Source organism: Cibotium barometz, chromosome 15 (assembly GCF_041138505.1).
Source record: "Cibotium barometz isolate CiBa-2024 chromosome 15, ASM4113850v1, whole genome shotgun sequence".
Taxonomy (NCBI): Eukaryota; Viridiplantae; Streptophyta; class Polypodiopsida; order Cyatheales; family Cibotiaceae; genus Cibotium; species Cibotium barometz.
The window spans coordinates 34,662,292-34,806,470 of NC_141060.1; the positions used below are offsets into that span (position 1 = coordinate 34,662,292).

The 144,179-nt window shown below is 38.8% G+C and overlaps 1 protein-coding gene across 1 annotated transcript; it reads right to left on the reverse strand.

Moving 5' to 3' along the window:
• Positions 1-118,942: 118,942 nt before the first annotated feature.
• On the reverse strand, positions 118,943-120,026 carry LOC147631225 (geranylgeranyl pyrophosphate synthase, chloroplastic-like). Its single transcript, XM_086809064.1, has one exon. The coding sequence runs from the start codon at positions 120,018-120,020 to the stop codon at positions 119,013-119,015; it is 1,008 nt and encodes a 335-aa protein (XP_086665190.1). The 5' UTR covers positions 120,021-120,026; the 3' UTR covers positions 118,943-119,012.
• Positions 120,027-144,179: the final 24,153 nt, after the last annotated feature.

The following is a 144,179-nucleotide window of genomic DNA, read 5'->3' on the forward strand; positions in this document are numbered from 1 at the left end:
CCCGAGTTTCCTTTTGATCCGGGTGGGAAACTAAAGTTTGCTCATGACAAAATGGATGATGGGATGCCTCTATGCGTGTGGAATGAAAACAATAGTGCACATACTACCTTGTGTACAATCTCTCATGATGCTTATGCGGGAAGTAAGGGTGCCAACACATTGAGATTGAAGATCAAGGTGAATGGGAGAACAGCATATGCACTCATTGATACTGGAAGCACGCATAGTTTTGTCAATAAAAGGTCTTTGAACACTCTCAAAATGCAACCAACTTCTTTACCAAACAAGCACATGGTGCAAGTGGCCAATGGTGATTCAATGGGTTGCAATATGAAGTGTCAAAGTACAGAATTGGAGTTTTCCAAGAACTACTCTTGCAAAGTTGATCTTTTGGTGATTGAGTTGGGACCAATTGACATAGTACTTGGATGTGATTGGCTGTCCACTTTGAACTCTTTTACCATGAACTTACAGAAAAGTTTCATGAGTTTTGTGCATCATGGAGGGGTTATTACATTGAATGGAATGCAAGGGTCCAAGCTCTTCATGATCAATGCTACTCAAATGAAGAAAGAGTTCAAGAAAGAGGGCTATGTTTATGTACTACAGCTTTGCAAAGAGGAAGATAATAGCAAAAAGGATTGCATCGAAAATGTGGACATGGTTAAGCTACTCAAGGATTATGAAGATGTGTTTACCATGCCAAAATCAATGCCGCCAAAGAGGAGTGTTGATCATGCTATTGATTTGGAACCAAATGCCAAACCAATCAACAAGCCTCCCTATCGTTTGTCAAAGGTTGAAAAGGAAGAGGTGGCAAAGCAAGTCAAAGAACTCATTGACATGGGATGGGTTGAACCAAGTCAATCTCCTTTTGCTTCTCCGGTGCTACTTGTGAAGAAAAAGGATGGTACTTTCCGCATGTGCATTGATTACCGTGATTTGAATAAGATCACCATCAAAAATCGATTTCCAATACCAAGGGTGGATGATCTTTTGGATGAGTTGAAGGGTGCCACATGCTTTTCAAAGATTGATTTGCGTTCCGGATACCATCAAATAAGGATGAAAAGTGGTGATGAGTTCAAAACAGCATTTCGTACAGAAAGGGGTCTTTACCAATTCATGGTTATGCCGTTTGGATTATGCAATGCACCGGCAACTTTTCAAGCATTGATGAACAAAGTGCTTCAACCTTTCCTCTACAAGTTTGTATTGGTCTTTTTCGACGACATACTTATCTATAGCAAAGATGAGGAAGTGCATTTGAAGCACGTGAAAGAGGTTTTGGAGGTCTTGAGGCAAAACAAGTTGTATGTTAAGGAGACAAAATGTACCTTCATGGCACATGAGGTGGAATATTTGGGTCACATTGTGAGCAAGGATGGCATTTGTGTGGATCCAAAGAAAGTGGAATGTATTAGGAATTGGCCGGTTCCTTCAAACACTACTCAATTGAGGGGATTTTTGGGGTTATCTTCATTCTATAGGCGCTTTATTGCCCACTATGCAGAAATTGCAGCCCCAATGACGGATAAATTGAAGAAGGAAACCTTCTTTTGGGATGCCATTGCCAACAAAAGCTTTGAAGATATGAAGAAGATGCTCACATCAGCACCTATTTTGGTATGTCCAGACTTCACCAAACCTTTCACAATAAGGGCGGATGCAAGTGGAAGAGGGATTGGTGCGGTACTTTACCAAGACCATGGAGTCATTGCTTATGAAAGTAGAAAGCTGAATGACAAAGAAAGAGAACTCCATGTGTATGAGCAAGAGATGATTGCTATACTCCATGCTATCAAGAAATGGCACCATTACTTATATGGGAGTCATTTTTATGTGAGAAGTGATCATAGGGTGCTGAAGTATTTCCTCACACAACCCAATTTATCTCCTAAGCAAAGAAGGTGGGTAGCAACACTACAAAACTATGATTTTGAAATCACATACACAAAGGGCAAAGAAAATGTGGTTGCCGATTCCTTGTCTCGTATGTGGGCCTGCTCATTGTATGCTATTTCTGAGGTGCATAAAGATTGGATCATGGAGATACAAGAAGAGTACTTGTTTGATGAAGAAACCTCACAAATAGTGCAGAAATTACAGCAAGGTGTATGTGAAGAGTTACCCCATTATGAGCTGAAAAATGGTCTCCTCTACTACAAAGGAAAAGTCTACTTGGTTCCTACTTCATCATTTATCAAGAAGATCATGGAAGAGATGCATTGTACTCCTATGGCTGGTCATTTGGGTGTCTACAAAACCTTTGATGCAATAAGGAAAAGTTTCTTTTGGAAGGGGATGTGGAAGAGCATTCATGCTTATGTAAGTGGGTGCCGGTCATGTCAATTGAACAAGGATCCTACACATAAACCGGGAGGTTTGCTTCAGCCATTGCCCATTCCCGAAGGCAAATGGAGTCATATATCAATGGATTTCATTACTAACCTTCCGCGCACAAAGAAAGGGTGGGACAGCTTGTATGTTGTGGTGGATAGATTGACCAAAGTGGCCCATTTCATTCCTTCCAAGGTCACATATTCAGCCCAAAATGTTGCCAAGCAATTTGTTGATGGGGTTTTCAAGTTGCATGGTATGCCGTCACAAATTGTGAGTGATCGCGATGTCAAATTCATGAGCACTTTTTGGAGAACATTGTTTGAATATATGGGAACCAAGCTTACTCCAAGCACCGCCTATCATCCCGAAACCGATGGTCAAACAGAAAGAGTAAACAAATGGGTGGAAACATATCTACGCCACTATTGTCATGATACTCAAAGCACATGGGATGATTGGTTACCTTTGGCTGAGTTTGCTTACAACTCAACATATCATGTGAGCATTGGCATGTCACCCTTTGAGGCTTTATATGGTTACAAGGTCAATTTGCCTATGTTGGTGGGTACATATGTGACTTCTAACCATAATGCCAAGGAGGAAGCTGAAAGGATGCAAGCTTTGTTGCAACAATGCAAAAGTAATTTGAAGGTCGCACAAGAGAAAATGAGACAATATGCCAATGTTCATCGAAGACCATTGGAATTCAAAGTGGGAGATTGGGTTCTTTTGAGAATACCAAAGTCAAGATATGCGTCTTTGAAGGGAAGCACCACCAACACCAAGCTAGCTCATCGCTATTATGGTCCTTATCAAGTGATACGAAGAGTTGGGGAGGTTGCATATCAACTCTTACTTCCATCTACAACAAAGATTCATGATGTGTTTCATGTCTCTCACTTGAAAGGATATGTGGGTATGATCGATCAAATGGTTGATGAGTTACCTCCAATGAATGAAGAGGGAATGATTGAATACATTCCAGAAGCTATCTTGGGTACAAGGAAAAAGGTACTTCGCACTCGTACCTTGGTGGAGTATCTTGTTCAATGGAAAGGTTTACCTAAGGAAGAAGCTTCATGGCAACCTATTTCAGCATTGGAGGGATATGAAGCATTGATAGAGCAATATGGGTTGGTGTAAATTCAGCCACATGGAACATTCTTCTCCGAATTTGGGGTATTCATTTGAGGTTTCGAGGACGAAACCATTGGGGAAGGGATGGTTTGTAAGAAAGCATTATGGGCCCAAGGCCATGGACAACTAGTAAGTAGGTGTGAACTCTTGGGTGGAGTATAAATACCAATGTAAATGGGATTATGGCTCATTCATGATAATGTTATTTGTTCCAAGAATCAATGGTGAGCTTCTCCCGTGAGATGCTAAGTGGTGACTCCTTCATGAGCCACTCCCTTGGTGAGGGACTAACCCACCCCTGTTACTTTCTTTCAATATGGTAGGAAGTTCTCTTTTAGCATTATGCATAAAAATAAGATATGTATTATTTTCTAAAAATTTTACCATAGCTTCGTTGCTATTATTGATATTTTTTAATTTTTTCTTAAAAGAATAAAACATTGTAATGCAAATATGATAGAAAATCTATTCTTAAGCTTAAATCTAAACTATGAATTTAAATCGTAGTTTCAACCATAATCATAAACATAATTATTATTATTATACTAAATTAAGCTATTTCCATTATTCCTCTTTTGCCAATTTGATAGGATTATCACTTTCCCATTTAGAATCAATAAAACTAGTTTTTAGCTGCTTATAAATATTCTAAAAGAATTTACCATTATTTTGTTAACATAAAAGCATAAAATACCATTTTCTTATCCTCTAGCTTACAAGCTTAGAGTTTGGTTTTGAAATAAGGATTTATCAATGAGAAGCATTCTTTTACTAAAGAATTAGCCATAGGAATGACTATTCTTTTTGGAGAGAGAGATATACATAAGAAAGCATTCTAAATAAGCATAAAGATTAATTTTTTCTTGATTACACATTAAAATTCTTAGGGAAAGCTTGATTTGAATTTAAAACAAACAATTAGAAACTTCTCAAGCTTGAGAGGGGTTGAGAAGAGAAGTCATTTGAGAATATTAACAAAAAAACCATAAAATTCATTCTTACCTCAAGGATTAGCTTGCTTCTTTTTCTAGAAGTGAAGCCCCCAACCAATCAATTGGTTTAGCAAGTGGAGAAGAGAGCTCCAAGAGTTGTTGAAGAGAGAGAGAAGCTCCAAGCTCCCCAAAAGTAGAGGATTTTTAAGGGATAAGAGAAAATATGATTATTTTAATGTAATACTGGCATGGTATAGTTCACAGATGAGAATACAAAAGAATGAGGGTCTATTTATAGGTGAGGGAGGCCACTAACTAAGTTTAACTGGGTTCTAGAATTTTCCAGCTTCAGTTTGACTGAATTTGGACAAGATTTGTACCAATTTGGGTCCCCTTTTGATCCAGTTTGATCCAGGAGAGGAGAGATAAAAATATCACAATTTTTTTGAATTATAAAACCTTCCCACACATGCGAAGGAGGCGCCTACCTCAAAGGTCTCCCCTTCCTTACCAAGGTGTCAAAAATTCATCAATTATCCAAAATATCTTATTTTCTTAGTAATATCTCTTAATTTTTAACTAATAAACCTTGTACTCAATCCACGCTTCATCTTATGTGAGCATTTACTCATTTTTGGATATTTTCTTTTATTCTTTGGATTTATCTCATCCCAACCCTTGGATTAATCCTATTGGCACATAGGAACCTTAATTCGACCAAAAATTTCTGAAAATCTAGACCCTTAGGCTAAGGTCCCTTATATCATTTTTAATTGATTCCTAATGCACCTTGGAGAATTTATTTTGAACTTCTGTTTCAGGAAAATATATTTTAGATATTAGGAGAATTTTTATATCTAAAAATATCTCAATATTGAATTACCTCTCTCTAGGCAAAAATAAGAAAAAATAATATTTTCTTGCATTTTGAAATAGGGAATGATTACAGGGGATTGAGGTAAAAGCTTATTCATTATTCAGGATGAGGAGGAATCTTACAGTTAACAATTGCACCAATTAATATTTGATTCTAAACTCAAGTAGCTATGACAGAATTTATTACACAATTAATCTCAAATAAACTAGCAAGCTAGTTGGCGGAGTACAAAACCTTTTTGGCTTGGAAATGTCGCTCTTTTATTGGTGAATCAACTATCACTACAAGTATGCTATTGCAAGTATGCTTGTTTATTAGAACTAGCTGACTAATAGTATGCTATTGCAAGTATGCTTGTTTATTAGAACTAGCTGACTAATAGTATGCTATTGCAAGTATGCTTGTTTATCACTACAAGTATGCTATTGCAAGTATTCCTGTTTATTAGAACTAGCTGACTAATAGTCCAATCAACTTGTGTGTTAGATAGATGGGCACACTATCTCAAGTAGCAAGCTAGCTAGTACTGAACTTTGTGACATACGTGAAAATTTTCACTTTATTTTACAAGTTCTAAAATATATTAAGAATGTGTTGCAGGAAATGTGAACAAATCCTTAATTAATTATTATTTTTTTAATGATGAAAAAATAAAAAAGATCATAAATAAGAGTATTGAACCCAACAATATATTCTCTACCCTCATCATCATAATTAATTATAATTATTTTAATGATGAAAAATATTATAAAAGATGATAAATAACAAGTATTGAGCCCACCAATATATGATCTACCCTCATTGTCATAACTATGTGGGTAACTCTATTGCTTTAGTCTATTTTGTACAAACTCCTTCTTTGTATATGACATTAGTGACACCTTTAGTCTGTTTTGTAAAGACCCCTTCTTTGTATATGAGTAGTAGGGACACCCAAAATTTTTTGGTTTCTACATTGGGGATGTACCATATATAGTCTGATGGTTCAGAGATGGCTAAGAAATATTTAACATCGTGCCAATTAGGCTAAATGGAAGTGGGGGTTGCTATACCCATATGGGAATGCATAAAGGATAGATAAAGCTCTTTCCAAGACACATGATTCTCTAATTCAAGTCCTAATGATCACCTAGATGATCCGGAATCGGTCTATACCAGTCAGGTAATGTGGCCAAGTGAAATGGGTCTACACTAGTCAGGTAATGTAGCCAAGTGAAATGGGTCTACACTAGTCAGGTAATGTGGCCAAGGGAATATAGTTGGACTTAATCGTAGGATGGTTGATCTGGACAAACCTATCATACGACCCTCCTTGGTGGGTAGTATATATGGACATGTTTGCAGCTTCTATCATATTTAAATCATATGTGAACTATCTTCACTACTCATATGTTTCTTTTTCTTACTATATATGTCCTTTAATGTTGTTATCTAAGCTCCTTTATGGTGTTGTCTAGGTGTTCCTTTTTCATACTGCATATATCCTTTGTCTTATTAATCATTTTTCATATAATTGCATATTTCCTTTGCCTTGGTGTTTTTTTCAATGGTGTTATCTAAGCTCCTTTATGTAGGGACATGAGTGGACATCAATTGTAATCTCGGTTTGTAGAAGTAATTTAGTTTATTATGCATCTTTCTTTATTGATGAATATTATAATCTTGTTTGTAGTACTAATTGAATTTATTATCTATTTATTTATAGTAGTAACTCAATTCATTATCCATTTATTTATTTTAACACACAAAATTTAATTCATTAACTCCGTCCTTGTTGCTAATGTAATTGCTATCTTTAACAATTTGCTATGTGTTAATGCATTAGAGAAATGTCTTAATCTATAAGAAACATAGCCCCCAGGGCGGCTTATGACCACACCAGCTTTTGGAAATGAAGGAAAGCTATATTGAACTAACTACAACCTCTTAAAGTTAAAAAATGAACACAATGTTGTCTTTGAATAAGTTATGGGAGACAACAATTGGGGTTAATAGGATGTTGGTAGCAATATTAGATCCACACGAGCGAATATAAACAACTTCCCCTCACCCAATCTTGTTTTAGCATGGAGGAGAAAGGATAAAGACACTCTGTGTTCCATTATCACTAGTGTCAATGTGTAAGATTCCTCCCCAGCCTCTTAAGATGTCTAGCATCTTCCCTTGTAATCAAATCCCTCTTCAGAAATATAAAAGATCTTGTTTCTACCTGTTTTGGCCTAGAGAGAGAAAATATTTTAGAGAGAGGTTATTCACATTTTGAATATTTTTGGATGGAAAAATATCTCTTCTTATTAAAATAAGTTCCCTCGAAACAGAAGTTCAAAAAGATTTTCAGAAGGTGCATTAGAAATCAAGTATAATCTGTTCAAGAGGCCTTACCCTAGGGGTCTAGATTTTTGAAAAATTTTAAATTACGGTTTTGAGGGGCCAATGAGATTCATCCAAATGTGTGGAGAAGATAAATAGAGGAAATAAAGAAAATCCCCCCAAAAATGAGTAAATACTCACATAAGATGAAGAGTTAAGATGAAGAGTGGACTAAGGACCAAAGGAATTACTAAAAAATGGATTTTTGACACCTCACAATAGGGATTCCCCCCTCATGAATGAGGCGCCTACACATGTGTGGTGGAGTTTTAAATCATCAAAAATTGAGATATTTCATCTCTCCTCTCTCCTAATTCAAGTCTAGTTCCAAAAAGTAAGCTAAAGTGACCTAAAAATGGTCAAAAATTGACCAAACTGATTTGGAAAATTCTAGAATCAGTTTGCTTGGTTAGGAGCTCACTTTTTCCTACAAATACAAGCCTTCCCCTTTGTTGAAGCTTAATAGTGTTTTATGCACTCTTACTCTACTCCTCCCAAGAGCCAAGAACTGTAAATTTCTTAATAATTCACTAATTTTTGACCATTCCCTCTTCTAAAGAATTGGTGGCTACTCTTGTTGAAAACAAGAGTAGAACCCTCAAACCATCAAGCCAAAGGAAAGCTCCCAAAATTCATGTAATTTAAAAATATTATATTTTTCTTTATTCTTTTAATGGTTTTCTAAATTATTTGTTATCTTAAAATGATAAACTGATGCTATGCCTTCTTGGAAAGGCTTTCCCCCTCTCTCATTCTTAAAATCAGCCCTTCTTTATCCTAGTTAAGTGATCTAATTGTTGGAATTTAACTTTTCATATTGTTTCTCTCTTAAAAGTGAAAATTAATTAGTTTAGAATGATTTAAACCAATTCGGGATAATTTCTAAGTAGATTAAGGTTAGAAAAATTAAAAAATGGTCAGCCATACAAAGGAGGTTATGGCAAAATTTTCAAAAAATTTATGAAATAAATTTCATCTTTTATTAATCAAAAAGAGTAATCCCCATCGTTTGTGTATTCTAAAAGTGTCATTTTTATTTATGTATAGAAAGATGCATATTGATTATTTTTATCATAAAAATTTGATTTTTGATAGAATTAAATTCTATGCATAGAAAGATGCATATTGATTTTTTTTAATTATAAAAGAGTGATTTTTAATAGAATTAAATTCTATGCATAGAAAGATACATATGGATTATTTTTATTATTATAGAAGAGTGATTTTTAATAGAATTAAATTCTATGCATAAGAAGATGCATATTGATTATTTTTTTATTATAAAATAGTGATTTTTAATAGAATTAAATTCTATGCATAGAAAGATGCATATGGATTATTTTTTTAATTAAAAAAGTATTAATTTTATCAAAATGGATTTTATGCATAAATAGATGCATAAAAGAATATTTTTCTAATTATAAAAGTGTTATTTTCATCAAAATGGATTTTATGCATAAATAGATGCATAAAAGAATATTTGTTTAATTATAAAAGTGTTATTTTCATCAAAATGGATTTTATGCATAGATAGATGCATAAAAGAATATTTTTTTAATTATAAAAGTGTTATTTTCATCAAAATGGATTTTATGCATAAATACATGCAGAAAAGAATATTTTTTTTAATATTATAAAAGTGTTATTTTTATCAAAATAGATTTTATGTATAAATAGATGCATAAAAGAATATTTGTTTTATTATAAAAGTGTTATTTTCATCAAAATGGATTTTATGTACAAATAGATGCATAAAAGAATATTTTTTTAATTATAAAAGTGCTATTTTCATCAAAATGGATTTTATGCATAAATAGATGCATAAAAGAATATTTTTTTAATTGTAAAAGTGTTATTTTTATCAAAATGGATTTTATGCATAAATAGATGCATAAAAGAATACTTTTATTATTATAAAAGTGTTATTTTCATCAAAATGGATTTTATGCATAAATAGATGCATGAAAGAATATTTTTTTATTATAAAAGTGTTACTTTCATCAAAATGGATTTTTATGCATAGATAGATGCATAAAAGAATATTTTTATTTTAAAAGTGTTACTTTCATAAAAATGGATTTTTATGCATAAATAGATATATAAAAGAATTTTTTTTAATTGTAAAAGTGTTACTTTCACCAATATTGATTTTTATGCATAAAATGATGCATAAAAGATTTTTTTTAATCCAAATAAGAGTTCACTTTAATCCTATGTTTAAATCCCATGAATATTGAAAAAATGAATAAGTAAATACTCAATGAAGGAAAATTATACCGTTTTATATTCTCTAGGATGGTAATGAGAAAATTCAGAAAAACTATTGAAGTCAGAATTTAGATAAATAACTAATTTATTCCTTGTAGGAATTTGTGTTTAGTTTTGAATTCAGTAAAGTAGCAATTGAAATATTACCTTCGAGAAAGATAGTTCAGGGAGAACCATTCCAGACTCAAACCCTGAATCAGATTATGGCCAAGACGTAACTCCTTCGTCAGTTTCAAGATATGATGATGTGACCAGTTCAGTAATCTACACTCAAATCACCCACCGAATTTGAAACTAAGTTGAGACCTTTGATTTTGATCTGAGGATCAAGAATTCAGAATTCAAGGAATTTTTCTTGGGAATCCAGACCTGTGATCTAGAAGTCTTGGGATACGGAATTAAGATATACTCATTGTATACAAAAGAAAATCAAAACTAAAAACTTGCATAGAAACCCTATTTTCTTAAAGGACTGTCTTATGCCAGAATGCTGGAGGGAGCATTTGGTATATGTGTTTTTCTAAGGGAAGTTCGGTTGCAACAGCTAGCGGGGGAGTGTTCAAAGGACAGCTCACATGGCAAAGCCTGCCCAGGTCTTGACCAGCCTCGGTATGGTTAAAATGGTGCACTTCCGGTACGATGGACGAGGGCCGACGAAGCGGTCCCTGAGTGAAGTGCCAGGACACCTAAGGAGGATCTTGGAGGGTTCTGACTAGGCGATGCACGAGCTCGCGGTGCCGAGGACACCCATGCGTATGTCGAAGAAGATATATATGTATGATGACGAGAAACTTATTGTAATCTGTTACTGGATCTCGTTGTTGACCTACTGGTCTCAATGGAGAGTCCAGAGTGATACTATTTTGTGAGAAACAAGGACTCAATGGAAATTTTGAGTTGCAACATCTGTACCGAATAATTGTTTGTCAATGGATTGTTTTATAAATTGAAGTTTAAAGAGGAGTGTGTGAGTATCTGTATTCTAAAGCAAAAGTTAAGAAAGGCTTTCAATTATGGGTGGGTGAGTACTTGTCTGGTACTACTATTCCAGTGGTTGGGTGGTGGTAGCTAACCCATGGGCCGGATGGCTGGAATCAGTAGAGTTTTAATAATAAAATTGATTAATAGGATTACGCTTAGAACTCGAGTAGTTAAATAAAAAAATTGAAGACTTCTCAAATGAATAGATAAAACGGCTGTGCCTGATTCAATTTTGCCTGATTCAATTAGGAAAAAAGCGTTGATCCCTTCAAGTTAAGTCTGTAAAAGTTTCCCTTCTATCTAGTTTATTCAAATGAAGGTTAGTTCAATATCTTGACCTCGTTAGAAAAATTTATTAAGAAAATATAAATGGTGGAATCGTTCCCGTTTTTTGAGCATGGAAAATTTTCTCGGTTTCGGATTTCGGAATGGCCACCAACTTAGTCTCGTGCCCGGACATTCGAGGGCGAGGCCCCGAGTGGGAAACCCTGCTCCGCGCAAGAGGGATTTGCTTTCGCTGCCAGCAATTGGGAATCTGGTGCGTGGAGGGGGCAGTGGGATCTCACAGTTGGTATCAGAGCGCTGTTGTAAATTTACATAACAGTAGCAAAAATTGCTTAAAAATTTTAAAGTAAATCTGAAAAAATAATGTTTTCGCTTGTTAATATTATGTTGAAGGAACTTTAAAAATTAAAAACTCATAAATTAAATTAGAATTTATAGATGGATACCCCAAATCTTTCTGGCATTCCTAAACTCACCCAGATTCAGGACATGACAGCCTTTGCATTCGAGCACCTCACTACGACCCGAGTAAGCAGAGTGAGACTCGCACGTCATTTTGAGAATCTTTACTTTCATGATTCTCTTGAGCGACGTCGGTATATGTGGTTCTATGGAGGACGATGTATTAATGTCAGTACCAGTCAACGTCAGAGGCTCAGGCAGAATATTTCCTTAGCCATGATTCTGATAAGACTAGGGCTTGTTCAGCATGTGCAACTCTTTGATCATTCACCCACCAGGAACTTCAAAACTTCATGCCGAGTTTTTAGGCTTCTTACCCGCTTTATCCCTAGAGATAGAATTACAGCACCTCTTTGTGTGTACCATGGCATGTCTCCTTCACAGTAGTTTTGCTTCTTTATGCAAATACGATTGAGGCAGTGATTTTTGGGAGCCGTGATGCTCTATGTATCTATCGAAAACTTTTGATAATAAATGATGTTTTGTAAAAAAATTTCAAATTATTTTAATGATTGTGAATGTGATTAATCTTGTTTCATGAAGTATGATGAAATAATTATTTGTTTAAAGAATAAATCACAAAAATTAAATAATCATAAATCTATTGTCAAAGTTAAGTTGACAAAAATCTCATTTTGTCAGAATCATGAGGCGCGCAGCCCATGCAAGGCAACCGGATCCTCTAACAACCGATGACAAAGAGTTAGATCCGGATGTTCGAAAAGCCCTACACAGATCCCAACCTGGTCCCTTCAAGGGTGAAGGGGAATAGTTAGGTAAAGTAGTGGAAAAGTGGATTGAAGCAATGGAGGAATAGTTAGGTAAAGTAGTGGAAAAGTGGATTGAAGCAATGGAGGAATACTTTGATGTAATTGGCTACAATGAGAGAAGCAAGATGGCTCTCACCAGGGTGGCTTGGAGGAATCACTGCGAGACTAACCGTCTCGACCGGAATACCCAAACCTGGACCAATCTTAAAGCTTACCTAAAAAAGAGGTTTTGTCCTCTGGGCTTCCTTAAAACTAAAATGAATGAATTCTTAGAATTAAAGCAGGATAGCCGGACAATTAAAGAGTACCATCAAGCTTTTGTCCTTCTCCTCAAATATTCCCCGCAGTTGGATGAAGAGCAGCTGTGATGGTGGCCAGGTTCATTCGAGGAATGAAGGATCCATTGGACACCTTAGTAAAGAATGCCAAACGTGTCTCAATGGCCGAAGCAGTAAGAATGGCAAAGGACTTTGCCAAAGCCTTTGTTGTTAAGGTCCCGCCAAAGCCTGCACCCTCTAGCTTTAAAGATTCCAAACCCTGAGAAGTACTTCAAACTTTCCTCCCCCAAAGAGGCAGCAAGGCCCAATTCAGAATCAGGATACGGGAAGATTCAGAAGTGAAGGAAGACCCTTCCCCCAGAACACTTTCTCAGGAGTCCCACCTATTTCAAGGATTTAGAGGGATGAGCTCAGAAGTGAGAACTGGTATTTTGGATGCCAGGGTTTTGGTCCACCAGCTGAAAGACTGCCTGACTCTTGCCATGTCAAGAGGACAGGGACCATCCACTCATGCATTTCTTGGCTTGAGGCAGGCACTTATCCATGGTTGTCTCCAATTCCCTGCCTCTGGGGGAGGTCCACACAAATACCTCTACAACCTGACTCAACGCAAGTAAGAACACCTCTGCATCCCGAAGAGGCCCATCCTCCACCTGCCTTTTCTTCTTCTTCTGCAGCTCTCCTGCAACAAATTGGAGGGTCTCTTCCATATCTGGGTCCAACTCCTCTTCAGTATGTAAACCTTTGTCGACGCGGCTTGGCTCTCCAGTTGGAGCACTAACATGACTTAATGTCTTAATGACATCAGTACCTGGGATAGCAATAGGAAATCAAGTTAGGAGCACAGGTAGTTAATATGATCACAATGATCATGGATAATCATGTCTGAGGATAACATGTTACAACAACCAAAATTACCTTGTGTGATCTCAGAACCAGGTGTCTCCCTTTGGATGCCTCCATCACCAAGCACATCAATTTTTTCAGCAGACAGACTACAACCCTCAAAGTTTTTGTATTTCATCATCAAGGCATCTAGGTCGAAGGGGGCGTCCACATCATGCATGGACGAGGTGGAAGCGGCTGGGTCCACCCCCTCGCTACCTGAGACATAACAGACAATTATTGTACATATCAAAAGTAGCATGAATCCTGTCCTATGAAAGAGGCATGCCTTACCTATGGACTCCTCATATGCATTCCCAAGTGCCCAACATCTTGCTACAAGTGGTATCTCCCACGAACAGTCCGAAATAATGCACTTGGGATTTTTTTGCACACTGACAATGGAAAAGCAAAAGGGGTGGTACTTGTGGGCACACGGCAGATAATAAATGCCGGCTGCATGTTTGCTTGACAGCAGCTAGCCACAGGCCACACAAGATCCACCAATGAGGACAGTGTCAGCACCTAGGACAGACTTGGCAGGCGGGTAGGCACTAGAGGGGCTCTCCCCTCTCTCTTCAAGAAAGTGGATGCCTCCTTCACAAAGGAGGCTTGTCTCCTTAGCTCACATAACACATGCTCCATTTCCTCAACCGAAGCCTGCACATAATGAAAAACAACCAGCCATCATAACTTTCAAGCATGTGTAAATGGTTTGAGCACCGGTCAGTGGTCTGTGTAGTGCCCTAAGGTCTAAGCACCAGTGAGTGGTCTAAGCACTTGAAAGTGGTCTAAGCACTTGCAAATGATGCAACCACTTGCAAGTGGCTCTTCCAAGTGTTCTAAGCACCTGTTAAAGGTCTTAGAAGTTGTATGTGCTTTGTGCTTTTGCTAGTGTTTTAAGCACTTGCAAGTGGTATGAGAACTTGAAAGCGGTATGAACACTTGCAAACAAGTGGTCTTGAACTTCCCTAGTGGCCTAGGCACTTGCAAGTGGTATGACCACTTGCAAGTGGTCATAGCACCTTCAAGTTGTCTCAGCACTTGTTAAACTTCTAAGAACTTGCATGATTTCTATGCACTTACTAGTGATGTAAGCACTTATAGTGGTGTAAGCACTTATAGTGGTATAACACTTGCAAGTGGTCACAGCACTTGCAAGTTGCAAAAGGCATGAACACTTACAAGTGGCCTTAGCACTTGCAAGTGGTATGACCACTTGCAAGTGGTCTTAGCACCTTCAAGTGGTCTTGAACTTCACTAGTGGCCTAGGCACTTGCAAGTGGTATGACCACTTGCAAAAGGTATGACCACTTGTTGCAAGTGGTCTAAGCACTTGTTAAACTTCTAAGAACTTGCATGATTTCTATGCACTTGCTAGTGATGTAAGCACTTACAGTGGTATAACACTTGCAAGTGGTCACAACACTTGCAAGTTGCAAAAGTCATGAACACTTACAAGTGGCCTTAGCACTTGCAAGTGGTATGACCACTTACAAAAGGTATGACACCTTGCAAGTGGTGTTAGCACCTTCAAGTGGTCTTAGCACCTTCAAGTGGTCTTGAACTTTGCTAGTGGCCTAGGCACTTGCAAGTGGTATGACCACTTGCAAAAGGTATGACCACTTGCAAGTGGTCATAGCACCTTCAAGTGGTGTAAGCACTTGTTAAACTTCTAAGAACTTGCATGATTGCTATGCACTTACTAGTGATGTAAGCACTTACAGTGGTATAACACTTGCAAGTGGTCACAGCACTTGTTACAAGTTGCAAAAGGCATGAACACACTTACAAGTGGCCTTAGCACTTGCAAGTGGTATGACCACTTGCAAGTGGTCTTAGCACCTATGCAAGGATTGGGCCACCCTCTTTAAAGCATGCATTGATTTGGCTTGTCGCGCGCGTCCCCCTTCTCCCTCTACTCCTCTTCTCCCTCTGCTCCGTTCATGCATTCCCTCTCACCAAGCGAGTTTCCTGCCCATTGATCCCTTTGCTGCCTCGCATCACTCACGGTTTCACCATTTCACAACCGTGTGCGCAAAGATAAGTGATCCCACCCCCAAGAAGAACACCCCGCCTAGGAGGTGCAAGAGACCCTTTGTGGATGCTGACTCAGTCGTGCAGACCCCTTCATCGATGCCAAAGCAAGGTGAAGCTTCCCAGACAACATGCGGCCCCCCAATAGAAAAGTCCACTCGGAAAGGTATTGTGCTCCTCTTCCATGTCTACTGCATGCACATATCCTTCTTACACATCTCTTCCATTGGCTTTTGTTTGCACACTGTTTCCCTGTCAATGCATGCTCCCCTTGAGAACTAACATTTGCTTGTTCTCTTATTGACAGCGTCATCTGAGTACCCCAAGCTCTCCCATTTTTGCTACTCAGCACCTGAGTTGCATGCTGAGTACGACTTGAGCATGGAGGCCAAGCTGCCCAAAGACCTTACTGTCGAGGATTTGCCAACTGAGGAGTGGCTGACTGTCTTCAAAGTTCTTGAAAAGAAGAAGACAAAGGTCTTCCTGCATATGGTGCAGGATCACCTATACGACGCTTGCCATCTTTTGTATCAGAAAGTGTACCAGGCTGCCCCCTCTAATGGGGAACTAATGACAAAGTTTGCTAGGAGGTTTGCCTTTGAGAATTGTGTAGCTGCTAAAGCTCAACCCGAAAGTCACAAGATTGCATGGGCTGTGGTGGGTGGCTCAACGGGGAGACTTGAATCTCAAAGTGAGCAAGTTCATGTCCGATTACGGTGTTTCTATCTTATATGGACAAACAGAGCATGCTGTTGACTCCTACGCCTTGACAGTGTCTAATCACCCTGCAAAACCGACTAAGGTTGCATCCCAACCCCTATACATAGAATGGTTAGGTATAACTGAAGATCTTGATGGGCACGCCCATATTGCTGAAACGAAGGTTGGTTCTGCTAAATTGGTTTTAGCAGAGAAGAGGGATTTGTGGCTATGTAATGAAGGCACCTATTCGGCCTATGCCCTGATTATAGTAGAGATGGAGAGACTTAGAGCATACATGGAGATATTAAAAGCATCTCCCCTAGAAAATGAAGCTCTCATTTTGAAGAAGGAAGCTGAGATAGGAGTGCTAGAGAGGGTGGTCTCAGTGGCTTCTGGTGTTGTGACATTTGCTGTTGCAGAGATGAAGGAGGAGGTGTCCACTATGCAAGTACTTTTGAAAACTCAAGCATTTTTCTATCCTTTAAGTAGTGGTCCAAGCACTTGCAAGTGATATATGCACTTTCAAGTGATTCAAGCACTTGAAAGTGGGGTAGCATTTACACCACTTGCAAGTGCTTATTTCACTTGCATCACTTGCAAGTGCTTAGAGGTCATCGAGTTCATAGACCACTCATAAGTATTCACACCACTTGCAAGTGTTATACCACTGTAAGTGCTTACAGTGGTATAACACTGTAAGTGCTGTGACCACTTGCAAGTGTTGTGACCACTTGCAAGTGTTATACCACTGTAAGTGCTTACATCACTAGCAAGTGCATAGAAATCATGCAAGTTCTTAGAAGTTTAACAAGTGCTTAAACCACCTCTCTCTCTCTCTCTCTCTCTCTGCATTTTCTATGTATGCTTATGTTTAACAAAGTAAGGACATATAGATTTTCATAACTATCTTTATAGTATGAATAATATATGTGTTAAAAACATAATACTCTCTCTCACTTATATACTCATGTTGGACAAAGTAATGACATGGAGATTTTTATAATTATCTATATAACATGAAAAGTGTATATTTTTAAAAAATTACTTTGTATTAGGTAAGCCTTAGTATTAGTTATTTTTTAAAAATTTTGGCATAAAAAATTTACTTTTACATGTTTGTCTAGATATTGATCTCTTCTATGGTAGGGTTTGGATAGAATTGATATGTTCTTTTGTAATTTAATAACTCCATATGTAATTTGTGATTTTTTATGAACGTGAAGGAAGAGAAGGATAAGTAAAATCAAAACACCTAATAGTATAGATATTTAGTAGATGAGTGACAACGCCTACTTGGGCGTGAGCGTGCAAATGCTGATGTGAACATGAGGTGCTTATATGTAGTCAATGAAGCTTTTATATACCTTTGTGTATGGAAGGATCATACCTTGCAAGTGAGGCCACACAAGAACTAGGATAAGAACAAGAACTAGGATAAGAAGGCAAGCTAACAAAATTAGACAACGCATGATAAAAATATATTCTACCTAATATCCAAAGGTAGAAAGGCACATTAATGTATCAAGGAAAGGCACATTAATGTATCAAGGCATGCAAATGCATGTAGGGGATAGTCATTTTCTCCTCATCCCATTTTGCCACAAAACTTATTTTTTGTTAAAGTCTTCTTTCAACTACTTCATCTAATTATTTCACCACATCTCTACCCCTCATCCCCTATTCCTGATCCTCTAACCATTCTCCCTCGTGGGTCTCTACCTCATCCAATTTTTTCTTCTTTTCCCTTTATCTCTTTTCGTGTTCTTGTCCCTTCCTTTATCTCTTTTCGTGTTCTTGTCCCTTCCTTTATCTCTTTTCTTGTTCTTTGTCCCTTCCTCTCTTTTCTTATGTCTATGTTCTTACCCACCTCAAGGATCAAATAGTTACCAAGCAACCAAGTCCTTTGGAAATAAATAATTACTTAACAAGGGAGCTAGGAAAGAGTTAGCACTAAAAAAACACAATCAAGGACACATAGGAAATTGCCAAATAGCAATGAGAATAAAGTGAATTATACCTAGATCATTAAATCAAGCCTATGGAGCAGTCATAAACCCCATAACCTTTGGTGTCATCATAGACTCAATGGTGTGGTGAGATGGGCCATAATACGAAATAGACAAACACAAGGAAAGGAGTCATTAAAAGAATTGCACATTAACACTCAAAATCATCACTACAACTTGCACTAAAGGCACTAAAGTCTTGACAAGAAATTTGAGAGCATGAAAATTCATTGAGTCAAGGAGATCATACATTATAGCTTACAAGTGAGGCCACACAAGAACTAGGATAAGAAGGCAAGATGACAAAATTAGACAAAACATGATCAAAATATATTCTACCTAATATCCAAAGATAGAAAGACATACTAATACATTATAGCTTACAAGTGAGGCCACATAAGGACTAGGATAAGAAGGCAAGATGACAAAATTAGACAATACATGATCAAAATATATTCTACCTAATATCCAAAGATAGAAAGGCATACTAATGTGTAGGGGATAGTCACTTTCTCGTAAAACTTTAGCTCATCCAATTTTGCCATAAAAGTTATTTTTTGTTAAAGGCTTCTTTTAATTACCTCATTTGATACATCTCTACCCCTCATCCCTTATCCTCGACCCTGTGAGACCACACTCCTCATGGATACCCTCATGGTTAGCCTCCACCCCACATCCAATTTTTTATTCCCTTTCCTTTATCTCTTTTCTTATTCTTTGTCCCTTCCTCTCTTTTCTTATGTCTATGTTCATATCCATCTTGAACATACCCTCCAGCCCCCAACAATGACACATACTTCTATTGAAGTAATCCTACATTCTTATGTTTATGTACATACCCATCTTGAACATACCCTATTATGTTGAGATATTGAGCTCAACTAGTGTTGTGAAAATTGATGACCCACGTGGGTGTGATAGTTTCCGTACTTATGCCACTAGCATGGTCAGTGAGATTATGGTGGATATGCTGCCAACAATGGTGAATGCCTTTCTTAACTTTTTCTTTCGAATACGGATACGCACACACTCCTCTTTAAAACTTTAACATATAAAATAATCCATTGACAAACAGTTATTGGTTACAGATGTTATAACTCAAAAATTCCATCTAGTCTCTTGTTTCTCAAAAAATAGTATCACTCTGGACTCTCCGTTGAGACTAGCTGGTCAGCCAACAAGATCCAATAACAGGTTACAATAATCATTTCATCCATCATACATATCTTCCACGACATACGCATGGGTGTCATAGGCACCGCGAACCCATGCATCTCCTGGTCAGAATCCTCCAGGATCTTCCTTAGGTGTCTTGGCACTTCAATCAGGGACCACTTCGTCGGCCCTCGCCCATCGTATCGAAAGCGCACCATTTTTCAACCATACCGAGGCTGGTCAAAAGACTTGGGCAGGCTTTGCCACGTAAGCCGTCCTTTGAACACTCCCCACCAGCTGTTGCAACCGAACTTCCCTTAGAAAAACATATACCAAATGCTCCCTCCATCATTCTGGCGTAAGACAGTCCTTTAAGAAAACAAGGTTTCTATGCAAGTTTTCAGTTTGATTTTCTTTTAAATACAAGGAGTATTTCTTGAATCAGTATCCCCAAAACTTCTTGATCGAAATTCTGAATTTCATACAAGGATTCCTCAAATTCTATAACTTTGATCCACAAATCAATTCGAAGGGTCTCAAACTTAGTTTTAGATTTGGTAAGAGTTTGAGTGTATTTTTCTAAACTGGTCACACCTTCTTTCCTCAAAACTGACATGAAAGAGTTTGGTCTTGGTCATAGTCTGATTCAAGGTTCGAGTCGGATAAGATTTTTCCTGAACTATCTTTCTCGAAAAAGGTTTGATAATTCAGTTACTATTTTATTGAATTTCTTTCTTTGAATATTCACTTAACTGATTTCTAAATTAGTTACGAATTCCAATAAAGAATAAATTAATCATTTATTTGAATATTTTGATCTCGATAGATTTTCTCAATTTTATTTTTACAATCTGTGTGAATATAAAACGATAGAAATTTCTCTCTTAGAGTATTTAATTAGACATTTATCAAATACTCAAGTATTCTCCCCCTCCATCTGACCTTAGGCACTTAACATATTTCCCTGTTTTCTTTTCAACCAAAACTCTGAAATTCTGAAAGTGAGTGAACACCTCACTCTTCTCCTTCATGAAATATACCCACACTTTCCTTGTGTGGTCATCAATGAAAGTGACATAACTGGAGGGCTCAGGGGGGTAAACTTTGTTGATTTGTGGCAGCAATTGAGGACTTTTGCGAGGGCTCCTTTATGCATCTTTCTATGCATAAAAATCAATTTTAATAAGAATAACACTTTTGTAATTTAAAAAATTTCCTTTATGCACCTTTCTATGCATAAAAATCAAACTTAATAAGAATAACACTTTTGTAATAAAAAAAATTCCTTTATGCATCTTTCTATGCATAGAAATCAAATTTAATAAGAATAACACTTTAATAATTTAAAAAAATTCCTTTATGCATCTTTCTATGCATAAAATTTAATTTTAATAGGAACAACACTTTTGTAATAATAAAAAAATTCCTTTATGCATCTTTCTATGCATAAAAATCAAATTTAATAAGAATAATACTTTTGTAATTAAAAAAATTCCTTTATGCATCTTTCTATGCATAGAAATTAAATTTAATAAGAATAACACTTTTATTAAAAAAATTTCTTTATGCATCTTTCTATACATAGAAATCAAATTTAATAAGAATAACACTTTTATAATAAAAATTCCTTTATGCATCTTTCTATGCATAGAAATCAAATTTAATAAGAATAACACTTGTATAATTAAAAAAATCCTTTATGCATCTTTCTATACATAAAAATAAAATTTAATAAGAATAACACTTCTGTAATTAAAAAAATTTCCTTTATGCATCTTTCTATGCATAGAAATCAAATTTAATAAGAATAACACTTTTGTAAAAAAAATCCTTTATGCATCTTTCTATGCATAGAAATAAAATCTAATAAGAATAACACTTTTATAAAAAAAATTTCTTTATGCATCTTTCTATGCATAGAAATCAAATTTAATAAGAATAACACTTTTATAATTTAAAAAAATTCCTTTATGTATCTTTCTATGCATAAAAATTAAATTTAATAATTAATATCAGTGATATCCATGCATATTCATAGGTGAATATGTACATGGAGTAATTAGAATATTTCTTTTAGATGCAAAAATGGTGGGAATTACTCTTTTGGAATAACATAAAAACAAGCTTTCTTTTTCACAAAATTCTAGAAAATTTTGCCATAACCTCCTTTGTATGGCTTACCATTTCTCATTTTTTATCTTTCTTCACTTAACTTAATTAACCCAATTTAGAATTATAGAACTCTAATCTACACAATTTTCTAAATTCAAGAGAGTAAACAATAAGAAGAGTTTAATTAATCACTTAGTTAATCTTTCTAGGATTAAGAAAGATTGGAATGTAAAGAAGAGAAGGGGGTGGCCTTTTTATCAAAGGCATAGCATTTGAATTTAATTCAATCATTTGTAAAACATAAAAATCAAGAAAACCATAGATTTTTCATTAAAATTTGTAAACAAAGTAAGAAAATTAGCTTACATGGAGCTTGTAAGCTCTCCTTTGGCTTGAGGGATTGAGAGTTCTAGTCTTGTTTGAAGCAATAGTGGCCACCAATTCACTTTAGAGAGGATTAGGCCAAAAACAATTGAATTATTAAAAAAATCAATGTAGATGGCTTAGGACAGGAGTCGAGTAACAGTGCATAAACACCATTAAGCTTTTACAAAGGGAGAGGCTTCTATTTATAGGAAAAAGTGAGCCTCTAGCAAAGCAAACTGATTCTAGAATTTCCAGATGAGTTTGGTCAATTTTTGACCATTTTTGGGTCAGTTCAGCTTACTTTTTGGATTTAGATTTGAAAATAACATAAAATAAACTTTATTTTCCACAAAATTCAAGAAAATTTTACCATAACCTCCTTTGTATGGCTGACCATTTCTCAATTTTTACATTCTAATTTCAATTTAAAATTAATCCCAATTTGAAGTAAAGTACTCTAATCTACTCAATTTTTACTTTCTAAAGAGTAAACAATAAGAAAAGTTTAAATCAATTTATTTGTTACTCATTTTAGGATAAAAAAAGGCTGAATTCTTAAGGAAGAGAAGGGGGTGGCCTTTTCATCAAGGCATAACATCAAGATTCACTTTAATCAACTAAAAAAAAGCAAAGAAATCAGAAAACCATAGATTAGAAATTAAAAAAGTATAATTTTTAGCTTACATGGAGTTTTGTGAGCTTTCCTTTCGCTTGAGGGATTGAGGGTTCTACTCTTGTTTGGATCAAGAGTGGCCACCAATTCTTTTGGAGAGGATTTAGTCAAAAACAATTGAATTATCAAGTGAATTCAATGTATTTGGCTCTGGGAAGGAGTAGAGTAATAGTGCATAAACACTATTAAGCTTTTACAAAGGAGGAGGCTTCTATTTATAGGAAAAAGTGAGCCTCAAACCAAGCAAACTGATTCTAGAAATTTCCAAATCAGTTTGGTCAATTTTTGATCATTTTTGGGTCAGTTCAGCTTACTTTTTAGAAGTAGACTTGAAATAGGAGAGAGGAGAGATGAAATATCTCATTTTATTGATTTAAAATGGGAAGCAATGATGAGAAAAAAGGCACCTCCTTCATGAGGGGGAATTCCCACTTTGAGGTGTCAAAAATTAAATTTTTAACTATTTTCTTTGGTCCTTAGTCCACTCTTCATCTTATGTGAATATTTGCTCATTTTTGGGGGGTTTTTCTTTATTTCTTCAATTTATCTCCTCCCTATATTTGGATTAATCTTATTGGTCCCTCAGAACCTTAATCCAAAATTTTCAAAAAATTTGGACCCTTAGGCTAAGGTCTTTTGAGCAGATTATAATTTATTTCTAATGCACCTTAGGAAATTCTTTTTAAACTTCTATTTCAGGGAAATTTAGTTTAATAAGAAAGGATATTTTTCCATCCAAAGATATCTAAAAATTGAGTTACCTCTCTCTAGAATATTTTCTCTCTCTAGGCCAGGTAGAAATAAGATCTTTTATTATTCTAAAAAGGGGATTGATTATAGGGGGAAAAACTTGACATCTTGAGGGGCTGGGGAGGAATCTTACATTCTCTCCCACTTGAAAAGGGCGAGATGTCCTCATCTCGCAAACTGGGGGTAATCTTGCATCAGTTCGGCTTCTTTCTCCCAGGTGGCGTCTTCAAAAAAGGATAGAACTTCCATTTGACTAATAATTCTCTCAGAATTCTGTTCCTGAGAACTCTCTCTATCGAACATCAAGGATTTCTTCAAGTTGGAGTTCCATCAACCCTTGGGTTGAAGAAGTTAAGAGTTCATCATTAAGCACATGGTTCGGGCTCGGTACATACTTCTTAAGTAGACTGACATGAAATACATTATGTACTCTAAGATGAGGAGGCAGAAGAAGTTCATAGACTAAGTCACCTACTTTCTTTGTAATCAGATATGGCCCGTAGTATCTGGGGGATAACTTCTTATACTTCCCAAGAGATAGAGAACTTCTTTTAGGGCGTACTTGAATGAAGACCATATCTGCTTCTTCGAACTTTTTGTCTAACCTCTTCTTATCTGCATACTACTTCTGTCTATCCTAGGGTAGCTTTTATATCCTTGCAGATTGACTGCATCTGCTGCTCCATGTCGTCAAGCATTTGTCTGGACATCTTGACCCTAATCAATGGGTCGGACCAAGTTAATGGTGTTAGGTAGTCTTGTCCATATAGAGCTTTGAAAGGGCTCATCTATCCTGGGGCAGCTTTTATATCCTTGCAGATTGACTGCATTTGCTGCTCCATGTCGTCAAGCATTTGTCTGGACATCTTGACCCTAATCAATGGGTCGGACCAAGTTAATGGTGTTAGGTAGTCTTGTCCATATAGAGCTTTGAAAGGGCTCATCCCGATGCTTCGGTGATAAGAGGCATTGTAGTAGGCAAACTCGACAGGTGAAGATAGCTTAGCCACTTCTTGGGTTCCCTTCCACAACATGATCGAAGTATATCTTTGATTACTTGGTTCACCCTTTCAGTTTTACCATCGGTCTCGAGGTGGTAAGTTGTGGTGAGATCCAATAAAGTTCCTACTGCTTCAAAAAATGCAATCCAGAATCTTGACGTGAACTTGGGATCTCGATCACTTACTATTCTCCTGGGTAGGCCATGCAATCTGCATTTAGCCATGCAATTTGAAGATTTCCTTGAGGAACACTCTGGCCACATCCACTATAGTGTAGGTTTCTTTTACTGGAATGAGATGGGCAACTTTGGTTAGTCTATTAACTACCACAAAGATGGAGTTGTAACCTGATTGCACTGAAGGTAGTCCAGTAATAAAATCCATACTAATACATTCCCACTTCATCTGGGGGATGTCTAATGGATGTAACTTCCCAGGCATTTTTACTCTCTCTGCTTTGACTTTCTGACAATTCAGGCATTGACATACATGATTAAGTACATCCTTTTTTAGTCCAGGCCAAAAGAAGCTTTTCTTTATAGACATGTAGGTCTTGATGAAACCTGGATGTCCTGCAATAAGGCTATCATGGGCTTCATTCAAAATTTGACCCTTAGTTCCCTCATCATTGGGAATGCATAGCCTGCTATTGTAATACATAATTCCATCATCCAGGCCGTACCCTTGAACTCGATTCAACTCCTGAGGAGTTTTGCTTTCCTGCATAATAAGTAGGGTAGCAATAGGGCCAAAGAATCTATCTTGCATGATCTTCTCTCTTGCTTCATTAATCAATGGATTTGACACCACTATGATTGCAAGCAAGGAGACTTTTCTGCTGAGGGCATTCTTGCAGGGTCTACATCCACCTTCTTTGGCACATGTTGAGATCCTTCTAAGTGAATATCCACTTTGAGCTCTGATGATATGTCAAAATCAAAGTGAATCTTTGACCCAGTAGGTAATGTCTCCACAACTTCAGGGCATAGACTACAGAAAGTAGCTCCAGGTCATGGACAGCATAATTTCTCTCATGCGTTTTGAGTTTTTGGGATTCATAGGCCACTGCGCATGACCTTCCTACATGAGTGCACCTCCTAGGGTAAAACCACTGGCATCAGTTTATTACTACCTCAAAGGGTAGAGAGAAATCTGGCAATTTTAGAATGGGATTGATTACCAAGGAAGTCTTTAGCTTATCAAAAGCACTCTGACACCTGGAAGACCATTGGAATGGGATATTCTTCTTGAGAAGATTAGTCAGGGGGAAGCTATGAGAGCATACTTAGGTATAAAAATTCTATACCAACCAGTTAATCCCAAGAATCCTTTGACTTCTTTCACTGTCTTTGGTTCAGGACAATCTATGACTGCTTGGAATTTTGTGGAGTCTGGAGAGATTCCATCTTTGGATACCAGAAAGCCCAAGTATTCAACATGGTCGACAAAAAAAGTGCATTTGCTCTTTTTTTCAAAGAGTTGGTACTTCCTTAAAATCTCAATAACTTTTCGGACTCGAACTTCATGGTTAGCTGCATTCTTTGAGTAAATCAGAATATCATCAAACAAAACAAGAACAAAATCATCTAGGTACTCTTTGAGAATGTCTTGCATTAGGTGATTGAATGTAGTTGGGGCATTTGTCAATCCAAACGGCATGACTGTAAATTCATACTGCTCATATTGAGTATTGATGGCTGTCTTCACGGGATATCTTGCTCATTAATCCTGATCTGGTAATACCCTGATTTGAAATCTATCTTTGTGAAGATCTGGGCTCCACTTAGCCTGTCCAAAAGCTCATCAATTCTAGGGATAGGATACTTATTCTTAATTTTTAGCTGATTGAGACCTCTATAATTCACACACAGAGTCTTAGCATTCCATCATTCTTTTTTTGAAAGAGAACTGGCACTCCCCAAGGTGAAACACTGGATCTTACGAACCCTTGTTCTAACAGCTGCCTAAGCTATTCCTTGCGTTCAATGGCTTCAAGGACTTGCATTATGTACGTGCGCTAGGCTACTAGGCTGAGCTCCAGGGGTTAATTCTATCACATGATCTACTTCCCGAATTGGAGGCATCTCTGTTAGCTCTGCTCGGAATAAATCATCATACTCACTTAACCATTATGGTTCTTTAGCCTTTAACTTTGTGTCTACTGGATTCTTTTTGACAACATAAATGAGCTTCTTCTTTCTAAGTCCTTTCAATAACTTGGAATCTTTTACTAATTGCATAATTGGGGATCCTGAAATTTCAGTTCCTTGAACTTTGTTTCCATGAAGGTCACGGAAGGAAATGGTTCCATTATAACAGTGAATGTCAGCTTGATTTCTATGGAGCCAATCCATCCCAAGGATCCCGTTGAAAACTCCCAAAGTTAGGACTCTGAACTGGCACTCAGTTACATTCCTATCTAGATTAAACTGAATACGATCTGTCTCATGGTGAGTGAAAAGGATCTTCCCACTGGCCAATTCAACTTGCATAGGTTCCCCTGATTTCTATTTTAAGACTAGCTTATGCAAGCATCCATGGGAAATAAATGAATGAGTACTGCCTGAGTCAATCAAAAGTTTGAATGACTTACCCTTATACTCAGCTGGAGTATGGATGACAGAGAATTGACGATTTGGCCCTTGGTTCTCAATTGCGGCATAAATCTGGCCTCTTTCCTCTTCCACTACTTCTGCTATTGTAACTGCTCTGGCTGCCTGTAGATTGGGGCGGAACTCTTTGTCTTTGGTTACCCCAGTTCTGGGAGGGATTTCTGAGATTACTTTGAACAAAGGCAGATGGTTGAGCTGAATTCCTCATGGGATTGCCCTAATTTTGATGAGATGTTGACTGATAAGAAGGGGTTGGTCTCTGCATTCTGGGTCCTTGACTTCCCTATCCTCTTGACATGGCAGAAGTAGGGTAGTCTTTAAGCTGGTGACCGAAACCCTGACATCCAAAATATCTATTCTCACTTCTAAGCTGATCCCTTTGAGTCCTTGAAAAAGGTGGGGCTCCTAAGAAAGTGTTTTGAGGGAAGGGTCTTCCTTCACTTCTGAATCTCCCAGCATCTTGATTCTGAATTGGGCCTTGCTGCCTCTTCAAGGGTGGAAATTTTGAAGCACTTCCTGGGGTTTGGAACCTTTTAAAGTTTGACGGTGTGGCGGGACCTTGACAACAAATGCCTTTGCAAAGTCCTTTGCCATTCTGACAGCTTTCGCCATTGAGACTGGCTTGGCATTTTTCACTAAAGTGTCCAATGGCTCGTTCATTCCTCGAATGAATCTGGCCATCAGCTGCTCTTCATCCAAAAGTGGAGAATATTTGAGGAGAAGGGCAAATGCCTGATGGTATTCTTCAATTGTCTGGCTATCATGCTTCAGTTCCAAGAACTCATTCATTTTGGTTTCCAAGAAGCCCGGAGGATAGAACCTTTTCCCGAGGTATGCTTTAAGATCTGACTAGGTCTGAGAGACGATTTGTCTCGCAATGGTTCCTCCATGCGTCCCTGGCCGTTTCCACAATTTTTAATATGGCTAGAGCCATCTTGCTTCTCTCATTATAACCGGTTACATCAAGGTACTCTTCCATTGCCTCAATCCATTTTTCCACTGTTTCTCCTCACTATTCCCCTTCACCCTTAAATGGACCAAGTTGGGATTGCTGTCTGTAGGCTTTACGAACGTCCGGACCTAACTCTTCATCATCGGTAAGAGGATCCGGTTGTCTAGCATGGGCCGCATGCCTCATGATTCTGATAAAATGAGATTTTTGTCAACTTAACTTTGTCATCAGATTTATGACTATTTAATTTTTGAGATTTATTTCTTAAACAATTAAATATTCCATCATAATTTTTGAAAACAAGATTTCACTCTGATAATTTTGCTAACCAATATTCACAACCACGAAAACAATTTGGAATCTTTTATAAAACATCATTTATTATTATCAAAAGTTTTTTATATATACCTAGAGCGTCTCGGCTCCAAAAGTCACTGCCTCAATCGCATATGCATAAAAAGGTGATACTGCGATGGAGACATGCTATGATATACACAATCCATTACTGATAAAGGTGCTGTAATTCTACTTTTAGGAATAAAGCAACTCAGAAGTCTAAAAATTTGGCAAGAATTTCTAAAATTTTAGGGCGAATGATTAAAGACTTAGACATAATGAACAACTCCTAGGCCTTATCAAGATCATGGCTAGTGAGATATTCTACCTGAGTCTTTGAAGCTGATTGGTATTGACGTTAATACATCGCCCTCTAGAGAACCACATGTGCTGACATTGCTCTACTGGATCAGGGAAGTATAGATCCTAAAAGTGACGAGCGAGCCTCACTCTGCTTTCTCGGGTTGTAGCAGAGTTGACGAGATTTTTGAAGGTAAAGGCGATCATATCCTGACTCTGGGAAAGTCCGAGAATGCTAGACAGATTTGGGGTATCCATCTAAAAATCCAATTCAATTTATGAATTCATTTCAAACATAATCTTAGCAAGTGAAAACATTTTTTTACAGATTTACTTAAAAAATTTAGGCAATTTTTGCTACTTATCATAAGTTTACAACAGCGCTCTTATACCAGCTGTGAGATCTCACTGCCCCCTCCGCGTACCGAATTCTCGATTGATAGCAGCGGAAGTAACTTCCTCTTGTGCGGGGCAGGGTTTCCCACTCGAGGCCTCGCCCTCAAATGTTCGGAAACGAAACTAATTTGGTGGTCTTTCTGAAACCGAAACCGGGAAAATTTTCCTTGCCCGAAAAATGGGGACGATTCCACCTTTTTTTAAATTTCCTTAATGAATTTTCTAATGGGGTCAAGAGACTAAACTAACCTTCACCACCTGATTAAACCAGATAGAAGAAAAACTATTACATACTTAACTTGAAGAAATCAACGCTTTTTTCCTAAAACTGAATTAGGCATAGCTGTTGATTTATTCATTTGAGAAGTCTTCAGGTTTTTATTTAACTACTCGAGCTCTAAGCGTATTCCTATTATTTAATTTCATTATTAAAAATCTACTGATTCCAGCCTACCCCATCCGGCCCATGGGTTAGCCACTGCGCACAACCACTGGAATTGGTAGAACCAAACAATTACTCACCCACCCATAATTGAATGCCTTTCTTAACTTTTGCTTTTGAATACAGATACACACACACTCCTCTTTAAACTTTAACTTATAAAACAATCCATAGACCAACAGTTATTGATTACAGATGTCATAACTCAAAATTTCCTTCCAATCTTTGTTTAAAAAAAAAATAGTATTACTCTGGACTCTCCGTTTTGAGACCCAGCTGGTCAACAACGAGATCCAGTAACAGATTACAATAATCATTGGTCCATCATACAATATCTTCCATGACATATGCATGGGCACCACGAGCCCGTGCATCGCCTGGTCATAACCCTCCAGGATCCTCCTTAGGTGTCCTGGCACTTCACTGAAGGACCCTTCGTCGGCCCTCGTCCATCGTACCGAAAGCGCACCATTTTAACCGTACCGAGGCTGGTCAAGACCTGGGCAGGTTTTGCCGTGTGAGCTATCCTTTGAACACTCCCCGCCAGCTGTTGCAACCGAACTTCCCTTAGAAAAACACATATACCAAATTCTCCCTCTAGCATTCTAGCGTAAGACAGTTCTTTAAGAAAATATGGTTTCTATGCAAGTTTTCAGTTTGATTTTCTTTTAAATACAATGAGTATATCTTACATCAGTATCCCCATAACTTCATAATCGTAATACTAAATTTCAAAACAGAATTCCTCGAATTCTATAACCTTGATCCTCAGATCAATTCGAAGGGTCTTAACTTAGTTTCAGATTTGGTGGGAGATTTGAGTGTATTTTCCTGAACTGGTCAGATCGTCTTTCCTCGAATTTGATGAAAGAGTTTGGTCTTAGTCATAGTCTGATTCTAGGTTCGAGTAGTACGATAAGGTTCTTCTTGAACTATCTTTCTCTAAAAGGGGGGTGAAATTTCAATTATTACTTTACCGAATTTCATTCATTGAATCTTCACTTAATTGATTTTCAATTTAATCACGAATTCCAATGAGGAATAAACATTTATTTGAAATTCTGACTTCGATAGATTTTTTGAATTTTCTCTTTACAATCCGAGTGAATATGAAACGATAGAAATTTCTCTCTTAGAGTATTTACTTATTCATTTATCAAATACTCATAGAAATTAAACATAAAATTAAAGAGAATCCAATTTTGATATAAAAATTCTTTATGCATCTATTTATGCATAAAATCCAACTTCAATGGAAATAACACTTTTATATAAAAGAAAATCCTTTTATGCATCTATTTATGCATAAAATCAATTTAATAGGAATAACACTTTTAAAATAAAAAGAATTTCCAATATGCATCTTTCTATGCATAGAATTTAAATCTAACAAAAATAACACTTTTATAATTAAAAAAATTTCTATTATGTATCTTTCCATGCATAGAATTTAAATCTACTGAAAATAACACTTTTATTAAAAAATTTTCAATATGCATCTTTCTATGCATAGAATTTAAATCTAATGAAAATAACACTTTTATAATTAAAAAATTTCTATTATGCATCTTTCCATGCATAGAAATTGAATCTAATGAAAAAAACACTTTTATAATTTAAAAAAAATTCTACTATTCATCTTTCCATGTATAGAATTTAAATTCAATAAAAATAACACTTTTTTAATATATTTTTTTTACCATGCATCTTTCCATGCATAGAAATTAAATTCAATGAAAATAACACTTTATAATTAAAAAAATTTCAATATGCATCTTTCTATGCATAGAATTTAAATCTAATGAAAATAACGCTTTTATAATAAAAAAATTTCCAATTATGCATCTTTCTATGCATAGAATTTAAATCTAATGAAAATAACACTTTTATAATTAAAAAATTTTCCAATATGCATCTTTCTATGCATAGAATTTAAATCTAATGAAAATAACACTTTTATAATAAAAAAATTTTCAATATGCATCTTTCTATGCATAGAAATTAATTTCAATAATTATATCAATGATATCCATGCATATTCATAGATGAATATGTACATGGAGTAAATAAAAATTTTTCTTTTAGGATACACAAACGGTGGGGATTACTCTTTCAGAATAACATAAAAAAACTTTATTTTCCACAAAATTTAAGAAAATTTTACCATAACCTCTTTTGTATGGCTGACCATTTCTCAATTTTTACATTCTAATATCAATTTAAAATTAATCCCAGTTTGAAGTAAAGTACTCTAATCTACTCAATTTTCACTTTCTAAAGAGTAAACAATAAGAAAAGTTTAAATCAATTTATTTGTTACTCATTTTAGGATAAAGAAAGACTGAATTCTTAAGGAAGAGAAGGGGGTGGCCTTTTTATCAAGGCATAACATCAAGATTCACTTCAATCAACAAAAAAAAAAAAGCAAAGAAATGAGAAAACCATAGATTAGAATTAAAAAAGTATAATTTTTAGCTTACATGGAGTTTTGTGAGCTTTCCTTTGGCTTGAGGGATTGAGGGTTCTACTCTTGTTTGGATCAAGAGTGACCACCAATTCTTTTGGAGAGGATTTAGTCAAAAACAATTGAATTATCAAGTGAATTCAATGTATTTGGCTCTGGGAAGGAGTAGAGTAATAGTGCATAAACACTATTAAGCTTTTACAAAGGGGGAGGCTTCTATTTATAGGAAAAAGTGAGCCTCAAACCAAGCAAACTGATTCTAGAATTTTCCAGATCAGTTTGGTCATTTTTTTTACCATTTTTGGGTCAGTTCAGCTTACTTTTTAGAAGTAGACTTGAAATAGGAGAGAGGAGAGATGAAATATCTCATTTTATTGATTTAAAATGGGAAGCAATGATGAGAAAAAAGGCACCTCCTTCATGAGGGGGAATCCCCACTTTGAGGTGTCAAAAATTAAATTTTTAACTATTTTCTTTGGTCCTTAGTCCACTCTTCATCTTATGTGAATATTTACTCATTTTTGGGGAGTTTTTCTTTATTTATTCAATTTATCTCCTCCCTACATTTGGATTAATCTTATTGGTCCCTCAGAACCTTAATCCAAAATTTTCAGAAAATCTAGTCGCTTAGGCGAAGGTCTTTTGAGCAGATTATAATTTATTTCTAATGCACCTTAGGAAATTCTTTTTAAGCTTCTGTTTCGGGGGGATTTAGTTTAATAAGAAAGGATATTTTTCCATCCAAAGATATCTAAAAACTGAGTTACCTCTCTCTACTAGAATATTTTCTCTCTCTAGGCCAAAACAAGTAGAAACAAGATCTTTTATTATTTGGAAAAGGGGATTGATTACAGGGGAAGAAACTGGACATCTTGAGGGGCTAGGGAGGAATGTTACACCCATCATTTGACTGAATTTCCAACTAGATTCTTGGTGATTTCGGTTAAGGAAAAACTACGCTAATTCAACAATAGTCTATTCTGTGTGTCAAGAATTGGAATTGGTCATGAGGTTTTTTCTTGATTCAGAGATCAAGAGATGCGCAAGTAGTTTATTGACCACCATCCAAAATTATTCGGTTTACTTCTATCTTTGATTCCGAAGGATTCTCTTCAGAGATAAACATCTATTGTACTTCTAACTATAAGGAACATTCTAACTTAATAAATTTCATTGCTTCTAACCATAATAAATTAAGAAATGGTTCTATACGAGAATATCGTGTTTTTATAAAAAAATACTCTTCTTCAATTAATCTAATTTTGGGTAAATATCAATCTGGTGATTTATCCACATAAAATATCTAAGAATATTCTTTCTACCAATTTAATTATCAATCCTAATTTTCTAAGTGAAATTATGGTGAAAATTTCTCTTTTGTCACCAAAATTTAATTTAAACCTTTCTTTACTTAAAATACCATAAAATTTCTTCTTTTAATTAAATATAAATATCTATTTTTTGAATATGCTTAAAATACCTCTTTTTATATTTAAATGATTGAATTTCGAATGTCATGGGAATTTCTCTTTAAATTAAATAAAAATATCCATTATTTTAATATACCAAAAATTTCTCTTTTACCATTTAATTACTTGGATCTCAATTATCATGGGAATTCCTCTTCTCGCATAAAAATAAATTTATCGAAAATTTCTCTTTTCTTTTAATTAAATATTTATGCATAAATACTAAAAATTTATTTCCCATGAACATGATGAAAATCATTCTTTTTGCATAGGATGTCCAATCCTAGTCCTCTTTTAGTATTATGCATAAAAATAAGATATGTATTATTTTCTAAAAAATTTGGCATAGCTTCGCTACTATTACTGATAATTTTTAAATTTTCTTAAAAGAATAAAACACTGTAATGCAAATATGATAGAAGATCTATTCTTAAGCTTAAATCTAAACTATGAATTTAAATCATAATTTTAACCATAATCATAAACTTAATTATGATTATTCTACTAGATTAAGCTATTTCCATTATTCCTGTTTTTCCAAATTGATAGGATTATCTCTTCCCCATTTAGAATCAATTAAAGTAGTTTTTAACTACTTATAAATAATCTAAAAGAATTAACCATTATTTTGTTAACATAAAAGCATAAAAATAACATTTTCTTATTCTCTAGCTTGACAAGCTTAGAACTTGGTTTTGAAATAAGAATTTATTAATGAGAAGCATTCTTTTGCTAAAGAATTAGCCATAAGAATGACTATTCTTTTTGAGAGAGAGATATACATATGAAAGCATTCTAATTAAGCATAAAGATTAAATTTTTCTTGATTACACATTAAAATTCTTAGGTAAATCTTGATTTGAATTTAAAACAACCAATTAGAAAACTTCTCAAGCTTGAGAGGGGTTGAGAAGAGAAGTCATTTGAGAAAATTTAACAAAAAACCATAAAATTTATTCTTACCTCAAGGGTTAGCTTGCTTCTTTTTCTAGAAGTGAAGCCCCCAACCAATCAATTGGTTTAGCAAGTGGTGGAGAATAGAGCTCCAAGAGTTGTTGAAGAGAGAGAGAAGCTCCAAGCTCCCCAAATATAGAGGAATTTTAAGGGATAATAGAAAATAGAAAATATGATTATTCTAATGTAATACTGGCATGGTATAGCTCACAGATGAGAATACAAAAGAATGAGGACTTATTTATAGGTGAGGGAGGCCACTAACTTTAGATATAAAAATTCTCCTAATATCAAAAATATATTTCCTTGAAACAGAAGTTCAAAATAAATTCTCCAAGGTGCATTAGGAATCAATTAAAAATGATATAAGGGACCTTAGCCTAAGGGTCTAGATATTCAGAAATTTCTAGATTATGGTCCAATGAAGGTTCCAATGGGCCAATGGGATTAATCCAAGTGTTGGGATGAGATAAATCTAATGAATAAAAGAAAATACCCAAGAATGAGTAAATGCTCACATAAAGATGAAGAGTTGACTGAGTACAAGGTTTATTAGTTAAAAATTAAGAGATATTACTAAAAAATGAGATATTTTGGAGAAATTATGAATTTTTGACACCTTGGTAAGGAGAGGGGTACCTTTGAGGTAGGAGCCTCCTTCACATGTGTGGAAGGGTTTTTAATTCATAAAAATTGTGATATTTATATCTCTCCTGGATCAAACTAGATCAGAAGGGGAGCCAAATTGGTCCAAATCTTGTCCAAATTCACTCAAACTGAAGCTGGAAAATTCTAGAACCTATTTGGAGGTAAAAGCTTAATCATTATTCAGGCTGAGGAGGAATCTTACAACCCTTATCAATCAGTATCGTTCTCTTTGACAGCATTTGCATTATCATCACCCAAATTCTGTGTTTTTTCTAAAACTCCCCTTGCGGTATCATCACTTGCACTCATTGAATCTTTTGGATAGATAGAAACGTAAAAACGTAAACACCACAAAAACTTGCAGTTTCATGGAACTGCCACAAAACTGTAGTTTTACGAAACAATAAAAACCAGCAACTTCATGCTTCCAAAAAATCTCACGTAACAAACTCTCACAAGATTCTGTCTCACGAAACTCCCTTTCACATCACAACTTCTCACGAGATTCTGTTTCACGGAAAATCCTTTCACATCTTTAACTTTCACATAACAAACTCTCACAGGATTTCATCTCACGGAACTCCCTTTCACATCACAAATTCTCACGGGATTCCGTTTCATGGAAATCCCTTTCACGTCTTTAACTTTCACATACCATGGGATTTTGTCTCACAAAACTCCCTTTCATGTAACAAACTCTCATGGGATTCCGTCTCATGGAACTCCCTTTCACGTCTTTAACTTTCACGTAACAAATTCTCATGGGATTCCGTCTCACAGAACTCCCTTTCACGTCTTTAACTTTCACGTAACAAATTCTCATGGGAAGCCCTCCTCACAACCTACAGGTTCACGGGACTACCAAACTCCTGCACCTTCATGCCACAACATTCACTTGTTGAATTAACACACCTTGTTTATTGCTCCTACACTAACACACTTCTCATGGGAAGCCCTCCTCATAACCTGCAGGTTCACGGGAGGCCAAACTCCTGCACCTTCATGCCACAACATTCACTTGTTGAATTAACACACCTTGTTTATTGCTCCTACACTAACACACTTCTCACCTCAACTAACCATTTTACCTTTTTTTTATATAAAGAAGAAGAAGAAAAGATAAGAAAATGAGTAGTACCTACCCCACCAATCTGGAGACTGGTGGGGTAGTACCTACCCCACCAGTCTGGAGACTGATTTTTTTTTATATAAATAAGAAGGAGAAAAGATAAGAAAATGAGTAGTACCTACCCCACCAGTCTGGAGACTGATTTTCTTTTCATATATATAGATGTCAGCCTTAGACATCAAAGCAGTAGAGACTCCCACAATCACCCAAGCTAGTGCTATAGGCTCCCCGGTAAGTCAGAAGAAGAAACCAGGGCAGGGACCAAAGATGAACTACTTGGGCCCATATTCCCAAGCCTTCCATGGGGCCATCATCAGCAAGGAGATCTATACAGCCCATGGAAAGGTAGCACTACAATATCACAACCCAAAGTGCCTCCAAATCTTGGAAGAGGCAGAGGTAAAAGAAAAGCTGGAGAAAGTGGGCCTAGGGAGAATGGTGCAAATTCTTTTAAAGAACATCACACGGAGCTCTACGCAGAGTATATAAATACTCATGAAAAAGCCACCAAGCGTGGCACCATCACGAAGGCCGACAGCACAACAAAGCAGGTCTTAATCACATAAGAACTCATTTGTGAAGCTCTGCAGCTACCACCAGTAGTCAAGGTCCACGACGCTGATGCCTTTGACAAAATGCCTTTGGACGCTATGTTGAAGAAGAGTTCGTATAACTCCAATGGGGTAGAGTATGAGAATATCCAGGATGACGTTACGGAGAAAGCATGCAGAGCTATGTCGTTGATCATGCAGGTGAAGCCAGTGGACTACCATAATAGGGTCCCATTGAACAAGATTGCTAAAGTGCATGAAGAAAAGGAAGAGGACTGGGCATATTACATACATAGGGAAATGGAAAAGTATCTCAAGGCCCATCAGTCTCAAGATATGCAACCCTTACTTGTGCTGACCCAAGTCCTCAACCATGTGGCAAAAAGGCCTCTTCCAGAGCTCGAACCAACAGAGCAGATGCAGTTAGCATTATGGCCAGAGCAACCAGCACTAATAGCTGAAGAGATGCAAGAGGGCCAAGCTATCCTAGTAGAAACACAAGCTACAATTAAGGAGATAAAGAAAGGGAGGAAGAAGAAGACAAAAAGAAAAATGAGGGGCATCATCCCAGATGTGGCTGCAAAATCACAAAGGTTAGAGGCTGAGCTGGCATAGGAAATAAGATCATACACCAGGAAGCACTGACACTGCAAAAGAAGCCACACTTAGTCAAGCCACTCAAGAGAAAACATAACAAATTACTCCTTCGACGAGCCCAGCACAGCTTATCTTCAAGAACTTGTCCCCACTCAAGGATTCAGCCTTGGCAGGATAGGCTTGCAGAGATAAAACTAGAACCAACAACATCAATTCCAGTGTCGACTGAGGAATCACAAGAAATGGAGACAGGAACGGCCCCAATGCAAGATCTAGCAGACCACATGGATACAAGTAAAAGGCCAAGGAGTGAAGAGCCATCAAGCCCAAGCAAAAGAAGGTGTATGGAGGATGAGGGAAGAATACCTCAGCTGTACTTCCTATAAAACGTTGATTATGAACAGTTCGTGCAGGAAACAATGGAAGGTTTAGATGAACTATTAAACCTACCGCATGCTGGACTAGAAGGGGCCACAAGCACAAGTGCACCACTATGGGAGCAGGATCAAAGAGTATGGCATTGCCACCTCCTCACAACACACATGCTGCATGATCGTAACACTGCACTTTGGAAGAAGGTTAACGAGTCAAACACACAAGTATAGACTTTAAAGGAACACTTGGTAGCAATAGAGGCCATGCATCGGGAGGTCATAGTTTAAAGGTCACTGAGGAGCAAGAGACCAGATAATACAAGGAACTGGAAAGCAATAATTTAGTTCTAAGCCAAACTATTGTTCAGAGAATCAAAGAGAATACGGATCTTAAGGAAAATTTGGAATAGGCTAAGGAGCAACTCTAGAAGGAGGTTTACCCACAACCATGAGCTCACAACCCTTCATGCCTAGCAAGTACAAGAACTCTAGCACAAATCCATGGCCAAAGAAGAGGAGCTACAAAGCCATATCCAATAGTTATCCTCAAGCTTGAAAGAAGAAGGCAGAGCCACTCAGTAACAAGAAAGAGAATAATCAAACAAGGCACATGGAGAGAAAGTTAGAGCACTTAACGATGCCATCAGTGCCAGTCAAGTCGAGATGCAAAGGATGGTGTTAGCACACCAAGAGGCAATGGCACAAGTCACCTAGGAGTTACAAGATAGTCAGAGGATGGCTACAAAAATACTTCAGAGAATCACAAAAGCTCAAGAAAGAGAGGCTACAGCTAGATGTGCCCAAGAGGAAGCAACCTGGCGATTCCAGGAGTTGGATGCTGCAAGGATGGTTTGCGAAACCACAATATCCAACCTCCTCAGCATCAATGACTCCCATCTACAAGAGTTGGAATGCCAATTGGCAATACAGGGCCGAAGTCAACGACACGAGCCTATGGATGACATGCACCTACTCCTTGAGCGAGCCTCGAAGATAGGTTAGTTGTTGCCACCAGTAACCCCTCGGCCCCTCCTCAAACTCTGACTCTATTTTTGTCTACACTAACCCTCTCCTTACTTCAATACGATATAAATCTATTTGAGGACCTAGGCCTAGGTGAACTAACCCTCATTAAGCATAATACTGAACGCGATGCTAATTATAATGGGAATTTTACAGGGAGATATAGTGTTCACTAATCCACAAGATATCTTCTTTTATTCATTTAGCCACCGACAATGGCCACTTCTAGTTGTGAGGCTAAGTACAAGGTAGCATTTCGTACCTATTGTGGAGTGTGTATGACTCCCCTGTCTATTGACAAATCTTGGTATTAGTAGATAACCATCTTTTACCACCATTTTCACTAACAGTCAGAGTGCATTTGCAGTTGTGCAAAATCTACTTTTTCGTGTGTGGACAAAGCACATTGAGGTACATTATAATTATGTCAAGGAGAGGCTCCATGTAAGAGAGATAGCCTTAACTTACGTGCCAACATAAGTAATGTGGCAAATGGGTTTACCAAGTCTCTTTCAAGAGAAAAGTTTGAAGCTTTTCGTAAAGCTTTACCTCTACTAGGGTAGTCTCCTACACCATGTACACGTTCACACCATTCACTTTAGGGGGGTTTGTTAGCCTCTGGCCTTTGAGAAGTCCTGGTGTGAACAATCTTCCTCATGGGCAATTTTTACCCTGTGCTAGCAGGGTTTTTTCCCCATGTGAACACATTCTAGTGTGTTGGTCACGTTAGCCCTATGACTACAAGTATCTTGTACTCCACTTATTTCTTATTATTCTATTGAGTAATTCCAGCTACTATCACATCTCATCTCTCTTGCTCTCCGAGCTTGATACAACTGTGTGTGCGTATATGTCTGTCTGTGTGTGTGTGTGTGTGTGTAGAGCATCTACTCCCCCATCCAACAACAATAAGGCTAGCCTTATGGCTCTATCCTGTGACAATGGTGCCATGTATGCCGTAAGGTTAGTCCCAAATAGTGATGCCATGTATGTTTAGTAGACAATGGTGCCATGCTATAAGGCTAGTCCTTAAGAATTGCTGAATGCCTATAAAAGCATGTACTTGGGTCCTTCATTCTCATACATGAGTACCATTCAAGTTGTGCAATCTCTCTCTCTCTCTCTCTCTCTCTCACACACACACACACACACTCCACTATGATGATGAGTACCATTCAAGTTGTGCAATCTCTCTCTCTCTCTCTCTCTCACACACACACACACACACACACTGCACTATGATGATGATATTTCATCCTTAATAGCTCCATGTATGATCCTATGGATGCCACAACAAGAATGGTTCCATGTATGGTCCCTATAGTCCACGGCACACTAGTATGTTTAGCAATGTATTTTAGTAGAAAATGGTGCCATGCCATAAGGCTAGTACCTGAGAATGGTGCCATGCCATAAGGCTAGCCACAAAGCTAGTCCTTGAGAATGGTGAAAACTTTCACCATAGCTTAGCCCTATAGTCCATGGCACACTAGTATATATATGAAGTCACAAGGCATTCCCAATTCGTCAATTAAGGAAAAAGTAAATGTAGCTTTATAAGATCCATCATTGTCTTTTGAAAAATAGGCTTTATTACAAAAATATGGTGTACCACCTGAGCTAGGATGAGATGCATGATGAGAGGGGGATTCGGGCCCAATGATGATTGGTTACACGAAAGGCTCTGAGGCTAACCCTATCAAGAGAAGGGGCTACTTTGGGTAAGTGGAAATGGTATGCCACTCTAGGCACTCTACCAATGGTTTTAACTTGGGCATGAATGAAGGTTCCTTAGACTTTTCAAAGCATGTCAGATCAAGGGAGCATGAATGATCCGTAATCGTGAGTGACATTTCAGTGAATGGATCCGGAGGTTACAAATTTCTAGGCTCCCTATGTAAGGGTGATGATGTGGATGTGGCTTTGTTTAGTGCGCATGAATTTCCTTGTGTGCAAGGGATTAAATCCTTAGTTTAAGTAAGTGCACAATCAATGTGTGGGAAGTATCGGGTTTGTGTTAAATGGATTTGCTGAGTTTGTTAGGTTTGGAATGGGGCTTGGGCTTGCAAGATGAAAGCTCTTGGAATTTTTGGGTATACTATTGGACTTGTTGAGAAGGTACTTATAAGTAAACCGAGTTATACCAGCCATGGGGAGTGCTCTACCTACTCAATGGAAGCACTCTACTACCTACTCAGTGGTGGACAGCTATAATAAGTAGTAAATTGAGGATTGGGACACTTTTTACTAATGTTAGGAAGGTAGGATGTCTGCGCTGCATTGAGTGGTGCTTGCTACTGGAATGTCGATGGTTTCCACATGGTTTGCATCTTCTTCTCCCGAGTGCTGCTTGCCAAGTGGTGGGTTTTCTTTGTTTGCCACCATCCTTGGGTGGCTTACTAGGTTGAAGCATGTGGGATGTGCTTGTTGGCATGTGAGATGCATTGCTGGCAGTTGCCTCTTATCGGATGTGGGATGGCTTTCTTCTTGCTACTAGCAGAATGAGGATGATGCTCTTGTCAGCATGTGCCTGATCTTTGGACTTTGGGGTTTGGCCAGGGTCCTTGTTTAGATGCCAGATCTTTGGATGTCCTTTATTCTTTTGCTAAGGGCTTGTGTGTTGTGGGGTTAAAGCTTTGGGGGGGTTATTCTCTCTCTCTCTCTCTCTCTCTCTCTCTCTCATTTTTTATAATGCGGTGACAAAATCAGCTTGGCAGCACTGGAGGACTTCTCTCACTCCCTCCCCCCCTCTCTCTCTTCTCAGGTTTCCTACAATGTGGCAACATACTCATCTTAATAGAATTGGAACGGTGGTGGGTTTGATGGGAAGGAAGGGATCTCTCTCTCTCTCTCTCTCTCTCTCTCTCTCTCTCTCTCTCTCTCTCTCTCTCTCTCTCTCTCTCTCTCTCTCTCTCTCCCCCTCTCTCTCTCACCATGGGTTCAGCAACTAGAGCTAGATTGACACGAGGTATACAGCATTGGCTATGCTAGAGAGACAGTGCCACTAGGTGCATTTTCAGGAGCCCCAGACGAAGGGGTAGCTATTTGACACATTTTCAGGAGCCTCGGACGAAGGGGTAGCTATTTGACACATTAGTCACACCGGCACTGATGTATGGAGCAGCGATATGGGCGCCAGGCCTGTTGCTACCCATTGTGGACACAGATAGAGAGACCATAGGCCCTCATGATGGCACGCATGATACACAACAAACCGTCAGTATCCCATGACATTATCCGAGCAGAGTTTGTTGTGCCTCCTATAATAGTAGAGGCCTTATTCCAGACTATATGCCTGCTAGACAGATTCAGAGAGATGCCACATGACAAATTGTCATAGAGAGCTTTTGAGGCATCTAGACAGCTAGCTGAGGTAGGAGACAGAGGATCATGGTATGCATAGGTCACACATTGGTTCTCATAGCATGGCCTAGACATGGATCATTTACCACCATTCCAGTATGAGGACAGGGATGCACCACATTTTCGTCTCTCTCATAGTGAGAGGAACAGAGTATTGAGACAGGACCTATGGCAGCTCTATACACGAGAGACATGGATAGTGATCCTAAGAAAGTTGGAAGTATTGTTACTTGGCCTCAACCTCGTAACATACATGATGTTACTTGGCCTCAACCTCGTAACATACATGATGTTTGATCATTCTTAGGTTTATGTAGTTACTATAGAAAGTTTGTGAAGAATTTTACATATATGGCATATCCTCTTACTAAACTCCTAAATAAGATTGTAATCTTCTGTTGGATTGAGTCTTTTCAAGCTTTGAAAGAAGCTCTCACAAATGCGCCAATGTTGTAACTACGTAACTTTGATAGACCATTCTTTGTAGTTGTAAACTGATGCTAGTGGTCATGGCATTGGGGTAGTTCTTATGCAAGACAAGCACCCTATAGCCTATGAGAGTCATAAGTTGAAAAACCAGCAGAGAGCAATTATAGCAGATGAGGCAAGGAGCAAAAAGCTCAACCTTCAACCTCTAAGCCAGCAGCCCAAGAGCTAAAGGCACATACCCCAAAGGCCAAATTAGCCCTTAAAAAGGCTAATGGACCAAAACCAACAAAGGTGTAGAAGAGGAAAACCTTGAAGAGCATGCAAAAACACAATGCATGATTAATTGTTGTCAAGGGCAACGAGATCGTGACCATTGTTTCGATGGCTACCTCGCTCATAGAGACAAGGAGGAATATTCAGACTAGCTATTCCCAAAGAGAAGAAACCCATTAACTACGAAAACCTTTCCAAGAAAATCAGAGAGCATCCCAACCCCATGTTGAAGAAAGTGCAAATGAAACAAGCCCAAGAGCTTGAAAGGAAAGTGTAGGCTTCCAGTACACTTAAACTAGTGGTTGAGTAAGAACTATTGATCCCATGTGAGTAAATCCCTAACCCCATGCCAAGGCCAATCATAGAACTAATGAGGGGGGTCTTGTGCCTACCAAAGGCCTTGATCAAAACCGTATCAAGGCCACAAAAATAGCTAGTTATGGAGCCTCTACCTCTGGAACCAATCGGACCAAATTTTGTATTGCTAGATGTAATGATCAGTGGGGGCGGTGGAAGTTGGCCTTTCATGGGTCATCATGGTCACCAAAATATTTTCTTCAATGTGATAGGTGGACGACTTCATTTCAACCCCATTAAAGGCACCGCCTTCTAGGGAAGGATCAGCACACGTCCCCTACATACTAGGAGAACCTAGCCCACCTTTGAGTAAGTACAAGCTAAGTGAGTGTGAATATCACACGAGGGACATAAGGGACCTCACAGCCTTCTTACCGGATAAGTTCTATTTATAAGGAAATTCTCAACTTTGGAGAGACTTATCCAGCTGAATGAATAGGAATTTAAGAGCCCACACATAGCATACTCTCCTTCCATACCCAAGATAAAAGGATAGCCAAAAGTGCCTATAAACAAGTTGAGACACTACTTAAAAAGCGATGAAATGAACGCCTTGTTATTTGTCATTTTTGTAAAGGAATGAGGTCTTTGAAATCTTGGATGGTGGTGCTGGTGTCAGCATAATCATCAAGGATTGCTGGGAGGCCTGCAAAAGCCCATGCAGGCACAAGCCTCATGGTCAAGCTTGTCGATGGGAGCATAACTAAACCTTTAGGCATCCTTCAAGATGCAAAGATTAAGACCTTTATCCCACCTATGCACACAAGGGTAAACCAATCCTTGAAAATAAACTTAAAAATTAGGAAGACTCAATCGATGGGTCAAGGAATTCTCACCAATGAGTCAGACATAATGCTTGGACCACTTCAATCATATTTTTGTAGAGCATGCAACGTATAAGATCATAACACATTAATTGACATCTGTAGATCTTGTAAAACAAGTGAAGATGAGGACCAAGAATATGAGTCCATCCTAGAGCTTGCTTACTCCAAGGACTGGATTCATGTTCTTGCAACCATGGACACTCTTCCAAAGAAGCCTGGGGCAAGCTTTGCATGATTGGATAGTGCTAAAGTTACATTCATGTTCATGATCAATGCATTTGAGAGAGAACCAATGCCCATCTATGTACACAAGGGTAAACCAGTCCTTGAAAATAAACTTAAAAATCAAGAAGACTCATTCAATGGGTCAAGAAATTATCACCAATGAGTCAAATGTAATTCTTGGACCACTTTATCATATTTGCAAAGCATGCGACGTATAAGCTCACAACACATTAATTGACATCTGTAGATCTTGTAACAAGTGAAGATGAGGACCAAGAATATGAGTCCGTCCTAGAGCTTGCTTACTCCAGGACTAGTTTCATGTACTTGCAACCATGGACACTCTTCCAAAGAAGCATGGGACAATCTTTGCACAGTTGGACAATGCTAAAGTTACATCCATGTTTGATGCATTTGAGAGAGGACCAATGGTTGTGTTAAAGGATCTTCTACATGGAGATTTGTCTTGTCCAAGTAAACCAATAAAATAGTAGAATCCAAATACTATGAACAAAAAATTAAACCCTTGCACCAAGCATAAACAAAACATAGAGAGAATAATAATCAAGAGATATAATATTGGATGCAATATCCCTCTTGCCACATGTGTGGCTTCTCGTCCCACATGTGGTATTTAGATCATATTAACAAAAATAGCCCTTGGACCTATTAATAGAGCAATGCTTCAAAATTAGGTTTTTTTAATTACAAAAGTAACCTTTATTCAAATTCTAAGGCATCAAAAATAATAAATCCTTCATCCAATATTTATGTACAATGGGCCTACCATATTAATTCCAAAACAGTACACACATGTGCACTAAGCCAAAAATAATGCTAGCATCTAGGCAAGAGTTCACATCCAATGCCCATCACATCGACATCCTCATACTCATAGCCTTATTTATACAATCCACAATGTTAGGTCTAATTAAATTGGAATAATAATATTAACATCTGGTAGCAATTAATTGGACTCACTCATAACCAATTAAATTGGAATAATAATACTAAGATGTGGTAGCAATGTATGAAAGTCTACGGACTTATTGTATATAGTTACTTAAAGACTAGTAATAGAGATCGGACTATTTTTAATTTTGGTCGTCCTAGTGTGAAAACTAGTCACCTATATATAAGTCAATTTTGACAATAAGTAATACACAAACATACCCTTGTAATAGTTTTCTTGTGAGATCTCTTCCTTCGTCTTCTTGCTTGCTTGTATGCTATTGTGTTCTTACTTTATTAATGACAACAAGCAATACACAATCATACCCTTGCAATAGTTTTCCTTTGAACTCTCTTCCTTTCCTCTTATGTTCTTACTTTTACTGATGGATGCTTGTTTGGATAGGTGTGATTGTAGGATTCTCTCTTATATTAGCTTCTTCTTTTCTTCCTGTCTTTTAGGAGAGAGAACCATCATGAAGGACCATCTCTTCTTGCCTCCATCTAGGCATTGATAGATCTTCCTTCACCCATTGTGACAATAGAGTGAGGACGTGACGGACGAGCTAGCGCACCCACATGATGGGAAGTTGCATTTGCGGCTCAAAGGCAAGACCCAACACATGCTTTGGCAAGCCGAAGGTACGCTCTTAACTTGAACATATTCAACGCTATCGGCGGGGACTAACCTAGGGCTTAGCTCCTTTTTTTGTCCATTTCAAGCTATTGGGATTACCCAATATTGCTTAGTGTTGATTAGGAGGTCATACTCCAAAAAACATATGATTTTAGAGCCTTAGATATGTTTGTTTATTACTTTAATTTTGATTTTAAAGTTTATATTGCATTAGAGAATTCTATGTTCATCTCCTATTAGTAGGATAAAACCTTGGTTTTTTGGTGATTTACATGAAACTAGAGCACAAAAGTCTTAGATTTCATTGCTTTGATCCAAGATTTAGCTTAGCAATTGTGATTAAGAGTGGAATTTGCTCCAAAAACATGCCCATTAAGCTCCATTACATTGAATTAGAGTAGAAGCATGCTAGAACATCTAAAACCAATAAAAAACCTAATTAGTTGCATCATAATTCTTAATTAGGATTAAGAATACTAAACACATTCCATCAAGCCCAAAAATTTATGAAAACCACTAAAAACCAGCTCCTGGTAGTTAGTTCCATGCAAAAAGACACATGAGTTGTGTGAGTTGTGAGTCTAGACATGTGAGCTGTGCGAGCTTTGTGATTCTAAACACGTGGAGCTGTGAGCCTTGAGTCTGGGCATGTGAGCTGTGAGATTGGATACGTGAGTCGTGAGCATGGGTGGTAGGCGCACCAGTATGGACTAATTATTACAACCATAAAAACCCATGTACACCTACCCATGTCCTTGGAAGATATTCTTGTCATAGAATCTAGACCAGCTATGATTTCCAAGAAAAAAATATTGCCCTTTGTAATTTTTGAGAAATTAAGTACACTTATTATCTAATAAGAACATAATAACCCTGTCATAGGCCATGTTCTTGGATTTTCATGTCCCAAATAGGCCCATTTTACACCAGGGAAGTACATGAGCCGAGTTTATATACAAAAAAAGGTGTGAGCCTATATACGTGAACCTACATACGTGAGTTGTGAGCCACGAGCTGTGAACTTGGACATGTAAACCTATAGACGTGAGTTATAGACATAATCTATGGGCCATGAGCCTAGACACGTGAGATGTGAGCCCTAAGAATAGAGCTATAGATGTAATCTGTGGGCCATGAGTCTAGACACATGAGCTGTGAGCCTCGATCATAGAGGCGTGAGCATAGCCAAAAGAAAAAATAATAATTTTTTTCTCTGAAACCATTCTGAGACCTAATCTAAAAGCACCAGGGACCTTTGATGTGATCACAATCTAAACTAGTTATTGGAAACAATAATACAATCAATTGTAGTGCATAAAACTAGACCTCCTCTGCCAAGACTTTAGTCCCAATAAACGACCCAACACTCAGCAGAGTGCTCCCTAGACTCCTTCAGATCCACCTCAAGCGAGGAACTTTGGAAGAAAAATGAGCCAATGAAACACTGACGTGAGTGGAGGAGCAGTGGAACACCTAGAAATAGGAGCCACCATGATCCCTTGAACTTCAAATTCACCAATAGGCTCTGTGAATATTGCCTTAAATTTTACGAAGAAGGCGTTCAATTGCCCTATCTAGAGTGGGAGTAGGCACACGAAGTGATCAAATCGTGTTCGATGCCACAATGTTTCAGACATTTTGTGTTGATCTTGAGATGGGTTTATCCCAAGTAGACCATGACCAACAAGTAGCCCAACAATCACAGTTAACGGCAAATGGGTTATGTCTCTTTTGTTGTACCATTAGGGACAAGTATTCCACAATGCACACAACAACAAGCATACGCAATGCAAAAAACAAGAGGCCTAATCTCCACAGGATCCCACTATAGAAGTGCCTTTACCATGAAACTAAGTTCTGGTTCTTCTCTATTTGGACGAGGAACAGGGAACATGGGAAAGGGTAAAGAACCAATGTCTAGCACCTAAGAACTCAGAGTTGCCCAAAACCAAAGCCAATCCACATCTCAAGGATGATGATCAAATTTTATGAAAAACTAGCGACCCCATTCAGTACTTATTAGAGAAGTTTGATCAAATTTGTGAGCCCATGGGATGGATTGATGATCCCACCAAGATCCGTTCATTATAGGACTTTGCCTTGAAGGCAAAGTAGGCCAGTGGTTTAGGTCACTAAACCCACTTGAAAAAGCCAGCATACGAAGCCTTGAGATACACATTCATTGTGGGATTATCACCCAATGGAGCTAGATGGATCCCTATTTGCATAGATTTATAACCTTAAGCAAGCGGAGGGAAACAATGTAAGACTACATTGCTAGAGCCAAGTATATCCACACATGAGATGTTGCATCCGCTTTGCGAAAGACTGGATGACTTCTTATTGCTCATCGATTAATTTATGATTGGTCTCAAGAGAAAGAGTCTTCATGATTGGTCTCAAGAGAAAGAGTCTTCATGACTAGAACCAAGTATATCCACACATGAGATGCTGCATCCGCTTTGCAAAAGACTAGATGACTTCTTATTGCTCATCGATTAATTTATGATTGGTCTCAAGAGAAAGAGTCTTCATGACCATCTCTTTAGGTCTAGGCACTACATCTTTGATGAGTGTTGTTGTTGTGAGGTAGTAGACCTGGTAGACAATAAGCATGTAGAAGGCGTCCACCTGAACCAAGAGATAGGGACGCATCATCCAAAGCCTCATCATTGGGTGCCCAACGAGGACAAGCAAAAGTTGGTAGAGAACTTGCTTAATAATTTAGGCTAGGGGTTGGGCCAGCCTCAAGGCCTAGCTAGTACCTCAAGCAAGACACCCACATCTATTTCCATGAAGAGATATGGTTTGGTGTGCAATTTGTCATCAAAATCATAGAAGTACATAGTTTCCAATGCTAAGGCCTAAACAGCAACAATATTATGCTCATTGCCCAGCACCACGAGAACCATGACACAACTCATTGTTTGTACCAAGGAGACCCAAAACAAGGTGGACTTCCGCACCATGACATATGCTCCTTGCACGCGCAAAGGCAACAATTGGCCTTACTAGCTCCAATCACTTCTCATCGCATGAACAAGATCTAGTGCCTACATATCATACCCCTTTACCAGTGAGGTATGTATAGACTGCCCCAATCACCATATCCACCTCTCCCATACTACCACCCCAACTAGTTCCTCCAAGAAGAACCACGATACAATAGTACTCACTGACCCTACCCCCCGCAGAAACAGAAACCTAAAAATAAGAGAGCTATGAGTCTAACCAACAAGACCCATGTGACCATGGTGCACCCATAGACTACACCTTTCTATTTGAGGCCATGGTGCAACAAAGACTAAGAGACCTGCCAAATCCCCCTAGTGCTCCCGGCACTCCGAATCTTGTGCCGCCCAACCCCAATGTAATTTCTTATGGGGGGTACATGCTATAAGTACGACCTTGTATTCCATGTACACATTAATGCATCGAATTTTTCTATAGGATGCGTATTGGCACAACCTGGGGAATCCAAATTGGATTACCGAGTTTGCTTTACCAGACAACAATTAAATGATGTAGAAATAAACTACACCACAACTGAGCGTGAAGGGTTGGCCATGGTTTATGCTGTTAAGAAATACATACATTACTTGTTGGCCAATAAATTTGTATTCTTTGTTGATCATCTGGCCTTATTATATCTAGTGAATAAGCCATGTACCACGGGGAGAATCACACGATGGTTAATTTTACTCCTGGAATTCGAATTTACAATCAGAGTGAGAAAAGGAACATAACATGTTTTGGTAGACCATATGTCTAGAATTCCAAATAGATAACCTGCAACTAGCATTGACAATGACCTACTAGATACATGTCTATTCAAAATTGATATGTTGCCTGAGTGGAGCGAGGAAATATTTGAGTACCTAGCTCATAGTTTTCCACAAGATCAGCCCTTGAACAATGATAAGATGCATCGGCTTATTAAGCTGGCCACACCATTCAATTGATTACGGGAGAACTATACAAGCTAGGCAAGTTGATATCCTTAGGAGGTGTGTGCAAGAAGATCAGTTCGTCATGGTACTAGAAAAAGCACACTTGTCGAGAATAGCCGGAGGACATTTTGTTGGAGAAGTTACTGCTCGTAAAAAGTACTTCAAGAAGGGCTATGGTAGCCTACATTATTCGGAGGTGCCATAGAATTTGGGAAAAGATACGAGGAATGTCAATGATTTTCTATTCCATAATAGAAGAACAGAATGCCACTTACCCCTGTAATTGTGAGAGAACCCTTTGAGAAATGGGGTATTGATTTTGTTGGACCTATTAGTCCAACAGCGCATCCGTTTACAAGCTCGTTATGTAATCGTGGCCACGAATTATTTCACCAACTGGGCAAGAGCCTCTAAAAAAGTTGATGCTCGAACTACGGCCAAGTTCTTGTATGAATAGATCATTTCCAGATTTGGCTGCCCACTAGAATTAGTCAGTGAGGACTGAGGTTCACATTTCATAAAAAATGAGGTAATTTAGTATATACTTATAAGATTCCTTATAATCCAAAATCATCACCTTATTATCCACATGCGAATGGCCAAGCTGAGAGCACTAATAATATTTATGTGCTATCTTGACCAAGACCTTAAAATCCAGTCAAACGAATTGGGAACACAAGCTAACTACAGCACTATGGGCCTATCATATGTCATATAAGGTAGTGAGATGAGATACACTCCCTTTCGTCTTACTTATGGTATTGATGCGATAATGCCTATCATATGTCATATAAGGTAGTGAGATGAGATACACTCCCTTTCGTCTTACTTATGGTATTGATGTGATAATGCCTATGGAATTCTTAGTTCCAAGATTACGTATTGCGGTACAAGAAAGGCTTACAAAAAATGTGTTAGCTGAGAGGCTAATTGACTTAGAAAAACTTGATAAAACTAGGATTATTACATCACATGGGGGGCATATGGTCAAGAAATTACGAAGAAAACATTAGCTTAACCATAACCTAAAACACGAAGAACTTGAAAAGGGGGACCTTGTCCTCATGTATCGTGTTCGAAGCACCAAGATAAAGAAATTAAAATACAGAGGGTTAGGACCTTTTAAAGTTTTTGAAATCACCCCTCTCAAGGGTTAGTCCGAATCAAAACCATCGATGGGGTGGAAATGGAGGGGTATATCAATGGGAAAAATGGATAGTACAACTCAACGATGGCAATGAAACCATGACGATCCCATGATGGAGTCCCTTGAATAAGGGAAAGCAGGAAATTACCTACGACATGGAGCCACCAATGCCAAACAAAATGAAAGAATCCACAGAACAGGCATCCTTCTCAAACCAGCATCATCACTCAAGAGGACCACAACAAAAGCACTATATGTATCTAGTACAACAACAATGGGTTCCCAAATCCCAGTTCAAGCCCAAGGATACTATGATAATGAAAAAACCTCATGGGCGTCAAGGCAAAGAAATAAAGCTTCATGTAAGAGCCACGAGATTCAAGCCAATTAAAGAAAGCAGCAACCCAAGCGCGCCAGAACATCACTCAGACTTCAAAAGAGGTGGGTAAGGAAAGCCTTACTAGCAGCACCAGGGCTACTATCAAGGAACGACAAAAGTATGGGTACCAAAGAACAACACAAGATCCAATATGGCATTTAACTCCAAAAGAACAAAAGAAATCCATAGGCACAAGCCGAATCAAAGCCCAAATATTTCAAGTGTCAAGACCACCAGAATTGGTCTAGAGGAAAAAAGCTAATCACCCAAGTAAACAAGGGAGTGCAACACCGCCAACGTCACCCCAAGAAAAGATCAAGAAGAAAAACCAAATTCTTGAAAATGAAGTGAACCCACATTCACAAGTAACACAACAAGTTGCCAAAGGTTCGGTTGATGTACTTCTCCACTAGGTGGAAGGGAAACTAAAGAGTTCTCACATAGAACTAAAGCATCTTCAACACATACCCACATACTCCAAAGTACCAACTTGGCTCCCATGGCAATAAGAAACAAGGAGGGCTACAAAAAGTACTTAGATACTAGGTCAATCACTTCAATTGTTAGTGAGTACAAGGTAAATGGTTAAGCATTCATGTTGATGCCTATCCCATTCCACGCTGTGAAACAAGTTCATATGTTTCACGTGCTTAGTTCTACTCCTCTAAATGCATATTCCTTGTTGTGGAATGTTTGAGCATATAGGACTCCCTAGGTTATCAACAATTGCATGAGGGAACGAGGGCTATTTCATGTCATGAAACGCTTTTGGGCTATTTCACGTCATGAAACACTTCAGGACTATTTCACGTCGTGAAATGCTTCAGGCCTGTTTCACGTCGTGAAACACTCCAATCCAATTCACACCATGAAACGGCCAAAAAATCCAACGAATCGTCTCTAGCCATGTGGCATGCCCAATTAAGGTGATTGTTGGGCTGACGGCTAGAGCATAAATACGTTGATTTTCCTCTTTCATGCACTTCTGCTCATCATCATCTTGTTCGCCAATCTTCTTCTCCCATGGTCCTTGCTCATCGTCTGCGCTCCACAATCTTAGCTTTTTGCCCCCACGATACATTCTCAGGTAGGAGCTCTACAGTCTCTTTATGTGTGCTCCCATTCAATTCTCTATTGAAAAACCTCGATAATGTCTGCACAATATGTTTTTTCAAAAATACAATGCTTGTATTAAGACCATATTGGAAAATTTGGAAAAATTCCCAAGACTTTGAAAATTTTCTTTTCAATCCACTTTTTGGTGTGTCTTAAGCATACAAACCCAAAAGTTGTCAGAGAATGTGCATTTAAAACCTACTCTTTAAGCTCTTTCTAATGATATGTCACATGAGGGGGTTTTGACAAAATCTTAAAAAGGTTCACCATGGTCCCCTTTTTACAATCTTGCAAAATGGGAACTGGGAATTTTCCAAATTTTCTAATATGGTATTTATTGGTTTCTTTATTCTCCTTTTTTATCTTTTTTTCATCATCATCTCCCCTTCATAAGACACTAATACTATCTTCAACTTGATCAAAGAATACAAATTGCATAACGTGAGATAATAGTTTACTGTTTCACGACTTCAAATCAAGCCCTACACTTTCACGAATCATCTACTAACTAAAAAGTCACTTACGGGTTAAAAAATCACTAACTTTCCACTTTCAAAACTTTCACACCATCAATCAATAGACTCTTGTTTCACAGAATAACCTCTTTCACGATTTAACATTTCATGGAATAATCTCTTTCATGATTTAACACTTCACAGAATAACCTCTTTCACGATTTAACATTTCACAGCATAACCTCTTTCATGATTTAACATTTCACGGAATAACCTCTCACGATTTAGCAGTTCACGTCGTGAATAGCATTCTACTATTTCACGGCCTAATATGTTCACACATTCTCATGCTTTAACAGCTATTTCACATAATCACTCTTTCATGCAATAGAGTTTCACGAACTAACACCTTTCATGGACTAACCATAATCACTCTTTCATGCAATAGAGTTTCACGAACTAACACCTTCATGGACTAACCATTTCACGCAAAAAATCTTCACGACGTGAACAACATTCTGCTAGTTCAGAAAATAACAACTTCACGACATGAACTTCCTTCTGCTAGTTCACACACTAACTTCTAAGTCACGTATATCTTCTAATTCACCACATCACAATACTGTCCATGTTGGTCACCATATTGACACTCTTTCCATCATGCACCAAGAGCTCCTACCAATCAAGGGGACTGATAATCTCTGCTAATATTATAGATGGCTACCACCGAGGACTCTGACCTGCAGTTTGAAGGGACCTGAGCCGTGACTCAAGCCAGCACCACAGGATCACTGGTCCCACAAAGAAAAAGAGAAGACCACGGGGCAACAAAGTAACTTATTTGGGGCCTTATGCCAAGGATCTCAACGATACCACACTACAGGAAGCCATTCAAACAAAACAAGGCAAGATTCTCTTTCAGTACCACGGCCCAGAGTGCCTTAAGATCTTGGAAGATACAGATGGCCAGTATAAGCTGGAAAAGGTGGGATCTTTATGGTCACAAGAACAAAGAGTGTGGCATTGTCACCTCCTTACCACTCATTAATTGCATCATTAACTGCATACATGTAGAATTATGGAAGCATATCTAAGACAAGACAAATCAGGTGCAAGCCCTCAAAGACCAATCATCAGTTGCAACCAACACCACCACACAAGGACGTCATCTCATTAAAAGTTTAAACATTGCAAGGCTAACAACCATGGAAGGGCATAATTGGCTATTGAGCAAGACCATAGTCAAAACAACCAAGGAGAATGAGGAGCTAAAAGCTCAATTAGATCAAGCCAAGGAACAGCTTTGAAAGGAGGTGGTGCACACTAAAGAGAAAGACGTGCAACACACACAACAATTGAAGGACACTCACACCATATTCCAAGTCAAAGAAGAGGGGTACACCGAACAAATCAATGAGCTCAAGGAAGAAATTTCTACCTTGGAATAAAAGTAACACCTCTAAATAGAACAAGAACATCTAAACAAAGCACATGCAGAAAGACTAAGAGACCTCAATGAGGCTATAAGTGCTAAGACAAAGGAAATGGATCAGATGCTAGTAAGCCACCAACAACAGGTTCTTGAGCATGTAAACCAACAACTCCACAATAGCCAAACTTTGGCACAGGAGAGCCTATAGTAGCTGGTAGAGGAGGCTCAAGCTCAAGCCACCACCCACATGAGTGCTAAAGAAGAAGCCAAACAACCAAAGATACACAGAACTAGCAATTGCTCAAGATGCATGTGAAGCAGCCATCTCCACACTCCTCAATGACAAGGACTCCATAATCTAGCAACTAGAACAAAGGCTCGCCATCCAAGAATGCCCTCAAAAGGAGTGAACAAACTGATGAGCTTCGTCACAACTCATCGAGCGTGCTTTGCAGATAGGTTCTTTGCCGGTGACTCCTCGGGCCCCTCCTCAAACTCTTACTTTGTTTTTATCTACATTAACACTCTCTCTCCTTCAATATGAAATTAATCTCACAAAAGACCTCAATTTAGGAGATCTAAACCTTATACACTCCTTATACATCAGAATACAAAGAGAAATGCTGACCCTACACTAGTAATGAGAATACTAAGGGGAGACATAATTCTTACTAACCCAACTTATATCTTCTTTTTCCAGCTACACCCCATCGTGCCCAACCTTCGTATAGTTGGTGTCGGGTGTTACAACATTCTATCATTTTGGATGACAGTGTCAACAAACTCGACCTGTTCATGCCAAATGACATGCTATCCACACCAGCCAACTACTCTGAGGTTTTTGCTTGAAGCTACCAGAGTGGATCATTAGCCATGGGTGGGTTGAAGTTTATGAGACACACCAATATCTAAATCTATCTGAATCCACCTTATATCATCCCCTGGGTATTATAAAACTATATAAAGAGATACATAAACATCCCCTGGGTATTATAAAACTATATAAAGAGATACATAAACATCTGGAGACAATGCTAACTAATGTTATATAAGATTTTGATCTTGAACATATTGAATATCCAATTATAGCCTAAGAAGAGATCAAATACCTCCATGAGTTTATGAAAACTGTGAAACCCCCACAACCTCCACCCAATTCAAGGGAAGGGCAAGAGGATAATCCAGGATCCTCCACCTCTATAACTTACCCCGTGTTTACTTCCCTTTCAACAAGTAAACTGATAAACCCCTATCCTAGTGTATCTTCTACTAACCAAACTGAGCTAGACTGTATATTTTCTCGTTATTATTTTACCCATGTTGAATTTCCCACTAACCCTCTTGACCCCGAGGAGTTGTCGGCAACTACTCTATCTCCACCATGGCAGCTCAATGAGGTACATAATCTACCTCCTCTGATGATTTACAAGCTTTTACTAATGAAAATGTCATCGAGTCTTTATTAGCTGGCTGTAGAATAGAGGGCCTCATAGGAGTAGGGAATCCCCTCCTAAAGCTCAAATTGATGTTCAAAGTGCTGATGCAAATTACACCCTTTGAGCCAACACGGAGAATCTTGCCAGAGGCCTACTCTACCATGGACTCAGCAACCATATGTGCCATATCCTCTACGAGCCCCAATGCCTATAACTTAGAGGAGCTGCTACCACTGGGAGGTGAAGGAACTTTGTGGGAAAATGTGGCAAGGCACACTAAACTGGCAAACCCACACTTGGCTGACCTGCTGGAAATTTGCATCGTCACATTTACGATTAGTCATTATTTTTGCAAGTGGCGCAAGCAGCATCAGTCCATATACACAAGGTAGATATATAGCAATAGTAGCAAATGATACCAACCCCCGCCTGGTGGACTTTGGAATACAGCTTGATTGGAAAAAGGAGTATCTCACATTGCTAGAGTAGAGCTTTCAGTACCAGTGCTCCCCACCAACACAAAGAGTGGACCCACTATACATGCCAATCAAAAGGTGGATCTCTCCTTTATAGTTCCACGAGGCAAAGCAACAAGATTCCCACGTATGCTACAACTCCCTCATCAGTTCTCACCATCAACATTTCAAAATATAATCAGTCAAAGAAATCAGATACTGACATGGATACGAGCATGGCGCAGAATACCAAATCCCGACATTGTGGCTATCGTAAGATTTTTGAAGTTGATCATGGTTCTTATCGATTAACCAAAGGAAAGGTATAATAGATATGAGGCAGAGCAGTTATGCTTCAACATGAACAGAGGGCCGAATGAACACAGAATGATGTTATATTATCATCAACCCAAGTGTCTACCAGGATACATGTATGTCACATTTGAAGACATGGTAGACACCGGGTTCTAGACATCACACTCAACATTCAGAAGAACCCTCAAAAAGCTTCAATCACGTCGAAACTTCTATAGATATGAGTTCAACTGACCATGTCCTTTGACCTAGGTAAAGGTATCTGAGGATAGAACCTGCATCAAGTAGGGGGGGATGTTAATCCCATTTTGGATTAACAAAGATGCTCCTCCATTTGAGGACAATAATAAGTGTTATGCAAAGGCACTATAAAGGTTGTACATTATGGGACACTGGCCAAGCAAGGATTTAGTTAGTAAGTTTTGGGCACCCAAGTGTAAATAAGGGCCAGTTGTATATAAGGCAATTTCTCATAATGGAAACACACAATCCCCTGCTGTGAGAGCTCGTCTTGTCTTGTGTATGAGAGAGAGAGAGAGAGAGAGAGAGAGAGAGAGAGTACTCTAGTGTATGTGTCTCTTCTATGTTTGTGTATGGGAGAGTGAGAGGATGATTGCGTTGCATTGTGGTGTGAGCGACTCTGCGATGGACAGAGTGGAGGTGGAGATTGGACGATTGGAGCTTCCAAAAATGAGCTTGGAAAGCCTCAAGGAGGGGATGTGATCTCAAAGCATTGGTAAGTACCCCACGATGGTTATTGTCTATTGCTTCTTCATATTGTGAATGGGTGGAGTTCTATTGGGAGGTGAAGTAGGCCATAACACTTGTTTAGTCACCAAAGGGTATCATGCCTAGAGAGAGGGCATTGACTATGATGAGACTTTTGCGCCTATGTCACGTATGACCACCATCCGCGCTATTTGTTGCATTGGCTATGCATAAAGGTTGGAATGTGCATCAACTGGATGTCAAAACTACATTTCTAATATGTGATTTTTCGAAAGAGGTTTATCTATCACAACCTCTAGCTTTGTTCAGAAAGATGTAGAGTATAAGTTATACAAATTGCATAAAGCACTTTATGTCCTCAAATAGGCCCCTCGTGCTTAGTATGAAAAGATTCATGCATACTTGATCTCTCATGGTTTTTGAAATAGCCCTATTGAGTACCCTCTATGTTCGCAAACAGGGGGATGATCTCATAATCCTGAACCTTTATGTGGATGATTTGCTTGTAACTGGTCTTGATGAGGGGCAAAATTCAGCTTTCATTGTTGCTAAATTACAGCATGCATTTGATGTTTCAGACATGGGCATTTGCATTATTATTTGGGTATCCAATTTATACCAGTTGAGGGGGGCATCATGCTAACTCAAAGAAGATACATTGAGCAGCTCTTAGAATGGTTTCAAATGATAGATTGCAAACCTGTTTCTACTCCTGTGGAACCAAGCTTACGACTATCACTAGAACAGTTCCAAATGATAGATTGCAAACATATTTCTACTCCTGTGGAACTAGGCTTAGACTATCACTTGAGGAGCCCTCTGAGCCTTTTGATGTTGCCCCTTATTAGTAGGCTGTTGGATGCCTTATATATTTATGCACTACCTATCTTGATATTCAGTATGCAGTGTCGGATGAGTAGATTTATGTATTGCCCTAGTACTCAATAATGGCAAGCAGTGAAGCATGTCTTTCGTTACCTTCAAGGCACTCAAGAATTTGCATTTCATGGATCAACAAGAAGTAGTCCTATTGTGTTAAACCTTCGTAGTTGGTGTTGGGTACTACAAAACTCTAAAATTCTGGACAACACTGTCAAACAATTAGACTTGTTTGTTCTAGATGATATTCCCGAGACACCGTGTAAGATCCCTAACCCCATCGGGCGCAACGAATTTAGGGGTGCTAGCAGCGGAAGTAGCACTTCTTGCACGAGGCAGGGTCCCAATCTCAGGGCCTCGCCCACGAATATCCGGATAGGAGACTAATCCATCGGTTCTTCCAAAACTAAACTCGCAAAAACTTTCCCTTGCCCGGAAAGCATGGGCGATTCCTCCAGGATAACTTTTCTCTAACATAGTCAAAAGCCTTAACTAATAGAATTGATCTGACCGAACCCGTAAGTCCCATAGTCAGATCAGGGAAAAGATTGTACTTAGATCATAGAGACCACTGCTTTTTTTCCTCATCAAGAGGCACAGCCATTGATTCTTTTCCATAGAACAATTTTTGTCCGGGATTTACTTCATCTATCGTACTATATAGAAATTGAGTCTCGATTTAGGGATCCATCAGTCCAGCCTAACCCCATCCAGCAGTCCCATGGATTAGCCAACCGCCCAACCACTGTAGTGATGGGATCCAATTAGGAATTTTGGTAAGGTTTTGTCCCGAGTACTAGGGAAAAGAGTTCACAGGCCCCCTAGTAGCTGGATATTCATGCAAACATAAAACTAGTCATACCACTTACACACCCAATATGAACTTGCCTTTTTAACAGATTCAATAATCTTTAAGATAATCATTTAATGAAACCATAGTGTTACTGATCATAATCCTCTAATTGTCCAGCTGAATCCTAATTTCCAATTCCTTCCTTCATCGATGTACCTATGGCATCATTGGCAACTAGAACGCTCACCACCTGTTTACTCAATAGTTCCTAGCTCATAGTACCCGGCAATATAATCACATAAAAATATCTAGATGGAATCTCCGTTGAAGATGAGCAAGATCAACCAACAGATCCATATAAAAGAGCCATGGACTCATCCGTTGAGGACCAGCAAGGTCAATCAACCAGATCCATGCCCGGACTCAGAAAACAACTCTTACTCCTTGTACCAATATCTTCCCCGACGTACTTGTGGGTATCTTCGGTAACCCAAAGCCCGAGCACCATATGGTCAGCACCCTCTAGGATCCGTCGTAGGTCACCTAGCGCTTCACTCATAGGTCGCTTCCTTGGTCCCTCATCCACTGTACCGGAAGCTCACCATTTAAATCAAATCGAGGCTAGTCAAGACCTCGGCTGACCTTGCTATGCGAGACGTCTCCGTCAGCAATTGCAACTTTAATAGATAGGTCTCTACGACCTCATTCACAAGACGGTCAAAATGCTTCCCCAACATTCTTGACATAAAACAGTCATTTAAAAATAGGTTTCACATATAAATACAGTTCCAACAATATTTCCATCTTTTCTCATTACTCCGTATCCTTTCACACGTATCCTTTCACATTAGTCCCCATCTTTTCTCATCTTACCACAATTTTATTTTCTTCATCGATTCCTATCACATCACATCATTCCCACATCAAATCACATCCAATCGCATCATCCACACATCAATCCATATCATCCATACATCCATCCACATCAATCCACATTATCCAGAGCTCCCTGGTTTGCTTGCTTTTTTCTGCATCTGTCAGGTACCACCTCCACTAAAAATGTTCTATCTCCTTCAAATCTTATCCAAATTCAAAAATTTTTGAATAAAAAGTTTAGCAACTCATAGAACTTTACTTGTACCAAAGGAATTAGGCCAATTTGATATAGTCAAGGATTAATGCCTTGATTAAAAAAGCTCTGTTTTTGGACAGACTTTCTGCAAACCTGCACACCTCTGCTAATTGAGTTCAATGAGCTCCAAATACATCAAGTGAGATGCCCCAAATGTTATCTTGCTCTCAATACCACTTTTGCTAAGTACTCCAAGCTTTAAAGCACCAAGATTGATGTTCAATTGAGTGAATTAAACCAAAACTTTGCAAACTGTCCAAGCATCTGCACCAGAAATGCGCGGCCTGCTCCTGGGGCCTATAGAGAGAGGGCTTTTCACAATTGAGTTGACAAGCTTCTTAGCAATGACCTAATGCATCATGGGTATGAAGGGTTTGGCTCAATTTTGCTTCTAGCTCCTGCAATCAATCCGAGGGTATGTCCACTGTTTTTGTGAAAAAACCAGAACTTTTACATAAATTCACTTTCACTTGAATTTGCTCAAATCTTTATGCATCAATCTGCTTCAAGATTCTGTATGTTACTTATGCCCACTTTGCTAATACATGTGCAAGCTCAAATACACGTGCCTTTGTGTATACATTTGCCAAGAGTACATTCACTTCAAGCTTTCCATGAAAGCTTTAGAGAAAAAACCAGAAATTTGCACTTGCTTTATGCAGTTCAATCTTCACTGAACCTGCTCTTTGGCACCTGCAATCTGCTCAAGGGAGTTTTGCTACTCTTACCAGTTAGGCCAAGATTCAGATCTGTAACCGAGGTGAGCTCCACAGCTTTCTTTTTCTCCACAGCTTCAATGGCTTCCTTCACAGCTTTTTCTTCTTCTTCCCTCTTCTCTCACTCACTCTCACAACACAGCTAATGAGCTCTTGGCTCTGATACCATGATAAAAAACAGAAGCAGGATGGAGCACACACAAGAGAAGCAAACCCTAATCCATAACTATCAATCATAAAGAAGGAGAGAAGCCATAGTCACAATCTCTCTCACACACACAAAGAGGAACTCAACATAGTGTTATGTCCACACTACAAAGTAAACCTAATGTAATGTCCACACCACACATGACCAGCTGGACGCGGTCATAAACACACCACACAATATCTATCTACCATACTGTCACTCTGTCAGCACCCATGTGCTATCCTCCAGCTGTATACGAGCTTGACATTTCAACAGGCCATGCAATCTGAAGATTTCCTTAAGGAACACTCTAGCTACATCCACTGCAGTGTAGGTTTCTTTTACTGGAATCAGATGGAAAACTTTGGTTAGTCTGTCAACTACCACGAAGATGGAGCTGTAACCTGATTACACTGAAGGTAGTCTAGTAATAATAAAATCCATACTGATACATTCCCACTTCATTTGGGGGATGTCTAATGGATGTAACTTCCCAGGCATTTTTACTCTCTCGACTTTGACTTTCTTACATATCAGGCATTTACGTAACCTGATTGCACTGAAGATAGTCTAGTAATAAAATCCATACTGATACATTCCCACTTCATTTGGGGGATGTCTAATGGATGTAACTTCCCAGGCATTTTTACTCTCTCGGCTTTGACTTTCTTACATATCAGGCATTTACGTACATAATTAAGTACATCCTTTTTTAGTCTAGGCCAAAAGAAGCTTTTCTTTACAGACATGTAGGTCTTGATGAAACCTGGATGTCCTGCTATCTATAAGGCTATCATGGGCGTTATTCAGAATTTAACCCTTAGTTCCCTCATCATTAGGAATGCATAGTCTGCTATTATAATACATAATTCCTTCATCCAGGCTGTATTGATGAAACCTGGATGTCCTGCTACTATAAGGCTATCATGGGCTTTATTCAGAATTTGACCCTTAGTTCTCTCATCATTGGGAATGCATAGTCTGCTATTATAATACATAATTCCTTCATCCAGGTTGTACCCTTGAACTCGGTTCAACTCCTGAGAAGTTTTGCTTTCCTGCATAAGTAGGGTAGCAATAGGGCCAAAGAATCTATCCTGCATGATCTTCTCTCTTGCTTCATTAATCAAATGGATTTGACACCATTGTGATTACAAGCAAGGAGGCTTTTTTGCTGAGGGCATTAGCTACCACATTTTCTTTGCCTAGGCGGTACTTGATTTCAAAATCAAATTCCTGCAGGGTCTGTATCCACCTTCTTTGGCGCATGCTGAGATCCTTCTGAGTGAAGATCCACTTTAAGCTCTAATGATATGTCATCAAAATGAATCTTTGACCTAGTAAGTAATGTCTCCACAACTTCAGGGCATAGACTATTGAAAGTAGCTCCAGGTCATGGACAAAATAATTTCTCTCATGCGTTTTGAGTTTTCGGGATTCATAGGCCACTGCATGACCTTCCTGGATGAGCGCACCTCCCAGGGCAAAACCACTAGAACACCATATTAGTGAATTTGGGAATTTTCCAATTCCCATTTTTGAATACTTAAAAAAGGGGACATGGATAACATGTTTGTAAGTTTCTCAAAACCCTATCATATGACCTATCATTGGAAAGCGCTTGAAAAATAGAATCTAAAGAGCTATAAAGTGCTCATTTTGGATTAGTGGTGTTCAAGTTATGGTTAATCCAAACTTTTGACCACGTGTCCCAAACTTGTGGGAAATTCCCATATTCCTCAATATGGTGTTCTAGCATCAGTTACTACCTCAAAGGGTAGAGAGAAATTTGGCAACTTCAGAACGGGATTGGTTACCAAGGCAGTCTTCAGCTTATCAAAAGCGCTCTGACCCCTGGAAAACCATTGAAACGGGGTATTCTTCTCTTGAGAAGATTAGTTAGGGGGGAAGCTATGAGAGCATACTTAGGTATAAAAATTCTATACCAATCAATTAATCCCAAGAATCCCTTGACTTCTTTCACTGTCTTTGGTTCAAGCTAATCTATGACTGCTTGGACTTTTGCGAAATCTGGAGAAATTTCATCTTTGAATACCAGAAAGCCCAAGTATTCAATATGATTGACAAAGAAAGTGCATTTGCTCTTTTTTGCAAAGAGTTGGTGCTTCCTTAGAATCTCAAGAACTTTACAGACGTGAGCTTCATCGTCAGCTGCATTCTTTGAGTGAATCAAAATATCATCAAAGAAAACAAGAACAAAATCATCCAAGTATTCTCTGAGAATGTGCTACATTAGGCGATTGAATGTAGCTGGGGCATTTGTCAATTCAAACGGCATGATAATAAATTCATAGTGCCCATAACAAGTATTGATGGTTGTCTTCGGGATATCTTGATCATTAATCCTGATCTGGTAATACCCTGATCTGAGATCTATCTTTGTGAAGATCTCGGCTCCATTTAGCCTACCCAGAAGCTCATCAATTCTAGGGATAGGATACTTATTCTTAACTGTCAGTTGATTGAGACCTCTGTAATCCACACAGAGTCTTAACGTTCCATCCTTCTTTTTCTAAAAGAGAACTGGCGCTCCCCAAGGTGAAACACTAGGTCTTACAAACCCTTGTTCTAACAGCTGCCTAAGCAATTCCTTGAGTTCAATTGGTTCAGGGACTGGCATTTTGTATGTGCGCTAGGCTACTGGGGCTGAGCTCCGGGGGTCAATTCTATCTCATGATCTACTTCTCGAATTGGAGGCATCTCAATTAGCTTTGCTGGGAATAAATCATCATACTCACTTAACCATTCTGGTTCTTTAGCCTTTAACTTTATGTCTACCATATTCATTTTGACAACTTAAATGAGCTACTTCTTTCTAAGTCCTTTTAGTAACCTAGAAGCTTTTACTAATTGCAAATCTGGGGATCTGAAAATTCCAGTTCCTTGAACTTTGTTCCCGTGAAGGTCACGAAAGGAAATGGTTCCATTGTGACAGTGAATGTCAACTTGCTTTTTGTGGAGCCAATCCATTCTAAGGATTCCGTCAAAAACTCCCAAAGGTAAGACTCTGAACTGACAGTCAGTTACATTCCCATCTAGATTAAACTGAATACGATCTGTCTCATGGTGAGTGAAAAGAATCTTTCCACTAGCCAATTTAACTTACATAGGTTTCCCTGATTTCTGTTCTAAGACTAGCTTACGCAAGCATCCTGGGGAAATAAATGAATGAGTACTACCCGAATAAATCAAAAGCTTAAATGGCTTACCCTTATACTCAACTGGAGCATGGATGACAGAGAATTGACAATTTGGCCCTTGGTTTTCAATCGCAGCATAAATCTGACCTCTTTCCTCTTCCACTACTTCTCCTATCATCGTAACTGCTCTGGCTGCTCTGCAGATTGGGGAGGAACTCTTTTTCTTTGGTTACCCCAATTCTTGGAGGGAGTTCTGAGATTACTTTGAATAGAGGTAGATGGTTGGAGCTAGAGTCCTCTTGGGATTTCCCTGATTTTGGCAAGATGGTTGACTGATACAAAGGGGCTGGTCTCTGCACTCTAGGTCCTTGACTTCCCTGTCCTCTTGACATGGCAGGAGTTGGGAAATCTTTAAGTTGGTGATCGAAACCCTGACACCCAAAACACGTGTTCTCACTTTTAAGCTCATCCCTCTAAATCCTTGAAAGAGGCGGGGCTCCTGAGAAAGTGTTCTTCCTTCACTTCTGAATTTCCTAGCATCTTGATTTTGATTAGGGCCTTGCTGCCTCTTTGGGGGTGGAAAGTTTGAAGCACTTCCCGGGGTTTGGAATCTTTTAAAGTTTGAGGGTGCAGGCTTCGGTGGGGGGACTTTAACAACAAATGCTTTGGCAAAGTCCTTTGCCATTCTGACAGCTTCTACCACCCATTGAGACTGGTTTGGCATTTTTCACTAAAGTGTCCAATGGCTCGTTCATCCCTCGAATGAATCTGGCCATTAGCTGCTCTTCATCCAAAAGTGGAGAATATTTGAGGATAAGGGAAAATGCCTGATGGTATTCTTCAATCGTCCGGCTATCCTGCTTCAATTCCAAGAACTCATTTATTTTGTTTTCCAGGAAGCTCGGAGGACAGAACCTCTTCCTGCTGAGGTAAGCTTTAAGATTTGACTAGGTCTAGGTATTTCAGTCGAGATGGTTTGTTGTCTTGCAAATGGTTCCTCCATGCGACCCTGGCCATTTTCACAATTTTTAATCTGGCGAGAGTCATCTTGCTCTTCTTGTTATTATAACCAGTTACATCAAAATACTCTTCCATTGCCTCGATCCATTTTTTCACTACTTCTCCTAAATATAGCTGTTCCCCTTCACCCTTGAAGGGACCAGGTTGGGATCGGTGTAGGGCTTTACGAACGTCCGGATCTAACTCTTGGTAGTAAGAGGATCCAGCTGCCTACCATGGGCCGCGCACCTCATGATTCTGACAAAATGATATTTTTGTTAACTTAACTTTGTCATAAGATTTATGACTATTTAATTTTTTAGATTTATTTCTTAAACAATTAAATATTCCATCATAATTCTTGAAAACAAGATTCACTCTGATAATTTTATTAACTAATATTCACAACTACGAAAACAATTTGGAATCTTTTGCAAAACATCATTTATTATCAAAAGTTTTTGATATATACATAGAGCGTCTCGGTTCCAAAAGTCACCGCCTCAATCACGTATGCATAAGAAGGTGATACTATGATGGAGACATGCTATGATATACACGATTCATCACTGATAATGGTGATGTAATTCTTCTCCTAATAGGAATAAAGCGGCTAAGAAGTCTAAAAATATGGCAAGAAATTCTAAAATTTTGGGGTGAGTGATTATAGAGTTGTACATAATGAACAACTCCTAGCCTTATCAAGATCATGGCTAGTGGGATATTCTGTCTGAGTCTCTATCGTTGATTGGTATTGACGCGAATACTTTGCCCTCCAGAGAACCACATATGCTGACATCGCTCTACTGGATCAGGAAAGTATAGATCCTCAAAGTGACGAGCGAGTCTCACTTTGCTTTCTCAGGTTGTAGCGGAGTTGATGAGATTTTCGAAGGCAAAGGTGATCATATCCTGACTCTCGAAGAGTCCAAGAATGCTAGATAGATTTGGGGTATCCATCTAAAAATCTAGTTCAATTTATGAGTTTTCAATTTATGAAGTTCATTTCAAACATAATCTTAACAAGTGAAAACATTATTTTCCAGATTTACTTTAAAATTTTAGGCAATTTTTGCTCTGCTGTTTCGTAAGTTTACAACAGCGGTCTAATACCAACTGCTGTGAGACCCCTCTGCCCCCCCCTCCGTGCACCGGGGATTCTCGGTTGTTTGCTAGCAGCAGAAGTAGCTTCCTTCCACCTTTTTGATTTTCTTAACAAATTTTCTAATGGGGTCAAGAGACTAAACTATCATTCACCTGATTAAACCAGATAGAAGGAAAACTACCACTGACTTAGTTTGAAGAAATCAACGCTTTTTTTCTTAACCGAAATCAGGCACAGCCATTGATCCAATCATTTGAGAAAATTAATGCTTTTTTCCTAACTGAAGTCAGACACAGCCATTGATCTACTCATTTGAGAAATTCTTCAGGTTTTTATTTAACTACTCAAATTCTAGGTGTATTCCTATTATTTCAATTTAATTTTATTAAAACTCTACTGATTCTAGCCTACCCCATCCGGCCCATGGTTAGCCATCACCCAACCACACTGGAATCAATAGAACTAGACAATTACTCACCCACCCATAATTGAATGCATTTCTTAACTTTTGCTTTCAAATACAAATACGCACACACTCCTCTTTAAAACTTTAACATATAAAATAATCCATTGACAAACAATTATTGGTTTACTGATTTCAGAACTCAAAAATTCCATCCAGACCCTTGTTTCTCAAAAAACAGTATCACTCTAGACTCTCCGTTGAGACCAACTTGTCAGCAAAATGAGATCCAATAACAGATTACAATAATCATTTTGTCCATCATACATATCTTCCACGACATACGCATGGGTGTCATAGGAACTGCGAGCCCATGCATCTCCTAGTCAAAACCCTCTAGGATCCTCCTTAGGTGTCCTAGCACTTCACTCAGAGACCGCTTCATCGGCCCCCCTCGCCCATCGTACTAGAAGCGCACCATTTTTCAGCCATACTGAGGCTGGTCAAGACTTGGGTAGGCTTTGCCGCGTGAGTCATCCTTTGAACACTCCTCGCCAGCTGTTGCAACCAAAATTCCCTTAGAAAAACATATACCAAATGCTCCCTCCAGCATTCTAGCGTAAGACAAAAGGATATGACAACTATGGTAAGCTTTATAGAGAAGCAAGTATCAGATTTGCAAGGCATAAGTGCATCAAAGTTTTCCTATGGTGTATGATGCAATAGAGAGGAGCTTCGAAGGGAGCATGTCTGTAGCATGGCAGGTTGAAGCGTAGCATAGCAAAAAGGTATTCATGGTGGGTAGAAGTCATGGCTAGCTATAATAAGAAGACAACCTTTTGATGAGGGTTTGGATCTACAATGGATGGCGTAGTGCAAGAGAAGCCACAGGAAGTATACCATGGAAGCTGCAGAGGAAGCAAGTAGCCCTGGCGAAATGTAAGAAAGGAAAAATTTAACACTAAGAATATGAAGGTAATGATGGGAGGTCTTCATGATGGTACTTGCAAGAAGAGTGTCACAATAGCTGAGTAGAGGTGCATGAGCAAGACAAAAACATGAGGCCTGTGAAGTTCTTAGCCATGGCGGATATAACGAGCTAGGAGAAGACAAGTAGCAAGGGGGATAAGCTTGGGATGCAAGTCCCTAGGCACATATTTGTAGGTTTGAGTACAAAATTTTGGTCAAGCAGTTGAGACATGTTGAATGTTTTTCTTTCAAAAAGATAATATAAGGTTACCCTAAGGAAAAGAGAATGCCCATTTACACCACTCGTTTACTAAGCCCCCATTCACATGCTTTAAAGTATTTGTACTCACATGCTATTTTTTTGGGTAGGTTTTGAAATATATTTTTTGAAAAATCCTTCCTTAGCCCTTAAAAAATAGCTGGATGTCAGCTTCACAAAAGCCGTGGATTTTGACCTCATTGGACGGGTGCCCTGCCCTTGCCTTGATGCATAAAAAGGATTATATTTTCTCACCGAGATTATGAGAGTCCCTTGCCCAAGCCCGTGGGTGCTCAAAGTAGTTTGTAATGTGCTGTGCATTAAGTTGTGCATGCATGGTCGATGCAGTTTGTGGGTTGGTTCTTTATCTCGAGCACATGGGTGTCCAAAAAGTACTTCGATGGCTCTGCTCGAACAAAATGTTGCATGAAATGAACTTGAGGTGTCTAGGTTGGGTAGATACATGCACACACACTTGTTAAACACTCCAAATTTACATTAAGAGGGAATGTTGATATTGGCAATGCCAAATTGTTGAGGTTGAGAGATGAGTTGGTCAAATTGGTTGGAGATATAGTTAGTTCACACTTTTAATTTTACATTGAGGAGTGTTGAAATGTGCAATGTAAAATAAAGCTTGGGTTATTTGGTTGAGTGTGTGAATGCACCTTAGAGATGTAAGATATTATCTTATTATTGTAGAAAGATAAGAATGCTATATGAGATATTGTGTGAATGGTGAGAGCCACATAAAAAAATGTGGAAAAGGGATTGCCACATGGCATGATAATGTGTAAAGGAGGTTTGGGATTGCATGTGGACATGCCAGGTTGTCATTTATTGTGAGGCAACCTTAGTAGCATATAGTTGGCCAAGAACCTAGAGAGCCACAAAGAGAAGAAGATTTTAGCCTTTTATCTTTGTGTGTTTCTTATCCATTGTTTTGTGAGTGTGTGTGTTCTTACGTCACCGTCTGGTTAAGACCCAACACTTTAGTGGTTCTGGACCACCTAGTCGGCTCCTAAAGAGTAATGACTATACCTACTGTGTGCGTGCCCAATGCAATAAGCTAACACCAAGCATTGAGCTTCAAGTGTGCCTATGCGCATGAGAGTTAACAAAGATTATGTGTGGACTAGTTCCTAGCCATTCAACAAGAGAGATAGAATTGCATAATACAGAGTAGTAACAAGAGAGATGACCATGTTATAGGCTACCACACCTCTAAGAGGGAGCTCAATGCATTCACCTAAAGGATGAGCAATAGAACACAACTGTCATAGGGCACTTACCAATGTTTCAAACTTGAGTCCCTTGTGTTGAGAGATGTAATCGTGGTGATGTGTGTATGTGGAAAAGCACCCTAGAGGTGCAAGATATTGCGGTGAGATAGGAATGCCACATGTAATATTGCATGGTGTGTGAGTGTTGACCAAAAGAGTGGAAAAGGAGTTGCACGATGTGTGTATGTGGAAAAGCACCCTAGAGGTGCAAGATATTGTGGTGAGATAGGAATGCCACATGTAATATTGCATGGTGTGTGAGTGTTGACCAAAAGAGTGGAAAAGGAGTTGGCACATGAATGATGACATGTAAAGTGGGATAAGGCTAGAGAGCCTATATCATTGTATGGTTCATTGTGATATGCAAATACAAGGGAATAGTGTTGAGTGTGCAATCTCTCTCTCTCTAGTCATGGAGTTTTTAGTGTGGTTTAATCCACCTTAATCTTATGCTTTATCCTTGTCCTTCACCATGATCAATCCCATTTCTAGAATCTTAAGATGGTATCAGAGCAAAATGGGCTCTTGGTTATGGTGATTATTATGTATATTAGCTTGCTTGTGTGTTTCTTTGATTAAGCATTATTTTCAGCTTATTATGAAAAAATTATGCACCCTATTATCATTTGAATTTGCATTTGTGAGGATTTGAGAGGAGATTTGCATTTGTGAGGATTTAAGAGGAGATTTGCAACAAGGAGGTTGCATAGAAGCTGCCCAAGAGAGTTGCAAATGGAGTTTTGCAACATGGAGAGCTTGCTTATCATCAAGGAAGCTGAAAATGGAGATTTCAGCATTATGAAGGCTATGGAGTCTTCATCACCGTCAAGGAAAAGCTGCCAAGAGAAGATATGTTGCTGATTATGCCTCAAGAAGGTTGGTCTTGTGAAGTTTTGCCTCAAGTTTTGGTTTTGAGCATGGAAAAATGCTCAATGTTGAAGGGTTGCTAGTTGTTGGGATATGTGGATCCCATGGCTCTTGCATTTGGGCAAAGAGCATGTTTTAAGGTGCATGTTTTGCTTGGCTGAAGCAAGCAAGGTTTGAGGCTCGAGATGGAGTCCATGTATGTGCATCAAGAGGAGGATGCACATGTGTTTGCTCATAGAAAAATGAGTGAGTGGTGGAAGTAGTGGGAACTTTCACATGTGAATGCACCTCTAGTTTCTCATAGGGAGAAACTCAAAGAAAGAACCCTTGAAGGAGCATGCAAGATAGCATGCATTGTGGAGCTCAATTAGGAGCTCATTATGGCCATGTTAGTGGTCAATGTGAACCTCATGCAAGGGGTTCAAGAGGCAAAGAAGTGTAGTCAATAAGAGTTGCACGCTGCAATCAAGGAGAAAGAGGTTTGTGAACAGAGAATAACAATCACCAGCATAGCAGCAGAGATAGAAGAGTGCTGAGGATGCAGTTCTTGCACAGGGCTGCACAACAACCTGTGCTAGTGGAGATTCAACATCAAGAGCAAACAAGCTCACAACAGATTGAACGAGAAGTAAATGCAATTGGAGAAGGAGCGCATTAGAAGTACGTTCGAGCAGTTTGCAGGCTCATGAAGAAGCCATCATTGTGCCAGGAAAGCAGGTGCACAGTAAAACTAGTACAGGAGTAGGCGGCGCTGAAGGAGGCGTAGCGAATTAAAAGCAGCAGCAATGGGAAACTTCTGGTTCCATCAATATATCAGGTGGTTGGGAGAGCCCTGCCAACTGCAACTAATGAGCAGCCAAAGATCTTTGAAGCTGTGGGCGATGAATGAAGTGCGTGCCAAGTCCAAATTTTGGTACTTCCTGAGGACGGCGAGGTTGCAGAGGTTCAAAGCAACACAAGCCAAGGTTGGCTATGGCGATGACTGCAACAAAGAATGCAGGGCAACGTGAAGAAGACAACCAACGTATGGGCCCAGGCCCCCAATGGAGAGCATTGTGCGCATTCAATCAATATGCAGCTGCAAAAAGAAGCGTGCAAAGTGGCGGTGGAGCGGTGAATAGGAGTGGTGTCAGGAATCTTGAGCTAGAAAAAAGGCTGGATCTGACACGTGTAGATGCCAGCAACACAAATGACAAAGCATCTCGTTGAATTTCTGAAGAGAAAAATAGTTTAACCTTTTAAAAATAAAGGTTAATTCACACACAAACGTTTTCTATTGTAAGCTTTATTCACATGCCTTACACCAAAAAGTAGCACCCTGAAATAGGAGGAAAATATTGGCTTCACAAACACAAAGCCATGGATGATTTTTTACATTGGGTATGCTACCCAGCTTCGGCCAAATTGATTGTATTTTTTCACCCATGAATGAGAAGGGTAATCGTACCCGAGCTTGTGTGCTCAAAACGAGGATTTTTTATGTAATCACCCATGGTATGAGGGTAACCATGCCCGAGCTCACCTAGAAGCTCAAAATGGTTATCGTGTGATGTGTGCATGAGCGATGCACGTGTGAGGTGCATGCGCATGGGTTGGTTTCCACCCAAACTTCCATGTTCAAATCGGAATCAGTGGTTCCGCTATGAGCGAGTTGGCTCAAAATGGACTAGGTGTCTAAGATGGTAGACACGGGCACACATGTTTGGTTGATGGACACTCCAATGTATCATTGAGGGGGAGTGTTGAGAGGTAGCGATTGTGTTTGTGCAATGCTACATTGATATGGGTGATGGGTGAGTTGTGGAACACCTCGATTAAGAGGGGGTGTTGAGAGATGTAATCGTGATGATGTGTGTATGTGGAAAAGCACCCTAGAGGTGCAAGATATTGTGGTGAGATAGGAATGCCACATGTAATATTGCATGGTGTGTGAGTGTTGACCAAAAGAGTGGAAAAGGAGTTGCCACATGAATGATGACATGTAAAGTGGGATAAGGCTAGAGAGCCTATATCATTGTATGGTTCATTGTGATATGCAAATACAAGGGAATAGTGTTGAGTGTGCAATCTCTCTCTCTCTCTAGTCATGGAGTTTTTAGTGTGGTTTAATCCACCTTAATCTTATGCTTAATCCTTGTCCTTCACCATGATCAATCCCATTTCTAGAATCTTAACACCTTGAGGCCTCCAAGCTCACTTGTTAAGCTCCAAACCTCCAAGCTCCTCCACGCTGTCACACCGCCGTAGAGTTGCTCACACCGTTGCATCAAGCAATCACTCTCTCTCACTCTCCCACACAAGCATGAATCATACAAGCATAGAAGAGGAACAAATGCTAGAATGCTCTCTTTCAATCTCTCTCAAGACACACAAAGAAGAGATCTCAATAGCACAAAGGGGGATTGTGCCTTTTCATTATATGAGAAAATGCCTTATATACATTTGGCCCTTATTCACACTTGGGTGCCTAAAACTTACTTAACTAGGCTTTGGGTGGCCAATATCTCATAATGTACAACTTTTATAGTGCCTTTTCATGACACTTATTAATGTCCTCAATTGGAGGAGCATACTTGTTAATCCAAAATGGGATTAACATCCCCCCTTACCTGATGTAGGTTATGTCCTCAGAACTTGTTACCGAGGTCTAAAGACCTGGTCGCCCGAACTCATGAGATGGTAGAAGTTTCGGTATGACTGAAGCTTTTGGAGAGTTCTTCTGAATTCTAAGTGTAAACACCAGAACCTTGTGTCCACCATGTCTTCAAATGTGACATGCATGTATGCTGGAAGACACCGTAATAGATGATGGTAATACAACATCATACGACGGTCAGCTTGGCCTTGATTCATGTCAAATTGCAATTGCTTAGCTTCATATCCATCATATGGTTCTTTGGGTTGATCAATCAGGACTACAAGTAATTTCAAAAATCGAACACTAGCCATGATTACTGGGTCCAAGATACGGCGCCATGCCTGTATCCAAGTGAGCATCTATTTCCTTTGCTCCCATATGTCTGTAAAGGTTGCTGGCATGAAGACTGGGAAAAAGTAATAGACATGGGAGTCACGTTGCTTGGCATCCTAAAACTCCAGTGGAGTCCATCTTCTCTTTAGTGGCATGTATAATGGGTCAACTTGCTGAGTTGGTGGCGCGCACATACAGACTTGGCTATATTCTGGAATTGTTAAGTATTCTTTCCTCCAGTCTGGGCGCTGTATTCTAAAATCTTCTAGTTTTGGATGTGCATGCCAGTTGGGGATTGGCTAATTTGGTGTGCCGCGCCACATTAGACCACAATGTACCCTCTCTAACCAAAGGGAGTAATTCTTCTAAATCTGGGTGAGGCTCTCATAGAGGGTATGGTACATAAGGTTGTTTTGTTGGTGTGACCTCGGAGTAGGCTTCTGGTAGAATCCTTCAAGTTGGCTCAAATGGTGTTACTTACATGAGTACTTTGAACATTAGCTTAGGCTTTAACAGTGGATTGCTAGCTCGAATGAAGCCTTCATATTATGCACCAAATAATGACTCCAAAATTGTATCATCAGTAAAAGCTTCAATATTGTCTTGGGGTACAATATAGCATACCTCCTGAGGTGGCCGTTGGGGAGACGGCTAGCATCTCCTCGGGGGCGAGAGGGTTAGTGGGAAAATCTATCTATTGAGAAGTGAAAGTAGATAATATGCAGTCGGGCCTGAGATTTGTTAGTAGGTGGGACATTAGGATAGGTATTAAGTAGCTTACTAGTGACATTAGAATATTTGGGGTAAGTGGAGATAGAATATGAGGATGATGCCTCTTCCTGACCATGACCCGTGCTAGGGGGTGGGTGGCTAGGTTTGTGAGATTTCATAAACTCTTGAAGGTCATGGATATCCTCAGGATTTATGGTAGGATATTCAATATGGGTGGCATCAAAAGTGTAGTACATTGGTTAACATGGATTCTAAGTTTTTCTAGATTAGAGTATAGTTTTAGAATTCCAAAAAAGTGATATAAGGTAGACTCACGTAAGTTTAAATGTTGGTGAGTATTGTAGACTTCGAGCCACCCATGGCTTATAATCCACTGATAGCTTTGTGCTACCACTTCGTAGTTGGCCAGTGTGTAAGATTCCTCCCCAGTCTCTCTCAGGATATCTAGTATCTTCCCCTGTAATCAAATCCCTCTTCAGAAAAGAAAGATCTTGTTTCTGCCTGTTTTGGCTTAGAGAGAGAAAATATTCTAGAGAGAGGTTATTCAGATTTTGGATATTTTTGGATGGAAAAATATCTCTTCTTATTATAATAAATTTTTCCAAAATAGAAGTTGAGAAGTAATCATTTGATTTAGGTCCCTCCATGAGCCCCCCTCCCTCCTTATTACTGAGGTGTTAAAATTTATTTTTGGTGCATTAGAAATCAATTATAATCTGTTCAAAAGGCCTTATCCTGGGGGTCCAGATTTAAAAAAAATTAAATTAAGGTTCTCAAGGGCCAATCAGATTCATCCAAATGTATGGAGGAGATAAATGAAGAACTAAAGAAAATCCCCCCCAAAAAATGAGTAAATACTCACATAAGATGAAGAGTTGACTAAGGACAAGGATATTAGTTAAAAAAGAAGAGATATTTAGTGAAATGATGCATTTTTGACACCTCAGTGTGGGGGAATTCACCTCATGAAGGAGGCGCCTATTTCAAATATGTGGGTGAGTTTTAAACTCACAAATAATGAGATATTCTTATCTCTCCTCTCTCCTACTTCAACTAGATCCAAAAAGTAAGCTAAACTGACCTAAAAATGGTCAAACATTGACCAAACTGATCTGGAAAATTCTAGAATCAGTTTCCTTGGTTAGAGGCTCACTTTTTCCTATAAATAGAAGCCTCCCCCTTTGTTAAGGCTTAATAGCGTTTTATGCACTGTTACTCTACTCCTCCCCAGAACCAAAAACTGTGAATTTGTTAACAATTTATTAGTTTTTTGACCATTCCCTCTTCTAAAGAATTGGTGGCCACTCTTGTTGCAAACAAGAGTAGATCCCTCAAACCATCAAGCCAAAGGAAAGCTCCCAGAAATTCATGTAAGTAAGAAATCTATTCTTTTTAATGGTTTTGTGATTTTTTGTTATCTTTAAAATGATAAACAGATGCTATGCCTTGTTGGAAAGGCTTTCCTCCTCTCTTCTTCTTAAATTCAGCCCTTCTTTATCCTAGCTAAGTAATCTAATTGTTGGAATTAAACTTTTCATATTCTTTCTCTTTTAAAAGTAGAATTTGATTAGTTTGGAATGATTTAGACCAATTGGGTATAATTTTTAAGTAATTTTAGGATAGACAAATTGAAAAATGGTCAGCCATACAAAGGAGGTTATAGCAAAATTTTCTTAAATTTTATGAAATAAGTTTTATATTTTATTATTCAAAAAGAGTAATCCCCATCGTTTGTGTATTCTAAAAGTGTTATTTTCGTTCTATGCATAGTAGAAATAATTTTATTATAAAAGTGTTATTTCTATTAAAATTAAATTCTATGCATAGAAAGATGCATATTGGTTATTTTTTTATTATAAAAAAGTGATTTTCATTATATTTTGATTTTATGCATAAATAGATGCATAAAGAATTTATTTTTATTCCAAAAGAGTTATTCTCATCAATTTTGATTTTATGCATAAATAGATGCATAAAAAATTTCTTTTTATTCCAAAAGTTATTCTCATCAATTTTGATTTTATGCATAGAAAGATGTATAAAGAAATTTATTTTTAATTCAAAAGAGTTATTCTCATTAAAATTTAATTTATGCATAGAAAGATGCATAAAAGGTTTTTTTTAATTTCAAGAGTGTTATTCTCCTTAAAATTAAAATTATGCATAAATAGATGTGTAAAGAATCTTTATATAAAAAATAAGGATTCTCTTGCATTCTAAGAATAGATGTGATGAGATGTGATGGGAATCAGATAGATGAGAATGAATGGATGGATAGATGTGATGAGAATGAGAGGTAAATAGATGTGATGAGATGGGAATGAATGGATGGATGGATGTAGATGTATGTGAAGAATAGAAGTGGATGTATGTGAAGGATGGAACTGGATGTATGAGAAAGAATGGATGTGGATGTATGTATGTGAAAAGATGGATGTGGATGTATGTGAAAGAATGGATGTGGATGTATGTGAAGGATGAAAGTGGATGTATGAGAAAGAACGGATGTGGATGTATGTATGTGAAAGGATGGATGTGGAAGTATGTTAAAGAATGGATGTGGATGTATGTGAAGGATGGATGTGGATGTATGTGAAAGAATGGATGTGGATGTATGTGAAGGATGTAAGTGGATGTATGAGAATGAGTGGATGTGGATGTATGCATGTGAAAAGATGCGTGTGGATGTATATGAAAGATTGGATGTGGATGTATGTATGTGAAAAGATGGATGTGAATGTATGTGAAAGGATAGATGTGGATGTATCTGAAAGGATAGATGTGGATGTGTATGTGATAAGTATGGATGTGGATGTATGTGGAAGAATATATGTGGATGTGAATGTGATGGATATGAACGAGGATAGAGGCGATGAGATGGAAGTAAATTGAATAGATATGAATGATAAAGGATGTGAATGAATGATATGGGATGTGAATGAATGTGTTAGCATGTGAATCAAGATGTGAATGAATGATAAGGGATGTGAATGAATGTGATAACCTGTGAATCAGGATGTGAATGAATGATATAGGATGTGAATGAATGTGATATGATGTGAAATGGATGTGAAAAGATGCGATGTAAACTAGAAAGATGTTCATGTATGTGAAGTGATTAGATGTATGGGTAGATGCAAGTGGATGAGATCTGATGAGGATAAATGAGGAATTAAGTGTTGAGGTAGAAAAAGATGTTGAGGAATTAAGTGTTGAGGTAGAAAAAGATGTGATCAGATGAGAATGGGAATACTTATGAAATTGTGTGGATAATGTGGATTGATGTATGAATGATGTGGATTGATGTGAATGATGTGGATTGATGAGTGGATGATATAAATTGATATGGATTGGTATGTGTATGATGAGTGAATGATGTGGATTGACGTATGGATGATGTGGATTGATGTGTGGATAATGTGGATTGATGTGAATGGATGACAAAAATTGGTGGTTCTCATTCACCTTGAAGAATTTGATCAAACCCTTCTAGGATATGTTGGAGCAATGTGTTGGGAAGCCAATGCAAGTTGAATCATTGAATTTGGACAAGATTTGAAGGATTTAGAGCAAGATCTTTGACTTGTTCTCTGGCGAGAAAAAAAACCAGAAAATTTTTGTGAAGGAGTATCATTTGTTTTCAACTTTGATCGAGTGTACATTGTTGGTGAATCATTGTGGGATGTTAATGCACACAATTTGCAAGCCTTTGATGTGATTTGGAGAGATTTGAAGCTTTACAGGTCCGGCATACAACTTGTCAAAGGAGTACATCTACTATATTTTTTGCAACAATGGGAGATGGTCCGATACAGATTGTTGGAGAGAAGCTTGACAGAACTAATTTTCAAGTGTGGAAGTTTCGAATGAAAAGTTTTTTGAAAGGCAAAGGTTTATGGAGTCTTGTCCTCTCGGAGGAAGACCCGAAACCATACCTACCTCCTCAACCAAATAATGCTCAGTTACTGGCTCACAAGCAATGGGTAGAGCGGTCTTCGAAAGTGTTGCATTATTTTTCAATATGTGTAACAGATGCCTTGCTTATTCACATCCAAGATGCAGATACACCGAAAGAAGCATGGGGTATATTGTGCCGAATGTATGAGACAGACACTGGTGCAAGGAAGATTCAACTAAAGCAACAGATTCACAGTGTCACACGACGGAATAGGAGTATACATGAGTATGTTCAGGAAATCAAGGGTTATGCAGATTCCTTGTCATCAATCCATGCCCCAATGGATGATGATGATTTGGTTGCTCTCACATTGCGTGGTTTAGGCAAAGAATACAAATCTTTTGGCACTTCCATCTCAGTAAGGTTGGGAGGAATGCCAGACTTTAATGAGCTTGTGTCATTGCTCATTGTGGAAGAATTGAAGCTTGGCCTTGGTGGTATGAGTGTTACAGGTGGTGCATCCTCGTCAAGCAATGATGAGCATGCAAGGAATCAGGCTTTTTACTCATCTCGAGGCTTTCGAGGCAGGGGGAGATTTACCCCTCAAGGCCGTGGAGGACGTGGTTGGAATGGCGGGTCTACACAACCACAATCAAATCAGAATTTTCAGAATTCACTGTCATCATTTGGATCACGTGGAGGTCGTGGATTTCAATCCCATAGGGGGAGATTTGGAACAGGTGCTCGTGGTAGAGGACGATGGCAAGGTCCTCAACAAAATTTGAATGGGATTGAATGTCACTATTGTGGCAAACTTGGACATATGGCAAAAGATTGTTACAAAAAGCAGAATGATGTGAGGAATGGAAGACCACAACATGGAAATTATGCATCTACTAGTAACAATGATGGGATTTCAAATCATCTTTTTGCAATGAAGCACATTATGGGGACAATGGATTCTCAGGATGCTAGAGATGAGTCATGGTATATGGATTCAGGTGCCTCAAACCACATGACATGTCATGGTGAGTGGTTTGAGAAGATGCAACCATTGGGTACAAATGGTTATGTGGTCACAGGAGATGATACTCAGCATCTTATAACACATGTTGGCAGTGTGCCTTTGAGGATGCATGATGGAAATGTAAAGAATATGTCAGAGGTATTATATGTACCATCCATTACAAGGAATTTGGCATCAGTAGGCCAAATGGTTGAGCAGGGACTACAAGTAAGATTCAATGAGAATGGCTGTTTTGTGGAAGACTTTAAGCATGGCTGTAGATTGATAGCCAAGGGCAAGAAGGAAGGAAGGTTGTTCAAATTGGATGCAGGCATACCAGAATTGAGCTCAGCCATGTTTTCAAAGAGCAATGGGATTGTGCAGGACATTGACATGTGGCACAAGAGGATTGGACATGTCAATATACAGAGATTAAAGAACATGCAAACAAGAGGCATTGTCAGTGGATTGCCTAGATTTAAATATGATGGACATATGCATGTTTGTGAAGCCTGTCAGTTTGGAAAGCAGGCAAGGTTGAGATTTCCTAGAGAAGGAAATATGAGTAATAGGCCACTTGAGATAGTACACAGTGATGTATGGGGCCCTGCACAAAATCCATCTATCAAAGGAAGTCTATACTATGTGACATTTATAGATGACTTCAGCAGGATGACATGGATATACTTTTTGAAAGAGAAGAGTGAAGTGCTGGAAAAGTTCATGGATTTCAAAGCTCTTGTAGAAAAGCAATATGGCTGTTGGATTAAATGTTTGAGAACAGATGGAGGTGGTGAATACACCTCAAAAGCTTTTGAGCATTTCTTGCGGAAGCATGGGATAAGAAGACAGTTGACATGCAGGTATACACCTCAGCAGAATGGTGTGGCTGAGAGAAAGAATCGAGTCATATGTGAAGTGGCAAGGGCAATGCTCAATGAAAAGAGCATGCCAGATTACTATTGGGCAGAAGCATGTGCTACTGCAGTGTATATCCTGAACAAAACACCTACAGCAGCCATTCATGGAAGCACGCCAGAGATGCGGCTTACAGGTTACAGGCCAGACATTTGACATCTTAAAGTCTTTGGATGCGTAGCTTATGTTCATGTGCCTGATGATACCCACACGAGAATAGTAAGTGATTGAGATCCCAAATTCACGTCAAGATTCTGGACTGCATTCTTCGAAGTAGTAGGAACTTTCTTGGATCTCAGCATAGCTTACCACCCTGAGACCGATGGCCAAACAGAAAGGGTGAACCAAGTAATCGAAGATATACTTCGGTCATGTTGTGGTAGGGAACCTAAGAAGTGGCTAAGCTATCTGCACCTAGTTGAATTTGCCTACAATGCTTCTTATCACTGAAGTATTGGGATGAGCCCTTTCAAAGCTCTGTATGGACAAGACTGCCTAACACCATTAACTTGGTCCGACCCATTGAGTAGGGTCCAGATGTCGAGACAGATGCTTGTTGACGACATGGAGGAGCAGATGCAGACAATCCGCAAGGATATAAAAGCTGCCCAGGATAGACAAAAGCAGTATCCAGATAAGAAGAGGTCAGGTAGAAAATTCAAAGAAGCAAATATGGTCTTCATTCGAGTATACCCCAAAAGAAGTTCTCTATCTCTTGGGAAGTACAAGAAGTTATACCCCAGATACTATGGGCCATATCTGATTACAAAGAAAGTAGGTGACTTAGCCTATGAACTTCTTCTGCCTCCTCATCTCAAAGTACATAATGTATTTCATGTCATCCTACTTAAGAAGTATGTACCGAGCCCGAATCATGTGCTTGATAATGAACTCTTAACTTCTTCAACCCAAGGGTAGATGGAACTCCAACCTGAAGAAATCCTTGATGTTCGAGAGAAGGTTCTCAAGAACAGAATTTTGAGAGAATTATTAGTCAAATGGAAGTTCTATCCTTTTGAAGATGCCACTTAGAGAGAAAGAAGCCAAACTGATGTGGGATTAACCCCAGTTTGCGAGATAAGGACATCTCACGTTTTTCAAGTGGGAGAGGATGTAAGATTCCTCCCCAGCCCCTCAAGATGTCCAGTTTCTTCCCTTGTAATCAATCCCCTTTTCCAAATAATAAAAGATCTTGTTTCTACCTATTTTGGCCTAAAGAGAGAAAATATTCTAGAGAGAGGTAATTCAGTTTTTAGATATCTTTGGATGGAAAAATATCCCTTCTTATTAAAATAAATTCCCCCGAAACAAAAGTTTAAAAAGAAATTCCTAAGGTGCATTAGAAATAAATTATAATGTTCACAAAAAGACCTTAGCCTAAGGTGCATTAGAAATAAATTATAATGTGCACAAAAGACCTTAGCCTAAGGGCCCCTGTTTTCAGAAAATTTTGGATTAAGGTCCAAACAAAGGTTTGACAGGCCGATAAGATTAATCCAAATGTAGGGAGGAGATAAATTGAAGAATAAAAGAAAAACCCCCAAAAAATTGAGTAAATGCTCACATAAGATGAAGAGTGGACTAAGGACCAAAGAAAAGAATTAATAAATTGAATTTTGACACCTCAGTGTGGGGATATCCCCTCATGAAGTAGGCGCCTTTTTCTCATCATTATCCCCAATTTTTAATCAATAAAATGAGATATTTTCATCTCTTCTCTCTTTTAAGGAAATTTAAAAAAAAGGTAGAATTGTCCCTGTTTTTTGAGGCAAGGGAAATTTTCCCGGTTTTGGTTTCGGAAAGACCACCAGATTAGTTTCGTGTGCGGACATTTGAGGGTGAGGCCCCGAGTGGGAAACCCTACCCCGCGCAAGAGGAAGTTACTTTTGGTGCTATCAATCCAGAATCCGGTGCGTAGAGGGGCCAGTGGGATCCCACAATGGGTAGATTACCCTGATGAGAGATCAATGACTCTCATTAAGAAAATATGGATTAAGGAAAAAGGGTTTTGTGGAACCAATCTCAAACTGGGAATTCTACTTACAAAGAACCTCTGTTTTCTTTTAAAGGACTGTTTTACGCCAAAATGCTAGAGGAAGCATTCGGTATGTGTTTAACTAAGAAGAGACTCATTGTTGCAATAGCTGGCGGCGGGGAGTCCTCGAGGGACGTCGCTCGCATCAAAGCTTGCCGAGGTCTTGACCAACCTTGGTATGGTTAAAATGGTGCGCTTCCAGTACGATGATGGGCGAGGACCAACGAAGTTGTCCTTGAGTGAAGTGCTAGGACACCTAAGTAGGATCCTAGAGGGTTCTGACCAGGTGATGCACGGGCTTGTGGTTACTAAGACACCCATGCGTACGTCAAGGAAGATATGGATGAACTGAAAAGAATGACTTTTGTGAATTGAATTTTGATATTGGATCTCGTTGGTTGACCAGTATCGAGTTCGGATGATATATTTTGTAAAACAATGGACTCAATATTTTGGAGGATTATGATCAATAATACTATGATTTCAGACTTTCGGGTTCGGTCGGATCAGTTTGGATAGTTAAGACTTTGACTCGTTAGATCAATCCTCCCATTAGATGATTTCCCTGGTGGAATTGCCCATGCCTTTCGGGCGAGGAAAGTTTTTCCGGATTTGGTTTCGGAGAAACTGCCGAGCTAGTCTCTTGTCTAGATATCCGTGGGTGAGGCCCCGAGTGTGGATCCCTGCCCCACGCAAGACGCTGACGCGCCGCTTCTGCCGCCAGCGCCCTCGGAGGGGGCAGGGGTCTCACAAGGGTAAAAGAAAAAGGAAAAAAGACTAAGAAAAGAAAACGATAAAAGGTCCAAGCTCCCACCTTAATGGGTGAATGTCAATTAGAGTTGGGGGAACCGGGGAAGGCGATGCACGATCGAATGCGGGAGCTCAAGATGGACGGCGACTTGCATTGGATCACACAATGTAAAATGACAAGAAAGGAAAATTTTTTTGAATTTATAACACAGCCACCATCAGACTGGGTGGATGCCTTAATGAAGAATGCCGTGTGGCATCTTGCGATTGGCCCGTGAGAAGTGATCGTTTCACAACGTGAACCATTTTAGACCAATTCACGGCATGGACTATTTTGAACCAGTTCATGGTGTGAACCTTTTTATGATTGGTTCACGGTGTGAACTTTTTAAGATTGGCTCACGACGTAAAATTTTTAGGATTGGCTCATGGCGTGAACTTTTTCGGATCATGAGTGTGCAAGATTGATACCTTCTATTTTTTCTTCATGCTCAGTCATTCAAACATGCATTAAATGAGCGATGATACCTACTTTACCTTGTATCCATTGGACAACAAATGGATACCTTCATCTTTTATTGCCATGAAAACCAAGGTGACACCTTGGTACTTCTGGGTAGGTGTTTCTGTAGGCGTTTAGCTCCGTGTTGTGGGAGTTTTTGATTCTTCCTTCCTTCCAACTGAACAGTGTTATTACTAGGCCCTATGGTTGGGGGCTTTTATCTATGTCCCTTTGGCTGAACTTCTTTGTTTCTTCCTTTAGGTTCCTTGTCCAACTCCTTGATTGAAGTGGTTATGTACATTGTTTTGGCACCCCTCAACCCTTCTTGTTGAGTTGTCTTCTTCCTTAGATCCTTGTCCAACTCCTTGATTGAAGTGGTTATGTACATTGTTTTGGCACCCCTCACCCCTTCTTGTTGAGTTGTCTTCTTCCTTAGATCCTTGTCCATCTCCTTGATTAAAGTGGTTAATGAACATTGTTTTGGCACCCCTCAACCCTTCTTGTTGAGTTGTCTTCTTCCTCCATACCAATGTTTGTGCAGTTTGAGCATTGGTTTTAGTTGGGAGTTTGTGTTGCATGCTTTTACTACCCTTTTCTTATTGGAGAAGTTTGTGATGGTGGCCCACTAAGCGGGGTTTGAGCACCCACACTGCCGTATTGCCTTGGTAGTATCCTTGCACCCATAATAAATCCTTTCGGACCCATGACTTACAAATGCCTTGTGGGATGTTGGTATGTCTGGAGTACTACCAACCTACTTGTGAAGGCCAATTCTGATTTTTGGCCCCTTTTTGAATGTTTATTGTTGTCTCTGTATTATCCTTCTTCTCCTCCTTGTGGGGTTGATTTTTGAGTTGAACCTTGGGCACCCATTTATGTTTACCCTATGACTTTGGATATTGTTTGTGTAAGGTTTGTGGAACTGATGCTTTTTTTGTTCTATTAGTTAATGTCACCGTGTGCTCGGTGTTGCTATCTCCTTAATTGTGAGATCCCTGACCCCACCGCACAACGAATTTAGGGGTGCTAGCAGCGGAAGTAGCACTTCTTGTGTGGGGCAGGGTCCCACACTCGAGGCCTCGCCCCACGGATATCCAGACAAGAGACTAATCCATCGGTTCTTCCAAAACCAAACTCAGAAAAACTTCCCTTGCCCGGAAAGCACGGGCGATTCCTCCAGGATAACTTTTCTCTAACGTAGTCAAAAGCTTGAACTAACTGAACTGATCTAACCCAACCCGTAAGTCCCATAATCAAATCAGGGAAAAGATTATACTTGGATCATAGAGACCAACACTTTTTTCCTCATTGAGAGGCACAGCCATTGATTCTTTTCCATAGAACAATTTTTATCGAGGATTTACCTCATCTATCGTACTATACAAAAATTGAGTCTCGTTTTACAGATCCATCAATCCAGCCTAACCCATCCAGTCCCATGGGTTAGCCAACCACCAACCACTGTAGTGATGGGATCCAATTAGGAATTTTGGTTAGGTTTTGTCCTAGGTACCAGGGAAAAGAGTTCCCAGGCCCCCTAGCCGGATATTCATGCAAACATAAAACTAGTCACACCACTTACACACCTAATATGAACTTGACTTTTTCATAGATTCAACAATCTTAAAACAATCATTTAATGAAACCATAGTGTTATACTGATCATAAACCTCTAATTATCCAGCTGAATCCTAATTTCCAATTCCTTTCTTCATCAGTGTACCTATGGCATCATTGGCAACCAGAACGCTCACCACCTGTTTACTCATTCAGGGGCCTTTTCAATAGTTCCTAGCTCATAATACCCAGCAATATAATCACATAAAAATATCTTGATGGAATTTTCGTTGAAGACCAGCAAGATCAACCAACAGATCCATACAAAAGAGCCATGGACTCATCCATTGAGGACCAGCAAGGTCAATCAACCAGATCCATGCTCGAATTCACAAAACAACTCTTACTCCTTGTTCTAATATCTTCCCCGATGTACTTGTGGGTATCTTCGACAACCCAGAGCCCGAGCACCGTATGGTCAGCACCCTCTAGGATCCTTCACAGGTCACCTAGTGCTTCACTCATAGACCGCTTCCTTGGTCCCTCATCCACTATACCGGAAGCTCACCATTTAAATCAAACCGAGGAGGCTGGTCAAGACCTCGGCCGACCTTGCTACACGAGACGTCCGCCGATGACTCTCTGTCAACAGTTGCAACTTAACAGATAGGTCTCCACGACCTCATTCACAAGACGATCAAAATGCTTTCCCAGCATTCTTAACATAAAATAGTCATTTAAAAATATATTTCACATATAATACAGTTCCAACAATATTTCCATCTTTTCTCATTACTCCGCATCCTTTCACATTAGACCCCATCTTTTCTCATCTTACCACAATTTTATTTTCTTCATCAATCATCACATCACATCATTCCCACATCAAATCACATCCAATTGTATCATCCACACATCAATCAACATCATCCATACATCCATCCACATTATCCACACATCCATCCTCATCTTCCATACATCCATCCACATCAATCCACATCATCCAAACATCCATCCACATCAATTTATATCATCCACATCATCCATACATCAATGCACATCATTCATACATCCATCCACATCAATCCATATTAATCCACATCATTCATACATCAATCCACATCAATCCACATCATTCATACATCAATCCACATCAATCCATATTATCCACACATCCATCCACATTCATTTCATAAGCATTCCCATTCTCATCTAATCACATCTTTTTCTATCTCATCACTTAGTTCCTCATTTATCCTCATCAAATCTCATCCACTTGCATCTACCCATACATCTCATCACTTCACCACTTATCGTTCATTCACATTTCGATTCACATCACATCACATCCATTCACATGCCTTATCATTCATTCACATCCTCATTCACATACTAACACATTTATTCACATCCTATATCATTCATTCATATCCTGATTCACATGCTAACACATTCATTCACATCCTATATCATTCATTCACATCCCCATTCACATACTAACACATCCCGATTCACATGCTAACACATTCATTCACATCCTATATCATTCATTCATATCTCGATTCACATGCTAACACATTCATTCACATCCTATATCATTCATTCACATCCCAATTCACATGCTAACACATTCATTCACATCCTATATCATTCATTCACATCCCAATTCACATGTTTACATCCTGATTCACATACTATCACATTCATTCACATCCCTTATCATTGATATCTATCCAATTTACATCACATCTCATTGCCTTAATTCTCGTTCATATCCATCACATTTACATCCACATGTATTCTCCCACATACATCCACATCCATACTTATCACATACACATCCACATCTATCCTTTCACATACATCCACATCCATACTTATCACATCCATTCTCTATTCATTCCCATCTATCTGATTCGCATCCCATCTCATCACACCTATTTACCTCTCATTCTCATCACTTCTATTCCCATCATATCCATTCTCTATTCATTATCACATCTATTTACCTCTCATTCTCATTACTTCTATTCTCATCACATCCATTCTCTATTCATTCTCTTCTATCTGATTCATATCACATATCATCACATCTATTTACCTCCCATTCTCATTACTTCTATTCCCATCATATCCATTTATAGAATGTAAGAGAATTCTTATTTTTGATATAAAGATTCTTTACACGTCTATTTATGCATAAGAACAACTTCAGTGGGAAATAACAATTTTATACTCTCTCCAAAACATGTTTCGTATAGGGTAATGGATAATGGTCTTTCCTAGTAGCTGTGTCGTTGACCTTTTTAATATTAACACACACCCTAAGTTTTCCAATCTTTTTCAGCACTATTACGATTGGGGATAACCAATCTGTGTGTTCTATCTCATAGATGAAATCCGCAGACAATGAGCTTGTCTATTTCCTCCTTTACAATTGCCGCATACTTAGGATTCATCTGGTATGGTTTTTGCTTGGTTGGTCTTGATCCTTCTATGATTGGAATCATATGCTGCACTACCTCAGGTGGTACACCCTTCATCTCCTTGTAGTTCTAGGCGAAACACTCCTTACATTCTTTAAGGAGGGAAAAGGGCTCATCTTCTTCAGCCGAAGTCAAGTCCTTAGCAATGTTTATAGATCTGGCTTCCTCCCCTAGTCCTGCAATACCAACTTCCTTGACTTCTACCGGGACATCGTATGATGTGGATAGCCCATCCTCTCCTTAACCCTTGTTGCCATCAGTCGAACCACTTTTCATTTGTTAACAGTGTAGGTTTTGAAGTGGTTTGGTACTGATAGCAAGTCTGGTGTATCCTCATTCTCACTTTTTGTTTTAGCCCATGACTTTTCTAGCCTCATGTTTGGCTTCTGCCAAAGCTTTATTCCATTTTCGATGCCTAGCTTTCGTAAGCTTAGGTGTTTCTGGCTCTTGAAGGGTGACTTTCTCCTTGTGCTTTCTCTCCAGTGATATCTTACTCAATTCCTCACCCCAATCCTTGGAAAACTCATTGTGTACCTTAGTGGCCTCAAGGTATCTCAACCACTAGGCATCCGTGGGTTTTCTTCATAATAGGGCATTTTGTCATGCAATATATCGTTTTTGTTTTTGCCATCTTCTGAGAGGCATTGAGCATTGGTATGGCCTTGTGTTACATTCCCTTCTATGCTAGAGGTCTCCTCTTCTGATTCTTCATCATTGGTTTGCCAATTAACCATATAGACAGAGGTCATAGGGACACTTCCAAATTCCACATACTGAGTCCCCTCAGGTTGCATCACATCTATGGTAGCTAGCACATGCATCCAGTTTTCACTGCAGTTCGGAGGAGGAAGTGATGTATACATTTCTGTTTCCTCTTCTTCCCTGGAATTTTCCACCATGGGTTGGCATATTTGTACAGATGTGGTCCGCTCCATTGTGACCGAATCATTACCGAACAATTACCCTTCCATGGGGTGTGCTTTCCATGTTCTCGGATCTATCTTTAAAATTTGTGAATCCCTACGCACATACACGTGATCTAATGCCCAATCATGCACCAATTTGGACGCCCTCATGAAGGGTCTCCCCAATATTATGTCATATGAGTCAGGTTGGCACAGGAAGTCCATTACCACAAATGTATGATGGTAGCAAAACGTAAAGAGTTTGAGTTTCACATTCTCCAAAAGTCCAACGGGTCTTAAAGATGTTTCGTCAGCCATTTTAACGATTAGATCTTCCCTTTTTAGATCGGGTTTTCCCCAATTCTCCCAGCAACATTTTGTGATGATGTTAACCCCCGCTCCACCATCAAGGATAGCTAGTGCCTGGTACATGCCATGATGAATCGGGATTGTAGCATTTGTGTTGTCACTTTTGTAATAACATTCCAATTGATTAACTGGTATCTTGATGACTCGGGTTTTCCTTATGTGTCGTAGGGTTTCTTCTGCTAGAGGTGGCCGAAGCTCCTCTGTAGTATCTGTTAGCCTTAGTTCGCTTTCTACCCACTCCTTTATGTATGTCCATAGGATTGATGAGCTGCGTAGCAGTTGGCCTAATGGCATTTGCACAGGCATGGATAGTACAGTCATGAGACTTCCTATGTCTCTGGGTTCTCTACCTAGCAATCGAGGGTTCTCCCTAAATGTGTGTTTCGTACTCATCCCGAGGGAGGGAATGGATGGACTCACACAATGCATTTTCCTCAAACATCCTGGACATTGTGTTTGCTTGAGATCCCTCTTCTGTTTCTTTTGGAATTAGGGTAGGTACATTTAATTCCCCTTCCCTTGTTGGCTCATTTCTTGGATACATTGTATCCCCGGTCCGGTTAGCCCTTAGCTTTTTGGCTTCATGAAGCCATTGACATTCTTCTACTAAGGCTATGGCGTCCTCAAGCTTTCTTATCTCTTTGTTGTTGGCATTTGGGTACTCATCGACTCCTTTTAGGGTTGATGGTTTCTCCCTTTGCTCCTCTAGGTCACGCTTTTTGTGGTTGATCCTTTGATCCCCTTCTTCTCTCAATTTGGTGGATCCAGTGTCGATCGTATCTTCTTCAAATCCATCTTGTATTGTGACCCTGGTGTCACCCTTACCCACTTTTTTCACTCTTCTCCTGCGGCTAGTTCTAGAAATGGTTGCATCTGCTCAATTCTTCCCCTTGTCTCCCAATTGGGACTAGGTTCGTGTGAGGACATTGGGTGGTATTCGTTTAGATGGTGGCTTGATTAGAAGTGAAAGTCAAACCACTTGCGTGGTATGGACAATCCTTGATCAAATGATCAATACCACATTTAGTATAAGTGAGTATTGCCATGTGTCAGGCAAAAATCTGTAAAGGTATTTTGAGTCTGTGTACATATGGGATGCATGGTTTGCGGATAAGCTTTGCTCTGAATGCCCTGGCAAATGTATAGAGCGGGTGGTTTTGCAATGAGCTGGTATGCGTGTCATTTTTTTTGGGAGCAGATGCTTGAGATTGGAAGTTTTTTATTGCAATAGTATGGTGTGCGGATGGTTGCCAAATGCAGGGCACCGACCGATTCGAAGGAGAGCCGCCTTTGGAGCATGGGCAATGGTCGTGTTTGGGTAAGTTCTGGCATCTGAGGGAAGGAAAGTCGTGGGCGCAGTATGTTAACCTGAAGCATGGAAGCAAGGAGTGTGTGGCCATCCTTAAGGCTTTAAAAAAATTAATAATAATATATTAACGTGGCCAGCTTGAAAATGACTACGTGGAAGCTTTGTTAGCTGCCAACGCCTTCGTCAGCACGTGAAAGAATGTCTAGAAGGTTGGCGAACTGGTGCGAGAGAAGAGATACAGCCTTGCCGGAAAGAAACTTCTTGGGAAAAAGGCGCTCTGCAGAGAGGCGAGGAAAGGCGAAGGTGGCCACCTTGTACCACGAAGCTCTGGTGATTCTGCGAGACGGACGAAGAGTGAAGGTTGCCGCCGGGTACGGAGATGGCTTCGTTGGCGATGACAGGGTAGGTGTTGAAGGTGGAAGCCGCCTTTGGCTGGTGAACATGGAGTGCAGACGGCACAGCTGGACGTGAAGATGCCTGGCTGCTGGTGATTCGACAGAGAGACAGACGAAAAGGGTGTGTGGAGTTGTCGCCTAGAGGGAAGGAGACCTCTCTTGTGATGAGCGGGCAGAACCAACGCAGTGCAGGGCCAGGCGAGAGCTGGGGAGCCGCCTTGGTCGTGTTGAGAGAGCTGGGCTGCTGGTAGCTGCTGCAGGCGCCTGGAGAGAAGCTGGACGTGAAGAGGCGGCTGTGCTGGCAACTGTGAAGAGGGGGTATGCATTGGTCAGCGGAGACAGTTAACACTGGTGGAGGTGGCCAGTGGTAGCTGCAGGCACAGAGGAAGGTTGCTTTGGGGGTTTGAGTGTGGAGTGTGGGCCAGCTAGTAAAGGGTCGCTTCAGAAAAGGTGGACGGCACCGAAACAGGGAGCCTTTTGAGCAGCGAAGAGAAGAGAGGGGTTGTAGATGTGAAAAGGTGGCCGCCTTTGGAGCTGGGTGCCTGGAGAGAAGCTGGATGCGCAGAGCCGGCTGAAGACAGCTAAAGAGGGAAGTTGGAAGTGAAGGAGGGTTGCTGGTGGGGTGCCCTCTGAAGAGAGAGAGAGTTGATGCAGGTGGCTGATGGCTAGCAGTGGCTAGCGACTGTGGGAGTTGTGGCTGCAGGCGAAGACAGTAGAGGTGATGTGTGGGCTGGAGACAGGTGGGACTCGCCTACGACAGTTGGCTGTGCAGAGGTGGAAGCAGTGACTCCGAGGTGGCTGGCAGTGAAGCCGTGAAGGAGGGACAGCAATTTTTCCAAGAGAAGCAGAGACCGGGACAGAGGCTTGGTTGTTCGACGCAAGGGTGAATTTGGTGGCAGTAAATCCAAGCCAGAGTCTTGGTTTTTGGTGTAATTGCTGAGTTTGTTTGAAGTGTGGATGGTATTGTGTATGTTTTGCTGGATAATCATTTGTCTATCGTGGTTTTGAGTTGTCTTTCTGGTGTGGGTGGGTGGTGAAGTGTGAGAAGTGTTCCAGCCGGTTGGCTGGTGGTGCCCCCGTTCGTGTTGTTGTATCAAAGTTTGGGAGGTGAAGGGCTATAGAGGCATGGTCTTTTTTTCTTTTTTTCACCTCACATGCTTTCTGGTGCCCCCACTGAGGATCTTTCTTCAGGTTCCTTCAGTTTACAGGTTGCAAACATGGCGTTTGATTATCCTGAATTTCACGGTGATAAGAATGAGGATGTAGAGGATTTCTTGGAGCAAATGGAGGTGGCATGTATTACCAACCATGTGGATAATCCCAATCAAATTTTAAGGCTCTTCCAAATCTTTTTGAAGGGCACAGCGGGTACATGGCTTCGAGGGTTTGAAGCAAAAAGAATGATTGGTAGCCCATCTGGAATGACGATGGTGGAAAACCTAAGAGAAGCCCTTACAAAGGAGTTTCAGAGAAGAGAAGATCCCAATGACGTTTGGCAGGAGCTCCAGCTGAAGCAAGGTGAAAGACAGAGTGTGGCAAGTTATGTTACAATTTTCAGTGAGCTATGGACAAGATGGTGTTTAGCTCTTGAAACAAAAGTTCCCCTGGCATGTTTGTGAAGAAGAAGCGATTCATAGTAGGTTTGAAGCAAAGTTTGTTAGTAAAAGTGGACTTGAAGCAACCTTCTACTTATGAAGAGGCGGTGAGGATTGCGGAAGAGAAAGAATGGAAGCTGAAGAAAATGGCGGATTATGGGATGATCAAGGAAGATGAAATGGGCAAGAATGGTTGTCTTGATGTGAATATGGTCCAGGTTGATTTTGTGCAACAAACACCCACTATGTACCAACAAATTGGTAGGGGAATGTACCAGGTAAATCCAAAGGCAGTCGCCAAGGATTTTGGGCAGTTTAATGAGAGCACTGTGAAGTCTAGCGGTGGATGTTATGCCAGTTTATGGTTATGAGAATTACCAGATTTCTGATAATGTTTCCACTAGTCAGGGTGTGTTAAGTGATGTTATTTATGCTTCTAAAGTTCAAGCAGAGAAAGGTCTTGCAGAGAATAAGGTTTTGCCAATCATAGGCAAGGATTTAGATGTCGACAGATGCTTCTCTTGGCTTAAAGAGCCAGTTCAGGAACCTAAGGTGGATAGGGGAGAGACAGAAGATGGTCTACAAGAAGAGGATGGTGTGGAAGAGCAAGTAGACGAAGAGATTGAAAGAGATGGATTGCAAATGGAGGATCTAGCATGATTTGACACGAGGGGTGAGACAAGGGAAAATCTTGAGCCTGAAGAACCAAAGGTGGTTGGCAATGAGGAAGTAGAGGACAAGATGATGCTTGAAGCACCTTCGGAAATGAGTCTCTCTTCCGAAGAGGACAGTGGAAGTGGAAAGCTGGTCACGGATGATCCTGCGAGTGAGAGCAATGCTTATCTGTTGGATTCTGGGAATTTTCTTATTGAACCGGTTGAAGAAGAACTAATGCTTGAGCAACCAGGCATGTGGGAGCCAGAGTCAGGTGAATTTGGGGTTATGAGGTTTGGGAATGCTGTGCTGGAAAAAGACGAAAATTTTTCCACAACAGTGAATGCTTATGAGCCAGGTAATCAAAAGCCCAAGGATTTGGGTTGTAAAATGTTAATGCATATGCTTTCAACTGTGGCTGTGCAGTGGGCAAGTAAGGCCCAAGTATGTTTGGGATTGACCCAAGAAGAAGATGATGTGGATGAGGGTTATGCAGACCCAGTTTTTGGTGATGCTAAGAGTGTGCATGAAGAGGATAGTCAGAATGGTGAGATGCCATTAGTTTTGAATGAAAGGAACTCCCAATTGGTATATCACCTAGAAGAAATAGATGGGCAGGCGTGTATAATTGGAAGAGACATGCAACAGTGGCCTTTTGACCCTGGAGGCTGACAGTTTATGGATACTAACTGCTAGGACATGAATGTCATGTAGGCTAGGTGGTTGGCAAAGTATGTTAGGAGTTTTTCTGAAAGGTGTTTTGGGCTTGTGTACATATGGAATGCATGGCATGTGTGAAGAGCTTTGCCTTGGAATGCCTTGGCAGATGTACAGGGTGGATGGTTTTGCTGTAGGCTTGTTTACAGGTTTGTTCGAAGTGTGCTTTGCTGGAGGTGGTATCAGCCATTTGGTAGCTCTGAATGTGTACGCGTCCAAAATGGAACTAGGCACTTGCAGGCTGTATTCGAAAGTGTGTGGAAAGCGTGGGGAGCAATTAAAGATGAAGGGGCCAAGGTTGCCTTGAATCTTGAACATGGTGTGAAAAGGAAGGTCTTGGTAGCCATCCTCTAGGCTTAAAGAAAAAAATAAAAATAATATAACCAACCACGTGGCCAGTCATGAAAATGACCGCGTGGAGGCTAGAGCTGCAGCCAACTCCATCTGCCAGCACGTGAAAGATGGCACCGGAAGCTACAAAAGCATGGAGAGTCGGCGGGTTGGAAAGGTGTGGCCACCTTGTATGAAGGTAGGGGCTAGGGTCATTCTGCAGAGACAGAGGCGAAGGAAGCTGCCGCCTTTGCAGAAGCTGCTCTGGAGGCGCAAGGGTGAGAGTGGCTAGCTCTGGCGTGGACAGCCGGCAGGCGCTATAGAGAGGGGAGCCCTCTGAAGCAAGACAGGTGTGGCTGCTGCTGCTGTCAACAACTGGGGGCCATCAAAAGTGGACTGCACCGAAGCGGAGAGCTGAGACAGCGAAGAGAGTGAGAAGCATGCGACTGCAGTGAAGCGGGTGGCTACGGGCGACAACTGAAGGCTGGCGACATAGAGTGGAGACCGCCTCTGGCAACTAAGAAGGGCAGGGTTGCATTGGTCAGCCTGGGTTAGCTGGTGTAGAGACTGTGGGAATTGCCGCCTTGGAACAGTGGGTTATGCTTTGTAGCTGACCGAGCCGCCGTGAAGGTTGCCTGCAGTGTTCGAAAAAAACTATTTTCCCAAAAAGTAAAAAACCTTCATCTAAAAAATGTGAAATTATTTATAAAGAAAATTTTCAAATTTTGAAGGTTTTGGTTCTACAACCCCTCAAAATCTGCAGGTTTTTATACCCTTATATTTCAAATTTGAAGGTAATTTTAAAAATCTGCAGGTGCAAATTACACTATACCCAGGTTTTTTTCGAACACTGGTTGCCTGGCCATGCGTGGTAGTTACTGGCGCGACCGACAGGAGAATTGGTGATGGCAGTGAAGCAGCGAAGGATGGTGACTCTAGCGACAAATAGAAGGCTGACGTCGGGCTGTTGGTGGCGGCAACTGGAGAAGCCAAAAGAGTGGCTTTGTGTTTTGCTGGGGCCGGTTTGCAGGTGGTGACGTAGAAGCACTGGTGCTAGAACTAGCAGTGGCTGGTAGCAACGAAAGGAAGGAGCCGCCTTTGGGTTGGGCAGGCTTGCGGATTTTGCTTTGTTGGTGGCTAGCGACAGAGCAGTGAGACAAGGGGTTGTGGTGGTAGCTGATTGAGGAAGTTGGTGTTGACTGCAAGCCGGGAACAGTAGAGAAGTGCCAACTACAGGGAAAGCTTCGAGCTATTTTGGATGGCAACCTATGTGGGCTCTTGTCTATGTGTTTAATGGAAGGAGTGATTTTGTGGGTGGTTTGGGAAGGGTGAAGTGTGAAGAAAGAGTGTGTTGTGTTAGGGATTGTGGTGCCCCATTGTCTATGGTTTCGGCTGCAGGAGAGGATACGTTGAGCCGCCGAGCTCCGGCCTCGATGACCTGGCCATTCCCATAGGTTGAGAGTGAGTGGAGTGTAGTGAGACGTGTATGATATCATCTCTGGTGCCCCCATATTGTTGTTGTATTCCAAAGTTGCGAGGTGGAAGGCTATAGAGGCTTGTGTTTTCTTCCTTGTTTTCACCTCACACCATGTTATTAGGCAAAGAAGTCACTTGTTGAGGTTGGTGCGTATGAACCACATTCTTGTTTAGGCACTCAGTGATTTGATCTCCATAGCCAAAACATTGTAGCAGTCCTCTCCTCATGTTCGAGTTCATGTCCTTGTCCTTCCACTGTACCGTGGTTTGAAACACAGGTACTTGCATGTTATTCTGTAGGACATAGAATTCTGGTGTGACCTCCGCAGTCTCTTCATAGTACTCTCCGCTAAGTTCTACTTCACGTACCATATCAATATCTTATGATGGCTCTTCAATCAATATTTGGTTGATTTTAGCCTCTGGTGGTTGTGGTGGTAGAACAAGTGGTGGTAGAGGTGAAGTGTCCTGTACCCAGAACATCCCCCTTGGAAAATAGGAAGAGTTGGGTGGTCATGCAGTTGCAATGATTTGTCCAAGTGGTGCTGGTAAACCCAATGGAGCTCTAGGTGCCAATGGAGCTCTAGGTGCCGACAGTTGTGCAATAGTTTGGAACCTTGGATATTTTCACATTGAAGTGTCATGATTCCCTGATTTTACACAATGTGCACAATAGAGTAATGGCCTTGCTCTTAATTGTGGACATTTGGTGGTGGTAGTGTGACTCAATCTACACATAGAGTAGCACACCAATTCCCTAGGGGGGTAAAGATGGTTATGCCCATGCCTAGATGTTTCTCTTCCCTCCTTTAGCTCCAATTTCTCTTATATTGCGTTACTGAGCTCGTCCATAGTCATGTTTCCGAGTTGATTACTCCAAGTTCCAATCTCCTGGTGACTCGAGACACGAGAAGTCGTTTTGTTGCCGAAGATATTTTGACATCTTTTGGTTATGGAAATTCCAACATATTATCTTCATATTCAATTGTGCCAATTTGTAATGGTTTGACGGTTCTACTCTTGTTGGCAACAAGAGTGGCCACCAAATCTTTAGAAGAGGGAATGGTCAAAAACTAGTGAATTATTAAGAAATTCACAGTTCTTGGCTCTTGGGAGGAGTAGAGTAACAGTGCATAAAACACTATTAAGCTTCAACAAAGAGGGAGGCTTCTATTTGTAGGAAAAAGTGAGCTCCTAACCAAACAAACTGATTCTAGAATTTTCCAGTTCAGTTTGGTCAATTTTTGACCATTTTTAGGTCAGTTTAGCTTACTTTTTGGAACTAGACTTGAATAAGGAGAGAGGAGAGATGAAATATCTCAATTTTGATGATTTAAAACTCCACCACATGTGTGAAGTAGGCGCCTCATTGACGAGGGGGGGAATCCCTATTGTGAGGTGTCAAAAATCCATTTTTTTAGAATTCCTTTGGTCCTTAGTAAACTCTTCATCTTATGTGAGCATTTACTCATCTTTGGGGGGGATTTTTTTTATTTCTTCTATTTATCTTCTCCACACATTTGGATGAATCTGATTGGCCCCTCAAAACCTTAATTTAAAATTTTTTGAAAATCTGAACCCCTAGGGTAAGGCCTCTTGATGAACAGATTATACTTGATTTCTAATGCACCTTCTGAAAATCTTTTTGAACTTCTATTTTGGGGGAACTTATTTTAATAAGAAGAGATATTTTTCTATCCAAAAATATTCAAAATCTGAATAATCTCTCTCTAGAACATTTTCTCTCTCTAGGCCAAAAATATTCAAAATCTGAATAATCTCTCTCTAGAACATTTTCTCTCTCTAGGCCAAAACAGTTAGAAACAAGATCTTTTATATTTCTGAAGAGGGATTTGATTATAGGGGAAGATGCTAGACATCTTGAGAGGCTGGGGAGAAATCTTACAATCCTGTTCATGGATTCTTCTTGTCCATTAGTCTATGGATAGTAATAGGCTATTGATTTTTTTGTGTATTACCATGTACTGCTATGTCAGCCTCTTAATCACTTCATTGTGTATTACCATGTACTGCTATGTCAGCCTCTTAATCACTTCATTGTGTATTACCATGTACTGCTATGTCAGCCTCTTAATCACTTCATTGAGGAAATGGATTTGTTGATCACTGACTATCTTAATTGGGCTGATGATGCCTTGCAGTCTTTCAGAGCTTTTTCCTCTACCCACTTTGTGCAATAATATGTGGTAACCAATATGTACTTATTTCTTGTCCTCTGAGTTGCTAGCTTAAACAAGCCTATAAATTCCAAACCCCATTTTTGGAATGACTCGAGTGGTAGTATAAGGTTGTGAGGCATTCTATCTGAATCATTCAGGTGCCCTAGCCTTTGGCATATGTCACACTCTTTTGCAAATGTGTGGGCATATTTTAATGCTGTTGACCACCATAGTCTTGCTTGGAACACTTTCCTTCCTATGATTTCTCCAAAAAAGTGGCTTCCACTGATTCCTAGCACAACTTGATGTTCGTTTTCAAGAACGCATCTTTGCAGAATCTAGTCTATGCCCATTTTGTATAACCATCATGAATGAATTGCTCGAGAGGGTTAGCCATTTTCCTTTCATCTCTTGACATGTACTCTGGAAAAGACAAGTCAGAGAGGAATTGCAACATTTCATCATACCAACTTGGTTTTTCTCTAGAGATGTGCATCTGAAAAAATCATCCTCTATCCCATATGGAGCTTCTCCAAACTCTGGTTTGGACAGGAAATTTACACTACGTGTTTATTTCCTGGGGTGTGTTTAATTATGAACTCAAACCTTGCAATAATAGCATCCATCTGGCTAGCTTGCCTACTAAGTTTGGCTTGTTTATTCGATACAAGAGTGCCTTATGATCCACATGAAATTTGAAAACATTCCCCAAGAGATAATTCTTGAATTTTTTAATTGAGTAAATCATTCCAGTGACTCCTTCTCTGTGGTGGAATAATTCCTTTCTACTTTAGACAGTCGTCTACACTGGTCTGAACCATCCTTCATGTGATTCCTACATTAAGGAACTTCCTATGGTGGCCAAGTCTGAGAGGCATCCATGAACACATGGAACACCCTAGTACTCCGACGGTGCGTGCCAATTCATGAACAGGAAGCCATGTTGCAGCACATCAGGGCATTAGTGGTGGCCATTTTGCCGGCAATGTCACTGGATGGAAGATCCTCCAAGTGGGGTTACGGTGGCCGACGTTGGTTGGAGATGCATATAGATTTGCAAAGCAGTGTGATGTGTGTCAAAGGCTTGGGCAACCGGGGTGCCACATAATCTAGTGCTACCTCTAGAACCCTTTATGAAATGGGGCCTTGATTTTGTTGGACCATTTAAGCCACCGGCTAGATGGACGGGCAATTGGTATATTTTGGTGTGGCAATGGATTATTGTACCAAGTGGGTGGAGGCATGGGCATTTAGAGATAATTTCGCTCCACGGCGGTAGCCAAATTTCTGTATGAAATGATTATGACCCGCTTTGGTTGTCTGGTAGAATTGATCAGCGGTGGCGGCGACCAAGGTGGACATTTTCTTAATGCGGTGACTAAGGAGTTGGTAACCCGACATTTGATCATTCATAAGAAATCAAGTGTTTATTATCTACAGGCCAATGGCTAAGCACAGTCCAATAACAAGGTGTTGCAGAAGATTTTAAAGAAGCTGGTCAATGAGAACCGTACTGACTAGGATGAGAAGCTATATTTGGTATTATGAGCTTTCAGGACGGCTTACAAGGTGGCAACTAGATTGACTCCATTCAAATTGGTGTATGGAGTGGAAGCCATTGTCCCAATGAAATTTTTGGTTCCAAGTCTCAGGATTGCAGTCCACAGAAAAGTTGGGATGAGAAGAATATTTAGCCCATCGGATAGAGCACTTGATGCAGCTAGGGGAGGAGCGGTTTGTTAGTTCCTACGTATCTGGTGTTGTTCAAGCACCGACGAGAAAGAAGTGGATGGATTGTAACTCTAAGTTCTAAATATTTTAGAAAAAGGATGCAGTTTTGTTATTTAATTCCCGCCTTGGTAACCACCCTGGTAAGCTGAAGCTCCACTGGGGGTGGGACCATACTGGATTGTGGATAAATTTTATGATGGTACATTTTTATTGGGCACTATGCAAGGGGATGTGTTTGGCAAGCCAGTTAATGGGTACCGACTTTGTAAGATTCCTCCCTCCAGCTTTTGAGGTGTAAAGGTGTAAGAACCTCCCCTTCTGTTCTTGAAATTATTCCCCTCTCTGAAATAGGAGAAAGATCTTGTTTTACCCTATTTTGGACTAGAGAGAAAATGTCTAGAGAGAGAGAATCCAAAATTTAGATATCTTTGGATATAAAAATCCTCCTAGTGTTGTCTAAAATGGATTCCCTTGAAACAGAAGTTCAAAATGAACCTTTCAATGTGCATTAGGAATTAATTGAAAATGGTATAAGGGACCTTAGCCTAAGGGTCTACATTTTCAAAAAAAATTAGATTATGGTCCAATTAAGGTTCCGATGGGCCAATTGGATTATGTGAATGTGAATGGGTGTGATGGATGTGAATAAGAGTCCATCTGGATTTTCTTATGTGATTATACTGGCGGGTACTCTCACCGATGATCTTCAGCGTTTTGGTTGCCAATGATGCCAAGTACACCGATGAAGGAATTATTGGAAATTAGAATTTAAGCTCGATATTTTGGACGATTATGATCAGTGATACTGTGATTTCATTAAAAGATTATTTTAAAGATAGCTGAATCTGTGAAGAAACAGGCAATTTCATTAAAAGATTATTTTAAAGATAGCTGAATCTGTGAAGAAACAGGCAATTTCATATTGGGTTTGTAAGTGGTGTGACTATCTTGAAGTTTGCTTGAAGCACTGGCTAGGGGGCCTAGGAACTCTTTTCCCTAGTAACCCGAGACAAAACATAACCAAATTTCTAAATGGATCCTATCACTACAATGGTTGGACGGTTGGCTAACCCATGGGATTGGATGGGGTTAGGCTGGACTAATGGATCCCTAAAATGAGACTCAATTTTGTTAAGTTACGATAGTTGAAGTGAATCCCAGATAACCCTTGTTCTATGGAAAAGAATCAACGGTTGTGCCTTGATGAGGAAAAAAGTATTGGACTCTATGATCCAAGTGCAAGTCTTTTCCTTGATCTGACCATGTGACTTACGGGTTCGGTCAGATCAGTTTGGTTAGTTAAGGCTCTTGACTACGTTACAATAAAAATATCCTCGAGGAATTGCCTATGTCTGCTTGAGAAAAGTTTTTCTGGGTTCGGTTTTGGAAGAACCGAGGGATTAGTCTCTTGTCCAGATATCCGTTGGGTGAGGCCCCGAGTGAGAGGTTCTGCCCTGCGCAAGCTTAGGGGGCATTTGAACATAAAAAGGACCTTGTCAAGATCCCTAATTTTAAGTAATTAAGACTAATTTTATTGAGGCTTAAGGAGACAAACCTCATAATGATGCCTACTTTTGGCCCTAAAAGTAGGGGATCTCTCTAGTTTTCCCTCTCTAGGATTTTCACTCTAGGATTCTCTTTATAGCCACTAAAACTCTCGAAACATCATCAATCTTGTCCATATAGGGGTCCCAAAAATATTTTTTATTACAATTCAAAATAATTATCTCAAAATAACTTTCAATCACATTTAATGCACTTTCATTGCGTTTCTGAAGTTCCCTCTAAATTTTATATCAACAGTCATTAAAAGATAATATCGTTTAATACACTTTCATTGCATTTTTGAAGTTCCCACAAATTCTAAATCAAGTCATTAAAAGACAAGGAAAACTTATGTTTTTTTATTTTTTCACTTTTAAATGCATAAAAAATTAAAAGTTTAATTTAAATTTGAATTTTCGGATAGGCTAGCAATTTAAAATTTATATTTTAGAGCAAACCCACCTAAAAAAATATTTTCTTCATTGATTACTATCACATCTCCTCTCTATCTGACTCAACAACTAAAAGATTCTCTCTCTCTCTCTCTCTCTCTCTCTCTCTCTCTCTCTCTCTCTCTCTCTCTCTCTCTCTCTCTCTCTCTCTCTCCAAGCCCTTCTCTCATTGCAGTAGGTCTCTCTTTCAAGCTTCTCTTTGGGATCCAAGCTATCTACCATCTTCCATTGTGTCTACTATGGCACCCATAGAAATAACGAACACCTCAAATTCATCACGAGTGAGGAAGGTAGACTTGCATATTTGCATCTTAAATGAATATGCATCTATCAGAAAAGAACGTCTAAATGCACAGGAGAAGCAAGAAAGAAGACAGAAGGGTCATTGTAATGTGGATCTTTGGGTTGATGGGTATTTATATCCTAATGATCCTTCTTCAAATTTCTATCCACCTTTCACAGACCTATCCTCATTCATTCATTTTTTTGGAGAGGGTGAGAATAGGTTCCTTGGACATTGCAAACGCTTAAGTATATGTGATGCATGGAGAGGGTGAGAATAGGTTCCTTGGACATTGCAAACGCTTAAGTATATGTGATGCATGGAAGGTTCAATTTCTAAACTCACAAATTCATAGCTTGCAAGTCACTTTGAGTAGTGTGCAACAAGCTCTCGAAATTGCACAGAATAATATTTTACAGCTACTATCCAGAGAGAGGGCAAAGAGAAAGAGGACCACATCCTCAAGTTACAGGATACAATCTCGCATATGAAGAGCACACCCATGGGAGCCAGAGAGCGAAAGAGGACAATGAACAACATTCAGACACTTGCAATTGGTGGTGGTGCTCTCAAGCAAAGAATTCATGCAGCAAGGTTTGTTTGATTTTTGGTTATAAGTTATTCTTACTAGAGTGTATGTATTGTTTGATTTTTTTCATTAACTGTTAATTCATTATATAATATTGCTGCTATAAGTAATCTTTGTTAGTTCATTAACAGGACCTATCGTCCTTTCTCAGTGAAGACACATTTGAGGGGAATACTGAGATCAACCAAACTCCTGATAGGGAGAGAATTTGCAAGCTAGACCTTCCCTCATATAGTGTCAAATCTGAGAAAGAGATATGGTGGCTTGGGGCATTTGAAGTACCAAAAGAGACACATGAAGTTCTCGCTTGGATGTTTGATAGGATACCTTGGATTACCACTGTCATCAAAGCACAGATTCACAGAGAAAATCTTGAGGTAGAGGGCATAGGAACTTATACAATAGATTGGCATTTGGGGGGTGACCTGAAGATAATAAAGTGCTTGCTTGGGTGTCCAGAAGGTTCCAACACCCCAAATCCTTGTCGATGGTGGTGCATGAGAATGGTGAGAGAAAAAAACAAAGGTCGGGAAAGAAGAGGATGCTTGAGAATCAAGATATTGAGCATGACCCCATGGACGATGTTGCTGGCAAACTGGGTTGGAGGTGTCTTATCTGCCAACATGCTAGCTATGGCAAACAGGCATTTGAGAGACCCAGAATGGAATCCTATAATTGCATTTGACCTGAAGAATGTCCACTTCTGTATACTGCATGCATTCATGCATGTGTTTGACCGTTTGCTCAAGTGTCACATAGATTATGAATTTACCATGCAAGGCAAAGAACGACAAGAAGAAGCTCTTCATAAAGTAGAGTAACTACTCAACTCAATTGGGTGCCATGGTGGCAATGTGCACATTACTGTTAACAAAAAGACCTCTGTGGCAAGAATCATGAGGTTGCACAACAAGTGTCCATGAGTGGAAATAAAGCAAGACGTTTTTTGGAGAAGCCAAAAAATGCCAAGGAGACTCAACCAAGCCTTGGAACTTGTGGAAGGTTTTATGCAAATGTACAACATTTGACTGCACCAATTCAAGCCTTGTAATTCTACGTGAGAAGGTTTGGTCAGACTTCAATAAGATGGTGAAACTTTTGACCCCAAAAGTAGGACAACCACAAAGGAGCAACAAAAATTTCAAGACAAGCTTTCTAATTTTAGGAAGTCCATGGTTGATACATGGGGTGAAACAACATTACACACTACATGGTAAACACATTTGCTCCTTCCTACTGGATATTAAGAAACAAGTATGAATAACTACTGACTCTCTTAATTTTTTGCAGCACATTCTTTATGCTCATGGTGCATACTTCATGAATGAGTATGGTTCTCTAAACATGTGGAGCACAAAAGGAATGGAGAAATCTCACTATCAAGCTAGAGGAGTATATTTTAAAAACACTCGGGATGGAGGAGGGAAGAATCGATCGTACAAATTACCTCAAGGAGATGTTTAACTGGTTTTACAGATACACTTTTGGGGGAAAATTATCCATAGAAAGGGCATGTATGAGTGATCTAGCAAGGGCAGCACGAAATAATGCCAAACAGAGAAGATCACTAAAGTGGAAAGCTGGCACAGGACCAGCACGTCATGCAACATGGACATCTTCACGAAGACGCATAGGAAGAATTTGGAAGTAGAAACAACACTTTGAAATTGAAAGTATTTGGAATAAAGTTGTAAACATTTTTTACTTAGGAAGTAAACATTTAGAAGAAAATTGTAAAGCTTTTTGACTTGAAAATAAAAAATAATTGCACCATTCCATTATATTGAAGATTTACTATGAAAATATTTACAATGAAAAGAGCTAATTGCTCTTGAGTCTCTTCTCTTCTTGCTCCCCCTCTTCGGTAGGCATTTTCCCTCTATAACGCAAAAACCTCTGACGACTATAGCCCTTGAGTGACTTTACATCCTCCACTCCTGCACCTAGGACATAGCTTGAATAACATAGAAAATAACCTGATCGAGAAGGCCAAAAACCAGGGCCGTATCCAAAGATACGGATGGCAACACACTTCTCTATAAGCATGACTTTATGTATATTATAAGGTATAAATGCATACCCTATATACCTAGATAGGGCTTTCAGTGTAAGGAGTGGAATCTCTGCATCCCTGGAGTACTTGCTATGTATATAATAAATATATTTTTGTCGATAGAAGAGACGTAGTGTGCAAGAGCGGCATCTTGCCCAACTCTTGCACGATGAGCACCACCTCGTCCAAGAAATCCATTGGCGTCATCAAGCTCTATCTGCATTGACAAAGAACTAGGAGGGAACAAACTAAAGTAAGAAATAACTCAAACAGACTGAAGCAATAAGAATTAAACCAGACAAACTAAAGAAATAATTAATTCAGGTAACAGAAGCAATAATTTACCTTCTTCTCATCCTCCTCCAACTTCACTGCATCGCAAAGGTTGATGGAGCTCTCTTTATTTTCTTGGTCAAGTTCGAGAACAAGTTCCTTGGCTTTTTTAAAGCACAAGGACATTGCTTCTAGGGCCTCTAAGAAGTTTTCTGTCACTTCTGTGTCCAATGCTGCGAGAAATTCATCCTTATGCTCATTCTCTACATCGAGAACACTGGACGCAGCTTCACAACCGTCTACTATTATAGCAAGATAGTAATCCTCCCTAAAATTGTAGAGTTTTTGAATGTGGGAGAGGAGGTAATACTTCCCTTAATTAGGAAGGACGGTAGCCCAGGCATGACAAAATTGGACGTCAATCACTCCCCATGGACAGATGACGTTCCTTCATCAATGATAGTGGAGGCCTTAAACTCTTATGCTGAGAAGTTCCTCCTCCTTGGACACAAGGTCCAAGACCTCTTCTTTTGTAGACAGAGCACTTGAAATAAAGAACTGTTCTGATTTATCAGTCCTCCCTTTGAGCTCCTCTTTTGTGTAATCCTCCTTATCAGCATCATGAAGAAAGAGATAGGCAACAAACCCAAAATGATATTCTAGCAATCTGCATTTCCTACCATGCACTGGGCACATGTCAACACAAATCTTGATACGTTGATCATCTAAGTAAGTGTCCCACCTCTTCGACATGCTTGCATTCTGAGACGAGGTGACTGTGAGGCTTGACATGTGGACATACGTAATGGACCCATAAGAGACGGTCCCTCTATGCAATAGTCTGTCCACTCTCCCTCGAGAGATTTCCTTTCCATGTCCTTGATAATCTCCTCCAGACTAAAAGGAATGTTGAACAAAGGCTCTACATGGCAAAGGGATTTCTCCTGCTGCCCAGCCCTCCTTAGTAGATCAAAGGGATTTCTCCTGCCCAGCCCTCCTTAGTAGATCAAAGGGATTTCTCCTGCCCAGCCCTCCTTAGTAGATCAAAGAGATGCTTTTTGCTCTATAAAAAGGAGATTCTGAAATATTTTCTTTTCCACGGTTTTTTTCACAATTTTTTCCAATTGCGTTTCTCTACACTTTGCTCGTGCAGCTCGCTGAATTCATCCATACCATCCCTTGTTTCAAGCGCCTGTAAGTTTTTCTCTACACTTTGCTCGTGCAGCTCGCTGAATTCATCCATACCATCCCTTGTTTCAAGCGCCTGTAAGTTTTTCTCTCTCTTCCCCTTTTCTTTTGTTGATTTTGTTCACGGTGCGATATGGCAGTTCTCCATGTTTTTGAATCAACATATCGCTCCGTGGGACGGTTGGGTGAATTTTATTGATAAGTTCTCTCTTCCCCTTTTCTTTCGCTAATTTTGTTCACGGTGCGATATGGCTATTCTCCATGTGAAATCGAATCAACATATTGCTCCGTGTGGGACGGTTGGGTGAATTTTATTGATAAGAGATTTTGTTCATGGTGCGATATATCTATTCTCCATGTTTTCGAATTGAAATATCGCTCCGTGGGGTGGACGGTTCTAAAAATTTTATTGATAAGTTCTTGTTTCGTTCACCGTGCAAAAAGAATGTTGGTCCACATTTGGATTCCCCTTATCGCGCGGTGGATGGTGGTCGTGTGACTTGGCTAATTACTCTGCCTTCTCTTTTCTACTGCTGTGATGACACACGTACAAAATAGACCGTCAGGAGAGTTTCATTGCCAGAGCCAAATCCATCGCCCGATCTAGCATCGAATCCAGTTCCGGTTCCAGTATTCCAGAGAAAATTCCAAAGGACGTCGCAAGTGAACCTATGCTTCCTGATGTCAAACCCAACACCAGCAAGAACATTTCAAAGGCCAAGGTCACTTTGCAGAGACAAAGAAAAATGTTTGTAGAGATAAGGAAGGCGCAGGGGTGGCTGTAAATCTCCTCATCCCCAAAGCTCCTTTCTTGAGGATTGTCAAATCCATAAGCGACAGAATAAAGTGGAAAGGTTACTATAAATGGCAGAGTAGCGCCCTCGCATGTCTTCAAGAGTCATGCGAGGACTTCCTTATATACTTATTAAATAAATGATAGTAACATTTGTGCTGCCCATGCCAAGAGGGCCACACCTAATGGACAAGAACATGACATTAGTAAGCAAAGTTAGGTATAGGTATGATAAGTTCATGCAACCTCTATCATTTAGGGATAGGAAGGTAGCAGAAATCCTCTCCATTCCGCTTGCTTTGAAGAGGAACAGGGCTTCTGACAAGGTGGTTATTGAAGAGGTGACAACACCAAGTCCACAAGGGCTTAAGAGGCTTGTAAAGGGGGTAGATCTGAAGGGAAAGGAGACATTATTAGAAGAGAATGTCGATAGGGATGATTTGGTAGAAAACCTTCTAAAGTGTGGAGGGAGAGAATAATGACAGACTTAAGGTGGTGCCTAGTCAGATTATATGCAATGTCTCGTACAGCACCGACAAGCAGGAGGAGTATCTCCATATCACTCCAACGGATGTTTATATGCTCGTTGAAAAGAATAGAGAGATAAATGTGACAGTATTGTGCTTACTTGTTTGGTGTGTACTCTTCGCCTTTTTTTGAATGCTTTCTTATTTTGATTTCTTTTTCCCTTTCTTAATGTTTCTAATTCAATCTGCAGAGTACTGTTGAAAGAACTTTTGCCAAACCAGGAAAAGCAAGTATATATTTGTGATCCTTTTGGTATCAACTATCCTAATTGACCCGTCAAGGTCTGAAGAGGACCTTGCTCCTTATTTCCAGGGAGTTAGTCTGGGTACCTGCTTTGTTGTGCTGCCATATATAGAGAAGTATGTATTTTCTTTAGATTTCAAGCTATTGATGGAATTTAAGTTATTAGTTGCCTGTGTTAGGTTTCTTATATTTTTTGTTTGCTTTCTCAACTTCAGAGGGCACTAGTCTACTTGTTTAATAAATGTGGTGAAATGCCAGACAACTTTTATGAATAGCCTTCTCGGAATGCACGCACAGTCTAAATTGTAAGTCATTATACTTTATATCGTTTCCTTCTTGCTTCCTAATTGTTGATTGTAAGTCATTCTTGCTTCCTAATTGTTGATTGTAAGAGAAAAAAGATGTCATTTCATTCCCCTATTAAGCATTTCAGCTTTAAACAAGGAGTCCCTGCTGTGCTGATGCTGAGAAGGGAAGCAAGGGCAAAGCAAAGAGGAAGCTTCCATTTGCAGGCAAGGGCAAGGACAAGGCAGGCAAGGTGCCAACAAAGGAGACAAAGGAGGAGGCTGAGTCAAAGGAGGAGGCCAAGGCTGAGTCAAAGAAGGAGGCCAAGGCTGAGTTAAAGGAGAAGGCCAAGGCTGAGGCTACAGAGCCTGAAACCGCTTAGAGGCATTTTGTATATGTCCAGCGAGATAACGTTGTAAAGATTTGGTATTTTTATTGAGCTCGGCTCATATTTGTATAAACATTCTATATTTTTATTGAGCCCGACTCATTATTATATTTTGTGAGTATTGTGCTTTGCCATAATAAAATAGATTGTTGAGAATTTTTATTTTCATAACTTATCTTTGGTTAAAACTAAATTTTAAAGACGTTTAAACGTTTCAAAATTGTTATGAGTACTTTGTAGAGTAGACACATGTCCATGTAGAAATTTTTCATCATATTAGTCATTGCTAAGATACAACAGTTCAGTACAAGTCTTACAATGACTTCTATTGGGCCTAAGTCCCTCGATACAAGATCTTTCTAATTCTGCACAACAGATTTTTCCTCCGTCTTCTTCTCTGGGTTGTTCATCTGAAGAATTCTTTGATGCACCTCTTTGGCTTCATCTATAAGTTTGTCTACATCTTCAAGGTCTTTTTTAAAGCTTTCAGATATCTGGATGAGGGATTTAATATTCATGTGATCACAAGATTTTTTGTGATAATAACAGATGTGAACAAGTTATTCACATGTTCTCATGTTACCGTTCACAAAATAACAGGTCACTTGCCATTTGGGAATCCCTTAAAAGCTTGGCTACACATGGGAATAAGCTTTTCATATGTTCTCATGTTACCATCTTCACATAATAGCAGGTCACTGGCCACCTAAGAAGATTTTTTATGCCCGACAAAGATAAATTTTTTTAGGCCCTTGTGAAAGCTTTGTGAATATAACATGTGATCACAAGATTTTTTATGTTATTAACATGTTTACATGTTCTCGTTTACGTCAATGAAATCCCTGATCTGGATAGGTTGATCATCTGTATCCTCAACAGAGAAATAGGAGTCATCATCACAAAAGAAAAATAGCTGGCCTAGCAACCTTGCTAGGAACAGTCCTCTCATTATAAGAATTTGCGTCCATGGGTGGCTTTTGTATAGAGCTTATAAGTTGTAAGATATTATGTTCTCAATTCCCTTATGGATTGGTCTTTATATACTGTTTTGGATGGACTCCGAAACCATCGACATAAAAAACCATGTGCTGTAAATATGTGTGCCACTAAACCATTTTGGAATAGGAACCCTAGTACCTACACTGAGTTGACCATTATTGTGCACATACAAGACAGCTTTAGAGTAAATTTGTTGAGTTATAACTTTAATATAAAAATCTAAATTCATAGCTATTACAAGACAAAAATTCATTACTCAGTACACTTTTTTGAGGGCAAGGACTTTACAAAATTAACATACTTGAAGTAGCTTCAAAATTCACAAAATTCAAAATCCCCATTAACTGAGCGATATACCATTAACATTCCAATCAGGATCTACTAAGGTCTTTGGCTCTAGTCATTTTCGAATCTTCCTATTGTTCACCTTGAATTGTGCTCTGCTAATATCATCACCTCCCACAATATTGAGGTGCTCTCTAATATTTATTAAGAGGCTCCAATGTCTACTTACGCCTACAACTTCCACTGCACCACTGGGCAACCGAACGCATATGTCGAGAGGCAAAACAACTTGTTCATATGCCTGCATCATTGGGACCCAACAACTATTCTTTTTCATCCACCGCTCATAATAGAAGCGTATGTGTAGTGTGGCGCACGAGCTTTGAGATACCGAAATGAGACACTAGATTCTACTATATTGCTTTTGAATGTGTCATCCTTATGTATCCCTTCTACAGCCCTCCACTGGTCTCCACCAAGCAAGGCTACCATGTCATCACCTAATACCTTCTTGCACACAAACATGGTAGGTGTTTGTGAGAAACAAAGTTGATTGAACATCTTGGCAAAAAGATGTATTGGGCAGACCCAACTAAGACTCACAGATCGAGAGGGCTTTGCAAACTTCAAAGACCCTTGTACATCACAAAGCATCTTTGATTTCATGACCATTACAGTCCAAGTATCTGGAATTGGCCATTCTATAGAAGATAGGGGTGGAGATGTGATTATCTGTAGCTTACCAAACCCATTGTCCTGCTTTGGCACCAAATAGGAGTGTCGGTAAAAGAAGACCTTTTCCTTAAGAAGTTATGCACTTTTTTTACAAGAAAACATTGCCTGACCAATGTCTGCATATGCAATGCTTGAAATGTTCCGGTAAGGCTTTCCAATGGCTGCTCCTCTACCATCTTTGAAGGAAAAATATCTGCAAACAAGAAATAAGTTGACTTAGATTGAAACATCTCTGTCAAAAAATCTCACATGCCCCTTTCTACCTACGATACAATTGTATGGAAATTGAGTTTGTGTACCGTGGCCACTAGTTTTCCATTGCTTGCCTTCTTGAAGCCTTGTAAATGATCTTTCCAATGGTGCTCCCAGTACATTTCGCCGTCAAACTCGGTGAGGCCCGATTGTAGCAGGCTGTAGATAAACCCAAACGCTCTTATATGAAATGCCTCTCCCACCCAAGCGCTCTTATGAAATGCCTATCCCACCCAAGCACCATCATCGTCCTTCTTGTTGTGCAAGGATATCTCCTCAATCTCGTCTTTTGGTCTTCTTGGTGCGGCCATATGAAGATGAAAGAGATGGAGCTCCGAGAAGGGAGGGAGATTAAGATGGAGGAGAAAGTTTAGAGTTTTGGGCTTTGATGGTTTCATTAAGGTTGGGCAAATGAGATAGAGATGGAAGAGAAAGGGAGGAACAGTTTAATTTGGACGTTCAAGAGGGAAAACGGACTTGAAAATGAAATTTTTGATTACAATGAAATTTGAGATGGGTTTTTGGGGAGAAATTTCAAAATTTTAAGGATTTTTTGAGCCATAAAAATGGTGGGACAATACCTACCCTAAACCCCCTACTTTTTTTAAGGGACAAGTGTAATTATTAGTACTGAACGCCTAGTCTCCCTCCCTATAGCCTAGTCTCCCTATATTCAAAGGAGACCAAATGTGCACAATCCTCTATTCCTATTGCTCTGTTGCTAATTACTTTCATTAGAGTAAAAGACCCAAAATATGTCCAAATGCCCCGTAATGGAAGTGCTACTTCCACTGCTAGCACCCCCGAAATTTGTTGCGCGGAGGGGGCAGGGATCTTTCAACTTTCTGGTATCAAAGCAAATTGGCTAAAGTGGAACAACCGAGAAGCCAGAAATGTCAAAAATTTATGAAGTACCAATAAAAGATTGTAATTGTGTGATGAAATTCATACAAATTGATATTCAGAATGAAGATTCATAAATTAGAAATTGGGTCTTCAGATGGAAGTACTACAATTGTGTAGAATCTTTGACTTGCTTGAGGCCTAGATATGATGGTATTTACCTTATAACTCCAAGGACCATGACTACCTGTATATATCGTGGGTATAACTGCAGCTCTTTACTGACAATATATACGAGTAAATCTAAGACCTTGAAATTATAAGCAAAAATGTTATCCAGATGATGAATTCGAATACTGGTTGTTGATATGAGTTTTGAATTCTCATTGAGAATTGATGAATTGATTTGGATTCTAATTTAAAGATGATGATTTTTGAATTTGGGTTGAAAGAAGATAAGTTGAACAAAGCCACAATGAGGATGAATGGGACGAATCCCACTGATAATGTTAGTAACTGGAATGACGATTATGACTTCAGCAAATCACTATGAGATTAGTGGATTATGCTGACAGATTATTGCTTTTTGACCTTTGACCCAGTGGATCTAATTAAGGGATGAGATATTGAGAATGTGCATAACTGAAATTCTCGTGGAGGAATGTTCAGATGAAATTTTTGGTCTGATGGGCCATTATTGTGTTAAGGGTATGAATGATATGTTTTGAATGAATTGTTCTCTGATAATAATGAGTTCTAAATGTTCTTCTTGTAGAAGGGATCTTTATCCCAAGATTCTGTGTGGGTTGACTAGACTATAAGGAACCCCACAACCAGTTGGATCGTAAGGTGAAAGAGTTTATCCTCCTGCTGTGCTGCTGCGAGATGAGGACATCTCACATTCTTTAAGTGGGATAGAATGTAAGATTCCTCCCTCCAGCTTTTGAGGTGTAAAGGTGTAAGAACTTCCCCTTCTGTTCTTAAAATTATTCCCCTCTCTGAAATAGGACAAAGATCTTGTTTTACCTTGTTTTGGCCTAGAGAGAGATAATCCAAAATTTAGATATCTTTGGATATAAAAATCCTCCTAGTGTCTAAAATGGATTCCCCTAAAACAAAAGTTCAAAATGAACTTCCAATGTGCATTAGGAATTAATTGAAAATAGTATAAGGGACCTTAGCCTAAGGGTCTACATTTTCAGAAGTTTTTGGATTATGGTCCAATTCCAATGGGCCTATTAGATTAATCCAAGTGTTGTGATGAGATAAATCCAAAGAATAAAAGAAAATACCCAAAAATGAGTAAATGCTCACGTAAGATGAAGAGTTGACTGAGTACAAGGTTTATTAGTTAAAAATTATGAGATATTACTAAAAAATGAGATATTTTAGAATAATGATGCATTTTTGACACCTTGGTAAGGAGAGGGGGACTCTTGAGGTAGGCGCCTATTTTACATATGTGGAAGGGTTTTGAATTCAAAAAAAATGTGATATTTTTGTCTCTCCTCTCTCCTAGATCAAACCAAATAAAAAAGGAAGCCAAACTGGTCCAAATCTTGTCCAAATTGAGTCAAACTGAACCTGGAAAATTCTAGAACCTAGTTGGACTTGGTTAGTGGCTTCCCTCACCTATAAATAGACCCTTAGTCTTTTGTAAAAAAATAATGGAGCTATACCATGCCAGTATTATATTAAAATAATCATATTTTCTATTATCCCTTAAATTTTCCTCTCTTGGGAGCTTGGAGCTCTCTCTCTCTCTCTCTACAACAACTCTTGGAGTTGCTCTTCTCCTCTTGGTGGACCAATTGATTGGTCGGGGGTTCATTGGCTAGAATAGAGAATCAAGCCAAACTTGGAGGTAAAATCAAATTTTTATGGTTTTTTTCCAATTTATCTCAATGACTTTCTTCTTCTCAACCCCCCTCAAGCTTGACAAGCTTTATAAATAATTATTTTCATTCAAATCAAGCTTTCCCTTAAAGTCTTAATGCTTAATTAAGAGAAAGTTAATCTTTATGCTTATTTGTAATGCTTTCTTTAAGTAAATCTCTCTCTCTAAAAGAATAGCCATCTTTATGGCTAAATCCTTTGAAAAAGGATGCTTCTCAATGATAGTCTCTTAATTCAAAGCTAAACACTAGGCTTGATAAGCTAGAGATTAAGAAAATTATATTTTTATGATTTTATGTAAAAATAATAATGGTTATTTCTTTTAGATTATTTATAAGTAGTTAAAAACTACTTTGATTGATTCTAAATGAGAAATGCATTATCCTATCAATTTGGAAAAAGAGAAATAATGGAATTAGCTTAATCTAGTGAGATAATCATAATTAAGTTTATGATTATGATTAAAATTATGATTTAAATTCATAATTTGATTTTAAATATAAAAGAGGAACTATTATCATATTTCCATTACACATTTTTATTCTTTAGAAAAATTTAAGAATTATCAGTAATAGTAGCGAAGCTATGGCAAACTTTTTAGAAAGTAATACATATCTTATTTTTATGCATAATACTAAAAGGAAACTTCCTACCATATTGTAGGATTAGACATCCTATGCAAAAAGAATGATTTTCATCATATTCATGAGAAATAAATTTCTTTATAATTATGCATAATTAATTGATTATGAGAAAAGAGTAAATTTTGGTAAATTTATTTTTATGCAAAAAGAGAAATTCCCATGATATTTGAGATCCAAGTAATTAAATGGTAAAATAGAAATTTTTGGTAAATTTATTTTTATGCAAAAAGAGAAATTTCCATGATATTTGATATCTAAGTAATTAAATGGTAAAAGAGTAATTTTTGGCATAATTCAAATTATGAGTATTTATCAAAAGTGGAATTTTGAGCATTATTAATTTTATTGGGAAATACGGGTAGAATTGATTTTTGTAAATCCCATGAATCTTTTACTCAAAAGAAGAATATTGAATATATTTCACTTGAGAAATTTGAGAAAGAATATGAAAATATCCATCGAGAAAAAGTACCTTTAACTAGGCCAAGCAATTGGTAGAAACTTAGAAAAGTCCCATCGGTATCGAAAGGAGAAAACAGTACTAAAAGTGGATGTGATAAGATGTGATGTATAGCCGAATGAATGTAAATGAATGTGACAGGATGTAAATGGATGTGATGTGATTAGATGAGATGTGAATGTGATAAGAGGAGATGTAAACGTGATGTGATAAGATGTGAATGTGATGTGACGGGATGTAAATGGATGCGATGTGATTAGATGAGATGTGAATGTGATAAGAGGAGATGTAAACGTGATGTGATAAGATGTGAATGTGATGTGATAAGATGTGAATGCGATGTGATAAGATTTGAGTGGATGTGGATGAGATGTGATGTGATGTAAATGGATGATAATGAGATGAGAAGTGATAGATGTGTATGTGAATGAATGCATGGATGTGGATAGATATGCATGTGAATTAATGGATGAATGTGGATAGGCGTGCATGTGAACGAATGGATGGATGTGGATAGATGTGCATGTGAATGAATGGATGGATGTGGATAGATGTGAATGTGAATGGGTGTAATGGATGTGAATGGTTGCGATGGATGTGAATGAGTGTGATGTGAATGCAATGAATGTGATGGATGTGAATGGGTGTGATGGATGTGAATGGGTGTGATGAGATGTGAATGGATGCGATGAGATGTGAGATGTGAATGGATGTGCATGGATGTGGATAGATATGCATGTGAATTAATGGAGGCGTGCATGTGAACGAATGGATGGATGTGGATAGATGTGCATGTGAATGAATGGATGGATGTGGATAGATGTGAATGTGAATGGGTATAATGGATGTGAATGGTTGTGATGGATGTGAATGAGTGTGATGTGAATGCAATGAATGTGATGGATGTGAATGGGTGTGATGGATGTGAATGGGTGTGATGAGATGTGAATGGATGCGATGAGATGTGAATGGATGTGAATGGATGCGATGAGATGTGAATGGATGTGATGAGATGTGAGTGGATGTGATGAGATGTGAATGGATGTGAATGTGATATGATGATATCTGAATGGATTTGATGTAATGTGAATGGATAGATGTGATGTGATGTGATGTGGATCGGGGTAGATGTGAATGGATGAGATGTGATGTGAATCGGGGTAGATGTGAATGGATGTGATGTGATGTGATGTGGATATGGGTAGATGTGAATGGGCGTGTAGCTCCACTTGCATGACATAAGTATTTTGAGAATTGTATTCAATATATAGCCCAAGGAGCTAATAATAGTTGTACATACAAAAATAGGGCTTACTTTTCCACTTTTACAAAAATAACTCAAGCGCTAAAGCTTGTTCAAACACTAATTGTAAAATAACCAAAACCCCTCTAACACACGTGCTAATAATATAGCAACGCCACCCACAAGCGCGTATAAATAATATGTACCATCATTTGGCACATGGCCAATAAAATAACTCGTCTGAAATAATAATAATCTGAGATGATATAGACAAGCTCCTCCATATACAATACACGCACTACTCGTTACCTATCTCTCACACACAAACACATTAGTTGTTCCAATTAATTGCTATCACAATAATTAATCCCAATATGAAATGTTAATAGACACAAACACAACATATACTCACCACTTATTACACTTTTATGAGAGTATCATTTTACACATCATCTAACATGGTTTGTCTTACCATTTGTTACACTTCGATGGACGTATCACTATACACATCATCTAGCATGGCATGCCATTTGTATAAACCACTTGTTACACTCAAACCGTGCAGTTGTCTAGCGTAGTCCCCTTGTTTCACTTCGACAACACACAGTCGTCAAGCATGGAAATACTTACTACACTTAAATAACATACACTCGTCAAGCATGGTCTCAAACTATACCAATAACACTAGGTAACTAGTATTTAATACAAGGACACCCATGATACCAATTCACTAGCATGGCACACTAGCATCCGGGCGTCTCCGTTTAGCCAAAGGATGGACATTATATAGCATTCCCATGGATCTTGTCTCACAGGGCCATTTCTGAGATTTTCACCTTTCTGAATTATCGGCTTGTTTATCTCCTACTCTTCCATAGTAATAATCTCTACCGCATTGACTGTGTTTGTTGTTCGAAAGTTATGACTTCTGTGTCTACATGTAGCTCTCATAGCTACCCACCAAAGGTGTTGCTCTAAAATCAAAGAGAAGTTACCCTTACCCGTGTACCGCTTTCTTGCTTGCCTATTTCTTGCCTCTTGACCTCTTCATGCAAACTAGTGCTCTGATATACCATGAGAAGAATGTGGGGGAGAAGATGAGCTTGAGATCCTTACAAGAAAACACATACACACACAAAAGAGAAGATAAGAACACAAGAGAGATGGATGGCTTTGTTTTCTTCTATGCTCTTCTCTTCTCTACAACCATAACATAAAGAGATAAGAGCATACATATGGGAAAGTACTCTCCTACTATAACTTATAAAGGTTAGTCTATAGTGTGAACACAAATACTACATGAGTTGGCGCTATAACCATGCCATAACTCTAATTCACCAAAGTGGCTATCACACTATCTCTAGTGACATATCACCCATAATCTCACCAACCATGCAGTGGCATAACTGCAAAAGCTATCACCTAGGCAGGTCATCAATGTCCATAGCACTAGTTGAGCTCGATATGTCAACACTTAGATATCTTTCCGTATGAATACGAGGATGCCGAGTGCTTGGGCTACTCAACCATGGCTACTTCTCATAATGGGAGACCGTACAAACATGAGCTAGTCGGTGCCTAGATAATATAATATGAGAGTATTGATACCTAACACCCTCCTTGGAATCAAAAGCAAACTTATATAAAACCTCATGAAACCTTGCAACATCCCTCTTTCTCTTTCTAAGTTAAGATAAAGATATAAACATCAAATGTGAGGCCATAGTTTATGAAAGGAAAGATGAAAGACTTATTAGAAGTAAAAACTTCTACTAATCTCATTGCTCTGAATAAGAGGACTATCTTTTGTTCGAAGAAAATCTTCGGAATCAAGATTATGTGGACGAAATTATATGGGGATTATTTGTATGGCTCATCCGTGCGAATTGGGCGATTGGGATGGAACATTTAAGAGTGAAAAACAAGGTAATAAGGACTCATAGATAGATAACATGTATGGGATTTGTGATTTGACAAAGATTAAGAGATTAATTATCATTAAAAGAAATAATAGCCAAAAGTGTAAAAAATATAGAGCACAATAATTTTATACATATAGCTATACTAAAATTGAAATCAGTAGGTGCATAGAGCTTGAAGAAAGCTTTACGCCTATATAAAAACTTTTTAAAACACACAACTGAGGAAAACGTTATGGGCATTTTATTACACTAATAACTGATCAAAACTACAACAAAACAAAGATAAATAGAGCATAACAACTCTTTATACATATCACTATATTAAAGCAAACTATATAGGTGCGTAGTAGAATAAACAATTGAGAGAAAAGTTATAAGCATTTTACTATAGGAATATAAATTGTCCAAAAACGCCTAATATTTAGCATTTTTGGAAGAAATTCTTGTCAGTGAGATAAGACTTAAGATCGAAAACTCAATAGCATGAATGGAAAGAGAATGAAAAGAGCTTCTTAGTTATATAAGCACTTTAAGAAAAGACTATATGAGCAAAGAGTAATTGTCGATTAAAAGTAGAGGGTTGAACTGCCAAATTTGCACTTCTCTCGCTTTGCATGAGGCTTCAATTTTAACAATGCCTCTTGCTCTTCATCTTATGAATGATTCAAACTAGATGGTAAGGGTTACTATTGCTCAATGGTTTGTTTACCCATGGTTCCCAAAGTACTTTCACTTACTACTACTAAAATCATAGACCCAAAAAGATAATAACTTCTTATCCCCAATAATTTGAATCATCTCAAGAGGCCTAAGATTTGGTAAGGTATAAGGAGTTTACACTAAATGAACTCCGTTGCATAAAGAGAGTTTTTGAATAAGAGATTATGAGGATTGAGAAAGTAGCAATGATTCATGAATACTCAATTATAGAGACTTCACTCATTAATTTGAAAGGAAGAGGAAGACTCCTTTTATAGATGGAGAATTACCCTCTCACCTCGTTATAAATTACAAAATAGAAATCTTCATCCCTTTGTGTCATAAGGCTGAATGTCACTATCAATTATCCTTCTTGGTTACTTTTGGCATGTATCTCACTGAATTATTTACTCAAAGAATCATTGACTTGGGTGATAAGGTCTAATCACACTCCAAGTCTACATAGAACCCCACATAAAAGCGCTCATATACATGTTGAAAATCTTCTTAATCGAGATATGACTTTCTTCTCTATTTTGCATCCTTCCACACTCTTGAACATGCAATCCACAAGCTTGGTAGCTATTTGCTATCTTATTTTTATACCAAGAAATATAGGCCTAAGGTCCACTTTGATTCCCACATCACTAGACTATACAACCATACCAAAGTATTTATAAAGCATACTTAGATATTTACAATGTGCTGCTACATGAAAAAAGACCTTAGAAAATACACAATATTAAAAGGCAAAAGCCTTTCTTAGGGTTTGCCGCCAAAAGTTGCCACGCTTTGTGCTAGAATCTTTCACATATACAATAGCCCTAGCATGATTTGACGATCGCAAACATTAGGCATACCATAAGCTCTCATAAACCCTGTGTACCCTAGAAGAATGCAAGGTGAACGTTAGGTTAGGAACTAGTAATCGTATGCCTAATAGTCAAGTATCCTATAGACCCTAGAAGAATGCAAGGTGAACGTTAGGTTAGGAACTAGTCCATCTACACCAATCGTATGCCTAATAGTCAGGTATCCTATAGACCCTCAGATAACTCAACCAATCCCGAGAAACAATGATCACGTCCAAAAGCACATCTTCTCGTATCATACTCTGCTCAACCCACTTGATTGTACTGTGATTCACCAATGCTTCCGCTATGGTGCCTAAAGCCAAACCTCATAATCCATAATGAGTGTTATGTAGGTCCTAAGCTAATCCTACAGATAGATACATCACCTTTTTAAGGCAACAATCTCTATGACTCACAATGGAATATTATTACTAGCTTATATCTTGACATACTTAGCAAGCCGAATTCATCAACGCCACTCGTGAAGGTGAAACTGCCCAAATGAATCTCTTTACAGGACCTCTCTAGTTCTTTACTTCTTGTTCTCTTTGCATCATTATTGTGGATACCGTGGGTAGGTCTCACTGATGTAATATGGTGATCAGTATATACCATCACACCTTATCTGATGCCTGATCATGTGAAAACAGGGAGGGTCAATAGTACTATGTGAGAGACATGCTTTTGACTGTATTGTGCTCGAGATGACTTCACACATTTTCAATTGCATACTGTGCACGACCCCAAAGTTGCTCAATAGAAGCAAGGCAATGATTATGTGTTTACTTCTCAACAGGGAGAAAGGTAATTCAATGTCCTTGCCTCCGCTTACCCTGCTGTAACCTCCCTCCATAGCTGCCAAGCCAATCAGTAAGGGAGCTTCCCCCTTGTCTTCTCAAATTTCATAACAGCACTTACAACTAATCCACTAGGATTAAGCAAGGAAACAAATCCAAGACTCGACCTTCTAGCATTGGGATCCTAAAGCCTAGCTTTGAGATCTGCTATTCAAATCTCTACTAAGTCCTCTTAATAAAAAATCTGTTTACTTAAATTCACAGCTTGATTATTCCAAGGTAAAAAACGTGGCCATTTTCATGGCTAGAGAAATGAAAAGTGCAGAGACATGTTGAAATCTGTAGCATTAACTGTATGACAGATCTAGTAAAAGAACCAATTCAAACTTCCAACCTTAATTGTATCTTCTCTGCAACTAAATCTACAAAGCACAGCAATGGAGCAGCCTTGATCTGGTCAAAGCTCTGCAGGCACTGCTTGGCTTTAAGCCAGAGCTCTTTGGCAAGCTCCTTTGATTTCTCTTCACCTAGTAGTCGGGGATAGGTTGCTCGATCTGTTGGAGGATCCATGGCAGAGGAAGGTTGGCTCTTGTACTTCATGAGATCATTGACGACACAGTACAAAAGCCCTAAAGCACGGCCATATTGTTTGACATTCTCGATGGCTTCCTCTGTGGCACCCCCTAGGACGGCACCACACATAGTGGAGCACTCTGCGAGCATGGTCGTCTTGCGCAGGTGGATGGCTTGGAGGCCTTCCACATCCAGGATAGAGTCAGGTCCAGGGTTTTCTAGTACCTGTGAGACATTAGGGTTAGGTTTCGAATCTTCTTTGTCTTGTTTGAGGTTAGGGCTAGGGATAAGATTAGGGTTAGGGCTTCGACCTGAAACCTGTGTCAGATCCAGAAACTGGCCTGCTACCATGCCCTCAGATCCAACGGCTCTACTCAGCTCTGCGATCACACGCAGGACCCGATCTGCGGCTACGCCATGAGTTTGCGCAGCGACATGCTGTACAGCAAGGGCGTAGAGGGCATCACCGGCGAGAATGGCCATGTCTTGGCCGAAGATTTTGTGATTGGAGGGGTAGCCGTATCGCATATCGTCGTCGTCCATGCACGGCAGGTCGTCGTGGATGAGTGAGGCCGCGTGCAGCATCTCCATGGCGCAGGCTGTGGGCATGGCAATGGCCTCCGCGCGGTCGTCGAAGAGCTCGCAGGCGCAGATGCACAAGAAGGCATGGACTCGCTCTGCGGCCTCGTTCTCTGTTGGTGGGGGGAAGAGAGAGTAGCGCATGGCGTCGTAGATGAGGACGGGTTCCCGAAGAGGAACTGCTGCTTCTAAGGCCGAATTCACTGCCTTGGCCTTCATATCCACCTGTACAACCATTTCAGCAGTGGCTTAAAATGCGCTCTCGTTAAATACACACTCTTTTTATTTTAAAAAAAACACCACACCTATACACACTTTTTTTTGAGGGTGCTTATTCACTCCACATTTATTAAAATTTTTAGGGAGGTCGTATTTAATTTTTCCAAAAAAACCTTAGTTACACTAAGAAGGTTTAATTGTGCCGTGTCTAAGCCATGGTTGCTGCTAGATTGCTAGACTAAGCCCATAGCCCCAGCTGCCTAGGGTAACCATGCTTGGCTGCCCTAAGGCTTCTATTGCCACGCCTTTAGCCAACAACGCTAGCCATCTCTCAGGTACTCGATCAAGCCTAAACACATAACAATGCAGAGCGCTTCTTTCCATCTCTTTCAACATCACACAAACCTAAACACTAGCAAATCCTTGTAAACAGCAACTTCCAACACAACAATCACTTTAGGTAAAGAGAAGCGATGAGAGACATAGTTGGAATCCTGACATCTACGCCTAGACACGCATACTCTTTAGCTTCCAAGTTAGGGTTTCTCTGTTACCAAATGTAGATTACATTTTTTTTTGGTATTGAATAATTCGTCGCCAAGGTAGCTACGTTTTTTTTGGAAATAGTTGGTATGAGGGATTTTTTGCGTGGAGCTTTGAGCAGGATGGCAGAGAAGGCCATTGTGATTTTAGCAAGACCCTATGCATCTAAGCAAAAGGGAGGGAGCGCGACTCTGTCCACATGAGCAACATGATTTCTATGGTGTTCAACTTCGATTAAAATGACTTTGTATTTTAGAGCCATGGCAGACTATAGTCTGCAACTCTATGCCCCAGCGTGCTTTGCTCTGGTAGTACAAGTAGTTGGAGGAGACATATACAAAGTTGCGTCTTGGCATGGCTGCCACGTATACATACACTAAAAAAGAAATAACCAAAATCAAGCGACCTACAAGAACTGTAGAGAGAGAGGCATGGCTGCCACTTCTACCTACACGAAAAAGAAAATAACTAAAATCAAGTAAAACCTTAGCTATCAACTAAAAAAAATTTCCTCCTATGGTTCACAAGCACAAACTAATTAATTAATGAGAAAAAACATTTTGGGTGCTTATACACACACTTTTTTTTGGGGTGAAAAACACACATATACACACGCACACAAACATACATACACACATGCACACAGTGCTATCTCCACCACAACGTATCGCTCTTGTTACAGCCCCCACACACACATATACACACACTCACACAACACACGCAACAATTAAGAAAGAATTTTCACAAGAACTGATTTTTTACTCAACAACAAGGAGCAGTAGAACCTTCCTTCACACACATATACACACATGCACACAGACATACACACACACACGCACATAGTGCTATCTCCGCCACAGCATATCGCTCTTGTTAAAGCCCCCACACACACATATACACACACTCGCACAACACACGCAACAATTAAGAAAGAATTTTCACAAGGATTGATTTTTTTTCAATGTGACACGGCCCTTTGGTAGATTTGAACACAATACCTCTTTTTTGGGAGGTATGAGCACTATCAGTAAAACATTCCTTTGTTTCTCACGATTGATAAATTTGTTTTATCGAACATGAATTGTATTGAACTTTGATCAACTCGCCAAAAAAATCACAAACATTGATTAATCTTATTGCATCATGGATAAATATTTAAAGAAAACACAATGGAAATAGCACAACACAAAGGTTAGTGCCTCCACCACCAAATGGAGCAACAAGGCCCATTCCCCTCTAGAAATCATAGAGGTTGGTAAATGTAAAAGGAGATAACCTTTAGATTGATAAAACCCATGAAATGCTATGGTGAAAGCCCAAGATTTACCTCATGGTTTTTGGTTAGAGGTAACTATGTGCGCAAACTATGTGTTGAATAAATGCCCTACCAAGGCCTTGCAGAGTCTAAAACTCGTTATGAAGCTTAGCATGGCAGGAAGCCTTTTGTGGCTCATTTGCATGTTTTTGGTTGTCTTGCTTATGCTCTTGTGCCTGAGCAACCACGCAGTAAGCTTGATGGATAAGGCAATTAAATGCATATTTGTGGGATACAATTCAGAAAGCAAGGGATATAGACTCTACCATCCAGCCTCAAAGCAGATTTTGGTAAGTAGAGATGTTGTTTTGTCGAAAAATCAATTCATCCCATGCTTTCATGCAAAAAACAGCAGAATGTATGCTCACAGGACATGTTTGATTTGCTCCTACCTTTGTTTAATGGAGAGCAGCCATATGTAGAGTAATTGAATGCTCAACCAAGTGTTGAAATTCAGCCTTTGTAGGTACAAAATCAGCTTATAAATCAGTTTTTTTATGAGGCAATTATTGAGGATGTAGTGGATGAGGAGAGAGCAGCCATAGAAGAATCTAGGTGTATGCCAAAATGGCTTGTGCAGACATTGAGGGATAGCAAGTTGGTAGCTTCTTTACCTAGCAAAAATCGTGCAAGTTCTCATCATGTAGATTATTCTAATGTGGATCATGTTCTCATTTCTACTTTATGTAATGAGGAGGAATAGCAAGTTGGTAGCTTCTTTACCTAGCAAAAATCGTGCAAGTTCTCATCATGTAGATTATTCTAATGTGGATCATGTTCTCATTTCTACTTTATGTAATGAGGAGGAACCTGTTTCCTTTGAGGAAGCACAGGATGATAATCATTGGATGCATGCTATGCAGGATGAGTATAACTCTATACTCAAGAATGACACCTCATATTTGACAGATCTACCTATTGGCAAGAAGGCCATAGGTACTAAGTGGGTTTACAAGTTAAAATGCAAAGTAGATAGTAGCATTGATCACTACAAGGCCAAACTTGTTTGCAAAGGGGTATGCCCAGCAAAAGGGAATTGATTATGATGAGACCTTCGCATCCACATCTCGTATGACTACCATTAGGTGTCTCATTGCTTTGGCAGCACATCATGGGTAGAATTATCATGGGTAGAATGTACATCAGTTGGACGTTGAGACTACATTCTTAAATGGTGATTTACATGAGGAGGTGTATGTATCGCAGCTTCTTGGTTTTGTTGTGAAAGGAGAAGATTCTAATGTATGCAGGTTGAAAAAGGCTCTTTATGGCCTTAAGCAAGCTCCTAGAGCATGGTATGAGAAGATTCATACATACTTGGTTGCAAATGACTTTTGTAACAGTCGAATAGAGAGTACCCTCTATGTGAAGCTCTATGTGAAGAGGAGTAAGGACACATTTTTGGTCATCGTTCTATACGTTGATGACATGCTGCTCATCACGGGACCTGATATAGATCAGATTGTAGCCTTTAAGACTGTTTACAGTCATCGTTTGAGATGTCAAATTTGGGCCAGTTGCATTACTATTTGGGGATTCAATTCATGTAGCACAATGATGGCATTATTATGCTACAGTCTAAATATATGCATAAGCTGTTAAAGAGGTTTAATCTTGAAGACTGTAAACTTATGGCTAAACCTATGGAGACAGTTACTTGACTTAGTCTTCAAGATGCAAGAGACTCTTTTGATACTAGTTTGTATCAGCAGGCTGTTGGATCCCTTCCTTATGTATGCAACAGGAGGCCAGATATACAGCATGCGGTCTCACAATTGAGTAGATTTATGCATAGTCCAGGTACAAAGCATTGGCAGGTTGTTAAGCGGGTTTTTCGCTATTTATAATAGGGCACTCAGTATTTTGGATTGTTTTATCCAAAAGGTGGTGAGTCATAGCTGCATGCTTTTAGTGATTCAGATTGGGCTGGATGTTATGACACACGAGTGTCCACTAGTGGGTTTTACTTTTGCCTTGGTGATTCATGTATATCATGGCTTAGCAAGAAGCAGCCTACAGTGGCCACTTGTAGCTGTGAAGCTAAGTACATGGTAGCTTTTACAGCTACAGTTGAGTGTGTGTGGCTCACACGTCTTATGGTTGATTTGGGTGTTGGACAGTCGTCTGCTGCACTACCATTTTCACTGATAGTCAGAGTGCTTTAGCAATTGCGAGAAACCCAGTGTTTCATGCTCGCACTAAGCACATTAAGGTGCATTACCACTATGTCAAGGAAAGACTCTCTACAGCAGAGATCAGCTTGGTCTATGTGCCTACACATGACAACATGGCAGATTTATTCACGAAGGCTCTTCCTTGTGAAAAGTTTGAAGCTTTTCGTAAAGCTTTGGGCTTATTGCCTTTTCAAGATTGATCGGCCATACCCTATACATGTTCACATCATCACTCCAAGGGAGATTTGAAGCATTATATGGTAGTGATGTGTGTGAACACACTTAAGATCGCCAAGGCACTTTTTCCCTCACTAGGAGGTTTTTTCCCCCATGCGTATGTACACTCTCTTATCTACTCATTTTGGGGTGTGTACTTATCTTTTGTATCTGGCACACATTTGTTCATTCTAATCTAGTGAGTTTGTGTGCTCTCAAGCTTCTCTATCTTGTGTGTATGCATTGTTGCAACCCTAACCCTAATTCCAATAGAGATTGCACCCAATCTTGTTTTTTCTATGTGGTACTCTCTATCCTTTACTCTTTTACTCTTGATGGTGATGTTATTTTATTTATCTTGCCTTGTGTTATGCTATGTTATTTTAATTCAAGTCTTTGTTTCAATTTTGATGTAATTTGTGAGTTTTTAAATTATTTCTTTAAGAGATTTTCATAGACCTAAAGAAAAATAAAAAGAGAAGTTTTGTAAAATGACCATCATAGGGTTAGACAAGTAGTCTAGCGAAGCCTACACCAAACTATCCGACTTATCACTCTCGTAAACAAAACATTTATAAACTTTATCTCAAGATCCACCAACTCACCTCATCCCTAATTCAATTATACTAACCTCCTATATGTTTTATTCTTTCTTCATCTTATCAAATTTTCAGTGTCTCCTTACAATGTTTAATAGTAAAGCATAGCATATAAATAGGGGTAGTTTAAAATTGGATAAAATACGTTTGCTCACAACCTTCTTTGTCTTGTAAAGTTCGACTACTTTGGCTTAAAATCAACATCGATAAAATGGCTGGACAACCCTCAGTCTGACCACTCTTATTGGCCCCCCTTAGAGAGACATCTGGACCACATATCTATCTTTTACTCGAGAAACTCATCGACCATGAGTCTCCCCCATGGCCCTTCTGTGAGGGATGGACTTCTATCACACTATTGACGCAAGGAATCGTTTGGGACTCAACAACAAAAGACGTGGATTTCGACATCACGACAGTTACCCATAATACCTTTCCTGATGCCTTACCTAAGCTGCACATTCTATACTTTTTTGACATGGTTTCTGAAATTCGTATCCACGTACCCAATTATTTAGTAGCATTCCCCATAATAGCTATCACAAACCTCATGAATACTTTTTCCCAACATCTTTTTATATTGTTTAAGTAGGGCTCCTGGCATCCTTGGCCCTAGACCAAAGATGTATTTAAATTTATTTTGTCCTAAATTATAGACTTTAGCAATTGTGTTCCTTCCTTTCAATCTAGATTGTTAAAATTGTTATTCTTTCAATCTAAATTGTTAAAATTGTTATTAGTTTATCATTGTATTTAAATTATAATAGTGCATAACCTCAAGACTCTCGCACGAAAACCAAAATTAATTATACAACATCGCACCAACTACATTCAACATCGCACCAACTACATTCAACAAGTCCTCATGTCAATTTTTTTTTCTTTTATGGTGATTATAACATTATGACTTGATCATCACCTCATGATACTCCTTCGGAGCTCATGCAACTCATGACACAAAACACCCACTTAACATATTTATCTAAACGAAATCATGCTATTTTTCAACAACTGGTACGGATATTCAACAACCGGCAACAAGATGATGGTCAAAGATCTGGACACATGATCACAAAGAATGTTTTGTTTTCATACCTATTGGAAACACCACAGTTTTTACTCAAAACATGCGCTTTTATCACCTCCTGGAGCGGATCGACATCATACATGGATATACTATAGAAGATGATTCGTTGAAGAGTTTATGATTTGACTCCGTTACCTTAGAACCTGATTACCCCCTGAGAAAATGATAATACTTGACCATACCCACATCATTAGAAGAATGTAAATATTGTCCAATTTCTTGTATTAAATTTTTCTTATTGGTATCTCTTTATCTTTATGCCCATAATCAATTGTTTCTCCACTTTCCATAATTTTAATCTTCATAACAAATTAAAAACATCACATATGCTTGTGGTATTTGTGTCCTTTTTAATAATGTATCTTGTAGCAAAACTATCTTCTGACACTTGTTGCAAGTAAGTTACTATTTTCTATAACTTAGTAAATAATTCTTTCAATATCTTTATAAAAGTTTTATCTTTCAGAATAGTAATTCAAATACCATCCAAGTAAGTTTCTCATTTCTATCCTTACAATAATCGTGCTCAAATAATTATACACAGAATTTCAAACCATACTACTATAAGTTCTATTTCTTATAAAGTCATAATTTAATATAACCCTAGTTTAGTTTGGAAGAATAATTATATTTCAATTCATTCGCATTGCTCCTCATTTTTCTCAATGTAGAACATCATTGCAATCAAATATACAAAAGATATGAATCTTACGCTTAACTCAACCTTATAATTACTCAAATTCATATTTATTATTCAAGTTTATTTCAACTTCAATTAAGCTTTCATCATCTAGACTTTTTTGTAACTTAATCAAGATTGTTAGAATTGCTACTAGTCATTCACATTTAATAAATTTTATCCACTCTTCATTTATAATCTCACATCCTCTCAAACAACCTTTCAACTCAAGGTTAGTATTTTCTATCCTTATATCCATAACCAATTCAACTTTTATTCTTATTATGTTAAGTTTCTCATAAGATTCTATTTAATACCCTATCCATAGAAGTAATAACGGTTTGCATCTCTTTCGAGTGTTAATATTGTTTTTGATAGATTATTTCAATTACACCACAATGATGGAGGTATGTATATGTATATATTCACTTCGTTTTATGCAAATTTTTCATAAGTATTTTTATAATATCTTTCCAACCTAAGAACCTAATTAATAAACCATAGATTCAACATTAAGATTAGTTTAAGTTCAGTAACTCAAATAATACTTCTAGATTGAGAAAATTTATGTCGGAATTTAAGTTTCAGAGGGAACTGGCTACTCTACCTCAAACTTCTATTCTAAAGGAAGTAATATATGGAATTAATCTGGTGGTATGGGACATCATATTGGTTTCATATACTTACTCCAGACACATTTATGTCTTCTATCTTTTACCATCCTATGTGTGTATGTACAACGTACCTATGTGGTATGGGACACTTAGACTCGTCTTGCATATATTCATTTGATTGGTTCATTGCATATGCATTATGTGTAGATCTAGTCTTCCTCCACACCAATCATGAAGCCATCCTCTCATGCGTTTATGCAACTGTATATCGGGGATGCCTATATATAACATGCTTTTGGGCCTCCACTGTTTGTTTTAATTGGTTTGTATGGAGGGGTGATTCCCTGGTTACTTACGTCTGGCAAACATGTGTGTGGCTATTATTTGAATACTTATAGGTTGTTTATATCTCAAGATGACATTGGGATTAATTCATATGTTCAATTAATTGTTTAACTGATGTGGATAGTGTTTATGAGTATAGTCAACGAAAAGTGCGAGGGTACCGATTGAGGTGTCACACTATACGAGGGTACCGATTGAGGTGTCATATGGCTGGTGGATTGAGGGGTGGTGTGAAGATGATGATTATTTTTCTTTTGTGAATCATGTATTAGAATCTTTGTGCATATTATTATTGATTTGATAATCAATGTGATGATCACCAATTTAGGTGTCGCATTTTTTCTTGTTGATATTCTATGTCCATAAGAACCTTTGAACCTCTGAGCCATGTTCGGACCTATGAGTTTACCTTGCAGGTTATGACATCAATACCTACTACGAGCATAATATTGTTCTCTCGAAATTTAAAAAAAAACACAATTGAGGACAGTTGCTTCCTTAAACGAGAGGATTGTTATAGGTATATTTTATCATATTTTTATGAATTATTAATCATAGAAAAATATGCTTAATTCAATTTGTGCAGGATTCAGCTTAATGGAATGTGCAAATGTGCACAAGATTATTATACGTGTAAATGTGCACAAAGTTATTTTATGTAACAAGGCCCATTAGCAAGTATATTTGGGCAAAGGTTTCTATATGTACAAACCTTAGGAGATTTCATATGGTTAATAATATGTAAAGCAATACCCCCTAAAGTGGGAAAAGCAAGCCCAATTTGTACGCACATCTGCTCTTAGCTCCTTGTGATATTTTTATGAATAAATTCTCTAAATACTCAAGTCGTGGAAGGGAGCTACACACTTGAGGGGATAGATTGCACCCAATCTTGTTTTTCTGTGTGGTACTCTCGATCCTTTACTCTTGATGGTGATGTTATTCTATTTATCTTGCCTCATGTTATGCTATGTTATTTTAATTCAAGTCTGTTTTAATTTTGATGTAATTTTTAAGTTTTTAAATTATTTCTTCAAGAAGTACAAAAGGTCCCGTGACATACTCATTGGTGGCATTACACTATAAAGTGTACGGAGAGAACCTATAAACATGGAGGTGTGTGAGGCAGTGCTTGCAGCAAAACATGGGCGTAGTGTTCATTGGTTATATGTTTGGGCAAGTGGGCACCAGTTGTATGTCTTGGTAGCATGGTGGCTTGTCTATCTTGTAGGGGGCACTCATTGGTGGCATTGCACTATAAAGTGTATGAAGAGATGCCTATAAACATGGAGGTGTGTGAGGCATTGCTTGCATTAAAACATACAAATTTGAGTTGGCGGCACTACACTACAAAGTAAACCAAGAGATTCCTACAAATATGGAGGTAAGTGTGGTCTTACTTGCATCAAAACATGGCAAGCATCCCACACTACCTCCAATAAGGCCAAGCATCCCACACAACCTCCAACAAGGCCAAAACAACGTTGCATGGGAAAAATTCACTGAGAGAGTGATCTCTAATGTATCACTTTAAGCAAGTTAGAAAAGAAAATGAAATGGAACCACCTCTTTATCATCACAAGGGGAAAGGAAAGAGGGGTGATGGGGGAGGTTTGGTTGTGGGTGCAGTGTTTATTGGTGTCAGGACCTTTAAGACACTTGGAGAAGAAACTCTAATTCTCAATCAAAAAATTAGATCATAACATATACTTGCACAAATTTAAAAGCATAAACCTTAATAACAAAATTAAATAAACAAGAGATCTAAAGAATAATAAAGAGATTAGCAACATCGACACAAGATTAGCTTGAATCTCCCCTAAATGAGTGTGGCCCTTATACCATTCACCCATATTTATATGTATTAAAAGCTTTCTTTTCAAAAAGATAACTCCAAAAGCAAACAACAAGTGCTTTTGATTTTTTGAGCACAAAAGCTCTACAAAAATATAGGGTGGAAGCATGTTAACGTGCTACACTTTTTTGTGTCCAAGATAGGTGCTCGTTAGCATGACTTTCTATAATGATTTTTGGATTCAAAGATGACCCACAATGCAAAATTTCCTATCATGCTATACATCATTGAAAAGCTCTTGAAGAAGAGAATCTTTATGTATAATCTCTGAAAAAATCTAATTTTATTTGTAAAATTTTTACTACATGTCCATTTTTTATGTTAGCAGTACTAAAAAGCGATTCTAAAAGCCTAAAAAAGCATAACACGTTAACATGCCTCCACCATATAGCAAGCTTCAATTAAAATGTCTTGGGCCTACCAAAAACATAAAATACTAATTGGTATATAAAAATGTTTGAGGCCTTAATCTTACAAAAATATTAATGCATAAATATGAAACCATAAAAGGTATTCACATGTCTTGCAAAAGATTGCATAGTGGTCCAACACATGTTCCACCCACGATTAATACATAATCCACCACAATTGCCATCACCTTCATCCAAAAAATTTATTGATTAGTGCACAGAGCTGATTAAACACATTAATCCTAACTATATCATACCAGTACACATAACTGATTAAACACATTAATCTTGGTAAATGATATAAATAAAAATGAATCTAAAATAAAATAATGGGTGTTCCATAGAGGTTATGACTTACATTCCTTCTTGCTCTGGTTGCAATTGACCTCAATTACGTGGATGGTCAGAGTGGATGAGATTTTGGTAAGAGCGAAAAAACTTTTCTGGCATCCATTTGGCATCTTCAATAGGATGATTCTTGAAAGTGACAAGATACTTAACATAAGTGTTAGTTGTGTGTGTAGTTATAGTCTCATGGGGTTAATAATAGACTGAGGCACAAGATGTTCTTCTTTATCTAAAGTGGGTCACTTCACTTGCAAGTTAGTAGTGCTTTTACATGCACACTATTAGCACACATACAATTTTGAGTCGGTGGCATTGCACTACAAAGTGTACGAACAAACGCTTATAAACATGGATGTGTGTGTAGCATTGCTTGCATCGAAAAATAAAATTTTGAGTTGGTGGCACTACACTACAAAGTTACCAAGAGACCCTTATAAATATGGAGGTGAGTGCGGTATTGCTTGCATCAAAACATGGCAAGCATCCCACACTACCTCCAACAAGGCCATCAAAAAATGGCAAGCATCCCACACTACCTCCACACAAGGCCATCAAAACATGGCAAGTATCCCACACTACTTCCAAAAACAAGGTCAAGGATCCCACACAACCTCCAACAAGACCAACACACTGTTGCATGGGAAACATTCATTGAGAGCGTGATTTCTAATCTATCACTTCCAGTAAGTTTGAAAAGAAAATGGAATGGAACCACCTCTTTATTATCACAAGGAGAGGGGGGATGATTTGGTTGTGGGTGTAGTGTCTATTAGTTGTATGTTCGGGAAAGTGGGAATTGGTTGAGGTTACTCTTATAGCTCTACCAAAAATTGGTAAGAAGAAGATCACATAGAGTTAGAGTGGTAGTTTGATAGATTAAACCCTAAGTCCCTCAAATCAAAAGATGTATAAATAGTGGATCTTTTCTTAGATCTAGGAGCTCCTATGATAGATGTGAACAAAGGTAATATGTTGATTCCTAGAGCACAATTAGAGGGCCCGGGGTGGGGGGGTAGCCATCGACTTAAGTATTAAGAAAACTATGGAGGAGTTAGGGTTGAAGGATTTAGAACCTACTAACTTAGTGTTGTGGCATGGTGATCATCAAAGAGTTAAACCCCTAGGGGTTTTTCAAGCCCTAAATACCACTAATGGCATGACTTGAGTTTAGAATTAGTTTGTTAGGGTTGTGGTTGGCTGACCAGCAAGAGTTAAACCCCTCGGGGTGTTGTGAGCCCTAAATACCACTATTGTGGGACTTAAGTTTATAATTAGTTTCTTAGTGGTATGTTCTACTTCTCATGTCATGTTATATTTAATTTTATTAGGGAAATCGTGGGTTTTTCAAGTCCGTTGTTGTGACCAAAGTTGGCACAAGAGTTTGATCACTATTGGTCTTGGGGATGACCGAGTTAATATAAGAGTAATACCTAAGGAGTGGCTTTTAGGAGATCATTAAGGAATATACCACAGATTATGGAGGGGATGTCTCTAAGGGAGAGGTAACGAGATCGCAAGCGAGGATAAGCTCTTGGAGGGTGAACAACCTTATTCATGGTTGATTAGAGACTTAAAGCATAGTGTATCTCCTTCGAGAGGTAACATGGAAGTTAATACCTTACAATAATTTTTTTTTGCAAAACAAAAAGGGTTAGGGAAATACGAGGTGCATTACTCTTTGGGAAAGACTCGGATAGTGGCATCACTGGCTGTCTACATATGAAGAATGGACAACTGACTATCTTATGATAGAAAGTGTAGTAGATGATATATATCTAGTGTTAGTGACATGGGAAATTTGGAAGTTGTAGAGGAAGACTAAGAAAGAGAGTATAAGAAAGAAGCAATAGAAATGTTAGTGTGTGATAAAGAGGTTAGGATTCCATTCGACAATTGTGTGACATGAATAGTGAAACATTAGAGGTTAAAACCCAAGAGAGAAATGAGTTTATAAAGAAAAGCATATGTAGTGAAAGCCTTGAAAAAAGGTGAGGAGGATGATCATAATCAATGTGTTGAATTAGGGTGTTTTTAAGGGGATATGGATACAATCATGGTAGAAAAAGAGTTTGAGGAGTTAAATGAAGAGCCTATTTTTATTGTGAACAAGTGGATGAAGCTTTATAGCCAACTCGAACAAGAAAAGTTCTCAATCGAGGATGCACTAAGGGAAGCAAGAGTAGTAATCTCGTTCTTAGAGATAGATAAAGGTCAAGATTTGTTAGAAGCATTCCAAAGTAATCAATCAACCCAAAAAGTGGATGCTTACTATGCATAGGGAGGAAATTACATTGCCAAAGGCTGAATTAGAAGAGAAAAATAAGATCATAGAAGAATGAGAATTACTTATACAAAAACTTAGGGATAAGGAACAAGTAGTCACCCAATAGCTTGAGAGAGAAAAGCAAGAGTCGATAGGGGCATTTATGAGAGAGGTAGCCCTAAATGAGAATTATCTTGAAGGAAGTGGAGTTCTACAAATGAAAGAGGGCACATATGGGAACTAAACTTACTAAAGTAAGTAAACGAGGAAATACGGATCACCAAAATTGAATGAAGCCAAAAACAGGAGGAATAGATTTGAAGAAGGAGAGGAAGTGCCAGAATGATGTATCCGAATGAGATGAGTATAAAGGCAAAGAAAAATAAATAGTGCTCAATTCTATGATGGTTGAGTTAATGGAGATGTAGGAAGAAGAATTTTACGAGTGTTATGAGATTGTGCCATATGTACCAACGACTCTACTAACGAAAGATAATGATGAAGAGATAGCTAAGTCAAATCGACATGGTCTTCTAGAATAAATACAAATGCATATACCTTGAGGTATTCCTAGAGTATCTAGTGAGAGATATCCATCTACTTACGTATGTGATACCGGGATAGAATTGTCCAAATTAGAAATCTCTGAAGGGAAATCCTTATTAATAGGTTCTCTACTCTAGAAGGATTTTATTTAGAGGATTTCCAAGATGTTTTAACTAAACATTTGAGTTTTTTTGCATGGCTCTATAAAAAATTAAAAGGAGTTAAGCCCAAGCTTTGTCAACATTATATTGACTTAGAGCTTGATATGGAAGGCTTGTTTGTTAGTGACAAAGACAAACAAACCTAGTGTGTATGTAGAGATTGTTAAAGTAGAAATTGCTAAGCTTTTGGATGTAGGGTTTATCTATCCTATAGCTTATGGTGAATGGGTTTTACCTATTGCGATATTCCCTAAAAAGAATAAAAAGATTCACATCTACATACATGGACTACCGACAATTGAACAATGAGACAAAGAAGGATCATTTTCCTTTGTCGTTTACTGACCAAGTCCTAGCCATGAACTTTATTCCTTTATGGATGGTTTTAGTGGATATAACCAAGCATTGATCCATCCTGAGGACCAACCTAAAATGACCTTTACTACTGAGTGGGTTACATTTGCTTACAAAGTTATGCCATTTGGGTTATATAGTGCCTCATCTACTTTTCAATGTGTGATGATAGTGGCTTATCAAGATTTTCTTAGGAAATGGATGGAGGTTTTTCTAGATAATTTTTTCATCTTTGGCACCCTTATAGATATTCTTAACAAGTTGAAACAAGTATTAAATCAAAATATTGAAGTTGGAATATCCTTGAATCCTAGAGAAATGTGTCTTTGGTGTGGAAAGTGGTACACTATTAGGGCATGTAGTCTCCAAGGAAGGAATTGCTATGGACGAAGAAAATATTAGAAAGATTAGTGAGTTACCTCCTCCTAGGAATCTTAAACAATTACAAGGATTTTTAGGCCATGTGAACTATTATGCAAACTTTGTAGTCATTTATTTGCCTTTGACTACTTTGTTATAAGGAAGGATAATCCGTATATGTGAATAGATGCATGTTATAAGGAAGGATAATCCGTATATGTGAATAGATGCATGTTAAGAGTCTTTTCACCTTCTGGTGGTGGAATTTTGGTACTCCAGATTAGAGCAAAGAATTTCACATTCATGCAGATGCTTCCATGCTAGTAGTTGGTGTTGTGTTATGCCAATCTGATAATAATAAAGTGGATTATCCTATATATTATGTGAGTAGGAGCCTAAATGATGTTGAGAAAGAAACTATATAACAACAAAAAAGGAATGTCTCTCGATGGTATTCTCTCGATGGTAGTCTCAATCAATTGAGAAGTTTCATCATAATCTTCAAGGAAAAAAATTCATATTCTATGTAGATCATGAGGATTTAAAATACCTCTTAAGCAAGCCACAGTTATTAGGATGTGTTATTAGATGGATGCTTTTATTTCAAGAGTCTGATTTTTATTTCAAGAGTCTGATTTTTAGGTGGCGACTAAAGCGAGAAAGTCCCATATATTAGCATATCATTTATCTAGACTACTGAGAGATGATCAAGAGGTGGGAGTAGACAATGACCTCCCAGATGCCCAATTATTCCTGGTAGAAGCACAAGATTTATGGTATGGAGATATTGTTAATTTCTTGAGCACGGCTCAATATCCACCTACATCTGATCAGATAGAAAAGAAAAAGTTTTTATTTCAAGAAAGGTATAATATATTTCTCGGTGGGTATCTTTATAAGTACTTTTCCCATGGGAAGGAATTTATCATTGTTGTGTCTGGGAAGATGAAGTTTCTACTATCTTAAAATCTCTACATGATGAGCCATATGGTGGAGACTTTGCAAGCAAGATGATTCTTACAACTCAAAAGGTTCTTTTGGCTAGTTATTAGTGGCCCCAACACTATTCAAGGATTGCCAACACTATTCTTTTAGCTAGTTATTAGTGGCCCCAACACTATTCAAGGATTGCCATTTTTATTATCGTAAAAATGTGATAAATGTCAACGGTTTGGTAGACAATCTAAAAGCTTTGCGACATCTTTAACACCAATATTGGTGTTAAAACTATTTGAAAAATGGAGGATTGATTTTGCCAAACCAAAAGATCCATCATCTCACCATATTAATTTAATCGATATATTTTAGTATGTACAAATTATGTGACAAAATGGGTAGAGGCAAAACCTCTCAGGGACAGACGGAGTGGTAAACGTGGCTAAGTTTCTTTATGAGAATATAGCTATGCATTTTGGATGGAGCTAGTAAGTGATTGTGGTTCTCATTTTTTGAATGAGACGATTAATGAATTAACTGAACTTTATAAGATTAAGCATCGTAAATTAATGTCATATTATCCAACAGCTAATGGTCAAGCGGAAGTTACCAATAGGATTCTATGTGGGATTTTAACAAAAATAGGCAAAAAAAACAGACGTGATTGGGATGAGCAATTATATGAAGCGTTATAATGTTATAATGTGGAGTACATCATTTAATTTAGTGTATGGGACAGATGTGATATTCCCTATTGAGTAAGAAATTCCAACTTTAAGAGTAGCTCTAGCAATGTGGTTAGGTGACTATGCTTCATTGTATGACCGCCTGGTGGACATGTTGATAGTTCTTCAAAGTTTAGAAGCTATGCAAAAATGAAGAAAGGCATGGCATGATTGCAATATAAAGATGGGAGAATTTAAGGAGGGAGACTCAGTGTTAGTATATGATAGTCACTACTACTATAGATCATGTGAAGCTTTAGAGGAAGTATACATATTACTATCATACATTAGTCTTAAGCCTTTTTTTAAGACTGCTAAATTATAGACCTTCTTGCTATATGCAAAGTCTACATGGCTTCTATTTATATGAATGTAATTTATGCATATGATGACTACATATTGGTCAAATGACACTTTATTATAGTCATACAGTGATCTAAATCTTGCATTATGATTGTTATTTAGTTATCTTGGCTAACCCTTAGAAGATCAAACCAGGAGTGGGGATGGAAAGGAAAAGAAGAATCAAACTAGGAGGGGGATAGAAAGAAAAAGAATAATCAAACCCTTAGAAGAAGAATTCAAAAAAGAATCAAACCCTTAGAAGAAGAATTAAACTAAGAGGGGGTATGGAAAGAAAAAGAAGTCACAAGCAAAGTTGTACAAAATTTCAAAAAAGTTTTTGATCCCTCAAAGGTTTCAAATAGGAAAAGTACTATTAATTATTATTTTTCATTTAAATTTTGGTTTAATGGGTTAGAGCATGTGAGGAAGTCATTTCTACATGAAGTAGCTATAATTCTCCTTCTCTTTTTGAAGCTAAGAGATTCTTCTTCAAAGTTGTAAAATTTTAAATGGGAGGGTAGCAATCTTGACAAAGCCACTTCTCTTTGTAACTGTTCTCATGAGGGTAGTGGTTTTGATAAGGCCACTTCTCTTTACGACTTTCCTTATGTGCATTTACATTTTCTTGATGATGATAGATTTTTCAAGCTACAACTCTAAATTTTACTTATGTGCCTGTGATAGTTGGACATGATCATCATTACTCAACTAGCTCGCTTTGGTTCATAGTGTTTTAAGGGATTTTAGTTTCATAATAGAATTTTAAGGTCATTGTATCGTAAGATCATTCTTCTTAACTTAAGGCTCTTGAGGTACTCATGAATCTCTACAAACTTGGTTGTTCTACTTTGGTGGGAACAGTGCAATGTTTCTATACAAGATGCTCACCCTTCCTTTGATATAGTTATAGAATACTTGAGAAATCACCCTCATGCCATGATAGATGACTGAGGGAATCTCTCTAAATGTTATCATGCTTATTTTTACCTTGAAAGCATGTGCATTATTAGGAACCACATATAAGGGCCAAGAAATACATGTTAAAATGCTAGAAATGTGTTGGAAGCTTGGTAGAACCTTGGTTGATATGCATACCAAATGTGGCTCCCTTGAAATCACAAAAACCATATGTGTTAAGTTTAAAATATAGTGTTATGGAATGCACTAAACATAGACTATGTGAAATATGGGGAGCTAGGTAAGGGGGCAGTTAATTGTTTCAAATAAGTGCAAGATAAGGGCTCATCCTAGGATGTTTTGCTCTAGTTTGTGGCTTTAAGCTTGTGGAAACATAGACCCATAGACAAGGGACAACTAGTATAGAGATTGCTAAAAAAGGGTTGGAAAGAGAGCTTTTTGTTGACAACAATGAGTGGGTTGATATGTATGTGAAAGTTGTTGACAACAATGAGTGGGTTGATATGTATGTGAAAGTTGTTTACTTGCTGAATCAATTGCTAGGCCCTACTTGGAGATACGATCTCCTAAAATGCATTGATTAAATGATTTACAAAATGCAAGGGTGTTGAGAAATCTCTAAATTATTTTTGAATAGATGTAACAAGGATGTCTATCAAGATGCTATTTTTTGCATCTTGAAAGATAAATGCATTAAAGGACCCACATATAAGGGTTCCTAGAGAGACATATGTTTTTGACAATGCCTTAGTTGATATGTATGATACTTGTTTCTTGCTTGCAAGGTCAGGAGAGGTGTATGACATGCTTCCAGATTACAACAACAAGTTATAGTCTTTCAGAATGTAGGATATGTCAAGGAGGGCCATAGTAGTCAATACGTATGATATTTTTTTCTTGCTTTTGTAAAATCACGAGTGGTGTTTGACATGCTTTTAGCTCAACATGTTGTAGTCTTGTGGAATGTAGGATATGCCAAGGAGGGCCACTCAACTATTTGGAATGAAAGAAACATAAGGGCATCTCTTGTTGCTATCACACTTTTTTATAGCTCGGAAGCTCATGGGAGCATAAGAGCCGAGTCAAGGGTCAATAATGAAATTGCCAGAAAAGTTTGGGAAAGAGATCCCTTTTTTACAACACCTTGGCTGGTATACTAAAAGAAGCTCACTTCTAGTAACACGGGAAGTGTTTGTTAACAAGCCATGTGGTCTTGGGGGATGACGTTTTTTGGTGAAGAGCACTTGACTACTTTAAATAGATGCAACAAGATAATGCACTTGTGTGTATGCTATCACATTTTCTTGCAAGTGGATGTGTTTGTGGATGCTTAAGGCAACACTTTACAAACAAAAATGGACAATATTTTACACATTTGAGAACTATGAATATTTCAAGTGTACGTTCTCGTGGATGCTTAAGGTAACACATTACAAGAAAAAATGGGCAATATTTTGCACATTTGAGAACTACGAATATTTAATTTTTGACGTAAAAAGTTGACACTTTTTGGCTTGATTTTGAAAAGATGTGCATATTTTGTAACCCTCTTTTTTAAAATTATTGGAGATAACATATTTGTCGTGCCATTTATCATTGTATGTATTCAAAAGTCAAAGAGAAAGTATGTAGCCAAAGTGTGTAACTGCATGTGAACACTCCTTATGAGTGTACTGTTTGTGTGTGAACAACTCTAAGGTAGATATTGTGTGTATGTATGTAAGAAATGATACAATAGCCTTATGCCATGTGTCATTGTTTGTATGTGTGTGTCTTAGTCAAAAGATAACAAAAAGCATGTACTTGGTGGAGGTTTATTCGTTCAACCTAATCATCATTTTAAGTCATGCAATCCTTATCTCTATTGAGTGTTATCACATCTCTCTCTCTCTCTCTCTCTCCCCAACTCATGCCATGGAATTCTTTGATCCCCCATAGGCCCTTTGTACTAAAAAACCTAGGAGTAACTACACAGTTAGTGCACTCCACCAATACAATGAAGAGAATCCATGGCTCTGATACCACTACAATGAAGGGACATAGGGGATTGCACTCATTAGCATGGAGTACACACATGCCCCACTCATAATAGAGAGGATCACCTAGACATGGAAAGACTACCATGAATAAGCCATGAAAGCTTGGGCATAAGCTCCAAGAAGACAAGATGTCTATCATATCAAATGATCGAGAAGATATCAAAAAGGTACAATAGCCTAGACCAAGGTCACTTATATAGTGCCTATCCATTTCACATTGACTAACAATATGCCCATGCCCCAAATCTATGCTCAAGTGACACAAGGTCCATGTGCCTAGGTCAAAACCTATATATGTGCTTGTGCATATATAATTTCTTCATTTACAAACCATCCCCTCAATGATTTCATTTTCAAAATCAAAGGGTGGTCATGCACAAAAGGCACACATATAAAGGCTATACACAAAAGCTTAAAATCACATCTAAAACTAAATGTCAATCTCAAAATCAAAGGGTGGTCGTGCACAAAAGGCACACATATGAAGGCTATATACAAAAGCTAAAAATCACATCTAAAACTAAATGTCAATGTCATGAAATACCAACACATCAGTCATATGACCCCCGAGGTCAAATGGAAAGGATAGGGGACTCTCGCTGCTGATGATGAAGCTAATGATGTAACCACCTAGATCAAATCAAAGTCCAAGCCATGTGAATGCAAGACATTGGCTCTCTAACCGCCTGGGTCAAATGGAAAATGTAGAGAGCCAATGTCGATGATGAAGCTAGCTATGCCTCCTCTTGGATCAAAAGGAAATCTAAAGCATGCAAACTCCCAGACAATGGCTCTATGGCGATCTTGATCAAATAGAAAAGATAAAGAACCACCATCAAAGCTAGCTGTGTATCCTCTAGGACCAAATGGATGTGCATGGTGCGCATCTCAAACCTCCAAAGCCGATGTAAAAGTAGCTTCTGTGTTGAAAGGAAAGCTTAAATATGAGGAAAAACTATCAAGCCCATCCTTGCAACAATTGGAGTGTGAATCCAGCACTAAAGAGATCCACTAAGTGAGCTCAAAACTCCTAGTCAAAATGTCAAATGGTTCTGGTACAAAAGAACCATCGTGTAGACTAATAGGTGCATCTAAATATCGAACCACATAATCATCCACCATATATCTCAAGTGGCGTGGAGTGCACCTAAAGAGAAATGTCCTGGCTCCAAATAACATAGGATCATGTCAACACCTATGGAGGCCAAATGAACAAACTCAATATCGAGTCATGAAAGATCAAATGTGAATCAATGCCCTTATCCCATGTAGCACCACTCGAACAATTGATAGCATGATCCACTGCATCTATGTGTGTATAAACACGATCCCAACTACTAGGTCAATCTCTCTAATAACTAGATCTAGGAAAAAAGCTAAATCAAAGGAAAAACTCTCTAGATCTATATGCATGTACTTTACTCTCCTATGAGGCCTCACCATAATAAAATACACACTAATTTTATACACAATGCCTACCTACTCTAATATGTGTACTGAATCCACGCAAACATTGTAAGCTATGAGAACTATGAGTAGTGGTAGTGGGTTGACTTGTGAATGTCCCCACATGTGACTGATGATAAAGTAGGGGAAAATTTAGAAATAGGAAGAATTTTTTTTACAAAATAGAACTAAGTCCTAGAAGAGTAGCCTATCCTATTTAACAAGGAACTCACGCCTATGCCCATAAGTATCCCGAGAACCCACATGTGAAGCATTACTAAACTTGTGCGTTAAAATGGATGTATCACTAATCAAATGCAGGATATTCTTTAGAATGCTCCCACATCTTCTTAAAAATTACATAAAATATCCATTAATTCCATTAAGCTAATGAATTCCAATATGGTGGGAATTCCTCTTTCATCATTTAATCTTATTTATACAAAAAGATAAATTTAACTAAATTTTCTTTTAAAATTTAAATAAAAATCTTCATTAATTCCTTTACACTAGGAATTACACTTTCCTCATTTAAATATTTGGATTCCAATATAGTGGGAATTCCTCTTTCATCATTTAAAATTTATCTATGCAAAAAGATAAATTTAACTAAAATCCTTTTTTAAATTTTAAATAAAACATGCATTATTTTAGCATCACAATTTTTCTCTTACTTCATTGGAGTACATGGATTTCCATTGTCATGGGGATTACTCTTTTAACATAAAAATGGATTACTAGAAATTCCTCTTTTTCATAATTAACTATTTATGCATAAACATAAAAATTAATTTTCCATGATTATAATGAGAATCATTCAATTAATCTAGGATGATTAATCCTAGAATATGGTAGGAAGTCCTCTTTTCATATTATGAATGAAAATGATTTATGTGTTAATTTTATAGAAATTTTACCATAGCTCCGCTGTTATTACTGGTAATTCTCAATAAATTTAAAAGAATAAAGTTTAGTATTATGGCGATGATGCACGATATGTTTGCAACAACACAGCTACATGTGCGTGATCTTGACAAAGGCAATGGTGCAAGAGAATCTGTCTCCTAAGTGTAAGCCTTTTTTTAATTGATGATTGTATAGCCGACAAGCACTATGGGGGTAGATGCATCGATGGAAGATGCATAGAAGGCAACCAGCCAACCCGGCCAGTACCACACCGACACTTGAGGGGGAAAGTAGGAGGAGAGGAGAGAGGGGGAAAGAGTAACTAGATAAAGCTGAAAAGAAGATAAGGTAACAAGTGTGAATGGAAGTGAGGGGTAAGGGTAACAAGTATGAACTTGAAAAGGGATAAGGTAACAAGAGAAGAATGAAATAACATAAATGGGATAAATAGAAATAACTCATGTAAGAATTCTATGATAAAACAAGGATAACTCCAATGCTCTCACCCGATTTGTTGTAATGTTCAAAAGGTACATCAACTCGCACATAGATAGGCGCCTTCTCCATGCACAAGGAAATACATCCCCACCTTTCTTATCATGTGCAAACTAAGGACATTAATCACATGAGCACAAATCATCTCACACATACCAATGCAAGACTCAACCTAGCAATCAAGAGTAACCCAAGCCACCAAGAATTTCAACCACACAAGCGTGCAAGCATCTCTTACATGCAATAACTTCTAGTGAAAGACCTCACCTAGAAAGCAGGAGCTAGAGAGATTTCCAAAAATGACACTAATGTGGTGGATTCAAACTTGGGCTAGAGGGAATGCCTTGCCTCTCACCCTATGCTTCTTTATATAGGAAAATGAGGCTCATCTACTTGCCACATGGCAATCATATATTGATCCCACATATTACAACCAATAGGGTGTGGGCATACCCATCACCCCTCAAGCCATCCAAAATATGTGCACAAAGTAATACAAATTGTGTGCAATGTGTGCACACAAATGAGTGCAATGTGGCCTATCCAAGGGTAAAAACCTCATGAGAAAACGTGCCCTTGGATGAATACAAGAAGCTAAATGTGACGTGAGGGATAATTATAGGTGTTAACATCCTCCCACCTTTGCACATCGGGCCCCTTGGATGTGAACGGGGATGGGACCAAAGTGTGTCAATGAAGATGGGAGGAAGGGGTGTCTGGATGAAGCATAAGCTAGAGGGGAATACAATATAGGTATGAACAAGGGAGAGATGGTTTTCCAAGGGGAAAAAAGCTTGTGGGAATAAAGTTCTCAAGAACATGGAAGAATGACACGAAAGTCATCCACATGGGCCCCAAATAAAAATGGGAAACTCCATCAGTAGCTCTAGAGGATAATGGGATACTGCATCAGCAGCTCTAGAGTACAATGTTGATGAATCCATGCCAATGAAGAGGGTAAAATATATGTCAAAGCGAGAGGACCACCACATGGATCCCAAACAAAAATGAAAAACTATGGGTATTATGCTCGTATTATGCCTGATGTAAGCTAGGGTCCCAAATGAATGAAGACAAATGGGGTGCCCTAGCCAATGCCAATGTACTACCCACAAGTGAGAAAGATGTGGGAAATCAATGGACTATGGAGTAGAGGGGAGACACCTCATGAAAAAGATGTGGCCGTCAAGAAAATGTGTCCTTATCACAAACAGATACGCAAGGTGGGTACATAGGTCGATGATGAGGATAAGATTGTTGAGGCCCATGGAGTGTCGATGGAGCCTAACCCTGGTTTCCAAATGAAAGTCTCTAAACATGAGTGCATTTGCAAGCCAATTCATCAAGAAAATAGTCTTTGCAATGTCATGTCAAGTGGGATTGATGTTTATAGGCTCCATCTTCACATATGTTGCCTTGCGAACATGTCCTAGCAATGGAACCAATGCTAAGGTGTAGCCGATAAGCACTCCGGGGGTCCACAAATCAATGGAAGATGCATAGAAGGCAACCACCTAACCACCGTGGTGCCACTCTAGCACTCAAGGGGAACATAGGAGGAGAGGAGAGAGGGGGTAGATAAAGCTGACAAGAAGATAAAGTAACAAGTGTGAATGGAAGTGAGGGGTAAGGTTAACAAGAATGAACTTGAAAAGGGATAAGGTAAGGGGTAACAAGAATGAACTTGAAAAGGGATAAGGTAAGGGGTAAGGGTAACAAGAATGAACTTGAAAAGGGATAAGGTAATAAGAGAAGAATGAAATAACATAAATGGGATAAATAGAAATAACTTATATAAGGATTATATGACAAAACAAGGATAACTCCAATCCTCTCACTTGATTTGTTATAATGTTAAAAAGGTACATCCCAACTTGCACATAGATAGGCGCCCTCTCCATGCAAAAGGAAATACACCCCCACCTCTCTTATCACATGAAAACTAAGGACATTAATCACATGAGCACAAAGCATCTCACACATACCATAACTCCAATGCAAGACCCAACCTAGCAAGAAAGAGTAGCCCTAGCCACACCACCAAGAATGTCAACCACACAAGCATGCAAACATATCTCACATGCAAGAACTTCAAGTGAAAGACCTCACCTACAAAGAAAGAGCTAGAGAGATTTTCCAAAATGACACCAATGTGGTGGATTCCAACTTGGGCTAGAGGGAAGGCCCTTCCTCTCACCCTATGCTTCTTTATATAGGAAAATGAGTCTCATCTACTTGCCACATGGCAAGCATAGATTGATCCTGCATATTATAACCCATAGGGTGTGGGCATACCCGTCACCCCTCAAACCATCAAAAATATGTGCACAAAGTAATAAAAATTATGTGCACACAAATGAGTGCAATGAGGGCCTATCCAAGGGGTAAATGTGACATGAGGGATAAGTACAGGGGTTAACATCCTCCCACATTTCTAATCCCTTGGATGTGAAAGTGGATGGGACCAAAGTGTGTCAATGAAGGCAAGATGAAGGGGT

What these genes read in the sequence shown, in the direction of transcription:
- LOC147631225 (XM_086809064.1), bottom strand. Translation starts at nt 120,020, where the DNA reads ATGGTTGTACAGGTGGATATGAAGGCCAAGGCAGTGAATTCGGCCTTA.